Below are 144179 nucleotides of genomic sequence, written 5' to 3'. Positions count from 1 at the left end.
TGCCCATCAATTGATGTCAATGCAAGGAGTAGGGATTGCCATGCAACGGATGCACTAGAGCTATAAATGTATGGATGCTCAACAAAAGAAACTAAGTGGGTGTGCATCCAACTTGCTTGCTCACGAAGACTGGGGCATTTGAGGAAGCCCATTGTTGGAATATACAAGCCAAGTTCTATAATGAAAAATTCCCACTAGTATATGAAAGTGACAATATAAGAGACTCTCTAACATGAAGATCATGGTGCTACTTTGAAGCACAAGTGTGGAAAAAGGATAGTAGCATTGCCCCTTTTATTTTATTTTATTTTTATATTTTTTTATTTGGACTTTATTTTTTCTTTTCTTTTTTTGTCCTTTCTTTTTTTATTTGGGACAATGCTCTATCAATGATGATCATCACACTTCTATTTATTTACAACTCAATGATTACAACTCGATACTAGAACAAAATATGACTCTATATGAATGCCTCCGGCGGTGTACCGGGATGGGCAATGAATCAAGAGTGACATGTATGATAAATTATGCATGGTGGCTTAGCCACAAATATGATGTCAACTACATGATCATGCAAGACAATATGACAATGATGATGTGTGTCATGATGAACGGAACGGTGGAAAGTTGCATGTCAATATATCTCGGAATGGCTATGGAAATGCCATAATAGGTAGGTATGGTGGCTGTTTTGAGGAAGATATAAGGAGGCTTATGTGTGATAGAGCGTATCATATCACGGGGTTTGGATGCACTGGCGAAGTTTGCACCAACTCTCGAGGTGAGAAAGGGCAATGCATGGTACCGAAGAGGCTAGCAATGATGGAAGGTTGAGAGTGCGTATAATCCATGGACTCAACATTAGTCATAAAGAACTCACATACTTATTGCAAAAATCTACAAGTAATCAAAATCCAAGCACTATGCGCATGCTCCTAGGGGGATAGATTGGTAGGAAAAGACCATCGCTCATCCCTGACCGCCACTCATAAGGAGGACAATCAAAGAAACACCTCATGCTTCAAATTTGTCACACAACGATTACCATACGTGCATGCTACGGTACTTGCAAAGCTCAACACAAGTATTTCTCAAATTCACAATTAATCAACTAGCACGACTCTAATATTACCATCTTCATATCTCAAAACAATTATCAAGTATCAAACTTCTCATAGTATTCAGTGCACTTTCTATGATAGTTTTTATTATATCCCTCTTGGATGTCTATCATATTAGGACTAAATTCATAACCAAAGCAAATTACCATGCTATTCTAAAGACTCTCAAAATAATATAAGTGAAGCATGATAGTTCATCTATTTCTTCAAAATAAAACCACCGCCGTGCTCTAAAAGGATATAAGTGAGGCATTAAAGCAAATGACAAACTACTCCAAAAGTTATAAGTGAAGATCAATGAGTAGTCGAATAATTATGAAACTATGTGAGGACTCTCTAACATTTAAGAAATTCATATCTTGGTATTTTATTCAAGCATCAAGCAAAGCAAAAGAAAATAAAATGACGCTCCAAGCAAAACACATATCATGTGGTGAATAAAAATATAGCTCCAAGTAAAGTTACCGATGAACGAAGACGAAAGAGGAGATGCCATCCAGTGCATCCCCAAGCTTAGGCTCTTGGTTGTCCTTGAATATTACTTTGGGGTGCCTTGGGCATCCCCAAGCTTAGGCTCTTGCCACTCCTTATTCCATAGTCCATCGAATCTTTACCCAAAACTTGAAAACTTTCACAACACAAAACTTAACAGAAAACTCGTAAGCTCCGTTAGTATAAGAAAATAAATCACCACTTAGGTACTGTTTTAAACTCATTCTAAATTCATATTTGTGTAATATCTACTGTATTCCAACTTCTCTATGGTTCATACCCTCCGATACTACTCATAGATTCATCAAAATAAGCAATCAACACATAGAAAACAGAATCTGTCAAAAACAGAACAGTCTGTAGTAATCTGTATCAAACGTATACTTCTGGAACTCATAAAATTCTGAAATAAATGGGTGGACCTGAGTAATTTGTCTATTAATCATCTTCAAAAATAATAATCCTAATCTCACTCTTCAGTAAAAAATTGCAGCAAATCTCGTGAGCGCTAAAGTTTCTCTTTTTTACAGCAAGATCGCAAAGACTTCCCCCAAGTCTTCCCAAAGGTTCTACTTGGCACAAACACTAATTAAAAACATAAAACAACATCTAAACAGAGGATAGATTAATTATTTATTACTAAACAGGAGAAAAAAATCAAGGAACAAAAATAAAATTGGGTTTCCTCCCAACAAGCGCTATCGTTTAACGCCCCTAGCTAGGCATGATGATTTCAATGATGCTCACATAAAAGATAAGAATTGAAACATAAAGAGAGCACCATGAAGAATATGAATAGCACATTTAATTCTAACCCACTTCCTATGCATAGGGATTTTGTGAACAAACAACTTGTCGGAACAAGAATCAACTTGCATAGGAAGGTAAAACAAGGATAACTTTAAAACTTTAAGCACATAGAGAGGAAACTTGATATTATTGCAATTCCTATAAGCATATATTCCTCCCTCATAATAAATTTTAGTAGCATAATGAATGAATTCAACAATATAACCATCACATAAAGCATTGCTCTCATGATCTACAAGCATATAAAATTTACTACTCTCCACATAAGCAAAATTCTTCTCATTCGGAATAGTGGGAGTATCATAAGAAACTCGAATACTACAAATTGTTTCCACATTAAAAGAGTAATGTTCAAAAAAGGGTAATCATAATCATGACAAGTTTTATGAATATAATCATCACTACTTTTTATAGCATAAGTATCATCACAATAATTATCATAAGTAGCAACTTTGTTCTCATCATAATCAATTGAAACCTCTTCCAAGATAGTGGAATCATTACTAAATAAAGTCATGATCTATCCAAATCCACTTTCATAATTGTCACAATAAGATTCAACACCCTCCAAAATAGTGGGACCATTACTTCCTAAATTTGACACTCTTCCAAACCCACTTTCATCAATATAACTGTCATAAATAGGAGGCATGCTATCATCACAATGAATTTGCACATCAAAACTTGGGAGGCTAAACATATCATCTTCATAAAACATAGCATACCCAAGCTTGGGACAAACATTAATTGCAGCAAATAAATTCTCAAACATGTCATCTTCATCAAACATAGCATCCCCAAGCTTGGGCCTTTTAGTATCAAAAGCATAATCACTTGCATTGTTAACAGTATGGATAGCACCAATAGTATAGCAATTATCATCATCACAATGAGTGATAGGAGCAACATCATTTGGGAGGGATACCTCTTTACCTTTACTTCTCCGTCTTTTCTTTTTCTTCTTCACATTAAGTATGGGTTTATCCCTCCTTTTGGAGCTCCCTATTAATGAGATTGGTTGAATAGAAGGCTCCTCCTCGTTACCTGATTCATCATAAGAAATAATAGGAGGGTATTGGGAAATATCTTCCCTTTCATTAGTATTCTCTTCATCTTCTATTTGTTTTCTAGACTTTATGTAATTGGCAATATAAGGATTTTCAATGCAATTCACCACACAATACATAAAAATTTCTTCTAAATCAAAATCAAGAAATCTATCAAGATTAAATTTCGGAATACCCTCAGTTATACGTTTCATTTCTTCATACCCCAAAAGAAGACTAAGATCTTGATTATGCTCAAGGGTAATCAAGTTATCACAATTTTTCGACACGATTTGATCATGAAACAAATAGCATTGGAGCTTTAAATGACCATGTTCATTGCAAAGTTCACAAGGATGGCGATAAATATTGAATCTTTCAGCACAATCATCTAGCCTTTCTTGCAACCATTTAGTTTCCAAATACTTATGCCTCTTGCAAAATCTATCTTCCCTATTTGGTGTGTGCTTGCAAGCTCTATGTATTCCACAAAATTTGACATGCTTATAAGAGACATTTTCATCATGACTAGTGCAATCATCATTAGTACTATGGATATTCAAAGAGTTCATACTAATAACATTGCAATCATGCTCATCATTCAAAGATTTAGTGCCAAACATTCTAATGCATTCTTCTTCTAACACTTTGGCACAATTATCGGAATCCTTATTTTCATGAAAGACATTAAAAAGATAAAGCATATGAGGTACCCTTAATTCCATTTTTTGTAGTTTTCTTTTATAAACTAAACTAGTGATAAAACAAGAAACAAAAAGATTCGATTGCAAGATCTAAAGATATACCTTCAAGCGCTAACCTCCCCGGCAACGGCGCCAGAAAAGAGCTTGATGTCTACTACACAACCTTCTTCTTGTAGACGTTGTTGGGCCTCCAAGTGCAGAGGTTTGTAGGACAGTAGCAAATTTCCCTCAAGTGGATGACCTAAGGTTTATCAATCCGTGGGAGGCGTAGGATGAAGATGGTCTCTCTCAAACAACCCTGCAACCAAATAGCAAAGAGTCTCTTGTGTCCCCAACACACCCAATACAATGGTAAATTGTATAGGTGCACTAGTTCGGCGAAGAGATGGTGATACAAGTGCAATATGGATGGTAGATATAGGTTTTTGTAATCTAAAAACATAAAAACAGCAAGGTAGCAAGTGGTAAAAGTGAGCGTAAATGGTATTGCAATGCTAGGAAACAAGGCCTAGGGTTCATACTTTCACTAGTGCAAGTTCTCTCAACAATAATAACATAATTGGATCATATAACTATCCCTCAACATGCAATAAAGAGTCACTCCAAAGTCACTAATAGCGGAGAGCAAACGAAGAGATTATGGTAGGGTATGAAACCACCTCAAAGTTATTCTTTTTGATTGATCTATTCAAGAGTTCGTACTAGAATAACACCTTAAGACACAAATCAAACAAAACCCTAATGTCACCTAGATACTCCAATGTCACCTCAATTATCTGTGGGTATGATTATACAATATGCATCACATAATCTCAGATTCATCTATTCAACCAACACAAAGAACTTCAAAGAGTGCCCCAAAGTTTCTACCGGAGAGTCAAGATGAAAACGTGTGCCAACCCCTATGCATAAGTTCACGAGGTCACGAAACTCGCAAGTTGATCACAAAAACATACATCAAGTGGATCACATGATATCCCATTGTCACCATAGATAAGCACATGTAAGACATACATCAAGTGTTCTCAAATCCTTAAAGAATCAATCCGATAAGATAACTTCAAAGGGAAAACTCAATCCATCACAAGAGAGTAGAGGGGGAGAAACATCATAAGATCCAACTATAATAGCAAAGGTCGCGATACATCAAGATCGTGCGAACTCAAGAACACGAGAGAGACAGAGAGAGAGAGATCAAACACATAGCTACTGGTACATAACCTCAGCCCCGAAGGTGAATGACTCCCTCCTCGTCATGGAGAGCGTCGGGATGATGAAGATGGTTTTCGGTGGCTACGGAGGCTTCTGGCGGTGGAACTCCCGATCTAGGTTATTTTCTGCAGGTTTCTGTATTTATAGGAATTTTTGGCGTCGGTCTCACGTCAAGGAGGTGCCTGAGTCGTCCACGAGGCAGGCCCATGCGCCTGGGGGGGGGGGCGCCCCCACCCTCGTGGACGGCCCGGGACTCTTCTGGCCCAACTCTTTCACTCCGAGGTCTTCTTTTGGTCCATAAAAAATCGCCAAAAATTGGCACGTCAATTGGACTCTGTTTGGTATTCCTTTTCTGTAAAACTCAAAAACAAGGAAAAAATAGAAACTGGCACTAGGCTCTAGGTTAATAGGTTATTCCCAAAAATCATATAAGATAGCATATAAATGCATATAAAACATCCAAGGTTGATTATATAATAGCATGGAACAATGAAAATTATAGATACATTGGAGACGTATCAATTAACAATACCACTCCATGAAGATGCAATACTCTCCTAAATCTACATGGCAGCTTTATGTATATCTTAATGTGTTCTATGTGGCTCATTTAAGCAGAGATGTTGTCCTGTAGAACATCTTTTGAAGAACACACCTATATGAGTCTGATTGTCAAACATCGCAATCTATGAGAGTAGGTTCTCTCTAGTAAACTCATGAAAGGTCAAGGAGTATGACGCATAAGATCCACCCGCAGGGAAGACCCATGATAGCCTAGTATCGGTCAACGCTTTATGTGAAGCTAGATTCGCAGAAAACTTGTAGTTCAAGGCCCAGTCCATTGTTCAAGTTGCTTACTAGTGTAGCATAGAGTTCTAGGTGGAAGTTCAACTTAACAGTCTCCACTGCAGTATCGGTATATAAAACAGTGTGTTGGAACCAAAGGCAAATTTTGTGTGCCTCTGGGATCTGGTGGGGGATTGCTGGAATTTTGTCTATTTTGGGCCAAGCCCAATAGCAGTTTCGGAAATTCCTAATAAATCCTAGAGGCCCACGCAGCCCATTCGTGCAAGCCAAGAGGTGGAACTAAAGTTTAGTCCCACATTGCTAGTTTAGTGGGAGTTGGACCTCCTTATAAGGGAGGATGTTTCCCCACATGTATGAGCATGAGAACAAGAGGGACATCCACGTGAGCTCCTCCTCCGTCGCTCGCCTCACCTCGTCATGATGCGCCACGGGTTGCCGGAATGAGCCGAGCCGATGTCTAAATTTTTGCCACGCACTATGGGTATACGAAAGGTCACTTGGGAGCTGGAAAGTTTTGCTGTAGTGCATATTGAATACGAATGCTGCACCCTTCGGCTGCTGCTTGTTCGTTTCGTCTCCCTCATTCCCTACAGCTCCCGGCGTAGGCTCTCTGTAGGATAGAAAGTATGTCTAGAAGGGGGTGATTAGACTACTTGACCAAATAAAAATCTAGCCTTTTCCCAATTTTAAGTCTTGGCAAATTTTAGCGACTTAGCACAAGTCAAGCAATCAACCTACCCATGCAATTCTAAGAGTATAGGAGCAGAATGTAAATCATTGCATATGGAGGTAAAGGGGAGGAGTTTGGAGGGAGCAGACACAATGTAGACACGGAGATTTTTGGCATGGTTCTGATAGGTGGTGCTATCGTACATCCACGTTGATGGAGACTTCAACCCACGAAGGGTAATGGATGCGCGAGTCCACGGAGGGCTCCACCCTCGAAGGGTCCATGAAGAAGCAACCTTGTCTATCCCACCATGGCCATCGCCCACGAATGCCTTGCCTCATTTGGGTAGATCTTCACGAAGTAGGTGTTCTCCTTGCCCTTACAAACTCCTTGGTTCAACTACACAATATTTACGGAGGCTCCCAAGTGACACCTAACTAATCTAGGAGACACCACTCTCCAAAAGGTAATAGATGGTGTGTTGATGATGAACTCTTTGCTCTTGTGCTTCAAATGATAGTCTCCCCAACACTCAACTCTCTCTCATAGATTTGGATATGGTGGAAAGATGATTTGAGTGGAAAGCAACTTCGGGAAGGCTAGAGATCAATATTCTCGTGGTTGGATTGGAATGTCTTGGTCTCAACACATGAGTAGGTGGTTCTCTCTCAGAAAATGAGTAGTGGAAGTGTAGGCACATTCTGATGGCTCTCTCAATGAATGGAGGATGGGTGGAGGGGGTATATATAGCCTCCACATAAAATCTAACTGTTACACACAATTTACCGAACTCGGCGGGACCGAATAGTGAAACTCGGTCAGACCGATTCAGTTCAAAATGTGAACGTCAGGATTTTCGGTGGGACCGACATGATCAACTCGGTGGGACCGATGTGCTAGGGTTAGGGCATAACTTGATCTCGGTGAGACCGATCACATGAACTTGGTGAGACTGATTTCAGTAATAGGAAAACAGAGAGTTGGTCAGGCAAACTTGGTGGGACCGATCGCTCAAAAATGAAATACATCGTCGCTTTGAGAAGTATGTGATAAGCAAGAGCTCCCCCTAACTTTGTGCATTATTTAAAATTTTCTTTTGAATGCAAATGCACAATCGACTAGGATCATGGGTTACTCTTTCATGTCACGTACATCTTGGTGGAGCGCTCAAAATGATAGAATATGAAATGTACACTCATCACCAAGACAAAATGAATGATCATATGTGAGATATAGATAATATCATCATTCAAGCACAAACATTAAAGTATGATATGATCAAACACATGACCATACAAGTATCTCACACACACAACCATAGAGTATCATCCAAGCAAACAAATAAGTAGCAAAAGAGGCAAAAAGAAGCAAAGCTCGGTCTCTCGAAGCCTATGATCTATACACTTTCTCCCCCTTTGTCAACAAGTTACCAAAAATCTTGAAAATGCATAGTGCTATGCGGCTCTCTAAGCTTGATCTTCGGGAGGTGGCGTGGAGAGGAGTCCTGCAACAAATGCATCTGAAGAGGTTGTAGGAGCTGGTGGAGTTGCAATTGGGGGGGGGGGCAACTAAAGTTGTGGCTGCAAGAGCTGAAGTAGTAGCTCTAGTGTCTAGTGGTGCTATTGTCACTCCTATCCTCAAGCTCTTCTTGGATCTTCTCCACAGAAGTCTAAATCTCTGTCACCTTGACATCCAAGTCATGAAGTTTTGTCTCAAAAATTCTCTCAAGACTCTCTTGATTTTGAGTCAGGTTGGCCAAACCTTTCTCAATCCTCAAAGTAGCCTGAATGATATACCTAATTTGATCTTGTTTAGACTTGAGAAAAACTTGTGAAACCTCTTCAACACTTGGCATCTTGGCTGCCTTCTCTACTTTTTCCTTCTCTCTCTTCTCTTGAGCCTCTACTGATGTAGGATCTGAAGCATCCATAACAACTGTGTTGTCCTCACGATCAATCCACAAAGGGAAGGTGCTCTTTGTCCAAGAGATACATGCCTTTGATCATATTGGAGTTGATAAGCATCCGAATGTGTGGCTCATACCCACATGATCTCTTTTGGTTTGCTGCAGTACTCTTGATGGTTTGAACTATCAAGCTCATCACTTTGAATTTTTGTGCCACGTCAAACAGTTGAAGCAAGTTGATGGAGTGCCCTCCGATCATCCTGTAATCTCCTGATTTGGGAAACAAGGTGTGCCTCAATATAGTGTTCATGGTGGCCAGTCTAGATAATAGATAGTACACTGAGCCTAGCTTGTGTGTCTCTAAAGCCTTGTCAGGTATCTCCTTGTACATGTTGGCCGTGGAGTTGTGATCTTTCTTGCTCTTGGCATAGACATCAATGTCATCCTCATGCTCTTAAGGGGAATTGATAATCTTGGCCCACTCAGCAACAGTAGACTGATACCTTGTACTTTCAATCATCCATACAATTCTCCCATCTGGGTAGAAGTGAGATGTTGAATAGAACTGCATGATAAGCTCATCATTCCACTTGGTCAACTTATGACCCACAAAGGTGTCTACTCCATTGAGTCTGAAACTTTCATGCACACCAGGGAAATGATCTTCATTGTTGTCAATGTATTTCCAGTCTACCCACTTCATATCACACACAATGGGCTTCTTATCCAAGAGGATAGTCTCATAAAAGTCTTGTTGTTCCTTTGTGTGAAATCTGTAGTCCACAGCAGTTCTTCTTCTCACAGCATAAGGGCCTGATTGTCTCCACAATTTGAGACCTGCATCCTTTCTCTTCTCCATGTTTTCAACCACTGGGTGATTGTGATCATGATCAGGAATTTTTGGCTTCCACTTTCTGAGATCTTGGGCTTCATCATCATCTTCTTCTTCCATTTCAGGCACTGGGCCTCGTTTTTCTCAGCAGCAGGAATATTTCTAGTGCTTCTCTTTGGTGCAGACTTGGGGGCTGGAGCAGTAGCTTTGGGGGCAGTCTTGGGCTTTGATGGAGCAGCCCCAGACTTGATGGATACCCCATAAGCTTCTGTGCTTTGGGTGCTGGTGCAACATCCTCTTCTTCATCTTCTTCCTCATCCTCAGCTGGGTCTCTCATCATAGAGGATATGCCAATAACTCTGGACATGGTCTTCTTGACCCTTTATTTTCTCTTCTTTCCCTCACCAGCAGCCTCTTCTTCAGTTGATTTGGAGGCTTCAAGAGTTTAGGCTCTGGCCTTTGACATGGGTAATATCTTGGCAAGAGTGATAACCCACAAGTATAGGGGATTGCAACAGTTTTTGAGGGTAGAGTATTCAACCCAAATTTATAGATTCGACACAAGGGGAGCCCAAGAATATTTGAAGGTATTAGCAGCTGAGTTATCAATTCAACCACATCTGGAGATTAATTATCTATAGCAAAGTGATCAGTAGTACAGTAGTTTGATAGTTTTGATAGTAGTGACAGTAGCAACGGTAACAATAACAGTGATAGCAGTAATTTTGTAGCAAGTGTAACAGTGATGATAGCAGTAGTAACTTAGCAGAAACAATATGGAGAAGTTCGTAGGCATTGGATCGGTGACTTGTTGGATGATATTCATCATGTGACAGTTATAACCTAGAGCGATACGACACTAGCTCCAGTTCATCGATATAATGTAGGCATGTATTCCGTAAATAGTCATACGTGCTTTAAAAGAACTTGCATGACATCTTTTGTCCTACCCTCCCGTGGCAGCGGGGTCCATATTGGAAACTAAGGGATATTAAGGCCTCCTTTTAATAGAGAACCGGAACAAAGCATTAACACATAGTGAATACATGAACTCCTCAAACTACGGTCATCAGCGGGAGTGGGCCTGGTTGTTTTCACTCCAGGGTTGCCGGATCATAACACGTAGTATGTGACTATAACTTGCAATATCGGATCTAGAACGTGGATATAATGATGATAACATAAACGGTTCAGATCTGAAATCATGACACCCAGGCCCAAAGTGACAAGCATTAAGCATGGCAAAGTCATAGCAACATCAATCTAAGAACATAGTGGATACTAGGGATCAAGCCCTAACAAAACTAACTCGATTACATGATGAATCTCATCCAACTCCTCACCAACCAGCGAACCTACGAAGGAATTACTCACTCCCGGTGGGGAGCATCATGGAATTGGCGATGGAGAAGGGTTGGTGATGACAAAGAACGAAGATCCACCTCTCCGGAGCCACAAACGGACTCCGGATCTGCCCTCCCGAGGAAGAACAGGGCTTGGCGGCGGCTCCGTCTCGTGGATCGTGATAATTTTTTTGGTTTTTCTAAAGTTTTTAAAACACACAAGAAGAAAGCAAGAAAGTAAATCTAAGCATGGATGATACAATGAAAAAGTGTAAACACCGACAAATGAATTAAATAAACATGAATGTAAAGTCGGTGGAAACACGTACTCCCCCAAGCTTAGGCTTTTGGCCTAAGTTGGTAGTCGATCAGTAACCTGGAGGGTAGTAGTCGGCATGGTAGCTCACGGAGGCTCTTGGTGCGGATGTCTCGACCTGTCGTGCTGCTACCACTACTGCATTATGAGCTCGGGCCTCGCTCTCAAGAACAAAATATCTCCCCTTGCTATGATAATCAAAAAGAGCAAGCGTAGGAAAATATGTGTCCACAACAGATTTTTGGTTAAACATTAGATTGTAAGTGAAATTATCAACCTTTCCCTTAAGGATCTTATGTTCTTTTAAACTGCCAAAATCTAAATACCGCGTGGGTAGGATAGGATCAAAGGGCAAAGGTGAAACACCCAACTCTCGTGCTAAACGCGTGGCATAAATTCCACCATAGAACCAGCCATTGTTAGCATTATGCTGAAGTCTACATGCAACAATCGCTCCAAGGTTATAATTCCTTTCACCAGTGAGAGCGGTGTGAATGAGGCTCAAGTCTGGCGCACAAAGTATGCTACAGTCTTGTTTGCCTATTTATTCTTCCTTGTCTCACTCTCCTATTTTCACCGTAACAAAGGCTAGTCAAGAAAGACTCGAACTCAGTCGTGGGTGGCTCATAAAGAGAGCCCCAAAATGGAAGTTTGCAATGGTAAGGAAAATTCTCTAGTGTGATAGTAAATGGTTTATCATAAAGCATAAAAGACACCCTAGACTCACGCGAAAAATATTCAAATCCTTTGACAAATGATTCAGTGAGAAGTTGGTGTTGTTCACACTTATCTGAGAGGTAGGGCCCGAGACCGCTATTGTGAACATATTGCTCAAATTCCTCCTTAATGCCCACTCACATCATATACTCATCGCAAGGACATAAGCATGTTTTGGTAGCAGCACTTCATGTGGAACTTTCACTTGGTTCAACATAAGAACGACGAGCAGAACTATCACTAGAAGATGCCCCCGAGGATCGTCTCCTCGAAGAACTCCTTCCAAATAGGTTCATCATGTCCGTGTACAATTTTTCCAAGCAACAATCCCCCGAAACAGTTTTGGAAACAGAGCTTCGAGCAAAGAGATCGAAATCCATGGGTTTGAGCTCAAGAACACGGGAGAGAGAGCAATCTGGATTTTTTTCCGGAGGTAAGTGATGATGTGGGCTAAAGAGATAAGTGAGGGGCCCCACGTGGGGACCACAACCCACCAGGGTGCGCTTGGGGGTCCTGGCGCGCCCAGGTGGGTTGTTCCCACCTAGTGCACCTCCCTATGATATTATTTGCATCAGAAATTCAGAAATATTCAGAAAAAAATCATGTTCAATTTTGAGGGCATTTTGAGAACTTTTATTTTTGGGTCATTTTTTTATTGCACAGGAAATTCAGAAAACAGACAAAACATGGCATTTTATTTTATGGAACTAGTAAAAACAGAAAACAAAAATTAGGGACATAAAGTAGTGTTACTAAATTCATCAACATCATACCGCTTAAAAATGATTCATTAATAAGGTTGATCAGGTCTTATTAACAACCACTTTCGATTAGCATGAAACCGAAGAACTTTCGTAAATTACTAAGTTACCTCAATGGGGATATGCATTTTCCCAACAATAAGCATTTCATATTTTTTTGGCAGTAGGTAGAGGTATTTGAAAACTTCCAATAATGATTGTCGGAGATTTTTCAATAACATTAATACCATTCACTTGGAATTGTTTCTTCAGAAAGTGCACTATATGCTCATTACCATTAATATGAAAAGTGACCTTGCATTTATTGCAATCAATAATAGCCCCTGCAGTGTTCAAGAAGGGTCTACCAAGGATAATCGACATGTTGTCGTCCTCGGGCATCTCAAGTATAACAAAGTCACTCAAAATAGTAACATTAGCAACAACAACGGGCACATCCTCACAGGTACTGATAGGTATGCCAGTTGATTTATCAGCCATTTGCAAAGATATTTCAGTAGGTGTGAGTTTATTTAAATCAAGTCTTTTATATAAAGAGAAAGGCATAACACTAACACCAGCTCCTAAATCACACAAAGCAGTTTCACATAATTCTTTTTGATGGAGTAAGGTATAGTTGCTATTCCCGGATCTCCAAGTTTTTAGGTACTCCATCTTTAAAAGTATAATTAGCAAGCATGGTGGAGATTTCAGCTTCCAATATTTTTCTTTTATTGGTGATGATGTCTTTCATATACTTTGCATAAGGAGGCATTTTCAAGATATCAGTCAAGCGGGTACGCAAAAAGACTGACCTCAACATTTCAGCAAAGCATTCAAATTCTTCATCATCATTCTTTTTAGTTGACTTAGGTGGAAAAGGCATAGGTTTTTGAACCCACAGTTCTCTTTCTTTACCGTGTTTTTAGCAACAAAGTCTCTTTTGTCATACCTTTTATTTTTAGGTTGTGGGTTATCAAGATCAACAGGTGGTTCTATCTCAACATCATTGTCTGGTTCTTTATTATTAGGTTGAGAGTCTTCATGAACACCAGCATTATCTTTTTCATTATCACTAGGTGAATGTTCATTACCAGTCTGAGTTTTAGCATCAGAGATAGAAGTTTCATTATTATTATCAGGAGGTTTTTCTATTTCAGGTTCGCTAGGAGCATGCAAAGTCCTATCAATTTTTTTATTTTTAGAAGAACTAGGTGCAGCGATCTTGTTCCTTTGTGAATCATGTTCAATTCTTTTTGGCTGTCCCTCAGAATAAAGTGGTTCCTGCGTCATTTTACCTCCTATAGTTGCAACACTAACAGCAAAGTCATGTATATTATTATTCATTTCATCAAGCAACTCTCTTTGAGATCAAGCAACTCTCTTTCCAACACCTCTAACATCATGTGAGATTCTAAACTACAAGTCACTCAAGTGAGCAATCATATCAGAATTGTATTTCAGTTGTTTCATAACATTCGCATTGAAGTGATCTTGTTTTCTAATATAGTTTTCAAACTCATAAAGGCATTGGCTAGGGTGCATATTGTGAGGATTATCATTAGCATTGAACTTCATAAGAGAATTTACCTCTACCACCTTAGGAGGTGGTGGTGTATTAAGCCCATGTATTTCTTCAATAGGAGGTAAATTTTTAACATCCTTTAATACCTTTTTCCTTCATAGATTTCTTTGCCTCTTGCATATCTTCAGGACTGAGATATAATATACCCCTCTTCTTCGGAGTGGGTTTAGCCGGTGGTTCAGGAAGAGTCCAATCATCATAATTTTTCAATATATTATTCAATAATTATTCAGCTTGCCCAATAGTTCGTTCCCTGAAAACACAACCAGCACAACTATCTAGGAAATACCTAGAAGCATCGGTTAGTCCATTATAGAAAATATCAAGTATTTCATTTTTCTTAAGAGGATGATCATGCAAAGCACTTAGCAACTGGCAAAGCCTCCCCCAAGCTTGTGGAGGACTCTCTTCTTTAATTTTCATAAAGTTAAATATTTCCTGCAAGGCAGCTTGTTTCTTATGAGCAGGAAAATATTTTTCAGAGAAGTAATAAATCATATCCTGGGGACTATGCACACAACTAGGAGCAAGAGTATTGTACCAAGATTTAGCAGCACCCTTTAATGAGAAAGGAAATAATTTGAGGATAAAGTAATAGTGAGTTTTCTCATCGTGAGTAAAAAGGATGGCCATGTCATTCAACTTAGTAAGATGTGCCACAACAGTTTCAGTTTCATAACCATGGAAAGGATTAGATTCAACCAAAGTAATTAACTCTGGGTCGATAGAGAATTAATAATCCTTATCATCAATACAGATTGGTGAAGTAGCAAACTTATGATCATATTTCATTCTAGCATTCAGAGATTTTTCTTTATACTTGCATAATAATTTCTCTAGATCATCTCTATCCCTACAAGCAAGAATATCACTAGTTGTCTCCTCATTCATAACATAACCTTCCGGTACCTTAGGCAATTCATATCTAGGAAGGCTAGTTCTAGCAGGTGTTTCAGGAGTTTCAGTTTCAAGCTCATCATCAGATTCAACAGCATCATGTTATATTACTCTAGCAATTTGTTTATCAAAAAATTCACCAAGTGGCACATCATCATTATCAAGCAAGGTACTAGCATCATCATAAGCATTATCCATAGCAGAAGTAGCATCATTAATAACTTGCAACATATCAGAATTAATAGCATGTGGTGGTGTTGCAAGTTTACTTATAACAGAAGGTGAATCTAAAGCAGAACTGGATGGCAGTTCCTTACCTCCCCTCGTCTTTGAGGGAAAGATCTTAGTCTTAGCATCCCACTACTAGGAAAAGGGCTATAGATGGAATTGACACTAATGGCGCACCAGACATGTGGTGCGCCATTACTATATACTAATGGCGCACCATGTGTTGGTGCACCATTAGTGTCCAAATACTAATTGCGCACCACATCCACGGTGCGCCATTAGTAATTTTTTTTTATTTTTTTCAAAACTACTAATGGTGCACCGTGGGAGTGGTGCGCCATTACTAGTTGAACTAGTAATGGCGCACCACTCCCACGGTGCGCCATTAGTAGTTTTAAAAAATATTTTTTTTACTAATGGCGCACCGTGGGGTGCGCCATTAGTAACTTGGCCACCACTTCCACCGAATGCACCCCCCACCCCCCCCCCCATGGACCGCCTTTTCAGTTTTAAAAAAATAAAAAATGATGGAAATGTCAAACAAATAAAAGAAAAAAGTTTCCCATGTGATATGTGGTCTAGTTGTTGTGAAAATTTACAAATATGAATTTCGACTTTATTTGCGAAATCTCTCGAGAATTTGTAAAATGTGCATAACTTTTGCATACGAACTCGGATGAAAAAGTTTTTTATATGAAAAATCATCTACTCGAAAAGTTACATCGGAATTTAACTGGGGGAACCCCGTTAAACATTTTCAAAATCCTCAAAAACCTAATAGAAAAAAAGATACGGGGCTTTTAAGATCTGGAGAGGCAAAAAAATTCAAACTTACTAATGGCGCACCTACCCATGGTGCGCCATTACTATCTTCCCGCCTTCAAAATTCAAAATAAGTCAAAAAAATAAAAAAATTTACTAATGGCGCACCTGCCCATGGTGCGCCATTAGTTTCTTCCCGCCTTCAAAATTCAAAATAAATCAAAAAAAATAAAAAAAAAAGTTAGTAATGGCGCACCTGCCCGCGGTGCGCCATTACTATGCCGTATATATGGCTGGGCATGGTCCTCTCCTCCTTACCTCTTCATTCTTCTCCTCCACTCCACCTCTCCTCCACTCCACTCCATCTCCTCCTCTCCTCCACTCCATCTTCCCTTCTCTCCTCCACCATACTACCCTCCTCCTCTCCGGCGGCCTCCTCCTCCTCCTCTCCGGCGACCTCCTCCTCCCTCCTCTCCTCCCCTCCCCTCCCCTCACGGTTTCTCCTCCCTCCTCTCCGGTGAGCTCCTCCTCCCTCCTCTCCGGCGAAATCCTCCTCCTCCTCTCCGGCGAACTCCTCCTCCTCCTCTCCGGCGATGTAGGCGAGCGCCTCTCCGGTGACCTCCTCCTCCTCCTCTCCGGCGAACTCCTCTCCGGCAAAAGAACACGGCAAAAGAACGTACAAGATCCAAAAACAGGAACAAAATTTGAAAAAAATATTGTGCCAAAAAACGAGCAAAAAATGGGCAAAAAAATCACGATCCAGATCCAAATTCAAAATTCAAAAATAGCAATGGCGCACGGTGGGGGTTAGACGGTGCGCCACTACTATTTTCCCGCCTTCAAAATTCAAAAATACTAATGGCGCACCAGTGCCCTATACTAATGGCGCACCAGTGGCCTATACTAATGGCGCACCGTGGCCTATACTAATGGCGCACCAGTGGTGCGCCATTAGTATACCAGATACTAATGGCGCACCAATGGTGCGCCATTAGTAAAAAATACTAGTGGCGTGACACTAATGGCGCACCAGTGATGCGCCATTAGTAGGCAAAACTGGTGCGCCATTAGTAACCCTTTTCCTAGTAGTGTCCTTCAGATTCTTCATAGTGATAAATTGATAATAATCCCAAGTGACTCAACAAATATAGCTATGCTCCCCGGTAACGGCGCCAGAAAAAGGTCTTGATAACCCACAAGTATAGGGGATCGCAATAGTTTTCGATGGTAGAGTATTCAACCCAAATTTATAGATTCGACACAAGGGGAGCCAAAGAATATTTGAAGGTATTAGTAGCTGAGTTGTCAATTCAACCACACCTAGAGATTAATTATCTGCATCAACATGATCAGTAGCACAGTAATATGATAGTTTTGATAATAGTGATAGAAGTAACAGTAACGGTAACAGTGATAACTTAGCAAGAACAATATAAGATAAATTTGTAGGCATTGGGTCGGTGACTTGTTGGATGATATTCATCATGAGACAGTTATAACCTAGGGCGATACGGCACTAGCTCCAGTTCATCAATATAATGTAGGCATGTATTTCGTAAATAGTCATACGTGCTTATGGAAAGAACATGCATGACATCTTTTGTCCTACCCTCCCGTGGTAGTGGGGTCCTATTGGAAACTATGGGATATTAAGGCCTCCTTTTAATAGAGAACTGGAACAAAGCATTAACACACGGTGAATACATGAACTCCTCAAACTACGGTCATCACCGGGAGTGGTCCCGACTATTGTCACTCCGGGGTTGACGGATCATAACACGTAGTAGGTGACTATAACTTGCAAGATCGGATCTAGAACATGGATATAATGGTGATAACATAAATGGTTCAGATCTGAAATCATGGCACCCGGGCCCAAAGTGACAAGCATTAAGCATGGCAAAGTCATGTCAACATCAATCTTAGAACATATTGGATACTAGGGTCATGCCCTACAAAACTAACTCCATTACATGGTGAATCTCATCCAACTCCTCACTGAGCAGCGAGCCTATGAAGGAATTACTCACTCCCGGTGGGGAGCATCATGGAATTGGTGATGTAGAAGGGTTGGTGATGACGAAGAATGAAGATCCCCCTCTCCCGAGCCCCAAACGCACTCCAGATCTGGCCTGCCTATGAAGAAGAGGAGGTGATGGCGGCTCCGTCTCGTTTATCGTGATAATTCTTTCTCCCTGATTTTTTTCCTGGAAAAATAGGATTTTATAGCGTCAGTTTCAGGGTCTACGGGGCCACCAGGTGGGGAAAACCCACCTGGGCGTGCCAAGAGGGGGGCGCGCCCTGGTTGGTTGTGCCCACCCATGTGCCCCCTCTGGTGGGTCTTGGCTCCAGAAATTCTTGTTTATTGTATAAAAATTCCTCGCAAAGTTTTGTTCCATTCCGAGAACTTTTATTTCTGCACAAAAGCAACACCATGGTAGTTCTGCTAAAAACAGCGTCAGTCCTGGGTTAGTTTCATTCAAATCATGTAAATTAGAGTCCAAAACAAGAGGAAAAGCGTTAGGAAAAGTAGATACGTTGGAGACGTATCAACTGCTAAGGCTCATAAATATTCTTTGGTTCCCCTTGTGTTGAATCAACAATATTAGGTGCAATACTACCCTCGAAGACGATCACAATCCCCTATACTTGTGGGTTATCAGTGGGCGGCATGTGTGGTTTGTTGCAAGTGGATAATGGCATAGAAATGGTAACCATGGAGGAGGATGCATGTGTTTCCACCGGTAACCCATTTGTATTGCGTAGGAGATGTTGGGGAACGTAGTAATTTCAAATTATTTCCTACGCACATGCAAGATCATGGTGATGCATAGCAACGAGAGGGAGAGTGTTGTCTACGTACCCTCGTAGACCATAAGCGGAAGCGTTATGACAACGCGGTTGATGTAGTCGTACGTCTTCACGATCGACCGATCCTAGCACTGAAAGTAAGGCACCTCCGCGGTCTGCACACGTTCAGCTCGGTGACGTCCCACGAACTCATGAGACAGCAGAGTGTCGATGGAGAGCTGCGTCAGCACGACGGCGTGATGACAGTGATGATGAAGCTACCGGCGCAGGGCTTCGCGTAAGCACTATGATGATATGACCGAGGTGGATTATGGTGGAGGGGGCACCACACAGGGCTAAGAGATCAATGATCAACTTGTATGTCTATGGGGTGACCCCTGGCCACGTATATAATGGATGGAGGGAGGAGGACACCGGCCCTCGGCACCAAAGTGTGGAGTCCTACTAGGACTCCCTAGTCATCGTAGGATTTCACCTCCCACATGGAATAGGAAAAGGGGAAGGGAGAAGGAGAAGGAAGGAAGGGGGCACCCCCTTTCCCTACTCCAATTCGTACCAGTCCATGGGGAAGGGGCGCGGCCAACACTTGAGGCCTTTCTTTCCTTTCCCGTATGGCCCATTAAGGCCCAGTACGAATTCCCGTAACTCTCTGGTACTCCGAAAAATACCCGAATCACTCGGAACCTTTCCGATGTCTAAATATAGCTTTCCAATATATCGATCTTTACGTCTCTACCATTTCGAAACTCCTCGTCATGTTCCCGATCTCATCCGGGACTCTGAACGAACTTCGGTCATCAAATCACTTAACTCATAATACAAATCGTCACAGAACGTTAAGCGTGCGGACCTACGGGTTCGAGAACTATGTAGACATGACCGAGACTCATCGCCGATCAATAACCAATAGCAGAACCTGGATGCTCATATTGGTTCCTACATTTTCTATGAAGATCTTTATCGGTCAAACCGCATAACAACATACGTTGTTCCCTTTGTCATCGGCATGTTACTTGCCCTAGATTCGATCGTCGGTATCTCAATACCTAGTTCAATCTCGTTACAGGCAAGTCTCTTTACTCGTTCCGTAATGCATCTTCCTGCAACTAACTCATTAGTCACATTGCTTGCAAGGCTTATAGTGATGTGCATTACCGAGAGGGCCCAGAGATACCTCTTCGATACTCGGAGTGACAAATCCTAAGCTCGATCTATGCCAACTCAACAAACACCATCGGAGACACCTGTAGAGCATCTTTATAGTCGCCCAGTTACGTTGTGACATTTGATAGCACACTAAGTGTTCCTCCGGTATTCGGGAGTTGCATAATCTCATAGTCATAGGAACATGTATAAGTTATGGAGAAAGCAATAACAACAAACTAAACGATCATCGTGCTAAGCTAACGGATGGGTCAAGTCAGTTACATCATTCTCTAACGATATGATCCCGTTAATCAAATGGCAACTCATGTCTATGGTTAGGAAACATGACCATCATTGATACAACGAGCTAGTCAAGTAGAGGCATACTAGTGATGCTCTGTTTGTCTATGTATTCACACATGTACTAAGTTTCCGGTTAATACAATTCTAGCATGAATAATAAACATTTATCATGATATAAGGAAATATAAATAACAACTTTATTATTGCCTCTAGGGCATATTTCCTTCAGTCTCCCACTTGCACTAGAGTCAATAATCTAGTTCAAATCGCCATGTGATTTAACACCAATAGTTCACATCACCATGTGATTAACACCCAAAGAGTACTACGATGTGATCATGTTTTGCTTGTGAGAGAAGTTTAGTCAACAGGTCTGCCATATTCAGATCCGTATGTATTTTACAAATTTCTATGTCAACAATACTCTGCACGGAGCTACTCTAGCTAATTGCTCCCACTTTCTATATGTATCCAGATTGAGACATAGAGTCATCTAGATCAGTGTCAAAACTTTCATCGACGTAACCCTTTATGACGAACCTTTTGTCACCTCCATAATCGAGAAACATATCCTTATTCCACTAAGGATAATTTTGACAGTTGTCCAGTGATCTACTCCTAGATCACTATTGTACTCCCTTGCCAAACTCAGCGTAGGGTATACTATAGATCTGATACACAGCATGGCATACTTTATAGAACCTATGGCTGAGGCATAGGGAATGACTTTCATTCTCTTTCTATCTTCTACCGTGGTCTATCTCTATAGATCTTGATGCTCAATATGTAAGTAGCTTCGCCGAGGTCTTTCTTTGAAAAACTCCTTTCAAATACTCCTTTATGCTTTCCAGAAAATTCTACATTATTTCTGATCAACAATATGTCATTCACATATACTTATCAGAAATGTTGTAGTGCTCCCACTCACTTTCTTGTAAATACAAGCTTCACCACAAGTCTGTATAAAACTATACGCTTTGATCAACTCATCAAAGCGTATATTCCAACTCCGAGATGCTTGCACCAGTCCATAGATGGATCACTGGAGCTTGCACATTTTGTTAGCACCTTTAGGATCGACCAAACCTTCTGGTTGCATCATATACAACTCTTCTTTAAGAAATCCATTAAGGAATGTAGTTTTGACATCCATTTGCCAGATTTCATAAAATGTGGCAATTTGCTAACATGATTCGGACAGACTTAAGCATTGCTACAAATGAGAAAAACTTATCATAGTCAACACCTTGAACTTGTCGAAAACCTTTCGCGACAATTCGAGCTTTGTAGATAGTAACACTACCATCAGCGTTCATCTTCCTCTTGAATATCCATTTATTCTCAATGGCTTGCCGATTAACGGGTAATTCCACCAAAGTCCATACTTTGTTTTCATACATGGATCCTATCTCAGATTTCATGGCCTCAAGCCATTTCGTGGAATCTGGGCTCATCATCGCTTCCTCATAGTTCGTAGGTTCGTCATGGTCAAGTAACATGACCTCCAGAACAGGATTACTGTACCACTCTGGTGTGGATCTCACTCTGGTTGACCTATGAGGTTCGGTAGTAACTTGATCTGAAGTTATGTGATCATCATTAACTTTCTCACTAATTGGTGTAGGAGTCACAGGAACAGATTTATGTGATGAACTACTTTCCAATAAGGGAGCAGGTACAGTTACCTCATCAAGTTCTACTTTCCTCCCACTCACTTCTTTCGAGAGAAACTCCTTCTCTAGAGAGGATCCATTCTTAGCAACGAATATCTTGCCTTCAGATCTGTGATAGAAGGTGTACCCAATTGTCTCCTTTGGGTATCCTATGAAGACACATTTTTCTGATTTGGGTTTGAGCTTATCAGGATGAAACTTTTTCACATAAGCATCGAAACCCCAAACTTTAAGAAATGACAACTTTGGTTTCTTGCCAAACCACAATTCATATGGTGTCATCTCAATAGATTTAGATGGTGCCCTATTTAACGTGAATGCAGCTGTCTCTAATGCATAACCCCAAAACGATAGTAGTAAATCGGTAAGAGACATCATAGATTGCACCATATCTAATAAAGTACGATTATGATGTTCAGACACACCATTACGTTGTGGTGTTCCAGGTGGCGTGAGTTGCGAAACTATTCCGCATTGTTTCAAATGAAGACCAAACTCGTAACTCAAATATTCTCCTCCACGATCAGATCGTAGAACTTTATTTCCTTGTTACGATGATTTTCCACTTCACTCTGAAATTATTTGAACTTTTCAAATGTTTCAGATTTATGTTTCATCAAGTAGATATACCCATATCTGCTCAAATCATCTGTGAAGGTCACAAAATAATGATACCTACCGCGAGTCTCAACACTCATCGGACTACATACATCAGTATGTATTATTTCCAACAAGTCTGTTGCTCGCTCAATTGTTCCGGAGAACGGAGTCTTAGTCATCTTGCCCATGAGGCATGGTTTGCAAGCATCAACTGATTCATAATCAAGTGTCCAAAAGCCCATCAACATGGATTTTCTTCATGCGCTTTAGAACAATATGACCTAAACGGTAGTGCCACAAATAAGTTGCACTATCATTATTAACTTTGCATCTTTTGTCTTCAATATTATGAATATGTGTATCACTACGATCAAGATTCAATAAACCATTCACCTTGGGTGGATGGTCATTGATGGTTTTATTCATGTAAACAGAACAACAATTATTCTCTGACTTTAAATGAATAACCATATTGCAATAAACATGATCAAATCATATTCATGCTTGATGCAAACACCAAATAACATTTATTTGGGTCCAGCACTAATCCTGAAAGTATAGGGAGTGTGCGATGATTATCATATCAATCGTGGAACCACTTCCAACACACATCGTCACTTTACCCTTAACTAGTCTCTGTTCATTCTAGAACTCCCGTTTCGAGTTACTAATCTTAGCAACTGAACTGGTATCAAATACTGAGGGGTTGCTATAAACACTAGTAAAGTACACATCAATAACATGTATATCAAATATACCTTTGTTCACTTTGCCATCCTTCTTATCTGCCAAATACTTGGGGCAGTTCTGCTTCCAGTGAGCAGTCCCTTTGCAGTAGAAGCACTTAGTCTCAGGCTTAGGTCCAGACTTGGGCTTCTTCACTTGAGCAGCAACTTGCTTGCCGTTCTTCTTGAAGTTCCCCTTCTTCCCTTTGCCCTTTTCTTGAAACTAGTGGTCTTGTCAACCATCAACACTTGATGCTTTTCTTGATTTCTACCTTCGTCGATTTCAGCATTACGAAGAGCTTGGGAATCATTTCCGTTATCCCTTGCATATTATAGTTCATCATGAAGTTCTAGTAACTTGGTGATAGTGACTACAGAACTCTCTCAATCACTATATTATCTGGAAGATTAACTCCCACTTGATTCAAGTAATTGTAGTACTCAGACATTCTGAGCACATGCTCACTAGTTGAGCTATTCTCCTCCATCTTGTAATCAAAGTGCTTGTTAAAGGTCTCATACATTTCGTGTAGCGACCTGACCTCAAACGGTCAAGTCTCTATGCATCAGTGTCATCCCTGGATCAGTAATGCTGACACACACAGTACTTGAGGATTGATAACAGAGTAGCAATCACACACTTATTACATCAAATGTCTCAAAAGAGAACTTATTACAACAAATATGGCTTAAGGCCATCTAATACGATAACAGCGGAAGGCTTGGAAGATATAGTGAGTCCATCAACTCCAACGGCATCATTGAGTGAAAGACCACGACCTAAGGCTCCTTACTCGTCGTCTAAAAAGTCTGCAACATGATACGTTGCAGCCCAAAACGGGTCAGCACATGGAATATGCTGGCAATTGTAACACAAGAGAGTAATGAACAATGTAAAGCTATCACTACATGCATATATGGCTGGTGGAGGCTGTATGGTTAATAGGTTTTGCGAAAAGCCAATTTTTCCGTACTGCAAAGGAATATATTTTATTTAGCTACAAAGTTGGCTGAAAACATTGATAACGTAAACCCCCTCTCAATCCCAATTAAAAGTAATCATTAACCCAACAAACTTAATTTTGAGTGATGAGATCCACATGATATTCCAAGAACCAGATACTCAAGATGTCCATAACCGGGGACACGGCTAACCATGATTAGTTTGTACACTCTGCAGAGGTTTGTGCACTTTTCCCCACAAGACTCGATCTCCTCCATTGGATTTCTCACACTACAAGGTGTTTGAGAAACGGATGACTGAGACATAGTCTTTCAGAAGCGTTAACACCTTACGATGGGTAGACCGGTACACCTACATCCCCTACATCTGCTAGTCTACCACTGTAAGAGTTCACACGACTTAATCAACTATGCCAGAGCCCATAATGGCATGTGGCTGCACACGGAAGTTTCCAGCATGAATAATCTTATGATCCCTTTGACCCTGGGTGGCGGTCCATAGGAAAATCACACGGTACCCCGGGATTTCCAAAAATACAGGCATTCACTGGGTTCCCCAGGTGCCTCAATCCACCCAGGTGTGTATTAAAGTTGCCACCTTAAGTTAAACCATTAAGTAAACAATCTCACAATCTGTCATGGAATACACTCAAACCCAATCCACGTCTACGAGCATAGCATGGCAATATAAGCATAACGTAGAAGTAACTCCCAGGGTTTGATAATGAAACAGGTGAATAGGTACTACCTCATCTACTCCCCAACCCACAATTTATTCAGATACTAACCATGCAAGTGTTTGAGGATTGATCTAATGCAATAAAACTGGGTAGTAAAGAGGTATGATCAAAGTGTTACTTGCCTTGCTGATGATCCGTGAAACCTAGAGACTCGATGTAGCATGCTTCGCACTCTGGGTACTCTATCGCAATCCAACAAGCATACAATAAGCAATCAAGCAAAGGCACGGGTAAAACTCAAATAAGAGATCTAACCAGAAAGTTCAACTTAAGAACTCCGGTTTGCAAAAATAATAAAATCAAACGAAGCAACGAAACTCAAAACTGCGAAAGAAACAAGAACCGATTACTAATTTGGACTAAAGTCAAATTTTACTATATCAAAATCTTGTTCAAGTTGGTTAAACAGAAAGAAGGTTTCTAGACGAAACTATAGGCGCTTGAATCGCCTGATTCCGATAAACGAGCGTAAAGTTATACTAAAACGAAAATCGGATCAGAAATCGCGATCGAAAATAATCGTGAAAAATCTGAGAAAAAGAAAAACTGACGAACAGGCTAACGAACGAACGTTCGCTATCTGCTAAACCGAAAAAAACCGAACCGATCTATTAAAAAACAGATCTAGGGTTTACCTAAAAAAACCGAACGGAAAAAAATATGCGGCAACTCCGGCGAGGCGGCGACGGTGGCGGCAACATCGGCGGTGGCTAGGGTTTCGGTGGCGCGGGCTGGGGTGGGCTGCGTTGGGGTGGCGGCTTATAAAGGCTGGGCGGGGCGGAGTCCGGGTTGCCCACGGCGGCCCAAGTCAGTTTGACTTTTTCTAGAAAAAATTCCGACACGCAGAAAAAGAAAGAAAAGAAATACTAAACAGACTCCAAAAATTCCGAAATAAATTTTCCCCGACCTCTAAAAATAAGCCGGACAAGGTGAACATTTATTTGGGCCTAAAATGCAATTTTGAAAAATGCATTTTTTCCTAATTCAAATAAAATAACGATAAAACTCCGAATAAAAATCTTACTTGATTTTAATATTAAATCTTCGATATTTCTCTATTTTGAGGAAGTCATTTTATCCTCTCTCTTTTATTTTGATAAAATAAATATTTGAAGAGAAAATAATTAAAATCAAACGATCCTCTTTTCAAAATTCGCGAAAACGCGAATTTGAAAATAATGAAATCCCCAACTCTCTCCGTAGGTCCTTGAGTTGCGTAGAATTTCTAGGATCACTCCAAAATGCAATAAATAATGATATGCAATGATGATATAATGCATAACATTCCAAATTGAAAATTTGGGATGTTACAAACCTACCCCCTTAAGATGAATCTCGCCCTCGAGATTCGGGTTGGCTAGAAAATAGGTGTGGATGGTCCTTGCATAGGTCTTCTTCTCGTTCCCAGGTGGCTTCATCCTCGGTATGGTGGCTCCACTGAACTTTACAAAACTTGATAACTTTGTTGCATGTAACTCGGCTGCCAAACTCGAGAATCTTGACTGGCTTCTCCTCGTAAGTCAAGTCGCTACCGAACTGTATCGCTTTCAGTGGCACTGTATCTCTTAGAGGAATATCAGCCATCTCTGCATGGAACTTCTTCAACTGAGAAACGTGGAACACATCGTGAACTCCTGTCAACCCTTTGGGCAATTCCAACTTGTAAGCAACTTCTCCCATACGTTCCAAAACTTTGTATGGTCCCACAAAACGTGGTGCTAACTTTCCCTTAACTCCAAAGCGCTTCACTCCTCAAAGTGGGGATACACGAAGATACACTCTGTCTCCGATTTCGTAAACTGTCTCCTTGCGTTTAGAATCCGCATAACTCTTCTGCCTGGACTGGGCTACCTTGAGTCTATCGTGAATCAGTTTAACTTTCTCTTCTGATTCTTTAATCCAATCTGGTCCAAACAACTGTCGGTCTCCAACTTCATCCCATAACAACGGTGTTCTGCACCTCCTTCCGTACAATGCTTCGAAAGGGGTCATCTTCAAACTGGCTTGGTAAATGTTGTTGTATGAGAACTCTGCGTAGGGCAAGTTGTCAACCCAACTAGATCCATAATCTAATGCACAAGCTCTCAACATATCCTCCAGAATCTGGTCCACTCTCTCGGTCTGTCCATCTGTTTACGGTTGAAAAGCTGTACAGAACTCCAGTCTGGTTCCCAAAGTTTCATGCAACTGATTCCAAAACCTTGAGGTAAACTGGGTTCCTCTATCTGATACAATTGTTCTCGGAACTCCGTGCAAACATACGATCCTGGTCATGTATATCTTTGCCAACTTAGCACTGGTGTAAGTGGTCTTCACTGGGATGAAATGAGCTACTTTCGTCAAGCGATCGACTACAACCCAGATTGAGTCATAGCCTGAACAAGTCCTGGGTAATCCCGTGATAAAATCCATGCCTAGCTTATCCCACTTCCATTCGTGTATCGGCAATGGTTGCAGCAATCCTGCTGGCTTCTGATGCTCTGCCTTCACTCTCTGACATACATCACAAACTGCTACATACTCCGCAATATCCTTCTTCATTCCGGTCCACCAGAATCTATCTTTCAGATCCAGGTACATCTTGGTATTTCCTGGGTGAATCGAATACGGTGAGTCATGGGCCTCCTACAAAATCAGCTTCCTGGTCTCTTGATCATTTGGTACATATACGCGGTCCTCAAACCATAAGGTATCGTGTTCATCCTCCCGAAATCACTTGGCTTTTCCTTTGCTCATCCTTTCCTTTATCTCGGCGATCTCCTTGTCCGTCTTCTGCGCTTCTCTGATCTTATCCATTAAAGTAGACTGAATCTCCAAAGATGCTACATAACCTCTCGGAACTATCTCCAAACATAGCTCACGAAGGTCTTCTGCTAACTCCTTGGGTAACTCTCCGATCATGAGTGTATTGACATGACTCTTGCGGCTCAACGCATCGGCTACTATGTTAGCCTTTCCGAGATGATAGTGCAACTTCATGTCATAATCCTTAATGAGTTCCAACCATCTCCTCTGCCTGAGATTCAACTCCTTCTATGTGAAGATATACTTCAAACTCTTGTGATCTGTGTATACCTCACAATGGTTTCCAATGAGAAAATGTCTCAAGTCTTTAATGCATGCACTACGGCTGCTAACTCCAAATCATGCATAGCATAATTTAGCTCATGGGTTTTAAGCTATCGTGAGGCATATGAAACAACTCTTCCTTCCTGCATAAGCACTGCTCCAAGTCCTCGACGAGAGGCGTCGCAATACACTTCATAATCCTTGTGTTGATCTGGCAGAATCAACACCGGTGATGTAACCAAACGTTTCTTCAATTCCTGAAAACAGGCCTCACATTCCTCAATCCATTTGAATTTGGCATCCTTCTTTAACAACTCTGTCATAGGCTTTGCAATCTTCGAGAAATTCTCAAAGAACCTCCGGTAGTATCCTACGAGTCCAAGAAAATTCCGGATCTCTCCAACGGACATGGGTGCCTCCCAATTTGTCACAGTGACGAATTTGTTGGGGTCTACTGCTATTCCTTCTCCGGATATAACATGTCCAAGGAATCGAACTTCCTTCAACCAAAACTCACACTTGCTGAACTTGGCGTATTGCTGATGTTCTCTGAGCTTCCCAAGTACCAAACGCAAGTGCTCCTTATGCTCCTCTTCATTTTTCGAGTAGACCAAAATATCATCTATGAACACTACGACGAACTTATCCAAAAACTCCATAAACACTTTGTTCATCATGTTCATAAAATAAGCAGGTGCGTTAGTCAAGCCAAATGACATAACCGTATACTCATATAGCCCATACCTTGTGGTAAAAGTTGTCTTAGGTATATCCTGCTCTCGAATCTTCAACTGGTGGTAACCTGATCACAGATCGATCTTGGAAAACACCTTAGCTCCTTGCAGCTGATCAAACAAATCATTGATCATCGGCAGTGGGTACTTGTTCTTGATCGTTACTTCATTCAATCCCTGATAATCAACAACCATCCTTAACGATCCATCCTTCTTCTCCACTAGAAGTATTGGTGATCCCCAAGGTGACGAACTTGGGAGAATATATCCTTTATCCAATAACTCCTTAATATGTTTCTTAATTTCCTCTAAATCCTGTGCGGGCATCCTGTACGGTCTCTTAGATATTGGCCCTGTGCCTGGCAAAAGCTCTATCAAAAACTCTATGTCTCTATCCGGTGGCATGCCTGGCAACTCTTCTGGAAATACATCCGGGAAATCCTTTACCACTGGTACTTCCTCCTGTACAACAACTGTTAAGGAATTTACTTGAGTCCTAATTGGCAAATGCCGGGATACATACTTGATCCTTCTTCCTTCTGGGGTGGTGAGCAAAATCGACTTACTAGCGCAATCGATGTTTCCTCCATACATCAATAGCCAATCCATACCCAAAATCACATCCAATCCTTGCGATTCTAGAATTATCTGGTCTGAGTGGAAAATGTGCCTACCTATGGCCAACGGTATCTGAAAACATCCTTGGCTTGCCATATACTCTGCTCCTGGCGAGCTCACTAACATAGGTGTACTAAGAACTTTGGTGGGCAGTTTATACTTATCCACAAATCCCCTTGATATGTATGAATGCGATGCACCACTATCGAAAAGTACGACTGCAGTAGATGACTTAACCAAATACTTACCTATTACTGCATCTAGCTGGGCTTCAATCTCCTCCACGTTAACGTGGTTCACTTGTCCCCTGTTGAAAGGGTTGGGCTTCTTCTCAGAGCTTCCATTGTTGTTTCCGTTCTTAGCTTCAGGACATTCATTGGCGTAATGTCCGGTCTTCTGGCACTTGTAGCAAGTAACGTGGCTTAGATCTTTCTTGGCGGGCATTGATGGGTTGGAACGGTTCTGTCTGTTGCTTCCTCCATTACCATTCTTGGAGCCAGTATGGTTGTGTGAACTTCCTCCATTGTGAGTGTGGCCTCCATGGTTATGCACAAGTCCTCCCGAGTTTGGGGTGAAACGGGGTCTCTGCAGAGCTCCTGAATTATGCTTCCCTTGTCCATACTTCCTTTTGCGATTATCAATTTGCTGATGCTTCCCTTCAATCATGAGAGCTCTATCTATCAACTGTTGGTAGTTATTAAAGGTTGCTACCATCAACTGCATGCTCAACTCATCATTCAATCCCTCCAAAAACTTCTCCTGCTTAGCTGCATCTGTAGCAACATCATCTGGGGCATAACGGGCTAGCTAGCTTGCTAAAGTCATCCACATACTGGCTAACTGTGCGACCTCCTTGGCGTAAGTTGTGAAACTCACGCTTCTTTATGGCCATAGCTCCTGCTGATACATAGGTGGTGTGAAAAGCCTACCGGAACTGGTCCCAAGTAACAGTGGCTATAGGATACGTGACAGTGTAATTCTCCCACCATGAGGCTGCTGGTCCATCCAATTGGTGCGCAGCAAAACGCACCCTCTCAGCATCTGTGCATCCTGCAGTGGTTAACTACCTTCCAATCCTGCGAAGCCAATCATCTGCCACTATCGGCTCGGTGCTACTCGAAAACACCGGCGGCTGCAACCTGAGAAAAAGGGCTAAGTTGTCAAATGGTGGTGGTGGTGGTGGATTGTTGTTGTTGTTGCCTTGGTTCTGAACTAACAACTGCATCAGGGTATTCTGCTGCTGGATCAACTGGGTGAGCTCCGGTGAAAAGGTAAATCCAGGGTCACGTCTCGAAGGTATCTGAGGGTTTAGAGGGAAGAGAATAGAATAGAATGAGGTCTAGTGAGAAAACACTACCCATATGCTCATGAGACAAACACAATCATATCACTCAATCAAGCAAGCAAGGGCATACAATCGGTCTAGAACTTATCGTTACAAAGTGCTCGGACTATACTATATACATGGTAGACTACTACTACTGTTTTGGTGGTCAACTAGAAATATTGATCGGTCGAAGACTCCATGATATCTGCTCCAGCTTCGTCTTCATAATCATCATCACTATCGTCGGGGTCCGAGTCGGTGTCGTCGATGATGATGTAGTCCTCAGAACGAATCTCCTTGGGTTCATCATCGTCTCCTCCTGGCGCGGGGTCTCCCATGAATACTCCTAGCTTCCTTTCTAGATCGTCATTCTTCTCCACTAGTACGACGATTTCCTCCTCATAATCTTCGCGAGTTGCCTTGAGTTCTTCCTCAAGCTTCGTGATCCTTGTCATCGCCTTCTTCAGATCGATCATGCCTCCGCACATCTGGTTCTCCTAGCGACGGATATGCTAGTTTAACTCCTGGATGAAAGCTGCAATCGATCTATCCTTCCTGGTGCTGATCATCTCCCATTGCTCATCTCAGGGCCCACAAATCTGGTAGATAGTATCATTGAGATCCTTGTGGTAAACTTCTCCAATGCATCCCATGGTGATGTGGGCTGCCATACTCTTTCCTAGACTCCAGGTTGGTGCATCAAAGGAAAACTCTATGTGCTCAGTGACTGGCGTAAATGTCCTTCCTGGAACTTGAACTTGAATCATCCAGCGCTCCTCTTCTGGTAAAGTGGCATTGTATGTCCCGGTGAAGCTTGGTATTCTGATGTTCAGGTACCTAGTGACTTCCTTCAAGTGTCGTCGAAAGCGTGTTTCTTCATCCGGTTGTGCAAACTTGTTCCTTGCGTCCGCCATCCTAAAGAGTAGAAAATGGCGAGGAGTCAGAAATGAGAAGAGAGTAGTGATCTAGGGCCTTAACTTTATGGTCGTGTCCTACAGTCAGCGTGTGCTCTGATACCATCATGTAGCGACCCGACCTCAAACGGTCAAGTCTTTGTGCATCAGTGTCATCCCTGGATCGGTAACGCTAACACACACAGTACTTGAGGATTTATAACAGAGTAGCAACCACACACTTATTACATCGAATGTCTCAAAAGAGAACTTATTACAATAAATATGCTTAAGGCCATTTAATACGATAATAGCAGAAGGCTTGGAAGATATAGTGAGTCCATCAACTCCAACAGCATCACTGAGTGAAAGACCACGACCTAAGGCTCCTTACTCATCGTTTGAAAAGTCTGCAACATGATACATTGCAGCCAGAAACGGGTCAGCACATGGAATATGCTGGCAATTGTAACACAAGAGAATAATGAACAATGTAAAGCTATCACTACATGCATATATGGCTGGTGGAGGCTGTATGGTTAATAGGTTTTGCGAAAAGCCAATTTTCCCTACTGCAAAGGAATATATTTTATTTAGCTACAAAGTTGGTTGGAAACATTGAGAAGGTAAACCCCCTCTCAATCCCAACTAAAAGTAATCATTAACCCAACAAACTTAATTTAGAGTGATGAGATCCACATGATATTCCAAGAACTAGATACTCAAAATGTCCATAACCGAGGACACGGCTAACCATGATTAGTTTGTACACTCTGCAGAGGTTTGTGCACTTTTTCCCACAAGACTGGATCTCCTCCGTTGGATTTCTCACACTACAAGGTGTTTGAGAAACGGATGACCGAGACACAGTCTTTCAGAAGCGTTAGCACCATACGATGGGTAGACCGGTACACCTACATCCCCTACATCTGCTAGTCTACCACTGTAAGAGTTCACACGACTTAATCAACTATGCCAGAGCCCATAATGGCATTTGGCTACACACGGAAGTTTCCAGCATGAATAATCTTATGATCCCTTTGAGCCTGGGTGGCGGTCCATAGGAAAATCAAAAGGTACCCCGGGATTTCCAAAAATACAGGCAATCACTGTGTTCCCCAGGTGCCTCAATGCACCTAGATGTGAATTAAAGTTTCCACCTTAAGTTGAACCATTAAGTAAACAATCTCACAATCTGTCATGGAATACACTCAAGCCCAATCCACGTCTACGAGCATAGCATGGCAATATAAGCATAACGTAGAAGTAACTCCCAGGGTTTGGTAATGAAACAGGTGAATAGGTACTACCTCATCTACTCCCCAACCCACAATTTATTTAGATCCTAACCATGCAAGTGTTTGAGGATTGATCTAATGCAATAAAACTGGGTAGTAAAGAGGTATGATCAAAGTGTTACTTGCCTTGCTGATGATCCGTGAAACCTAGAGACTCGATGTAGCACGCTTCGCACTCCGGGTACTCTATGGCAATCAAAGAAGCACACAATAAGCAATCAAGCAAAGGTACGGGTAAAACTCAAATAAGAGATCTAACTAGAAAGTTCAACTTAAGAACTCCGGTTTGCAAAAAGAATAAAATCAAACGGAGCAACGAAACTCAAAACTGCGAAAGAAACAAGATCCGATTACTAATCTGGACTAAAGTCAAAATTTACTATATCAAAATCTTGTTCAAGTTGGTTAAACGGAAAGAGGGTTTCGAGACGAAACTCTAGGCGCTTGAATTGCCTGATTCCGATAAAAGAGCGAAGAGTTATACTAAAACGAAAATCGGATCAGAAATCGCGATCGAACATAATCGCGAAAAATCCGAGAAAAATAAAAACTGATGAACATGCTAACGAACGAACGTTCGCTGTCTGCGGCTAAATGGTGAAAACCGTTCGTTAAAACGAACGTAAAAACGGTTATTCGCTAAATAACTAAACCGAAAAAACCCCACCGATCTATAAAAAAACAGATCTAGGGTTTACCTAAAAAAACGAACGAAAAAAATACGCGGCAACTCCAGCGAGGCGGCGGCGGCGGAACGGCGCGACGGCGGCGGCAGCGGCGGCGGTAGGCTTGAGGCGGCTAGGGTTTCGGTGGCGCGGGCTGGGGTGGGCTGCAGTGGGGTGCCGACTTATAAACGCTGGGCGGGGCGGAGTCCGGGTTGCCCACGGCGGCCCAAGTCGGTTTGACTTTCTTTAAAAAAAATAATTCCGACGCGTAGAAAAAGAAAGAAAAGAAATACTAAACGGACTCCAAAAATTCCGAAATAAATTTTCCCCATCCTCTAAAAATTAGCCGGACAAGGTGAACATTTATTTGGGCCTAAAATGCAATTTGGAAAAACGCATTTTTTCCTAATTCAAATAAAATAATGATAAAACTCCGAATAAAAATCTTATTTGATTTTAATAATAAATTTTCGATATTTCTCTATTTTGAGGAAGTCATTTTATCCTCTCTCTTTTATTTTTATAAAAGAAATATTCGAAGAGAAAATAATTAAAATCAAACGATCCTCTTTTCAAAATTCGCGAAAACGCAAATATGAAAATAATGAAATCCCCAACTCTCTCCGTAGGTCCTTGAGTTGCGTAGAATTTCTAGGACCACTCCAAAATGCAATAAAATATGATACGCAATGATGATCTAATGCATAACTTTCCAAATTGAAAATTTGGTATGTTACATTTCGACATGGGCAGGAATCTGAAATACTAATTTCAACTCTTGGAACATCTCATATGCTCCGTGGCGTTCAAAAGCGTCTTTGAAGCACCAATTCTAAGCCGTAAAGCATGATGCACTAAACTATCAAGTAGTCATCATACCGAGCTTGCCAAACGTTCATAACGTCTGCATCTGCTCCTGCAATCGGTCTGTCACCTAGCGGTGCATCAAGGACATAATTCTTGTGTGCAGCAATGAGGATAATCCTCAGATTACAAATCCAATCCACATCATTTCTACTAACATCTTTCAACTTAGTTTTCTCTAGGAACATATCAAAAATAAAACAGGGGAGCTAAACGTGAGCTATTGATCTACAACATAGATATGCTAATACTACCAGGACTAAGTTCATGATAAATTTAAAGTTCAATTAATCATATTACTTAAGAATTCCCACTTAGATAGACATCCCTCTAATCATCTAAGTGATCATGTGATCCATATCAACTAAACCATGTCCGATCATCACGTGAGATGGAGTAGTTTTCAATGGTGAACATCAATATGTTGATCATATCTACTATATGATTCACGCTCGACCTTTCGATCTCAGTGTTCTGAGGCCATATCTCCATATGCTAGGCTCGTAAAGTTTAACCCGAGTATTCTGCGTGTGCAAAACTGGCTTGTACCCGTTGTATGTGAACATAGAGCTTATCACACCTGATCATCATGTGGTGTCTCGGCACGACGAACTGTAGCAACGGTGCATACTCAGGGAGAACACTTATACCTTGAAATTTAGTGAGAGATCATCTATAATACTACCGTGGAATTAAGAAAATAAGGTGCATAAAGGATAAACATCACATGCAATCAATATAAGTGATATGATATGGCAATCATCATCTTGTGCCTTTGATCTCCATCTCCAAAGCATCGTCATGATCACCATCGTCACCGGCGCGACACCTTGATCTCCATCGTAGCATCATTGTCGTCTCGCCAATTATAGCTTTTACGACTATCGCTACCGCTTAGTGACAAAGTAAAGCAATTACATGGCGATTGCATTTCATACAATAAAGCGACAACAATATGGCTCCTGCCAGTTGCCGATAACTCCGTTACAAAACATGATCATCTCATACAATAAAATTTAGCATCATGTCTTGACCATATCACATCACAACATGCCCTGCAAAAACAAGTTAGACGTCCTCTACTTTGTTGTTGCAAGTTTTACGTGGCTGCTAAGGGCTGAGCAAGAACCGTTCTTACCTACCACAACGCGGTATAGTGATTGCTTTTTGATCTTCAAAAAGAACCATGTTCATTGAATCCGATTCAACTAAAGTTGGAGAAACTGACACCCACCAGCCACCCGTGTGCGAAGCACGTCGGTAGAACCAGTCTCGCGTAAGCGTATGCGTAATGTCGGTCTGAGCCGCTTCATCCAACAATACCGCTGAATCAAGAATCAACTAGTGACGGCAAGCAATATGTAACGCCCTCGATGCGGCTATATCTCCTACGTGTCGAAGCAAGACTTAGAGGCATAACCGCATTGAAAGCAATGTCGCAAGTAAGGTAATCTTCACAACAACCCATGTAAATAGATAATAGGGGAAAAAGGTACATAGTTGGCTTACACTCGCCACGTCACACAAAGTACATAAATAACATTACAATCATCCAATACACTCATGGTCTGACTACGGTACCAAAATAAAAGATCATCCCCAACATGCGACACGACCCCGATCGCCCCAACTGGGCACCACTACTGATCATCAGGGAAAGACACATAGTAATGGCGTGAGTCTTCGTCGAACTCCCACTTGAGCTCAACGCATCATCTGGAACAGAATCATCGGGCCCGGCATCTGGTTTGGAAGTAATCTGTGAGCTATGGGGACTCAGTAATCTCGCACCCTCGCGATCAAGACTATTTAAGCTTATAGGTAAGGCAAGGTAATATGTGGAGCTGCAGCAAGCGACTAGCATATATGGTGGCTAACCTGTTTGCAAAAGAGAGCGAGAAGAGAAGGCGAAGGCGAACGAGAAACTAAAGAACAACCTACGGCAAACATTACTCCAACACCGTGTTCACTTCCCGGACTCCGCCAAGAAGAGCCCATCACGGTTACACACGCAGTTGATTCATTTTAATTAAGTTAAGGTTCATGTTATCTACAACCGGACATTAACAAATTCCCATCTGCCCATAACCGCGGGCACGACTTCCGAAAGTTCAAAACCGTGCAGGGGAGTCCCAACTTAGCCCATCACAAGCGCTCGCGGTCAACAAAGGATATTCCTTCTCCCGAGACATTCCGATCAGACTCGGCATCCCGGTTCTACAAGACATCCTCGACAAGGGTAAAACTAAACCAGCAACACCGCCCGGATGTGCCGACAAATCCCGATAGAAGCTGCACATATCTCGTTCTCAGGGCACACCGGATTGTTCAAGGTACAGGTAGGCCAGCCCAGAGTTTCCCCTGGTGGCCACCAGCAGCTGACAGGTTGGACCAACACTCAGAGGAGCACTGGCCCGGGGGTTTAAATAAAGATGACCCTTGAGTCCGCGGAACCCAAGGGAAAAAGAGTCTAGGTGGCGAATGGTAAAACCAAAGTTGGGCATTGCTGGAAGAGTTTTATTCAAGGCGAACTGTCAAGGGGTTCCCATTATCACCCAACCGCGTAAGGAACGCAAAATCCGAGAACATAACACTGATATGACGGAAACTAGGGTGGCAAGAGTGGAACAAAACACTAGGAAAAAGGCCGAGCCTTCCACCCTTTACCAAGTATATAGATGCATTAAGATAACAAGATAATATAGTGATATCCCAATAAATAAACAATGTTCCAACCAGGAACAAACTCCAATCTTCACCTGCAACTAGCAACGCTATAACAGGGGCTGAGCAAAGCGGTAACATAGCCAATCAATGGTTTGCTAGGACATGGAGGGTTAGAGGTTTGAGATGGCAATTTGGGAGGCATGATAAGCAAGTGGTAGGCATTGTAGCATAGGCATAGCAAAAGAGCGAGCATCTAGCAAGCAAAGATAGAAGTGATTTCGAGGGTATGATCATCTTGCCTGCAAAGTTGTCAGAGTTGACTTGATCCTCGTAAGCAAACTCAACGGGATCCTCGTTAGCGAACTCGTCTCCTGGCTCTACCCAAACAAGACAAACAAGCAAAAGGAACACAATCAACCATGTGCAATGCTCCAACAACATGATGCAAACATGGTATGCTATGCGAGATGCGATATGTGATGCATATGCAAGATTTGACAATGAATGATTGAACCTGGCCTCAACCTGGAAATCCAAGAGTGCCACTGGAAAGGTGAGGTGATTTCGGTTGAAATCGATATAAAGATCACCGGAATCGAAAGCACGGTTTGGAAATGGCAAGCAAAACAAATATGGCAACGGTCTGCGATAAACAGCAAGTAGCTATCTAAATGCATCAAGATAAATATGCTACAACACTCAAACATGGCAACAAAATACATGGCAGGGATCCACTCGTGATGCTTGACAAAAGATGAACACTGAGCTACGACCAATTCATCCATTAACAGGTTCAAACAAGCATGGCAAAAGTGCAAATGATAAACAGGTTTCAGACTTAGTGAAATTAACACAAGTCTGGAATTTCAGATCAGGTAGCACACTTTGGAGCATGAAAACTATATGCTACAGGAAATTAACATGGCAAAGCAAGGCATGACATGAAGCTACTCAAAGAGCTTAACAAAAGTTCCTTAGTGACCTTGAGCCAAAAGGGAACAGAAAATACAATTGCAAGCATGTGAACATGGCAAAAACATAATCAGATTACAGACTTACTGAAAAACTGGAACATGCAAATCTGTTAACGAGTAGGTATGTTTACGAGCTCGATGCTCTCACTACAGAGCATGGCATGACAAACTAAGCATACAGACATGAAGAATACATAACATAGAAGCTACACATGGCAAGAACAACAACATAGCATGCACGGATCAACAACAACTTCCTCAGCAAAATCGCTAACGAGTCAACAATCTGCCAGGATTCACGAAATAGCAAAAGTAGAGCTAGATTTACTCAAGCTAGGGTGTTCCATAATTGCAAACAAAGACATGGATAGATAGAGCACCACAATATTAACAAATCATCCTTACTGATCATCCTCAAAAGAGGCACGGATCACTAGGAAACAACATGAACATATGGCATATTGATAAAAACAGATCAAGGACTTTGCAAGCTTGTGCTAGTCACCACACATATCACAAAAATACATGATAAGCACCTCTGTAAAGATGGCATGGCATATAACAAAACACATGTATATCTCAGGAGCATATCATGCACACATTAATCATGGCAAAAATGACAAATAGCTATTTGATGCAGCAGATCTGACAATTATCTCAAATAGCTCTCTTCCAATAGCATTTCGGGCATCATGATGAGCTCAAATGAAAATGACGCACTGAGATGAAATGATGTACTCTTAGAGATGAACATTTTCATATGCTACACGCCCAAATCAGAGTTACTGGTGCAAAGTTACGGCATGATGAAATATGCTAAAAATAACGGAAAACTGGGACGGAGTCAACCCTAATAAACCAGATCTGGATCTGAGGCGGCACACTTCTCGAGGTTCGATGCCGGAATAGTGATTGCCGGATCGGAGGGGAGGCGGACTTGGCAGTGGCCGCACGCCGGAGACGAGGAGGAGGCGGTGGGCGGCCGGAGTTGGGCGACGTCGGCGCCGGGCGGTGATGGGGCGGCGAGCGGGCGGCGGGACCAACGCAGGGCAGCGCGGCAGCGACCCGGTACAGTAGCGGCCGGCGATGGTGGCGGCGGCGCCGGGCGGCGTCAGACGGAGAGGAGGAGGCGTGGGCGAGGAGGTACGCAGCGGCGGGCGCGCGAAGGCGGCGGGGACGCACGCGGGCCCGGGAGGGCCGCGCCTGGGCCGAGCGGGCCGGCGGCGGAGGGAGGCGGCCGGGAAAACCGGGATGTGCCACGTGGCGGTGGCGGGGCCAGTTGGACACGTCCGGCCCGAAGCAGACGCGTCCTGCGGCGAGAGGTGGGAGGAGACTAGGGTTAGGGTAGAATGGATCCGGGATTTTCGGTGAGAGGTCTATATATAGGCATAGGGGGAGCTAGGAGAGTCCAAATGAGGTGCGGTTTTCAGCCACGCAATCGTGATCGAACACTCTAGATGATGGAGAGAGTTTTGGTGGGTTTTGGCCCAAATTGGAAGGGTGTTTGGCTGCAACACACACGAGGCCTTCTCGGTCCCTCGGTTAACCGTTGGAGTATCAAACGAAGTCCAAATGGAACGAAACTTGACAAGCGGTCTACCGGTAGTAAACCAAGGCCGCTTGGCAAGTCTCGGTCCAATCCGGAAATGTTTAACCCCCACACACGAAAAGAGGTAGAAAGGACCACCGGAGGAGATAGGAGCGCCGGAATGCAAAACGGACAACGGGGAAAAAGCTCGGATGCATGAGACGAACACGTATGCAAATGCAATGCACATGATGACATGATATGAGATGCATGACAACGACAACAACACACAGCGACAAAACCCGAACCTGAGGAAAAATAAAATAACTTAGGCCGGAAACGGCAAGAGTTGGAGTACATATAAGGTAAATTACATCCGGGGTGTTACAACACTCCACCACTATGAAAGGATCTCGTCCCGAGATCTAGGACTTGAAAAACGCCGGGTACTCAGAACAGAGGTGATCCTCGTGTTCCCAGGTGGCTTCACGGTCGGAATGGTGTGACCACTTGACTTTGAGGAATTTGATTGACTTATTGCGAGTCTTGCGTTCAGTCTCTTCAAGAATAGCCATGGGGTGCTCACGATAAGAAAGGTCTTCTTGGAGATCAATGTCTTCAAAGTTGACGGCGCGGTCAGGAGTCTTGAAGCCCTTGCGGAGCTGAGAGACATGGAACACGTCGTGCACATTTGCAAAGTTTGAAGGAAGCTCGAGTTGATAGGCGAGATCGCCTCTCTTGCTGACGATTTTGAAAGGACCCACGTATCTAGGGGCAAGCTTCCCTTTGATACCAAAGCGACGAGTACCTTTCATTGTAGAGACGTGGAGGTAAACATGGTATCCGATCTCTAAAGCCAAATCACGATGCTTACTATCATAGTAGCTCTTCTGGCGTGATTGCGCTGCTTTTAGGTTATCACGAATGACCTTGCACATCTCCTCTGGCTCTGTGATCAAGTCATTTCCAAGAAGTTGACGTTCACCGGTTTCTGACCAGTTAAGAGGAGTACGGCACTTCCTGCCATAGAGAATTTCGAATGGGGCCTTGCCCGAACTTGCTTGAAAACTGTTGTTGTAGGAGAATTCGGCATATGGAAGACAATCTTCCCACTTCATACCGAAGGAGATAACGCAAGCCTTGAGCATATCTTCAAGAATCTGATTGACACGCTCGACTTGACCACTAGTTTGAGGATGGAAAGTTGTGCTAAAGCGGATGTTGGTGCCCATGGCCTTCTGAAAAGAATCCCAAAACTTGGAGGTAAAGATACCGCCACGGTCTGAAGAGATCAACTGTGGAATGTCGTGCAGAGAGACAATCTGAGAGGTATAAAGCTCCGCCAATTGAGCTGAAGTGATAGACTCTTTGATAGGCAGAAAGTGAGCCACTAAGTGAGTTTGTCGATGACAATGAATATAGCATCATTGCCATGCTTGGACTTTGGAAACCCAGTCACGAAGTCCATCTCAATGTGGTCAAACTTCCATTCTGGAATGACAAGAGGTTGGAGGAGACCAGCTGGCCTTTGGTGTTCTGCCTTCACTCTTCTACAGACATCACATTCATTCACGAATTGAGCAATCTCGCGCTTCATTCGAGTCCACCAATAAGCCTGCTTGAGGTCATGATACATCTTCATACGCCCGGGGTGGATGGAGAGGAGTGAATTGTGAGCCTCATTCATGATGACTTTACGAAGGTCACCTTTAGGCACAACAATATGATCCTCGAAGAAGAGAGTATCCTTGTCATCAAGGCGATAGCACTTGTACTTGGGTCGACTCTTGGCAATCCCAATCTTCACCTTCTTCACCATAGCATCAAGAAGTTGAGCCTCGCGAATCTGATCTTCCAAAGTAGGAGAGACTTGAAGGTTGGCGAGGAAACCTTGAGGAACAACTTGCAAATTGAGTTTGCAGAAAGCTTCACAAAGCTCGGGTTGGTAAGGCTTGAGAATCAGACTGTTGCAGTAAGCCTTCCTTCTCAAAGCGTCAGCAATCACATTGGCCTTGCCTGGAGTATACTCGATACTCGGATTATACTCTTGAATCATTTTGACCCAGCGAGTCTGCCTGAGGTTGAGATTAGGCTGAGTGAAGATGTACTTGAGACTCTTGTGGTCAGTGAAAATGTCCACTTTTCTTCCCAATAAGAGATGTCTCCAAGTCAAAAGAGCATGCACAACTGCCGCCAACTCGAGGTCATGAGTGGGGTAGTTCTTCTCATTGGGCTTCAACTGGCGAGAGGTATAAGCCACAACTTTCTTCTCTTGCATCAACACTGCACCAAGACCTTGAAGAGAGGCATCGCAGAAGACCTCGTACGGTTTGGATTCATCAAGAGGAGTCAGAACTGGAGCAGTGACCTATTTCTCTTTCAAAGTGTTGAAAGTGATGTCACATTCTCGAGACCAAACGTACTTGACGTGCTTCTGGAGAAGGTTTGAAAGGGGCTTCGCGGTCTTTGAAAAGTTCTCAACGAACCTTCGACAGTAGCTTGCGAGACCAAGGAAGTTGCGGAGTTGCTTCACGTTCTGAGGTGGTTCCCAATTCACAATTGCAGACACCTTCTCAGGATTCACCGCTATGCCCTTGGCAGAGATGATATGCCCAAGATAGAGAACCTCATCGAGCCAAAACTCGCACTTTGAGAACTTGGCGTAGAACTGATGTTCCCTGAGCTTATCGAGCACCAAACGCAAGTGCTTGGCATGATCTTCCTTGTTCTTCGATAAGACCAGAATGTCGTCAAGGTAGACCAAGACAAAGTCATTTGTGTAGGCGTTGAAGATGAAGTTCATCATGCGAGAGAAAGTCAGAGGAGCGTTGACGAGGCCAAAAGACATGACAGTGTATTCATATGAACCATAGCTTGTTCTGAAAGCCGTCTTGGGAATATCTTGCTCACGGATTTGAATCTGGTGATAACCCATACGGAGATCAAGCTTGGAGAATACTTGGGCACCTTTGAGTTGTTCGAATAGCTCATTGATGTTGGGAAGTGGGTACTTGTTCTTGATAGTCTTCTTGTTCAATGGACGGTAGTCAACACAAAGTCGGTCCGTTCCATCCTTCTTCTTCACAAAAAGAACTCCACAACCCCACGGAGAAGAGCTAGGTCGGATGAGACCCATTCGCTCTTGAATATCGAGTTGCTTCTTCAGCTCCTTCAACTCTTTAGGTCCGAGCTTGTAAGGACGTTTGCAAACCGGTTCTGTGCCAGGCTCAAGATTGATGACGAATTCAACTGGCCGGTGCGGAGGCATTCCCGGAAGCTCTTCTGGAAAGACGTCTTGATATTCGCAAACGACTGGAATTTGAGAGATGGCATCCAGTTCACCCTTCTCATTGAGAGAAAACAGGCGGATGGTATCATCCCGAGCAGCAAAGACAATTACATCCTCAGACGAATGAGTCAATTGAATCTGCCTGGCAGCACAATCAAGCTGAGCCTTGTGCTTAGAAAGCCAATCCATTCCGAGAATAAGATCAATATCCGAGTCACCAAGAACCGTAGGAGAAGACAGAAATTTGTAGTCACCCAAAGTGATAGTAACATCCGGAACAATGGAGTTAGCATGCATGCGCCTACCGGGAGAGACAACTGCTATCGGTCTAGGCAAAACTTGCAAAGCCAACTCATGCTTAGATGCAAACGGTCTTGAGATGAAACAATGCGATGCACCAGTGTCAAAAAGAACTTTAGCTGGAATATCGTTAACAGGAAGGCTACCCATGATGACATCTGACGAGTCCTCTGCCTGAGCTGCATTCATCAAATTGACCTTGGCGTGCTTGGGGTTATGCTTGACCACATCTGTACTTGTCGATCTCACAGGAGGAGGAGGAGGAGGAGGAGGGAGACGCCTCTGATTGAAGCATTTGTTGGCATAGTGGCCCTTCTGTTGGCACTTGTTGCACATGACCTCTGAAAGCGGACGGTGATACGGAGCACTCGATCTTGAAGCTTGAGACGAAGTCTTGTTCTAAAAGCCAGGGTTGGGTGGGTGGGAAGATCCACTGCCACCTTTGCTCTTCTGCTGATACGGCTGACGGAACGGAGGAGGAGGAAGCCAATACTTCTGCTATTTAGCCACTTGAGTTGAGGAAGAAGGGGTAGCATCTCTGACTCGCTTCTTGGAAGCATCACACTTCAGTTGAGCAGCCTCTTGCTTCAATGCCATGTTGTAAAACTCATCATACCTCCTAGGATCAAAGAGAACGAGAGCTAACTGGATTTCTTCTCTGAGACCACCCCTGAACTGGTATATCATGCTCTTCTCGTCAGGGACGTCCTGCTTAGCAAAGCGGGCGAGCTTCTGAAACATCTTGTTGTAATCATAGATAGATATGGAGCCTTGCTTCAGGTTGCGGAATTCCTCACGCTTGCTTTCGACCACGCTCTGAGGAATATGATGAGCTTTGAAGTCTTGATGGAATTCATCCCAGGTAATCACAAGGCCTCCTCTGGAATCTTTGTACTGCTGAAACCATTCTGCAGCTTGGTCTTTGAGTTGGAAGGAAGCGAACTTGACAAAGTCCTCAGGCCTGACGTTACTGCACTCGAAATGCTTGCACAAGTCCACGAGCCAATCATCAGCGTCAGTAGCCTCAACAGAATTGCTGAAAGTCTTTGGCTGGTTAGCAAGGAACTGGTTGAGTGTAGCAAAGTGATTCTGACTGTTGCCTTGATTCTGGTTCGCTTGGTTGCGCTCTTGAAGAAGTTGCATGATCAGCTGCGTGTTTGCATTGGTAGCGGCCATCACAGCTTGCCATGCCTCCGGAGGAGGAGGTGGTGGTGATGGATCAGGATTCAGAGTCGTGCGCATTGGAGGAGCCATCCTGAATAGGTTGACATCCATTAGCCCATTGATAGACAAATATTGAAGCTTAACCAACGGGTTGAAATTGCAACATATAGTCTTCACATCCGAACAAAATGAATGAATGCATTCCAATTGAAATGGTTACATATCCATAAATTGAGAAGCCACTTAGAATTTAGGTAGAAGAAATAAAATCAACAAGGTATGAAACAAGAACGAATACTCGGTAAGGATCACCCAATCCCAAACCGAATATCCGTGGAAGAGGAACTAGAGCTACAAGAATTCCCACCTATGAAAATCCCGAACCTTTCCGGTTATGCAATCAGGTGTTGGGGATACAGGGGAAGCATAATATCTCACCCAAATCTAGCAAATCCTACATCCAGCTGCATCCATCCTTCAACACATAACCAAGAAAAGTTTTGGAAATCATCTACCTCAACCTTGAAAAAGCATCCGTTTTACCAGTTATGGCAATACTCCCGAACTCCCGCCCCAGTACTGGGTGGCGTCGAGGTTATCTCACCAACAACTGCATAAAAGAGATTTTCGATGTCGGTGAACTAAACTCAGGTATTCCAGAACTACAACGATAAAATTGTGATGACAACACCTCGGAGCTCAACTCCCCGGGACACTGCCACAACCCCTAAATGACAGGAGGCACCAAGAACAATGTTCTCATCACAAATCGATCGGAACAATTCCAAGATACCTGCGTGATCCTAATTTTTTTTTAGTGAAATTTGAGAAGAGAACAGTCACAACTCTACGTCAGGATGCCTTACCAGAGCGATGAAGGGACTGGGAAGTAAAAAAGAATTCCTAAACTCTTTGACATATAATTCCTAAATGACTCAAAACATTTTTCTAGACTCAACTCGTCAGCTAATTCGATCAAGCAGTGGGGCTCCTAAGGTCGGGGAAGGCTCTGATTACCAACTTGTTAACAGATCAACAAGTTCCTTGCTATGTATGCTTAGTTTGTCATGCCATGCTTTGTAGTGAGAGCATCGAGCTCGTAAACATACCTACTCGTTAACAAATTTGCATGTTCCAGTTTTTCAGTAAGTCTGTAATCTGATTATGTTTTTGCCATGTTCACATGCTTGCAATTGTATTTTCTGTTCCCTTTTGGCTCAAGGTCACTAAGGGACTTTTGTTAAGCTCTTTGAGTAGCTTCATGTCATGCCTTGCTTCGCCAAGTTAAGTTCCTGTAGCATATAGTTTTCATGCTACAAAGTGTGCTACCTGATCTGAAATTCCAGACTTGTGTTAATTTCACTAAGTCTGAAACCTGTTTATCATTTGCACTTTTGCCATGCTTGTTTGAACCTATTAATGGATGAATTATCCGTAGCTCAGTGTTCATCTTTTGTCAAGCATCACGAGTGGATCCCTGCCATGTATTTTGTTGCCATGTTTGAGTGTTGTAGCATATTTATCTTGATGCATTTAGATGGCTACTTGCTGTTTATCGCAGACCGTTGCCATATTTGTTTTGCTTGCCATTTCCAAACCGTGCGTCCGATTCCGGTGATCTTTTATATCGATTTCAACCGAAATCACCTCACCTTTCCAGTGGCACTCTTGGATTTCCAAGTTGAGGCCAGGTTCAATCATTCCTTGTCAAATCTTGCATATGCATCACATATCGCATCCCGCATAGCATACCATGTTTGCATCATGTTGTTGGAGCATTGCACGTGGTTGATTGTGTTCCTTTTGCTTGTTTGTCTTGTTTGGGTAGAGCCGGGAAACGAGTTCGCTAACGAGGAGCCCGTTGAGTTTGCTTACGAGGATCAAGTCAACTCTGACAACTTTGCAGGCAAGATGATCATACCCTCGAAATCACTTCTATCTTTGCTTGCTAGATGCTCGCTCTTTTGCTATGCCTATGCTATGATGCCTACCACTTGCTTATCATGCCTCCCAAATTGCCATGTCAAACCTCTAACCCTCCATGTCCTAGCAAACCATTGATTGGCTATGTTACCGCTTTGCTCAGCCCCTCTTATAGCGTTGCTAGTTGCAGGTGAAGATTGGAGTTTGTTCCTGGTTGGAACATTGTTTATTTGTTGGCATATCACTATATTATCTTGTTATCTTAATGCATCAATATAATTGGTAAAGGGTGGAAGGCTCGGCCTTTTGCCTAGTGTTTTGTTCCACTCTTGCCGCCCTAGTTTCCGTCATATCGGTGTTATGTTCCCGGATTTTGCGTTCCTTACGCGGTTGGGTGATAATGGGAACCCCTTGACAGTTCGCCTTGAATAAAACTCTTCTAGTAATGCCCAACTTTGGTTTTACCATTCGCCACCTAGACTCTTTTTCCCTTGGGTTCCGCGGACTCAAGGGTCATCTTTATTTAAACCCTTGGGCCAGTGCTCCTCTGAGTGTTGGTCCAACCTGTCAGCTGCCGGTGGCCACCAGGGGAAACTCTGGGCTGGCCTACCCGTACCTTGGACAATTCGGTGTGCCCTGAGAACGAGATATGTGCAGCTTCTATCGGGATTTGTCGGCACATCCGGGCGGTGTTGCTGGTTTAGTTTTACCCTTGTCGAGGATGTCTTGTAGAACCGGGATGCCAAGTCTGATCGGAATGTCTCGGGAGAAGGAATATCCTTCGTTGACCGTGAGAGCTTGTGATGGGCTAAGTTGGGACTCCCCTGCAGGGTTTTGAACTTTCGAAAGCCGTGCACGCGGTTATGGGCAGATGGGAATTTGTTAATGTCCGGTTGTAGATAACATGAACCTTAACTTAATTAATATGAATCAACTGCGTGTGTAACCATGATGGTCTCTTCTCGGCGGAGTCCGGGAAGTGAACACGGTGTTGGAGTAATGTTTGCCGTAGGTTGTTCTTTAGTTTCTCGTTCGGCTTCGCCTTCTCTTCTCGCTCTCTTTTGCGAACAGGTTAGCCACCATATATGCTAGTCGCTTACTGCAGCTCCACATATTACCTTGCGTTACCTATAAGCTTAAATAGTCTTGATCGCGAGGGTGCGAGATTGCTGAGTCCCCATGACTCACAGATTACTTCCAAACCAGATGCCGGGACCGATGATTCCTTTCCAGATGATGCGCTTGAGCTCAAGTGGGAGTTTGACGAAGACTCACGCAGTTACTATGTGTCTTTCCCCGATGATCAGTAGTGGTGCCTAGTTGGGGCGATCGGGGTCGTGTCGCATGTTGGGGTTGATCTTTTATTTTGGTACCGTAGTCGGACCATGAGTGTATTGGATGATTGTAATGTTATTTATGTACTTTGTGTGACGTGGAGAGTGTAAGCCAACTATGTACCCTTTTCCCCCTATTATCTATTTACATGCATTGTTGTGAAGATTACCTTACTTGCGACATTGCTTTCAATGCGGTTATGCCTCTAAGTCGTGCTTCGACACGTAGGAGATATAGCCGCATCGAGGGCGTTACAAAATATGTATATACCCACGCCCAAAACTCATTTGTGTTCTACTCGTGCATATAGCATCTACGCATAAACCTGGCTCAGATGCCACTGTTAAGGAACGTAATAATTTCAAAATATTTCCTATGCACACGCAAGATCATGGTGATGCATAGCAACGAGAGGGAGAGTGTTGTTTACGTACCCTCGTAGACTGTAAGCGGAAGCGTTATGACAACGCGGTTGATGTAGTCGTACGTCTTCACGATCGACTGGTCCTAGCACCGAAAGTACAGCACCGCGATCTACACATGTTCGGCTCGGTGACATCCCACGAACTCATGATCCAGCAGAGTGTCGATGGAGAGCTTCGTCAGCACGACGGTGTGATGATGGTGATGATAAAGCTACCGGTGTAGGGCTTCGCCTAATGTAGCGACCCGACCTCAAACGGTCAAGTCTCTGTGCTTCAGTGTCATCCCTGGATCGGTAATGCTGACACACACAGTGCTCGAAGGATATATAACAGAGTGGCAATCACACACTTATTACATCGAATGTCTCAAAAGAGAACTTATTACAATAAATATGGCTTAAGGCCATCTAATACGATAACAGCGGAAGGCTTGGAAGATAAAGTGAGTCCATCAACTCCAACGGCCTAGCTGAGCTGCACGGCAACGACCTAACGAACCTTACTCCTCGTCTGAAAAGTCTGCAACATAATACGTTGCAGCCCGGAAACAGGTTAACACATGGAATATGCTGGCAATGTAACACAGTAGAGCAAGAACAAAATAATGCTATCACTATATGCATATTTGGCTAGTGGATAGTGAAGGAAATATTCCTTAGAGGCAATAATAAAGTTATTATTTATTTCCTTATATCATGATAAATGTTTATTATTCATGCTAGAATTGTATTAACCGGAAACATAATACATATGTGAATACATAGACAAACAGAGTGTCACTAGTATGCCTCTACTTGACTAGCTCGTTAATCGAAGATGGTTATGTTTCCTAACCATAAACAAAAGAGTTGTTATTTGATTAACGGGATAACATCATTAGGAGAATGATGTGATTGACATGACCCATTCCATTAGCTTAGCACCCGATCGTTTAGTATGTTGCTATTGCTTTCTTCATGACTTATACATGTTCCTATGACTATGAGATTATGCAACTCCCGTTTGCCGGAGGAACACTTTGTGTGCTACCAAACGTCACAACGTAACTGGGTGATTACAAAGGAGCTCTATAGGTGTCTCCAAAGGTACATGTTGGGTTGGCGTATTTCGAGATTAGGATTTGTCACTCCGATTGTCGGAGAGGTATCTCTGGGCCCTCTCGGTAATGCACATCACATAGGCCTTGCAAGTATTGCAACTAATGAGTTAGTTGCGAGATGATGTATTATGAAACGAGTAAAGAGACTTGCCGGTAACGAGATTGAACTAGGTATTGAGATACCGACGATCGAATCTCGGGCAAGTAACATACCGATGACAAAGGGAACAACGTATGTTGTTATGCGGTCTGACCGATAAAGATCTTCGTACAAATATGTGGGAGCCAATATGAGCATCCAGGTTCCGCTATTGGTTATTGACCGGAGACGTGTCTCGGTCATGTCTACATTGTTCTCGAACCCGTAGGGTCCGCACGCTTAAGGTTTCGATGACAGTTATATTATGAGTTTATGAGTTTTGATGTACCGAAGGAGTTCGGAGTCCCGGATGAGATTGGGGACATGACGAGGAGTCTCTAAATGGTCGAGACGTAAAGATCGATATATTGGACGACTATATTCGGACATCGGAAAGGTTCTGAGTGGTCGGGTATTTTTCGGAGTACCGGGGAGTTATGGGAATACGGGAGAAGAAGTATATGGGCCTTATTGGGCTTTAGGGGAGAGGGAGAGGCAGGCCGCGTGCCCCCCCCCCCAAGGCCTAGTCCGAATTGGACTAGGGGGAGGGGCTGCGCCCCCTCCTTCCTTCTCTTCCCTCTTCCCCTTCCTTGTCTCCTACTCCTACTACATGGAAGGACTCCTAGTTGGACTAGGAAAGGGGGAATCCTACTCCCGGTGGGAGTAGGACTCCCCTAGGGCGCGCCATAGAGAGGGCCGTCCCTCCCCTCCTCCACTCGTTTATATACGGGGGCAGGGGCACCCCATAGACACACAAGTTGATCCTCGTGATCATATTCTTAGCCGCGTGTGGTGCCCCCTTCCACCATAATCCTCGATAATATTGTAGCGGTGCTTAGGCGAAGCCCTGCGACGGTAGAACATCAAGATCGTCACCACGCCGTCGTGCAGATGGAACTCTTCCCCGACGCTTTGCTGGATCAGAGTCCGGGGATGTCATCGAGCTAAACGTGTGCTAAAGCTCGGAGGTGCCGTAGTTTCGGTGCTTGATTGATCGGGCCGTGAAGACGTACGACTACATCAACCCCGTTGTGCTAACGCTTCCACTGTCGGTCTACAAGGGTATGTAGATCACACTCTCCCCTCGTTGCTATGCATCACCATGATATTGCGTGTGTGTAGGAAATTTTTTGAAATTACTATGTTCCCCAACAGTGGCATCCGAGCCTAGGTTTTATGTGTTGATGTTATATGCACGAGTAGAACGCAAGTGAGTTGTGGGCGATATAAGTCATACTGCTTACCAGCATGTCATACTTTGTTTCGGCGGTATTGTTGGACGAAGCGGCCCGGACCGACATTACGCGTACGCTTACGCGAGACCGGTTCTCCCGACGTGCTTTGCACAAAGGTGGCTAGCGGGTGACAGTTTCTCCAACTTTAGTTGAACCGAGTGTGGCTACGCCCGATCCTTGCGAAGGTTAAAACAGCACCAACTTGACAAACTATCGTTGTGGTTTTGATGCGTAGGTAAGATTGGTTCTTGCTTAAGCCCGTAGGAGCCACGTAAAACTTGCAACAACAAAGTAGAGGACGTCTAACTTGTTTTTGCAGGGCATGTTGTGGTGTGATATGGTCAAGACATGATGCTAAATTTTATTGTATGAGATGATCATGTTTTGTAACCGAGTTATCGGCAACTGGCAGGAGCCATATGGTTGTCGCTTTATTGTATGCAATGCAATCGCGCTGTAATGCTTTACTTTATCACTAAGCGGTAGTGATAGTCGTGGAAGCATAAGATTGGCGAGACGACGACGATGCTATGATGGAGATCAAGGTGTCACGCCGGTGACGATGGTGATCATGACGGTGCTTCGAAGATGGAGATCACAAGCACAAGATGATGGTGGCCATATCATATCACTTATATTGATTGCATGTGATGTTTATCTTTTATGCATCTTATCTTGCTTTGATTGACGGTAGCATTATAAGATGATCTCTCACTAATTATCAAGAAGTGTTCTCCCTGAGTATGCACCATTGCGAAAGTTCTTCGTGTTGAGACACCACGTGATGATCGGGTGTGATAGGCTCTACGTTCAAATATAACGGGTGCAAAACAGTTGCACACGCAGAATACTCAGGTTATACTTGACGAGCCAAGCATATACAGATATGGCCTCGGAACACGGAGACCGAAAGGTCGAGCGTGAATCATATAGCAGATATGATCAACATACCGATGTTCACCAATGAAACTACTCCATCTCACGTGATGATCGGACATGGTTTAGTTGATTTGGATCACGTAATCACTTAGAGGATTAGAGGGATGTCTATCTAAGTGGGAGTTCTTAAGTAATATGATTAATTGAACTTAAATTTATCATGAACTTAGTCCTGGTAGTATTTTGCAAATTATGGTGTAGATCAATAGCTCGCGTTGTTGCTTCCCTGTGTTTATTTTGATATGTTCCTAGAGAAAATTGTGTTGAAAGATGTTAGTAGCAATGATGCGGACTGGATCCGTGATCTGAGGTTTATCCTCATTGCTGCACAGAAGAATTATGTCCTTGATGCACCGCTAGGTGACGGACCTATTGCAGGAGCAGATGCAGACGTTATGAACGTTTGGCTAGCTCAATATGATGACTACTTGATAGTTTAGTGCACCATGCTTAATGGCTTAGAATCGGGACTTCAAAGACGTTCTGAACACCATGGAACATATGAGATGTTCCAGGAGTTGAAGTTAATATTTCAAGCAAATACCCAAGTTGAGAGATATGAAGTCTCCAACAAGTTCTATAGCTAAAAGATGGAGGAGAATCGCTCAACTAGTGAGCATGTGCTCAGATTGTCTGAGTACTACAATCGCTTGAATCAAGTGGGAGTTAATCTTCCAGATAAGATAGTGATTGACAGAATTCTCTAGTCACCATCACCAAGTTAGTAGAACTTCGTGATGAACTATGATATGCAAGGGATAATGGAAACGATTCCCAAGCTCTTCGTAATGCGGAAATTGACGAAGGTAGAAATCGAGAAAAACATCAAGTGTTGATGGTAGACAAGACCACTAGTTTCAAGAAAAGGGCAGAGGGAAGAAGGGGAACTTCAAGAAGAACAGCAAGCAAGTTGCTGCTCAAGTGAAGAAGCCCAAGTTTGGTCCTAAGCCTGAGACTAAGTGTTTCTACTGCAAAGGGACTGGTCATTGGAAGCGGAACTACCCCAAGTGATTGGCAGATAAGAAGGATGGCAAAGTGAACATAAGTATATTTGATATACATGTTATTGATGTGTACTTTACTAGTGATTATAGAAACCCCTCAGTATTTGATACTAGTTCAGTTGCTAAGATTAGTAACTCGAAACGGGAGTTGCAGAATAAACAGAGACTAGTTAAGGGTGAAGTGATGATGTGTGTTGGAAGTGGTTCCAAGATTGATATGATCATCATCGCACACTCCCTATACTTTCGGGATTAGTGTTGAACCTGAATAAGTGTTATTTGGTGTTTGCGTTGAGCATGAATATGATTTGATCATGTTTATTGTAATACGGTTATTCATTTAAGTAAGAGAATAAATTGTTGTTCTGTTTACATGAATAAAACCTTATATGGTTACACACCCAATGAAAATAGTTCATTGGATCTCGATCATAGTGATACCCATAATCATAATATTGAAACCAAAAGATGCAAAGTTAATAATGATAGTGCAACTTATTTGTGGCAATGCCGTTTAGGTCATATTGGTGTAAAACGCATGAAGAAACTCCATGCTAATGGGTTTTTGGAATCACTTGATTATGAATCAGTTGATGCTTGCGAACCATGCCTCATGGGCAAGATGACTAAAACGCCGTTCTTCGGAACTATGGAGCGAGCAACTGACTTATTGGAAATAATACATACTGATGTATGAGATCCGATAAGTGTTAAGGCTCATGGCGGGTATCATTAGTTTCTAACCTTCACAGATGATTTGAGCAGATATGGGTATATCTACTTAATGAAACACAAGTCTGAAATATTTGAAAAAAATTCAGAGTGAAGTGGAGAATCATCATAACAAGAAAATAAAAGTTTCTACGATATGATCGCAGAGGCAAAATATTTGAGTTACGAGTCTGGCCTTCAGTTAAAACAATGTGAAATAGTTTCACTACTCACGCCACCTGGAACACCACAGCATAATGGTGTGTCCGAACATCATAACCGTACTTTATTAGATATGGTGCGATCTATGATGTCTCTTGCCGATCTACCACTATTGTTTTTGGGTTATGCATTAAAGACAGCTGCATTCACGTTTAAAAGGGCACCATCTAAGTCCGTTGAGACGACACAATCTGAACTGTGGTTTGGCAAGAAACCAAAGTTGTCATTTCTTAAAGTTTGGGATTGTGATGCTTATATGAAAAAGTTTCATCCTGATAAGCTCAAACCCAAATCGGAGAAATATGTCTTCATAGGATACCCAAAGGAGACTATTGGGTACACCTTCTCTCACAGATCCGAAGGCAAGACATTCGTTGCTAAGAATGGATCCTTTCTAGAGAAGGAGTTTCTCTTGAAAGAAGTGAGTGGGAGGAAAGTAGAACTTGATAAGGTAATTGTACCTTCTCCCTTATTGAAAAGTAGTTCATCACAAGAAATCTGTTCCTGTGACTACTACACCAATTAGTGAGGAAGACTAATGATGATGATCATGTAACTTCAGATCAAGTTAATACCGAATCTCGTAGGTAAACCAGAGTGAGACTCGCACCAAAGTGGTACGATAATCCTGTTCTGGAAGTCATGTTACTAGACCATGACGAACTTGCGAACTATGAGGAAGTGATGATGAGCCTAGATTCCGCGAAATGGCTTGAGGCCATGAAATCTGAGATGAGATCCATGTATGAGAACAAAGTATGGACTTTGATTGACTTGCCCAATGATCGGCGAGCCATTGAGATTAAATGGATCTTCAAGAGGAAGACGGACGCTGATAGTAGTGTTACTATCTACAAAGCTAGAATTGTCGCAAAAAGGTTTTCGACAAGTTCAAGGTGTTGACTATGATGAGAGTTTCTCACTCGTATCTATGCTTAAGTCTGTCCGAACCATGTTAGCAATTGCCGCATTTTATGAAATCCAACAAATGGATGTCAAAACTGCATTCCTGAATGGATTTCTGGAAGAAGAGTTGTATATGATGCAGCCGGAAGGTTTTGTCGATCCAAAAGGAGCTAACAAAGTGTGCAAGCTCCAGCGATCCATTTATGGACTGGTGCAAGCCTCTCGGAGTTGGAATAAACGCTTTGATAGTATGATCAAAGCATATAGTTTTATACAGACTTGCGGTGAAGCCTGTATTTACAAGAAAGTGAGTGGGAGCACTACAACATTTCTGATAAGTATATGTGAATGACATATTGTTGATCGGAAATAATGTAGAATTATTCTGCAAAGCATAAAGGAGTGTTTTTAAAGAAGTTTTTTCAAAGAAAGACCTCGGTGAAGCTGCTTACGTATTAAGCATCAAAATCTATAGAGATAGATCAAGACGCTTGATAAGTTTTTTCAATGAGTACATACCTTGACAATATTTTGAAGTAGTTCAAAAATGGAACAGTCAAAGAAAGAGTTCTTGGCTGTTTTACAAGGTATGAAATTGAGTAAGACTCAAAGCCCGACCACGGTAGAAGATAGAAAGAGAATGAAAGTCATTCCCTATGCCTCAGCCATAGGTTCTATAAAGTATGCCATGATGTGTACCAGATCTATTGTATACCCTACACTGTGTTAAGCAAGGGAGTACAATAGTGATCTAAGAGTAGATCACTGGACATTGGTCAAAATTATCCTTAGTGGAATAAGGAAATATTTCTCGATTATGGAGGTGACAAAAGGTTCGTCGTAAAAATTTACGTCGATGCAAGTTTTGACACAGATCTGGATGACTCTAAGTCTCGATCTAGATACATATTGAAAGTGGGAGCAATTAGCTAGAGTAGCTCCATGCAGAGCATTGTAGACATAGAATTCTCAAAATACTTACGGATCTGTATGTGACAGATCCGTTGACTAAAATTATCTCACAAGCAAAACATGATCACACCTTAGTACTCTTTGGGTGTTAATCACATAAATGATGTGAACTAGATTATTAACTCTAGTAAACCCTTTGGGTATAGGTCACATGACGATGTGACTATGGGTGTTAATCACATGGTGATGTGAACTCTTAGTGTTGAATCACATGGCGATGTGAACTAGATTATTGACTCTAGTGCAAGTGGGAGACTGAAGGAAATATTCCCTAGAGGCAATAATAAAGTTATTATTTATTCCCTTATATCATGATAAATGTTTATTATTCATGCTAGAATTGTATTAACGAGAAACATAATACATGTGTGAATACATAGACAAACAGAGTGTCACTACTATGCCACTACTTGACTAGCTCGTTAATCGAAGATGGTTATGTTTCCTAACCATAAACAAGAGAGTTGTTATTTGATTAACGGATCACATCATTAGGAGAATGATGTGATTGACATGACCCATTCCATTAGCTTAGCACCCAATCGTTTAGTATGTTGCTATTGCTTTCTTCATGACTTATACATGTCCCTATGACTATGAGATTATGCAACTCCCGTTTGCCGGAGGAACACTTTGTGTGCTACCAAACATCACAGCGTAACTGGGTGATTATAAAGGAGCTCTACAGGTGTCTCCAAAGGTACATGTTGGGTTGGCGTATTTCGAGATTAGGATTTGTCACTCCGATTGTCGGAGAGGTATCTCTGGGCCCTCTTGGTAATGCACATCACATAAGCCTTGCAAGCATTACAACTAATGAGTTAGTTGCGAAATGATGTATTATGAAACGAGTAAAGAGACTTGCCGGTAACAAGATTGAACTAGGTATTGAGATACCGACGATCGAATCTCCGGCAAGTAACATACCGATGACAAAGGGAACAACGTATGTTGTTATGCGGCCTGACTGATAAAGATCTTCGTAGAATATGTGGGAGCCAATATGAGCATCCAGGTTCCGCTATTGGTTATTGACCGGAGACGTGTCTCGGTCATGTCTACATTGTTCTCGAACCCGTAGGGTCTGCACGCTTAAGGTTTCGATGACAGTTATATTATGAGTTTATGAGTTTTGATGTACCGAAGGAGTTCGGAGTCCCGGATGAGATTGTGGACATGACGAGGAGTTCCGAAATGGTCGAGACGTAAAGATCGATATATTGAACGACTATATTCGGACATCGGAAAAGTTCCAAGTGGTTCGGGTATTTTTCAGAGTACCGGGGAGTTACGGGAATACGGGAGAAGAAGTATATGGGCCTTATTGGGCTTTAGGGGAGAGGGAGAGGCAGGCCGCGCGCCCCCCCCAAGGCCTAGTCCGAATTGGACTAGGGGGAGGGGCTGCGCCCCCTCCTTCCTTCTCTTCCCTCTTCCCCTTCCTTGTCTCCTACTCCTACTACATGGAAGGACTCCTAGTTGGACTAGGAAAGGGGGAATCCTACTCCCGATGGGAGTAGGACTCCCCTAGGGAGCGCCATAGAGAGGGCCGGCCCTCCCCTCCTCCACTCCTTTATATACGGGGGCAGGGGGCACCCCATAGACACACAAGTTGATCCTCGTGATCATATTCTTAGCCGTGTGCGGTGCCCCCTTCCACCATAATCCTCGATAATATTGTAGCGGTGCTTAGGCGAAGCCCTGCGACGGTAGAACATCAAGATCGTCACCACGCCATCGTGCTGACGGAACTCTTCCCCGACGCTTTGCTGGATCGGAGTCCGGGGATCGTCATCGAGCTGAACGTGTGCTAAAACTCGGAGGTGCCGTAGTTTCGGTGCTTGATCGGTCGGGCCGTGAAGACGTACGACTACATCAACCGTGTTGTGCTAACGCTTCTGCTGTTGTCTACAAGGGTACGTAGATCACACTCTCCCCTCGTTGATATGCATCACCATGATCTTGCGTGTGCGTAGGAAATTTTTTAAAATTACTACGTTCCCCAACAGATAGCTCGATGGTTAAAGTTCTGCGAAAAACCAATTTTTTCCTACAACAAAGGAATAGATTTTATTTAACTATCATGGAAGTTGAAACATCATTGAGAAGGTTCCTCCAACTCAATCCCAATTAAAAGTAATTATCAACCCAACAATATTAATTTAGAGTGATGGGGTACATATGATAATCCAAGTGCTAGATACTCAAGATGTCCATAACCGGGACACGGCTAACCATGATTAGTTTATACACTCTACAGAGGTTTGTGCACTTTTCCCCACAAGACTCGATCTCCTCCGTTGGATTTCTCGCACTACAGGGTGTTAGAGAAACGGATGACCGAGGCACAGTCTTTTAGAAGCATTAACTGTCTACTCCGGATAGACTATACCACCTACAACCCACTACCTGCTATTCTACCTCTTCAAGAGCTTCACGCAACTTACTCAACTATGCTAGAGCCCATAATAGCTTGTGGATGCACACGGAAGTTTCTAGCATGAAATAGCTCAGTTCCCTTTGAGCCTGGGTGGCGGACTGTAGGATTATCACATGGGTACTCCGGGATATCCTAGGACAACACTGGATTCTCCAGGTGCCCGACAAGCAATCCACCCAAATGTGTATTAAAGTTGCCACCTTAATTTGAACCATTAATTAACAATCTCACATCTGTCATGGTTTCACTCAAACCCAATCCACGTCTACGAGCATTGCATAGCAATATAAGCAATACGTAGAAGTAACTCCCAAGGGTTTGATAATAACAGGGCAATAGGTTCTACGTCATCAACTACTTCCCAATCCCACATGTTATCAAGTCCTAACCATGCAATGTGTGAGAGTTGAAATTAATGCATAAAAATTGGGTGATAAAGGGGTATGATCAAAGTGTTACTTGCATTGCAAATGATCCGCAAAACCTAGAGACTCGTAGTAGCACGCTTCACACTCTGGGTGTTCTATCGCAAACAAACAATAGCATACATAAGAAATCAAGCAAGTAAGCATAGGTAAAACTCAAATAAGAGATCTAACCAGAAAGTTCAACTTAAGAACTCCGCTTTGCAAAAAGAATCAAATCAAACGGAGCAACGAAACTCAAACTGCGAAAGAAACAAGATCTGATTACTAATCTGGACAAAGGTCAAATTTTACTGTATCAAAATCTGGTTCAAGTTGATTAAACAGAAAGAGGGTTTCGAGACGAAGATCTAGGCGCTTGAATCGCCTAATTCCGATAAACGAGCGAAGAGATAAACTAAAACGAGAATCGGATCAAAAATCGCGATCGAGAATAATCGCGGAAAATCCGAGAAAAAGAAAACTGACGAACGTTCGCTGTCTGCGGCGAACGAGTGAACATCGTTCGTTAAAATGAGCGTACGGACAAGCGTCCGCTAAGAAATTAATTCGAGAAAATCGACGAACCGATCTATTCTAAAAAAAATCCTAGGGTTTTATAAGAAAAACTGGCGGTTTTTACCTAAACCAAAAAAATGAACGGCGAGATCGGATCGGACGGCGGCGGCTCCGACGGCTAGGCGGTGACGGCGGGCGGTGTGGCGGCGGCGCTGCGGGCGACGAGGCGAGGCGCGGCAGGTGGCGGCGGGCGGCGGCGGCAGCTGCTGTGCTACTGCTTGCGGCGGGCGAAGGTGGCGATTTGTGGTGGCAGCGGCGGGGTATTTAAGAGGAGGGGTTGCGGGGCAACTTGGGGAAGGGGCAAGGCGGCGGCGGGGACGGAGTCCCGGTCGGACTTGGCAACGGCGGCGTGGCGGTCGCGGTTTCCTGAAGGGGGACGGCGGCGCGGGGCGGTTGGGCTGGCCTGGGTCGGTTGGGCTTCGGCCCAGCCGGGCGCTGAAGATTTTCTTTTTTTTTTAAACGTGCCGCCGAAAAAATCCTAGAAAATAAATAAAAATCTAAAAATGCCAAAACAAAATTTCACCATCTAAATAAAATATTGGGAACAAGATGAACATTTTCTTGGCCCTAAAATGCAATTTTGAAAACATGCAATTTTTCTAATGCAAATAAAATAGCAATAAAATCTGAATAAAGTCATATATTTGATTTTAATATTTTTCCTCCAATATTTCATTTATTTTGGAGAAGTCATATTATCTCCTCTCATATATTTTAATATGAAAATATTTTCGGAGAGAAAAATAATCAAAACCAATAATCCTCGTTTCAATATTTGATAAAAATCAAATATGAAAACAGTGAAATTCCCAACTCTCTCTGAGGGTCCTTGAGTTTAAATAGAATTTCGAGGATCGCGAAATGAAATGCTACAAAATATGATATGCATGAATGATCTATGTATAACATTCCAAATTGAAAATTTGGGATGTTACAAACCTACCCCCCTTAAGATGAATCTCGCCCTCGAGATTCGGGTTGGCTAGAAAATAGGTGTGGGTGGTCCTTGCGAAGATCATCCTCTCGTTCCCAGGTGGCTTTGTCCTCGGTATGGTGGCTCCACTGAACTTTGCAAAACTTCATAACCTTGCTGCGGGTAACTCGGCTGCCAAACTCGAGAATCCTGAGTGGCTTCTCCTCATAGGTCAAATCACTATCCAACTGAATTGCTTCTAACGGTACTGTATCTCTCAGAGGAATGTCAGCCATCTCTGCGTGGCACTTCTTCAACTGAGAAACATGGAACACATCGTGTACTCATGACAATCCTTCGGGCAATTCCAACTTGTAAGCAACTTCTCCCATACGTTCCAAAACTTTGTATGGTCCCACAAAGCGTGGTGCTAACTTTCCCTTAACTCCAAAGCGTTTAACTCCTCAGAGTGGTGCTAACTTTCCCTTAACTCCAAAGCGTTTAACTCCTCAGAGTGGTGATACTCGTAGATACACTCTGTCCCCGATTTCATAGACTACCTCCTTGCATTTTGAATCTGCATAACTCTTCTGTCGGGACTGAGCTACCTTCAGTCTATCTCTAATCAATTTAACCTTCTCTTCTGATTCCTTAATCAAATCTGGTCCAAATAACTGACGGTCTCCAACTTCATCCCACAACAACGGTGTCATGCACCTCCTTCCGTACAAAGCTTCGAAAGGTGCCATCTTCAAACTAGCCAGGTGACTGTTTTTGTACGAGAACTCTGCGTAGGGCAAGTTGTCATCCCAACTAGATCCATAATCTAGTACACAAGCTCTCAACACATCCTCCAGAATCTGGTTGACTCTCTCGGTCTGTCCATCTATTTGCGGGTGAAAAGCTGTACTGAACTCCAGTCTGGTTCCCAAAGTTTCATGCAACTGATTCCAAAAATTTGAGGTAAACTGGGTTCTTCTATCTGATACGATTGTCCTTGGAACTCCATGCAAACATACGATCCTGTTCATGTATATCTTGGCCAGCTTGGCACTTATATAGGTGGTTTTCACTGGGATAAAGTGAGACACTTTGGTCAAACGATCAACTACTACCCATATAGAATCATATCCTGATTTGGTCCTGGGAAATCCAGTGATGAAATCCATGCCAAGCTTATACCACTTCCATTCGGGTATCGGCATGGGTTGTAACAATCCGGCTGGCTTTTGATGTTCTTCCTTCACTCTCTGACATACATCACACATGGCTACATACTCGGCAATATCCTTCTTCATACCAGTCCACGAGAAATGCACCTTTAAATCCACATACATCTTGGTGTTTCCGGGGTGAATCGAGTATGGTGAGTCATGAGCCTCCTGAAGTATTAACTTCCTGATCTTTGTGTTATTGGGCACATAAACACGGTCCTAAAACCACAAGGTGTCGTGTTCATCCTCACGAAAACCTTTGGCCTTTCCTTTGCTCATTCTCTTTTTTATCTCGGCAATCTCTTTGTTATCCTTCTGAGCTTCTCAAATCTTTCCTAACAATGTAGACTGCACTTCCATTGTTGCAACAAAAACTCTAGGGACAATCTTCAATCGAAGTTCCCTGAGATCCTCTGCCAACTCCTTTGGTAATCCTGCGCTTATGAGTGTGTTGGCATAATTCTTCCGGCTCAAAGCGTCTGCTACGATGTTGGCCTTTCCTAGATGATAGTGAAGCTTCATGTCATAATCCTTTATAAGCTCCAACCATCTCCTCTGCCTAAGGTTCAGCTCCTTCTGTGTGCAGATGTACTTCAAACTCTTATGGTTAGTGTATACATCGCAATGGTTGCCAATAAGATAATGTCTCCAAGTCTTCAACGCATGCACTACGACAGCCAACTCCAAGTCATGCATGGCATAATTTAACTCATGCGGTTTCAGTTGTCGCGAGGCATACGAAAAAACTCTTCCGTCCTGCATCAGTACTCCTCCAAGTCCTAAGCGAGAGGCGTCGCACTACACTTGGAAATCCTTGCGTATATCCGGCAGAGTAAGTACTGGGGCTGTAGTCAGACGTTTCTTTAACTCCTGAAAACTCACTTTGCATTCTTCCATCCATTTAAATTTGGTATCCTTCTTCAATAGTTCCGTCACTAGCTTCGCAATCTTGGAAAAATTCTCAATGAATCTACGGTAGTATCCTGCGAGTCTAAGAAAACTGTGGATCTCGCTAACTGAAGTGGGTGCCAACCATTCAGTGACTGACTGAACCTTGGTGGGGTCTACTGCTATACCTTCTCCTGATATAACATGTCCAAGGAATCCAACTTCTTTCAACCAAAACTCACATTTGCTGAACTTGGCATACAACTGATGTTCCCTGAGTTTCTCGAGAACTAAACGCAAATGCTCCTTGTGCTCCTCTTCATTCTTCGAGTATACCATTATATCATCAATGAACACCACAACAAACTTATCCAAATATTCCATGAACACCTTGTTCATCATGCTCATGAAATAGGCAGGGGCATTAGTCAATCCAAATGACATGACCGTATACTCATATAACCCGTATCTTGTGGTAAATGCGGTTTTAGGTATATCCTTCTCCCGGATCTTCAGCTGGTAATATCCTGATCACAGATCGATCTTCGAAAAAACCTTAGCTCCTTGCAGCTGGTCAAACAAATCATTGATCATCGGCAATGGGTATTTGTTCTTGATCGTCACCTCATTTAGTGCATGATAATCAACAACCATCCTTAGAGATTTATCCTTCTTCTCAACCAAAAGCACTGGGGCTCCCCATGGTGATGAACTCCGTCGAATGTAACCTTTCTCCAATAACTCCTTGATCTGCTTCTTAATCTCCTCCAGATCATTTGCAGGCATCCGGTAGGGTCTCTTTGATATTGGCCCTGTACCTGGCAATAGCTCTATCAAAAACTCGATGTGTCGATCTGGTGGCATGCCTGGTAACTCCTTTGGAAAAACATCTGGGCAATCCTTCACTACAGGCACTTCCTCCTGAACAACTCCCATGAGGGTATTTACTTGGCTACTTCTAGGCGCATGTCTAGATACATACTTGATCCTTTTTCCCTCCGGGGTGGTGAGACAAATTGATTTACCAACACAGTCAATGCTTCCTCCATACTTTGACATCCAGTCCATGCCTAATATCACATCCAATACTGGTGACTCCGAGATTATTAGGTCGGACGGGAAAACATGGCTACCAATGGTTACGGGTATCTGGTCGCACCATCGGCTGGCCATATACTCTACTCCAGGTGAACTTACTAACAGAGGGGTCCTAAGGGTTTGGGTTGGTAGTTTAAACTTATCCACGAATCCACTTGATATGTATGAATGTGATGCACCAGTATCAAAAGGAACAAGGGCGGTAAAAGACTTAACCAAAAACTTACCGATAACTACGTCTGGGTGCCCTTCAACCTCCTCCATGTTAACGTGGTTCACTTGTCCCTTGTTGAATGGATTAGGCTTCTTCCCAGCGCTCCAATTACCATTTCCATTCTTCGCTTCAGGGCACTCCGTGGCATAGTGTCCAGTCTTCCCGCACTTGAGACAAGTAACGTGGCTTAGGTCTCTCTGGGCGGGTGTGGCTGGATTGGAGCGGTTCTGACTGCTACTTGCTCCATTCCTGTTCCCATTCCTTGGGCCAGTATGATTATGGGTACTTCCTCCATTGTGGGTGTGGCCTCCATGGTTATGAACAAGTCCTCCCGAGTTCGGGGTTAGACGGGGCTTCTGCTGAGCTCCTAGCTTGTACCTTCCTTGTCCATACTTCCTTTTGCGGCTCTCAATTTGCTGCTGCTTCCCTTCTATCATAAGAGCCTTTTCTACCAACTCCTGGTAGTTGTTGAATGTTGCCACCATCAACTGCATGCTCATCTCATCGTTCAGCCCTTCCATAAACTTCTCTTGCTTCGCGGCATCTGTGGCCACATCGTTAGGGGCATAACGAGACAGCTTACTAAACTCATCCACGTATTGCCCCACAGTACGGTTCCCTTGGCGCAAGTTGCGAAACTCATGCTTCTTCATACTCATAGCTCCTGTTGAGACATGGGCGGTGCGGACTGCTTGCTGAAACTGATCCCATGTAACAGTGGCTATAGGATAGGTGACTATGTAATTCTCCCACCATGAGGCTGCTGGTCCATCCAACTGATGTGCGGCAAAACGCACCATCTCAGCATCTGTACATCCTGCAGTGGTTAACTCCCTTCCTATCCTACGGAGCCAATCATCTGCCACTATCGGCTCGGTGCTACTGCAAGCTCACAAAGCGGTCTAAGTTGTCAACTGGTGGGGGGGTTGTTTTTGTTGCCTTGATTCTGAACTAACAACTGCATCGGTGTATTCTGCAGCTGGATCAACTGAGTGAGCTCCGGAGGAAAAGTAAATCCGGGGTCACGTCTCAGAGGCATCTTAGGGTTTAGAGGGAAGAGAATAGAATAGAATGAGGTCTAGTGAGAAAAACACTACCCATATGCACATGAGACAAACACAATCATTTCACTCAATCAATCAAGCAGGGCATACAATCGATCTAACTATCGTTACAAAAAGTGCTTGGACTATACTATATACATGGTGGAATACTACTACTGATGTGGTGGTCTTCTAGAAATATTGGTCGGTCGACGACTCCATAATGCCTGCTCCAGCTTCATCTTCATAATCATCATCGCTATCGTCGGGGTCCGAGTCAGTGTCGTCGATGATGATGTATTCCTCAGAACGAATCTCCTTGGGTTCTTCGTCTTCTCCTCCTGGCGCGTGGTCTCCCATGAATACTCCCAGCTTCCTTTCCAGATCATAATTCTTCTCCACAAGTACGATGATTTCCTCCTCATAATCTTCGTGAGTAGCCTTGAGTTCTTCCTCCAGTTCCATGATCCTTGTCATTGCCTTTTCCAGATCTATCATGCCTGCGTACATCTGGTTCCCCTGACGACGAATGTGCTGGTTTAGCTCCTAGATGAAAGCGGCGATTGATCTATCCTTCCTGGTGCTGATCATCTCGCATTGCTCATCTCGGCGCCCACAAATTTGATAGATAGTGTCCTTAAGATCCTTATGGTAAACTTCTCCAATGCGTCCCATGGTGATGTGAGCTGCCATACTCTTTCCTAGGCTCCAGGTTGGTGCATCAAAGGAAAACTCTATGGGTTTGGTGACAAGCGCGAATGTCCTTCCTGGAACTTGAACTTGAATCATTCATCGCTCCTCTTCTGGTAAAGTGGTGTTGTAAGTCCCGGTGAAGCTTGGTATTCCAATGTTCAGGTACTTAGTGACTTCCTTCAAGTGTCGTCCAAAATGTGCTTCTTCATTCGGTTGTGCAAACTTGTTCCTTGCGTCCGCCATCCTAAAGAGTAGAAAATGGAGAGGAGTCAGAAATGAGAAGAGAGTGGTGATCTAGGGCATTAGCTTAGTGGTCGTGTCCTACACTCAGCGTGTGCTCTGATGCCATCTTGTAGCGACCCGACCTCAAACGGTCAAGTCTTTGTGTTACAGTGTCATCCCTGGATCGGTAATGCCGCCACACACAGTACTCGAAGGATTTATAACAGAGTGGTAATCACACACTCATTAAATCGAATGTCTCAAAAGAGAACTTATTACAATAAATATGGCTTAAGGCCATCTAATACGATAACAGCGGAAGGCTTGGAAGATAAAGTGAGTCCATCAACTCCAACAGCATAGCTGAGCTACACGGCAACGACCTAACGAACCTTGCTCCTCGTCTGAAAAGTCTGCAACATAATACATTGCAGCCTAGAAACGGGTCAGCACATGGAATATGCTGGCAATGTAACATAGTAGAGCAAGAACAGAATAATGCTATCACTATATGCATATTTGGCTGGTGGATAGCTTTATGGTTAAAGTTTTGCGAAAAGCCAATTTTTCCCTACAACAAAGGAATAGATTTTATTTAACTATCATGGAAGTTGAAACATCATTGAGAAGGTTCCTCCAACTCAATCCTAATTAAAAGTAATTATCAACCCAACAATATTAATTTAGAGTGATGAGGTACATATGACAATCCAAGTACTACTTACTCAAGATGTCAATAACCGGGGACACGGCTAACCATGACTAGTTTATACACTCTGCAGAGGTTTGCGCACTTTTCCACTCAAGACTCGATTTCCTCCGTTTGATTTCTCGCACTACAGGGTGTTAGAGAAACGGATGACCGAGACACAGTCTTTTAGAAGCATTAACTCTCTACTCCAGATAGACTATACCACCTACAAACCACTACCTGCTAGTCTACCTCTTCAAGAGCTTCACGCAACTTACTCAACTATGCTAGAGCTCATAATAGCTTGTGGCTGCACACGGAAGTTTCTTGCATGAAATAGCTCAGTTCCCTTTGAGCCTGGGTGGCAGACCATAGGATTATCACACGGGTACTCCGGGATATCCTATGACAACACTGGATTCTCCAGGTGCCCGACAAGCAATCCACCCAGATGTGTATTAGAGTTGCCACCTTAAGTTGAACCATTAATTAACAATCTCACATCTGTCAAGGTTTCACTCAAACCCAATCCACATCTACGAGCATAGCATAGCAATATAAGAAATACGTAGAAGTAACTCCCAAGGGTTTGATAATAATAGGGCAATAGGTTCTACCTCATCAACTAATTCCCAATCCCACATGTTATCAAGTCCTAACCATGCAATGTGTGAGGGTTGAAACTGATGCATAAAAACTGGGTGATAAAGGGGTATGATCAAAGTGTTACTTGCCTTGCTGATGATCCGCAAAACCTAGAGGCTCGTAGTATCACGCTTCGCACTCCGGGTGTTCTATCGCAAACAAAAAATAGCATACATAAGCAATCAAGCAAGGAAGCACGGGTAAAACTCAAATAAGAGATCTAACCAGAAAGTTCAACTTAAGAACTCCGGTTTGCAAAAAGAATCAAATCAAACGGAGCAACGAAACTCAAACTGCGAAAGAAACAAGATCCGATTACTAATCTGGACTAAGGTCAAATTTTACTATATCAAAATCTTGTTCAAGTTGATTAAACAGAAAGAGGGTTTCGAGACGAAGATCTAGGCGTTTGAATCGCCTGATTCCAATAAACAAGCGAAAAGATAAACTAAAACGAAAATCAGATCAGATATCACGATCGAGAATAATCACGGAAAATCTGAGAAAAAGAAAACTGACGAACAGGCTAACGAACGAACGTTCGCTGTCTGCGGCTAACGAGTGAACACCATTCGTTAAAACGAACGTACGGACGAGCGTCCGCTAAGAAATTAAACCGAGAAAACTGACGAACCGATCTATTCTAAATAAGCCTAGGGTTTTATAAGAAAAACCGACGGTTTTTACCTAAACCGCAAAAAAACTAAATGGCGAGATCGGATCGGATGGCAGCGGCTCCGCCAGCGCGGCGTGGGCGTGCGGGGCGGTGGTGACGGCGGGCGGAGCGGCGGCGGCGGCGCGGCGGCGGCGCTGCGGGCGGCGAGGCGAGGGGCGGCAGGCAGCGCCGGCTGCTGCTGCGTGCGGCGGGCGGTGGTGGCGATTCGGGGCGGCGGCGGCGGGGTATTTAAGAGGGGGGGTTGCAGGGCAGCTTGGGGAAGGGGCAAGGCGGCGGCGGCGTGGCGTTCGCGGTCTCCTGGAGGGAGACGGCGGCGCGGGGCGGTTGGGCCGGCCTGGCTCGGTTGGGCTTTGGCCTAGCCGGGCGCTGAAGATTTTTTTTAATGTACCACCGAAAAAAATCCTAGAAAAATAAATAAAAATCTAAAAATGCCAAAACAAATTTTCACCGTCTAAATAAAATATTTGGAACAAGATGAACATTTTCTTGGCCCTAAAATGCAATTTTGAAAACGTGCAATTTTTCTAAATGCAAATAAAATAGCAATAAAATCTGAATAAATTCAAATATTTGATTTTAATATTTTTCCTCCAATATTTCATTTATTTTGGAGAAGTCATATTATCTCTTCTCATATATTTTAATATGAAAATACTTTTGGAGAGAAAAATAATCAAAACCAATAATCCTCGTTTCAATATTTGATAAAAATCAAATATGAAAACAGTGAAATTCCCAACTCTCTCCGAGGGTCCTTGAGTTTGCTTAGAATTTCGAGGATCGCGAAACAAAATGCAACAAAATATGATATGCATGAATGATCTATGTATAACATTCCAAATTGAAAATTTGGGATGTTACACCTAAGCACTACGACGATATGTCCGAGGTGGATTATGGTGGAGGGGGGCACCACACATGGCTAAGAGATCAATGATCAACTTGTATGTCTATTTGGTGCCCCTGGCCAAGTATATAAAGGATGGAGGGAGGAGGAGGCCGGCCCTCATAGGGCGCGCCCAAAGTGTGGAGTCCTACTAGGACTCCCAAGTCCTAGTAGGATTTCACCTCCCACATGGAACATGAAAAAGGGAAGGGAGAAGGAGAAGGAAGGAAGGGGGTGAGGGAGTCCTGGATTAGGGGGTCCTCGAACAGCCGGACTATATACTTTGGCAGGACTGTTGGACTATGAAGATACAAGATTGAAGACTTCGTCCCGTGTCCGGGTGGGACTCTCCTTTGTGTAAAAGGCAAGCTTAGCAATTCCGATATGTAGATCTCCTCCCTTGTAACCGACTCTGTGTAACCCTAGCCCCCTCCGGTGTCTATATAAACCGGAGGGTTTAGTCCGTAGGACAACAACAATCATAACCATAGGCTAGCTTCTAGGGTTTAGCATCTACAATCTCGTGGTAGATCAACTCTTGTAATACTCATATCATCAAGATCAATCAAGCAGGAAGTAGGGTATTACCTCCATCGAGAGGGCCCAAACCTGGGTAAACATTGTGTCCCCCGCCTCCTGTTACCATCAGCCTTAGACGCACAGTTCGGGTCCCCCTACCTGAGATCCGTCGGTTTTGACACCGACATTGGTGCTTTAATTGAGAGTTCCACTATGCCTCCACGATAAGTCATGATGGCTCGTCTGGTTGTCAAGGACAACATTACCTCTGGAGGAGCCCTGGCTGTACGCCAAACTCACCGACTAGGCGGCTTTGTCATGACCGCTCGTTCGACCATCGCGCCGATGATGACTTCTCGGGTCATCAAAAACAGCCTCCACGTCGACTCGGGATTGACCGAGCAGATGGATCCAATGGAGCTCTCTTCCTTGAATGAGCTCTTGGATCGCATCGCCGCCTTGGGAGTCGCTACAGACTATGATGGGATCGGGCTTAAACCCGACCAAAGGGAGATTAACTCTACTCTAGTCACCCATCAGATAGCGGTGGTGGAGGAGCGATGCAGGGATTCTTCCTCTATTTTGAGGAAAAACTATGTCCAGATTCCTGAGCTCTCCGAGCCGGATACCCGTCTACGGGAGGACATGGCCCAACCTTCCAACCTAGAATCGGACAGCGGGCCAGTGATACGTCTCCAACATATCTATAATTTTTGATTGTTTCATGCTATTATATTATCTGTTTTGGATGTTTATGGGCTTTATTATGCACTTTTATATTATTTTGGGACTAACCTATTAACCCAGAGCCCAGTGCCAGTTTCTGTTTTTCCCTTGTTTTAGAGTATCGCAGAAAAGGAAAATCAAACGGAGTCCAATTGACCTGAAACTTCACGGAACTTATTTTTTGACCAGAAGAAGCCCACGAAGTATCGGAGATGGACCAGGAGAGTCCCGGGCTTCCCATGAGGGTGGGGGCGCGTCCACCCCCCTAGGCGCGCCCCCCTGCCTCGTGGACAGCCCGGAGGTCCACCGACGTACTTCTTCCTCCCATATATACCCATATACCCTAAAAACTTCGGGGAGCACAATAGATCGGGAGTTCCACCACCAGAAGCCTCCGTAGCCACCGAAAACCAATCTAGACCTGTTCTGGCACCCTTCCGGAGGGGAAATCCCTCTCCGGTGGCCATCTTCATCATCCCGGTGCTCTCCATGACGAGGAGGGAGTAGTTCTCCCTCGGGGCTGAGGGTATGTACCAGTAGCTATGTGTTTGATCACTCTCTCGTGTTCTTGGGGTGATACAATCTTGATGTATCGCGATCTTTGCTATTATAGTTGGATCTTATGATGTTTCTCCCCCTCTACTCTCTTGTAATGGATTGAGTTTTCCCTTTGATGTTATCTTATCGGATTGAGTCTTTAAGGATTTGAGAACACTTGATGTATGTCTTGCGTGGGATACCTGTGGTGACAATGGGGTATTCTATGATCCACTTGATGTATGTTTTGGTGATCAACTTGTGGGTTCCGTGACCTTGGGAATCTATGCATAGGGGTTGGCACATGTTTTCGTCTTGAATCTCCGGTAGAAACTTTAGGGAACTCTTTGAGGTTCTATGTGTTGGTTGAATAGATGAATCTGAGATTGTGTGATGTATATCGTATAATCATACCCACGGATACTTGAGGTGACATTGGAGTATCTAGGTGACATTAGGGTTTTGGTTGATTTGTGTCTTAAGGTGTTATTCTAGTACAAACTCTAGGGCTGTTTGTGACACTTATAGGAATAGCCCAACGGATTGATTGGAAAGAATAACTTTGAGGTGGTTTCGTACCCTACCATAATATCTTTGTTTGTTCTCCGCTATTAGTGACTTTGGAGTGACTCTTTGTTGCATGTTGAGGGATAGTTATGTGATCCAATTATGTTATTATTGTTGAGAGAACTTGCACCAGTGAAAGTATGAACCCTAGGCCTTGTTTCCTAGCATTGCAATACCGTTTGTGCTCACTTTTATCATTAGTTACCTTGCTGTTTTTATATTTTCAGATTACAAAAACATTTATCTACCATCCATATACCACTTGTATCACCATCTCTTCGCCGAACTAGTGCACCTATACAATTTACCATTGTATTGGGTGTGTTGGGGACACAAGAGACTCTTTGTTATTTGGTTGCAAGGTTGCTTGAGAGAGACCATCTTCATCCTATGCCTCCTACGGATTGATAAACCTTAGGTCATCCACTTGAGGGAAATTTGCTACTGTCCTACAAACCTCTCCACTTGGAGGCCCAACAACGTCTACAAGAAGAAGGTTGTGTAGTAGACATCAAGCTCTTTTCTGGCACCGTTGCCGGGGAGGTTAGCGCTTGAAGGTATATCTTTAGATCTTGCAATCAAATCTTTTTGTTTCTTGTTTTAGCACTAGTTTAGTTTATAAAAGAAAACTACAAAAAAAGATGGAATTGAGTTTGCCTCATACGCTTCATCTTTTTAATATCTTTCGTGAGTATGATGGAAAGGATAATTGTGCTCAAGTTCTAGAGGAAGAATGCATTAGAATGTTTGGCACTAAATATTTGAATGATGACCATGATTGCAATGTTGTTAATATGAATTCCTTGAATATTGATACGTCTCCGTCGTATCTACTTTTCCAAACACGTTTGCCCATGTTTTGGACTCTAACTTGCATGATTTGAATGGAACTAACCCGGACTGACGCTGTTTTCAGTAGAAGTGCCATGGTGTTATTTATGTGCAGAAACAAAAGTTCTCGGAATGACCTGAAACTTCACGGAACATCTATTTGGAAATAATAATAAATCCTTGCAAAAGATGAAGACCAGGGGTCTCAAACCCTAGCCACGAGGGTGGGGGCGCGCCTGCTCCCCTAGGGCGCGCCCCCTACCTCATGGGCCCTCTGGAGCTCCTCCAACCTCAACTCCAATTCTATATATTTGCTTTTGCGGAGAAAAAAATAAGTTAGAAGGATTCATCGCGTTTTACGATACGGAGCTTCTGCCAAGCCCTAAAACCTCTCGGGAGGGCTGATCTGGAGTCCGTTCGGGGCTCCGGAGAGGGGAATCCGTCGCCTTCGTCGTCATCAACCATCCCCCATCACCAATTTCATGATGCTCGCCGTGCGTGAGTAATTCCATCGTAGGCTTGCTGGACGGTGATGGGTTGGATGAGATTTATCATGTAATTGAGTTAGTTTTGTTAGGGTTTGATCCCTAGTATCCACTATGTTCTGAGATTGATGTTGCTATGACTTTGCTATGCTTAGTGCTTATCACTAGGGCCCGAGTGCCATGATTTTAGATCTGAAACTATTTTGTTTTCATCAATATATGAGAGTTCTTGATCCTATCTTGCAAGTCTATAGTCACCTATTATGTGTTATGATCCGTTAACCCCGAAGTGACAATAATCGGGATACTTACCGGTGATGACAGTAGTTTGGAGAGTTCATGTATTCACTATGTGTTAATGCTTTGGTCCGGTACTCTATTAAAAGGAGGCCTTAATATCCCTTAGTTTCCATTAGGACCCCGCTGCCACGAGAGGGTAGGACAAAAGATGTCATGCAAGTTCTTTTCCATAAGCACGTATGACTATATTCGGAATACATGCCTACATTACATTGATGAATTGGAGCTAGTTCTTTGTCACCCTAGGTTATGACTGTTACATGATGAACCACATCCGGCATAATTCTGTATCACCGATCCATTGCCTACGAGCTTTCCATATATTGTTCTCCGCTTATTTACTTTTCCGTTCCCATTGCTATCGTCACTACACAATACCAAAAACATTACTTTTGCTATCATTAATTTTTGCTACCATTACCACTACTATCTTATTACTTTGCTACTAAACACTTTGCTGCGGATATTAAGTTTCCAAGTGTGGTTGAATTGATAACTCAGCTGCTAATACTTGAGAATATTCTTTGGCTCCCCTCGTGTCGAATCAATAAATTTGGGTTGAATACTCTACCCTCAAAAATTCTTGTGATCCCCTATACTTGTGGGTTATCAAGACTATTTTCTAGCGCCGTTGCCGGGGAGAATAGCTCTATTCTTTGAGTCACTTGGGATTTATATCTGCTTATCATTATGAAGAACTTGAGAAATCCAAAAACCAAGATTTATCCCTCAACTACGAGGGGAGGTAAGGAACTGCCATCTAGCTCTGCACTTGATTCACCTTCTGTTTTGAGTAAGCTTGCGACACCTAAACCTGCTTCTACTATTCGTTCTGCTATGTCGCAAGTTATTGATGATGCCACTTCTGCTATTCATGATACTTATGATGAAACTACTTCTATGCTTGATACTACTGTGCCACTTGGTGAATTTCTTGATGAACAACTTGCTAGGGTTAGAGAGAATGAAAATATTGAATCTGATGATATTGATGAAAGTGATGATGAAGACTCTTCCCCTAATAAATATGAATAACCTGTTATTCCGGAGGGATATGTTTTTGAAAAAGAAGCCGCTCTAGCTATTTTAGCTTGCAAAGATGGATACGAACTCAAGAGGTTATTAGCTAAATGGAAGCAGCAATCTCTTAATGCTAGAATGAAACCTGACCCTGATTTTGCTACTTCACATATCTGTGTTACTGATAAGGATTATGAATTCTCTGTTGATCCTGATATAGTTACTTTGGTTGAATCTGATCCTTTTCATGGCTATGAATCTGAAACTGTTGTGGCACATCTTACTAAATTAAATGATATAGCCACCATGTTCACTAATGATGAGAGAACTCGTTACTTTTATATCCTTCAAATATTTCCGTTCTCATTAAAGGGTGATGCTAAGATATGGTTTAATTCTCTTGATCCTGGTTGTGTGCGTAGTCCCCAGGATATGATTTATTACTTCTCTGCTAAATATTTCCCTGCTCATAAGAAACAAGTTGCTTTGAGGGATATATATATATAATTTTGTGCAAATTGAAGAAGAGAGTCTCACACAATCTTGGGGGAGGCTTCTCAAGTTACTTAATGCTTTGCCTGGTCATCCTCTTAAGAAAAATGAAATACTTGATATCTTTTGTAATGGACTAACCAATGCTTCCAGAGATTACCTGGATAGTTGTGCCGGTTCTGTTTTCAGGGAAAGAACACCGGATGAAGCTGAAATTCTATTGAATAATATGTTGACAAATGAAAATAATTGGACACTTCCTGAGCCTATTCCTAAACCAACTCCGAATAAAAGAGGTGGTCTATTTCTCAGTCCTGAAGATATGCAAGAGGCAAAGAAATCTATGAAAGAAAAAGGTATTAAAGCTGAAGATGTTAAGAATTTACCTCCTATTGAAGAAATACACAGTCTTAATTTACCACCTGTTGAAGAAACATATGATCGTAATCCATTACCTATTGAAGAAATACATGGTCTTGATAACCCGACATAGGTAGTAAAGGTAAATTCTCTCTATAGATATGATAAAGCTGAAATCCCATTTACTAAGTTTGCTAGCCCATGCTTAGATGAGTTTGATAAATTTATGGTTAAGCAAGAAGACTTCAATGCTTATTTTGGTAGACAATTGAAATACAATTCAAATATGCTTGAACACTTGGGTGATTATATGGCTAATGTCAAAGGTGAACTTAAACTTATTAGTAAACATGCTTCTATGGTTACCACTCAAGTAGAACAAGAACTTAAGGCTCAATATGATTTTCTCAATGAATTGAATAGTAAGAATAATGATAATGCTGTTAGAGTTATGACTAGAGGTGGTAAAATGACTCAGGAATCTTTGTATCCTGAAGGCCATCCTAAGAGAATTGAGCAAGATTCTTAGAGAAATAATATAGATGCACCTAGTCGTTTTAAAAGGAAGAAAAAGAAAAATGATAGGACTTTGCATGCTTCTAGTGAACCTATTGTTGATACACCTGAGAATCCAAATGACATTTCTATTTCTGATGCTGAAACACAATCTGGTAATGAACCTGAAACTAGTGATAATGATAAGGTTCAGGATGATGCTGAACCTAGTAATGATAATGATATAGAAATTGAACCTGCTGTTGATCTTGATAACCCACAATCAAAGAATCAACATTATGATAAGAAAGACTTTGTTGCTAGGAAACATGGTAATGAAAGAGAACCATGGGTTCAGAAACCCATGCCTTTTCCTCCCAAACCATCCAAGAAAAAGGATGATGAGGAGTTTGAGCGCTTTGCTGAAATAATTAGACCTATCTTTTTGCGTATGCGATTAACTGATATGCTTAAAATGAATCCTTATGCTAAGTACATGAAAGAAATTGTTGCTAATAAAAGAAAGATACTGGAAGATGAAATTTCCACCATGCTTGCTAATTATACTTTTAAGGGTGGAATACCAAAGAAACTTGGAGATCCAGGAGTACCCACTATACCATGCTCAATTAAATTAAACTATGTTAAAACTGCTTTATGTGATCTTGGAGCCGGTGTTAGTGTTATGCCTCTATCTTTATATCGTAGACTTGATTTGAATAAGTTGACACCTACTAAAATATCTTTGCAAATGGCTGATAAATCAACTGCTATACCTGTCGGTATTTGTGAGGATGCGCCTGTTGTAGTTGCAAACGTTACTATTTTAACGGACATTGTTATTCTTGATATTCCCGAGGACGATAGTATGTCTATTATTCTTGGAAGACCCTTTTTGAATACTGCAGGGGCTGTTATTGATTGCACTAAAGGCAATGTCACTTTTCATGTTAATGGTAATGAGCATACGGTACACTTTCCGAGGAAACAACCTCAAGTTCATAGTATCAACTCTATTGGCACAATTCCATCGATTATATTTGGAGGTTTTGAATTTCCTATTCCTACTGTCAAGAAGAAATATGATATTCTTATTATTGGGGATGTGCATATCCCCGTTGAGGTAACATAGTGTTATTCGAAATTTCTCCGGTTCCATGTTATTCGGAATGAGTTCGTTAACAAGACTTGATCAACCTTGTTAGTGGATTCCTTTTGATGAGCATGAGATGGATGAAACTAGAAGGCACAACCTTCTGTACCCTCCTTTTACTTTTTGTTATTTATATTAAATAAAATAAAAATAGTATTTTTCTGTCTGTTATCTGAATTATCCGTGCAATATAAAAATACCCTGAAAATAAAAGTTCTCCATATGCCCTGGAATTTAAATATGATTTTTTTCTGAAATATTTGAGAATATTTGGCACTGAGAACACATCAGGGGGGCATCCACCTGGCCACAAGGGTGGAGGGCGCGCCCTACCCCCCTGGGCGCGCCCCCCTGCCTCGTGGGCCCACGGTGGCCCTCCTCCACTTATTCCTGCACCCACACACTTCTTCTTCCTCCCACAAACATGAATATCCAGCTCAAGCACGAGTTCTAGCTCATTTTGCTGCCATTTTCGATCTCCTTGCTCAAAGCACCTCTCACAAAACTGCTTGGGGGGGTTGTTCCTTGGTATGTGACTCCTCCATTGGTCCAATTAGTTTTTGTTCTAGTTCTTTATTCATTGCAAATTTGTGTTGCTTAGGTGACCCTGTTCTTGAGCTTGCATGTCAAATTTATATGGTCAAAAGTAGTTTGGATGCATGATATAGGCTCTAGGTACTTGTAGGAGTTGTTGCTATCAATTTTGTTGAGCTTGGTTCACTTTTGTTTGAAGTTACTAAAAAATTTAGAATTTTTTAGAAAATAATGAAGAGATTTTTGAGGGGCTCATCGAGCCGAAGCTTGAAGGAAAAGAAAATTGAAAAAGCAGAGAAGCCCAAGTATAATATGCCTCGCACCACGGAGGTTCGGCCATGTGAATGGCCTTCCGATGATTTCTTGAGAGCAGCCGGGATTTATGATGATTTTTATGAATTGGCTGAGAATGCAGGCCTCACCACCTTCCTCCACGACTAACGCGCACAGTATCTCTTACTCACCAATATCTTTGTGCAAAACTTTCATTTCCATGCTAGGAGCTCACCACCTATGGTGGAATTTTATTTATATGATGAGCATAAGGAGATGTCACTTTATGATTTTTGTCGGTTTTGTTTGATCCCTTTCGAGGTCACAATAGAGGAACCACATCGTGGTGATGTGGATGGGTTTATTGATACCATCACTGTAGGGGAAACGAGGAAGGTTTCCGATGCATGAATCACTAGCATACATTTTCCTGTCTTACGCTAATTTGCAATTTTCGCTAGTCGTTGCCTAATTGGTCGCGGAAACTGTGGAAATCTTAGTATTCCTGATATTATTATTTTGTTCCACGGTTTATTCTATGATAACTCTGTTAGTATGGGCGGTATTATTGCTAAATGGTTAAGTCTGAACCGTACAAAGGGCCCCATCTTTGGAGGCATCTATGCTTCACGTCTAGCTGCACATTTTAACATACCTATTAGGCATTATGAGAAGGAAGAAAAATTGCTTCCCACTGTTTATTTAGATTATAATAGTATAGTGGCACATGATTTTATTGTTAAGAATAGGGAAGGGGGGCTTAAATACAAATTGTTCTTTCATAAACATCATCCTGAGACTATTACCCTGCCTGCTCCTTCCTTGTTTGATTTATCTGCAGGCCAGTACCTTGTTCCGTTAGAGGCTATTCACGCCTACCGGAACCCTACATCAACCACAGAGCCAAAGCCGGAACCACAAGTTGATCCTCCATGACAGTCTAATTACCATTGGGATCCGGAAATGATTGCCAACCAGTGGCAGTCAGAGTCTTCTTCTTCTCAGTACGACCCCAACTATTATTATGGATATCCGCTAGGCTAGTCGTGGCCATAGACCAACTTAGGCCAAAAGCCTAAGCTTGGGGGAGTACGTATCTCCCACCGACATTATATTCATGTTCACACACTCATTGCTAGATGTCGGTGCTCATATTTTTTCATTGTATCATCCATGCTAGTTTATTTTCCTTTTTATGCTTTCTTCTTGTGTGTTTAATAAACCTTAAGAAAAACCAAAAAATTAGTTGTAGCTTTTAATTAGTTTACTTTCCATGCTTGTAGTAGTAATTAAAAAGAAAACCCTAAAAGATTCCCTATTCTTCTTTTGCTTGTTGGGAGCTTTCCCGTGTAAATAGTTTTATTTCTTTTCTTTTATTTGGGGGTCGATAGGAGAAGACCATAATTAAATTGTTGAAGCGGCTCTTATATGCATTATTGTTGATCTGACAAAAGAGCCCATATTGCCTTGTCTTCTCCTGTTTATTGAATGCTTGCAGATTCCAGCTTAGTCCAATGCACATGCACTATTATTATTATCCACATCCTTCGGTCGTGCAAGTGAAAGGCAATTATGACGATATATGATGGACTGACTGAGATGAGAAAAGCTGGTATGAACTCGACCTCTCTTGTTTTTGTAAATATGATTAGTTCATCGTTCCTGATTCAGCCTATTATGAATAAACATGTTTACAATGACAACTAGAGATCATAGTTTCTTGTGCCATGCTTGATTAGCTAGGAGCTTATAATGGTTTACCTTGCGTGCCAACATGCTATTAAAATGGTTGTGATGTGGTATGATAGGGTGGTATCCTCCTCTGAATGATTTAAGTGACTTGACTTGGTGCATGTTCACGCATGTAGTTGAAACAAAATCAACATAGCCTTCACGATATTTATGTTCATGGTGGATTATATCCTACTCATGCTTGCATTCGATGTTGATTAATTTTAATGCATGTTCAAGACTGTTGTCTCTCTCTAGCTGGTCGCTTCCCAGTCTTTTGCTAGCCTTCACCTGTACTAAGCGGGAATACTGCTTGTGCATCCAACTCCATAAACCCCAAAGTTATTCCATATGAGTCCACCATACCTACCTATATATGGTATCTACCTGCCGTTCCAAGTAAATTTGTATGTGCCAAACTCTAAACCTTCAAATAATATCATGTTTTGTATGCTCGAACATCTCATGTATCAACTAGGGTTGTCCGTATCTTCCATGTTAGGCGGGTTATTCTCAAGAGGAGTGGACTCCGCTCCTCACTCACGAGAAAATGGCTAGTCACCGGGATGCCCAGTCCCATGCTTTATGCAAACTAAATCAAAATAATTGCAAACAAAACTCCCCCTGGGACTCTTGTTAGTTGGAGGCACTCGTTGTTTCGAGCAAGCCATTGATTGATGCTTGTTGGTGGAGGGGGAGTATAAACTTTACCATTCTATTTGGGAACCACCTATAATGTGTGTAGCATGGAAGATATCGCCATCTCTTGGTTGTTATGTTGACAATGAAAGTATACCGCTCAAAATATTATTCACCTCTATTTCAAAACCGAGCTCTGGCACCTCTACAAATCCCTGCTTCCCTCTGCGAAGGGCCTATCTATTTACTTTCATGTTGAGTCATCATCCTCTTATTAAAAAGCACCAGTTGGAGAGCACCACCGTCATTTGCATTCATTACTGTTAGTTTACATTGAGTATGACTTGACTGGATCTCTTTCACCATGAATTACAATGTCTAGTCAGTCCTTGATCTTTAAAGGTGCTCTGCATTTATGTTTTGTGGTCTCAAAAAGGGCTAGCGAGATACCATCTTGTTATATCATATTATGATTGTTTTGAGAAAGTGTTGTCATCCGAGATTTATTATTATTGCTCGTTAGTTGATTATGCCATTGATATGAGTAAAGATGAGACCTATGCGTTATTGTGAATATGGTTAGTTCATAATCTTTGCTGAAAACTTGAATGCTGGCTTTACATATTTACAACAACAAGAGCAAACAGAGTTTGCAAAAGTTTTTCTTTATCACTTTCAGTTTGTCAACTGAATTGTTTGAGGACAAGCAAAGGTTTAAGCTTGGGGGAATTGATACGTCTCCGTCGTATCTACTTTTCCAAACACTTTTGCCCTTGTTTTGGACTCTAACTTGCATGATTTGAATGGAACTAACCCGGACTGACGCTGTTTTTAGCAGAATTGCCATGGTGTTATTTATGTGCAGAAACAAAAGTTCTCGGAATGACCTGAAACTTCACGGAACGTCTATTCGGAAATAATAAAAAATCCTTGCAAAAGATGAAGACCGGGGGGCCCACACCCTAGCCACGAGGGTGGGGGGCGCGCCTGCCCCGCTAGGGCGCCCCCCTACCTCGTGGGCCCCCTGGAGCTCCTCCGACCTCAACTCCAACTCTATATATTTGCTTTCATGGAGAAAAAATAAGGGAGAAGGATTCATCGCGTTCTACGATACGAAGCCGCCGCCAAGCCCTAAAACCTCTCGGGAGGGCTGATCTGGAGTCCGTTCGGGGCTCCGGAGAGGGGAATCCGTCGCCATCATCATCATCAACCATCCTCCATCACCAATTTCATGATGATCACCATCGTGCGTGAGTAATTCCATCGTAGGCTTGCTGGACGGTGATGGGTTAGATGAGATTTATCATGTAATCGAGATAGTTTTGTTAGGGTTTGATCCCTAGTATCCACTATGTTCTGAGATTAATGTTGCTATGACTTTGCTATGCTTAATGCTTGTCACTAGGGCCCGAGTGCCATGATTTAAGATCTGAACCTATTATGTTTTCATCAATGTATGATAGTTCTTGATCCTATCTTGCAAGTCTATAGTCACCTATTATGTGTTATGATCCGTTAACCCCGAAGTGACAATAATCGGGATACTTACCGGTGATGATCGTAGTTTGAGGAGTTCATGTATTCACTATGTGTTAATTCTTTGGTCCTGTACTCTATGAAAAGGAGGCCTTAATATCCCTCAGTTTCCATTAGGACCCCGCTGCCACGGGAGGATAGGACGAAAGATGTCATGCAAGTTCTTTTCCATAAGCACGTATTACTATATTCGGAATACATGCCTACATTACATTGATGAATTGGAGCTAGTTCTTTGTCACCCTAGGTTATGACTGTTACATGATGAACCACATCCGGCATAATTCTCTATCACCGATCCATTGCCTACGAGCTTTCCATATATTGTTCTCCGCTTATTTACTTTTCCATTGCCATTGCTATCGTCACTACACAATACCAAAAACAGTACTTTTTCTATCATTACCTTTTGCTACCGTTACCACTACTATCATATTACTTTGCTACTAAACACTTTGCTGCAGATATTAAGTTTCCAGGTGTGGTTGAATTGACAACTCAGCTGCTAATACTTGAGAATATTCTTTGGCTCCCCTTGTGTCGAATCAATAAATTTCGGTTGAATACTCTACCCTCGAAAACTGTTGCAATCCCCTATACTTGTGGGTTATCAAATATCCATGATGCTAATGATATGCAAAGCCACAAACTTGGGGAAGCTATGTTTGATGAAGATGATATTTTTTGTCCCCCAAGTTTTGATGAGAAAATTTATTATGATGAAAGCATGCCTCCTATTTATGATGATTATATTGATGAAAGTGGATTTGGAGAGGTCATGACATTATTTTGTGATGAATCCACTATTCTGGAAGAGGTTCCAATTGATTATGAGAACAAAGTTGCTATCTATGATGATTATTGTGATGACTTGTATGCTATAAAGAACAATGTTATCCATGAAACTTGTCATCATGATTTTAGTTTTCAATTGGATTATGCCTCACATGATAATTATTTTGTTGAGTTTGCTCCCACTATTATTCATGAGAAGAATTTTGCTTGTGTGGAGAGTAATAAAATTTCTATGCGTGTAGATCATGAAAAGAATACTTTAGGTGCTGGTTATATTGTTGAATTCATTCATGATGCCACTAAAAATTATTATGAGGGAGGAACATATGCTTGTAGGAGTTACAATAATATGAAGTTTCCTCTCTATGTGCTTAAAATTTTGAAGTTATGCTTGTTTTACCTTCCTATGCAAGTTGATTCTTGTTCCCACAAGTTGTTTGCTCACAAAATCCCTATGCATAGGAAGTGGGTTAGACTTAAATGTGCTAGTCATATTCTTCATGATGCTCTCTTTATGTTTCAATTCTTATCCTTTATGTGAGCATCGTTGAAATCATCATGCCTAGCTAGGGGAGTTAAACGATAGCGCTTGTTGGGAGGCAACCCAATTTTATTTTTGTTCCTTGCTTTTTGCTCCTGTTTAGAAATAAATAATTTATCTAGCCTCTGTTATGATTGAGTTTTTATGTGTTTAATTAGTGTTTGTGCCAAGTAGAACCTTTGGGAAGACTTGGGGAAAGTCTTTGCGATCATGCTGTAAAAAACAGAAATTTTAGCGCTCACGAGAATTGTTGCCAGTTTTTATTGGAGAGTGCTATTTAGTTAATTATTTTTGCAGATGATTAATAGACAAATCACTCAGGTCTACCAATTTATTTGAGAATTTTATGAATTCCAGAAGTATACGTTTGATACAGATTACAACAGACTGTTCTGTTTTTGACAGATTCTGTTTTCTATGTGTTGTTTGCTTATTTTGATGAATCTATGAGTAGTATCGGAGGGTATGAACCATAGAGAAGTTGGAATACAGTAGGTTTAACACCAATATAAATAAATAATGAGTCCATTACAGTACCTTGCAGTGGTGTTTTGTTTTCTTTCGCTAACGGAGCTCACAAGATTTTCTATTTTGAGTTTTGTGTTGTGAAGTTTTCAAGTTTTGGGTAAAGATTCGATGGACTATGGAATAAGGAGTGGAAAGAGCCTAAGATTGGGGATGCCCAAGGCACCCCAAGGTAATATTCAAGGACAACCAAGAGCCTAAGTTTGGGGATGCCCTGGAAGGCATCCCCTCTTTCGTCTTCATTCATCGGTAACTTTACTTGGACCTATATTTTTATTCGCCACATGATATGTGTTTTGCTTGGAGCGTCATTTTGTTTTGCTTGCTGTTTGAATAAAATACCAAGATCTGAAATTATTAAATGTTAGAGAGTCTTCATATAGTTGCATAATTATTCGACTACTCATTGAGCTTCACTTATATCTTTTGGAGTAGTTTGTCATTTGCTCTAGTGCTTCACTTATATCTTTTTAGAGCACGGTGGTGGTTTTATTTTATAGAAATAGATGAACTCTCAAGCATCATTTATATTATTTTGAGAGTCCTAAACAGCATGGTAATTTTCTTTGGTTATGCATTTAGTCCTAATATGATAGGCATCCAGGTGGGATATAATAAAAACTTTCATATAAAGTGCATTGAATACTATGAGAAGTTTGATACTTGATGATTGTTTTGAGATATGAGGATGGTAATATTAGAGTCATGCTAGTGAGTAGTTGTGAATTTGAGAAATACTTGTGTTAAAGTTTGTGATTCCCGTAGCATGCACGTATGGTGAACCGTTATGTGATGAAGTCGGAGCATGATTTATTTATTGATTGTCTTCCTTATGAGTGGCGGTCGGGGACGAGCGATGGTTTTTTCGTACCAATCTATCCCCGTAGGAGAAATTGCATAGTACTTTGTTTCGATAACTAATAGATTTTTGCAATAATTATGTGAGTTCTTTATAACTAATGTTGAGTTCATGGATTATACGCACTCTCACCCTTCCACCATTGCTAGCCTCTCTAGTACCGTGCAACTTTCGCCGATACCTTAAACCCACCATATACCTTCCTCAAAACAGCCACCATACCTACCTATTATGGCGTTTCCATAGCCATTCCGAGATATATTTCCATGCAACTTTCCACCATTCCGTTATTATGACACACTTCATCATTGTCATATTGCTATGCATGATCATGGAGTTGACATCATATTCGTGGCAAAGCCATCGTTCATAATTCTTCCATACATGTCACTCTTGAGTCATTGCACATCCCGCTACACCGCCGGAGGCATTCACATAGAGTCATATTTTGTTCTAAGTATCGAGTTGTAACTATTGAGTTGTAAGTAAATAAAAGTGTGATTATCATCATTATTAGAGCATTGTCCCAGTGAGGAAAGGATGATGGAGACTATGATTCCCCCACAAGTCGGGATGAGACTCCGGACGAAAAAAAAGAGGCCATAAAAAAAGAAGGACCAAATAAAAAAATAAAAAATGAGAGAAAAAGAGAGAGGGGGCAATGCTACTATCCTTTTACCACACTTGTGCTTCAAAGTAGCACCATGATCTTCATGATAGAGAGTCTCCTATGTTGTCACTTTCATATACTAGTGGGAATCTTTCATTATAGAACTTGGCTTGTATATTCCAATGATGGGCTTCCTCAAAATGTGCCAGGTCATCGTGAGCAAGCAAGTTGGATGCACACCCACTTAGTTTATTTTTGAGCTTTCATACACTTATAGCTCTAGTGCATCCGTTGCATGGCAATCCCTACTCACTCACATTGATATCTATTGATGGGCATCTCCATAGCCCGTTGATATGCCTAGTTGATGTGAGACTATCTTCTCCTTTTTGTCTTCTCCACAACCACCATTCTATTCCACCTATAGTGCTATGTCCATGGCTCACGCTCATATATTGCGTGAAGATTGAAAAGGTTTGAGAACATCAAAAGTATGAAACAATTGCTTGGCTTGTCATCGGGGTTGTGCATGATTTAAATACGTTGTGTGGTGAAGATGGAGCATAGCCAGACTATATGATTTTGTAGGGATAACTTTCTTTGGCCATGTTATTTTGAGAAGACATAATTGCTTAGTTAGTATGCTTGAAGTATTATTATTTTATGTCAATATTAAAATTTTGTCTTGAATCTTATGGATCTGGATATTCTTGCCACAATAAAGAGAATTATATGGATAAATATGTTAGGTAGCATTCCACATCAAAAATTCTGTTTTTATCATTTACCTACTCGAGGACGAGCAGGAATTAAGCTTGGGAATGTTGATACGTCTCCAACATATCTATAATTTTTGATTGTTTCATGCTATTATATTATCTGTTTTGGATGTTTATGGGCTTTATTATGCACTTTTATATTATTTTTGGGACTAACCTATTAACCCAGAGCCCAGTGCCAGTTTCTGTTTTTTCCTTGTTTTAGAGTATCGCAGAAAAGGAAAATCAAACGGAGTCCAATTGACCTGAAACTTCACGGAACTTATTTTTAGACTAGAACAAGCCCACGGAGTATCGGAGATGGACCAGGAGAGTCCCGGGCTGCCCACGAGGGTGGGGATGCGCCCCCTGCCTCGTGGACAGCCCGGAGGTCCACTGATGTACTTCTTCCTCCCATATATACCCATATACCCTAAAAACTTCGGGGAGCACAATAGATCGGGAGTTCCGCCGCCAGAAGCCTCCGTAGCCATCGAAAACCAATCTAGACCTGTTCCGGCACCCTGCCAGAGGGGAATCCCTCTCCGGTGGCCATCTTCATCATCCTGGTGCTCTCCATGACAAGGAGGGAGTAGTTCTCCCTTGGGGCTGAGGGTATGTACTAGTAGCTATTTTATTGATCTCTCTCTCTCTCGTGTTCTTGAGGTGATACGATCTTGATGTATCGCGAGCTTTGCTATTATAGTTGGATCTTATGATGTTTCTCCCCCTCTACTTTCCTGTAATGGATTGAGTTTTCCCTTTGAAGTTATCTTATCGGATTGAGTCTTTAAGGATTTGAGAACACTTGATGTATGTCTTGCGTGGGATACCTGTGGTGACAATGGGATATTCTATGATCCACTTGATGTATGTTTTGGTGATCAACTTGCGGGTTCCTTGACCTTGGGAATCTATGCATAGGGGTTGGCACACATTTTCGTCTTGACTCTCCGGTAGAAACTTTAGGGCACTCTTTGAGGTTCTATGTGTTGGTTGAATAGATGAATCTAAGATTGTGTGATGCATATCGAATAATCATACCCACGGATATTTGAGGTGACATTGGAGTATCTAGGTGACATTAGGGTTTTGTTTGATTTGTGTCTTAAGGTGTTATTCTAGTACGAACTCTAGGGCTGTTTGTGACACTTATAGGAATAGCCCAACGGATTGATTGGAATGAATAACTTTGAGTTGGTTTCATACCCTACCATAATCTCTTCGTTTGTTCTCTGCTATTAGTGACTTTGGAGTGACTCTTTGTTGCATGTTGAGGGATAGTTATGTGATCCAATTATGTTATTATTGTTGAGAGAACTTGCACCAGTGAAAGTATGAACCATAGGCCTTGTTTCCTAGCATTGCAATACCGTTTGTGCTCACTTTTATCATTAGTTACCTTGCTGTTTTTTTTTCAGATTACAAAAACCTTTATCTGCCATCCATATACCACTTGTATCACCATCTATTCGCCGAACTAGTGCACCTATACAATTTACCATTGTATTGGGTGTGTTGGGGACACAAGAGACTCTTTGTTATTTGGTTGCAGGGTTGCTTGAGAGAGACCATCTTCATCCTACGCGTCCTACAGATTGATAAACCTTAGGTCATTGACTTGAGGGAAATTTGCTACTGTCCTACAAACCTCTGCACTTGGAGGCCCAACAACGTCTACAAGAAGAAAGTTGTGTAGTAGACATCAGCTAGTACTATTGGGCAACGTCCCGGAGCCCGAACTGCCAAGCTCGGAAACTCCTCTGCCCCTGGGTCTCAGATCGGGTCAGGGTTTGGACTTAAATCTACCCACCCACCCTCACATAAGTGATCTTTCCCACATTAGACAAGAGCCCCAAGAGACAATACATCACTATTGGGCCAGATTCCTCCTTGTAATAAGCAAGGTCAAGGACTGTCACGAGAAGACGCAATTTCATTCTTTTGCAAAAATTGCACGGACAAGGGAATCCTCAACGCCATAAGTCGCCGTGACATAGCATAGTTCGCTGACTTGGCGGCCATAGTACAGAAGTATTGTGCGATGGAAAGCACCTGGAAAACCCAAACAAAATTCTGGGATCCTCCGGCTCTCACTAAACCCTCCGTCCGAACTAAAAGTGTGTACTCTCGTAAGTCACCCGATCCAATTACAAAGAAACCAAAGCCCACTACAGGGCGTGGAACCGTATTGGAGGGATGGCTCAATGGACCATGCAAAATTCACAGTACACCGAATACCATGCCAACACATAGCCTTAGAGAATGTTGGATACTTCGGCAGGTGGCCAAGAGCGGCGAGGATCTCCTCATCAACGATACCATAGAGCACCATCTCATGGAAAATAACGATACAGTACTGACAGTCTTCGAGACTTTCGCCTCAAATAATAGGCACAAGTGAGCACTCCGCAGCCTCGCCGAAGTCTGCCACATTGCAATAATAAATCCATGGAACGATACGGCTATAACATTCAATGCTAGTGACGAACCTCAATTCCGAACAGCCCGAGCACCAGCCGCTTTGGTCCTTAGTCCAATTGTGGACGGCTTCCGGCTTACTGAAGTGCTCATGGACGGTGGCAGCGGATTAAACCTCATCTACGAGGAGGCTCTTAGCAAAATGGAAATAGACAAGAGCCGCATTGAGCAAAGCAGCACAACCATCAGAGGAATAATCCCTAGTCGGGAGACATGATGTGCAGGAAAAATTACACTAGATGTGTGTCGGTGTCAAAACCGGCGGATCTCGGGTAGGGGGTCCCGAACTGTGCGTCTAAGGCGGATGGTAACAGGAGGCAGGGGACACGATGTTTTACCCAGGTTCGGTCCCTCTTGATGGAGGTAAAACCCTACGTCCTGCTTGATTATGCTTGATAATATGAGTAGTACAAGAGTTGATCTACCACGAGATCAGAGAGGATAAACCCTAGAAGCTAGCCTATGGTATGATTGTATGTTGTCCTACAGGCTAAAACCCTCTGGTTTATATAGACACCGGAGGAGGCTAGGGTTACACAAGGTCGGTTACAAAGGAGGAGATATACATATCGGTATTGCCTAGCTTGCCTTCCACGCCAAGTAGAGTCCCATCCGGACACGGGACGAAGTCTTCAATCTTGTATCTTCATAGTCCTACAGTCCGGCCAAAGGATATAGTCCGGCTGTCCGGAGACCCTAATCCAGGACTCCCTCAGTAGCCCCCGAACCAGGCTTCAATGACGTCAAGTCCGACACGCAGTATTGTCTTCGGCATTGCAAGGCGGGTTCTTCTCCAAATTTCGAATGTTTGTTTAAGTAGTGTCTGGCCCCATAAATGTTGGACTTCTTGGCTTCTGTGCCCAATAAGGGTTATCTTCCATGTGTCGAATGAATACGAGGAGCCAGGGCGTTTTTACATTCGCCCCCCTAGCCAGATAAATAAATTGTCTATTAAAGGGATGGGGATTCTTAGATCCAATCCATATCATCCTCCCCCGCGAGAATCCATCGGAGTGCGCTTCAGAAAAATCCACTCCAGCATGGCCGACCTCCGCAGCTCCTCCTCCCGCCCCCGTAGCCCTAAGCCCGGTGATTGGGAGAGGTGTTCTGTCCCACACAGTCGATTAGTCGAACTGCAGACTAAGGGGTTTCTCCCTCCAGCGTATATGGTTCCCGTCCGAGCCGGGCTCGCCACCTACAATGGCGGGGAGCAAGCGGAGAGCTTCCCCAGCCCCTCTACGGGGGAGCGGGTATGCCTTGTTCCTTACTTATTAAGGGGACTCGGATTTCCAATTCATCCGTTCCTCCGCGGGCTCCTGGAGTTTTACGGCCTCCAACTGCATAATTTCACCCCTGCTTCCATATTACACATCGCCGGCTATGTTGCCCTCTGCGAGTTATTCCTGGGCTGCGAGGCTCATTTCGAGCTGTGGAAAAGGTTATTTTGCCTCGTCCCCCGCACACAGGAGGGGTCACTTTATCAAGTGGGCGGAGCCGAAATATGGCGCATCGCCGAAACCGGATACCTGTCCGGTACTCCGAAGAAGACGTCCGAGGACTGGCCTTCGGAATGGTTTTATATGGAGGACGTCCCCCTTCCGGACCCTGTTCGGCGGGGTCTTCCTGAGTTCAACAATGCTCCTCTGAAGAAACACCGAAGCTGGCGCCCACGGAGCCCCCAGGAGGAAGACAACGGAGAAGTCCTTTACCTGATGAACCGGATTAAAGCGCTGGCTCAATCAGGATTGACAATAATCGAGGTTATGTCAATATGCATAATGCGGGGAGTGCATCCACTTCAATATCAAGGGCACCCCCTGTGGTGTTTTAACAGGGAAGACAATGCCACCCGTTGCGGACGTAAGGGTCCGAACAACGCTGCTGCTTTAGGAAAAATCATGTCTAAGTTGTTCAAGGGAGAGGAAGAGGAGTTCATCCGCATCAAGCCACGGGATGGATTCTCCATGTACAACCCTCCAAGCTGGGTGAGTTATATCTCCTTACTCCCATTCTTCGCACATTCTTTGTCGTAGGTACTCACCTTGCTATTTTACAGCAGGAACTGCGAAAAGCCATAAGGGAGGTCAACAGCCTGTCCCCACAACCAGAGGACCCCAACCGGGCCCTCAGTCCCGGACTCGAAGAAGGTCCGGACATATTCGTGGAGCTGATAGACCGGTAGTTCTATCAATTAAGCTGTGATGACGCCATAGTGGCCATTACGGCCGAGTATCCTGGACTGCTCCCTGCGTCGCTCGTAAGAAAAACCAAAATCCCAACTCGAGAAACTAGGATCCCCTTTTGGATACTTCACCTACCATATACATATGGTGTTTTACAGGGAAGGCATTCGGGACGCCGTGCCGAACCCGCAGCAACTTGCCAACAAGAGGCACCGAGGCCGGGTAGGCCGAAAAGGAAGGCGGTCAGGACGGAGACGCCGGCGCAGAGGTATGACAAAAACCCCGCTCTGTGGTTGTCGTCTTTCTCAAAATGTAATGACATCCATGTTTCTTTAACAGAAAAAACGCTCGCCGGAGTATGTCTGGTGAGGCTGTCGATCATGCTTCCACCAGTCGGGCTCTAGGACCGGACATAGAGGCGGAAGCCGACATGGGGCGGACGCCGGATACTCCCCCTACAAAGGATGCAGATAGACTATCCACTACAAATTCAAAAGTGGAGAGCGCCATGAATCATAGGCGTCACCAGGCCGTACTCCGTGACGCTTGCTTCTCGCCAGAGGCATTTGATGCCTTCAATTCTGGAGACGCGTACCTCCGTGCTGCTCAAAATGGTCTAGCCAGAGCCACGAACCAATATGTAAGGGATGTACGGGTAAGAAAATCTGACGATTATATGTATCAGTAGCCCCTGAGACTTGAAACAGTTAGCAGAACTGATTTAAGGATCATCTATTGTGTAGGTTCTTACAAAGAAGAATACTCGACTGTCACAGGAGCTGGAGGAATGCAAGACCCAACTTCGGGTCGCCATTGCCGCATTGAAGGAACCTAAAAAGTCCCCAGCTGGTAACGTTTGTTTCAAAGAATGATGGGTACCATATAGCGTGCGGCGTGGCTGCAGATCTAACAATAGAAATTGCAGATGAATCCAGAGAGAATCCGGAGGACCAGCATGCCGTACGATAGATGAAGGCTGGCGAACATGTGCTGACTGAGGTCAGGCGGGAGAAAAACAATCTCCAAGACGCCAATACCAAGCTGAGCGTGGAACTGAAAGATGTTCGAGCCCAGCTTGCGGACTCCGAGAAGGAGAATAAGCGGCTTCGACGCGGCATTTTCAGTAAGTGCTTGAATGAACCCTTAAAAGGGGGCGGCGGAGAAGCCGGTTAACAGAGTTATGTCTGCAGGTATGCTGACGGGTCGTCCCGCGGAGGAGATTCCCGGGTCTGCGGGTGATCTTCTACCCGAGCTCTCACAACTGCACGAACAAGTTTGGCAGGTGATGCAAGGTATTGCCCAGGCCTTGTGGCTATCTGTCTCCCTGCCAGAAGGCATTGGAGAGTTTGCGGAGAAGCTCAAGGAAGCACGGTGGCGCTTCCGATTATGGAAGATATCGGCCTGTCGTCAAGGTGCCGGGGAAGCCTGGGCCATGGTGAAGACGCGGTATACTAAGGCTGACCCAAACCACATGGCCGAGGTCGGACCTGTGGGGCCCGATGGGAAAGAGATCCCCGTTAGCTTAGTGTATGGGCAAGTAGAATTAGCCGCAAAGTATTCCCAACAGGATTGTAGGCTAGACAGCCTATTGGATGGTATAGAAGAGGAATTCAGTCAGTCTACATGACTATGTAATTAAAGTGACATGTATAATGCCTTCTAGCCGGATTGTAAATCATTTGTCATGGCGGACCTTTTCGCTTCAACCTCGGGACCCGATAGTCCGGAGTGTGTCCGAATACCCGCTCAGTTATATAAGAACCGGGGTATGCGTGGAAACCAGGCGTAGGGGTCATTAGTGCTTGAACAGACAAGTACCCAACTAGTTATGTTATATTACATGGGTAGTAAGAAACATCTTCCAGGGAGAATAGTTCCGTTAGGGGTTCCTTTCCCTGGGTACGCATGCCCTAAAGTGCATGTCCGGACTGCGAGAGGAGACGCAGGCAAAAACATCTGGGGGCATATATGGAAAATAAAAATCATCTTTTGTTCACCGACCGAATATTCCCTTAAGAACGCTAGCTTTCGGCTTCACCCAGTCTGAGGTACACATCCGGCTGACCCGGCAGTAACAATCGCAGAGGTGCTCCCCTTATGCCCTAGCCGAATTAACGGGAACGTAGGGCATAAATACAAGAGCCAGGCAACCCAGCTTGGCCAAAACTTAAGTCATATCGATGCATATAATGGCGAAGAAAAGGTACATGCGGAAGAATAACACATGTGCGGGGCATGAAGCCCAGATAAATAATTAAGATTCTGTGTAAGAAGCCCCCAGGTATGATGAGCGCGGTTAGCGCATCTATAGTGTGCAAGCGAGGCGCAAGTTGGCCCTTGAAGGCCTTGAGAAAGAATAAAAGAAAGAAAGAGAAAAAAGACAGATAATGTATATGCAAAAATGGACAGAGGAAGGAGACGAACATAGAGTCCGGCACTAGGCGTAGAATCTTCGGAGTCTGGCTGCGTTCCATGGGTTCGGCTCAAGTCGATTATTCGATGCATCCCGCAGACGGTACGCTCCACCGGTCAGAACTTGGTCAATAATGAAGGGACCTTCCCATTTGGGCTCGAGCTTGGTCTTTTTCTTCTCCGGCAGGCGTAGAACTAACTCGCCAATGTTATAAGTTTTGGCCCGTACTTCTCTGCTTTGGTATCTGCGAGCCTGTTGCTGATAGAATGCGGAACGGGCTTTTGCCACGTCGCGCTCCTCCTCCAGGGTGTCCAGACTGTCCTGCCGATCGAGCTCGGCTTCTCTTTCTTCATACATGCGCACTCGAGGTGAGTCATGAATTATGTCGCAGGGCAGAACTGCCTCTGCGTCGTACACCATAAAGAAGGGTGTATATCCGGTAGTACGATTCAGCGTGGTCCGCAGCCCCCAGAGTACGGAGTCGAGCTCCTCTACCCAGTGCGTGTTAGACTCCCTTAAGGACCGCACTAATCTGGGTTTGATGCCGCTCATGATAAGACCATTTGCTCGCTCAACTTGGCCGTTGGTTTGTGGGTGATAGACGGAAGCATAATCGAGCTTGATGCCCATGTTGCTGCACCAGAATTTTACCTTGTCGGCCGTGAAGTTCGTGCCGTTGTCAGTGATGATGCTATGGGGGACGCCATAACGGTGTACAACCCCAGATATGAAGTCTATCACCGGTCCAAATTCGGCCATTTTAACAGGTTTGGCTTCTATCCATTTGGTGAATTTATCCATCATAACCAGTAAATATTTTTTCTTATGGGTTCCCCCTTTAAGGGGTCCAACCATGTCAAGCCCCCAGACCACAAAGGGCTAGGTAATAGGGATTGTTTGGAGGGCGGTGGGTGGCATGTGGCTTTGGTTTCCAAAAAGCTGGCAACCGACGCAGCGTTGGACCAAGTCATGTGCGTCTGCCCGGGCCATCGGCCAATAAAAACATGTACGGAAGGCCTTGCTTACAAGGGCCCGGGCTGCAGCGTGGTGGCCGCCGAGTCCGGCATGAATTTATGCCAGAAGCTTCCGCCCTTCCTCTTTGGAGATGCACCTTTGAAGGACTCTGGTAGTGCTTTTCTTATACAGCTCTCCCTCATGGACCCTGTAGGCTTTAGATCACCGCACTATGCAGCGTGCCTCATTTTGGTCCTCGGGAAGTTCCTGCCTAGTTAGGTAGGCCAGGAATGGTTCTGTCCATGGGGCGATGATGGCCATTATTACGTGGGCTGAAGGTGTTATTTCAGTGGCAGAGCCTCCGATTATGTCAGAGTGTTCGGTATCGGGCATTTTGGCCGGGTCCGGACTATTGTTACCGGTGTCCCCTTCACATACCACGGATGGCTTAAACAACCTCTCCAAAAAGATATTGCGGGACCGCATCACGTTTTGCGCCAATGCGGGCGAGGATATCCGCCGCCTGATTGTTTTCTCGAGCCACATGGTGAAATTCGAGCCCCTCGAACCGAGCTGACATCTTTAGGATGGCGTTTCGATAGGCCGCCATCTTCGGATCCTTGGCGTCGAAGTCTCCATTTACTTGGGATATTGCGAGGTTCAAATCCCCACGCACCTCCAGGCGTTGAATGCCCATGGAAACTGCCATCCGAAGACCGTGTAATAGAGCTTCGTATTCGGCTGCGTTGTTGGAGTCTGTATACAGTATCTACAGTACATATTGAACTGTATCTCCGGTTGGGGACGTCAGGACGACGCCAGCCCCCAGACCAGCCAGCATTTTGGAGCCATCAAAGTGCATGATCCAATTGGAGTATGCGCCGTACTCTTTAGGGAGTTCGGCTTCCGTCCATTCTGTGACAAAGTCGTCCAATACTTGCGATTTAATGGCTCGCCGAGGTTTGTATGTTATGTCGAATGGGAGGAGCTCAATGGCCCATTTGGCAATCCGGCCCGTGGCGTCGCGGTTGTTTATAATATCATTAAGTGGCACTTCCGAGGCTACTGTTATCGAACACTCTTGAAAGTAGTGTCGCAGCTTCCAGGATGCCATGAATACCGCATAGGCTATCTTTTGATAATGTGGGACCATGATTTGCATGGAGTGAGGACAGTGGATACATAATATACCGGCTTTTGAAGAGGGAATTTATGTCCGTCCGCTTCTCATTCGACGACGAGCATTGCGCTTACAACCTGATGAGTTGCCGCAATGTACAACAGCATTGGTTCGCCAATGTTTGGCGCGGCCAGGATTGGGTTGATTGCCAGTATGGCTTTTATTTCTTCCAATTCGGCTGTGAGGGCGTCTGTCCACTAGAAGTGTTCGGTGCGCCGAAGGAGGCGATAAAGGGGTAATGCCTTTTCTCCTAAGCGGGAGATAAAGCGGCTTAGAGCCGCCACACATCCAGTTAATTTCTGGATTTGTTTGAGGTCTGTTGGGATAGCCAACTGTGACAGAGCTCGGATTTTGGCCGGATTAGCTTCAATTCCTCTATTGGAGACAATGAAGCCCAGGAGCTTTCCGGCTGGTACGCCGAAAACGCATTTTTCCGGATTGAGCTTGATGTCGTATGTTGGGAGGTTATCGAATGTGAGCCTCAAGTCGTCTATTAGAGAGTCGACATGTTTGATTTTGACGACCACATCATCTACGTATGCCTCTACTGTTTTGCCGATCTGTTTCTCCAGACATGTCTGAATCATGCGCTAATATGTTGCGCCGGCGTTTTTTAGACCGAAAGGCATTGTGTTGAAACAGAAGGGGCCGTATGGTGTGATAAATGCCGTTGCGGCTTGGTCGGACTTTGCCATCTTGATTTGGTGGTAGCCGGAGTATGCGTCGAGGAAACATAATGACTCGTGTCCTGCGATAGCATCGATAATTTGATCGATGCGGGGGAGGGGGAAGGGATCCTTTGGGCAAGCCTTGTTGAGGTCCTTGAAATCGACACATAGGCGCCAGGATTTGTCCTTCTTTGGTACCATCACCAGGTTTGCTAGCCAGTCCGGGTATTTTATTTCTCTAATGAATCGGCCTCCAATAACTTGGCTAGTTCCTCTCCCATAGCTTGTCTCTTAGGTTCAAAGAAACGCTGAAGAGTCCGCTTGACCGGCTTGAATCCCTTTAGAATATTGAAGTTGTGCTCGGCCAGCCTGCATGGGATTCCTGGCATGTCTGAGGGGTGCCAAGCGAATATGTCCCAATTCTCGCGCAGGAACTCTCATAGTGCGGCGTCCACGAGGGGGTTTAACGGTGCCCCGATGGAGGCTATTTTTGTAGGGTCCGTTGGGTGGACTTGGAATTTGACTATTTCATCCGCTGGTTTAAAAGAGGTGGACTTGGATCTCTTGTCAAGTATCACGTCGTCCCTGTCCACTATGGAGCGAAGCGTAGTTAATTCCTCGGTCGAAAGGGCTTCGGATAATGCCTCGAGGGCCAATGCGGCTGTTTTGTTTTCGGCGCGGAGTGTTGTGTCCGGATCACTAGCGAGAGTGATGATTCTGTTGGGCCCGGGCATTTTGAGTTTCATGTACCCATAATGGGGTATGGCTTGGAAGATCGTGAACGCCTCCCGTCCTAAAAGGGCGTGGTATCCACTACTGAACGGAGCCACTTGGAATGTAATTTCTTTGCACCTATAGTTCTCTGGCGTGCCGAATACCACATCAAGTGTGATTTTCCCAGCACAGCGTGCTTCCCGGTTGGGGATGATTCCTCTGAAGGTTGTGCTGCTGTGCTCAATGCGGTTCCAGTCTATTTCCATTTTTTGAAGAGTTTCCTCATAGATGAGGTTCAATCCACTGCCGCCGTCCATGACTACTTTGGTGAGTCAAAAGCTGTCCACAATTGGACTGAGGACCAGTGCGGCTGGTGCTTGGGTTGTTCGGAATTTAGGTTTGTCACTGGCATTGAAGGTAATAGCTGTGTCACTCCATGGATTCATTGCTGCCACATGGCAGATTTCGGCGAGGCTGCGGAGTGTTCGCTTGCGCCTATTATTTGATGCGAAGGTTTCAAAGAATGCCAATACCGTATTGCTATCCACGGGATGGTGCTCTGTGGCATTTGGGATGAGAAGATCCTCACCACTTTTGGCCACCTACCGGAGTATCCAACATGCTCTAAGGCTGTGTGTTGTTATGGTATCTGTTGTACTATGAATTTTGCAGGGTCCGTTAAGCCATCCCTCCAATACGGTTCCATGCCCTGTAGAGGGTTTTTGTTTCTTTGTAACTAATTCGGGTGTTTTATGATAGTGCACCCTTTTACTTTGGACTGGGTGTATATTCCGAGCCGGATTATCCCAAAATTTCGTTTTGGTTTTCCAGGCGCTTTCCATCGCACAGTACTTTCGTACTATGGACGCCAATTCAGCGAAGCGTGATATGTCACGGCGACTTAAGGTGTTAAAGATTCCCTTGTCCTTGCAATTATAGCGGAAAAATGAGACTGCGTCTTCCTCGCGATAGTCCTTAACCTTGTTCATCACAAGGAGGAATCTGGCCCAATAATGATGTATTGTTTCATGGGGCTCTTGCCTGATGTGGGAAAGATCGTTTATGTCTGGGTGGGTGGGTGGATTTGAGTCCGAACCCCTACCCGGTCTGAGACCCAAGGGCCGAGGAGTTTCCGATCTTGGAAGTTCGGATTCCGGGATGTTGCCCGATAAGTCTGGCCCGCTACCTGACTCTAGGTTCAGGGCTTGGGTGATGTCCTCTCATAAACGGGTGTCCGGCTTGGAGAGTTCAGGAATCCGGACATAGTTAGTCCTCAAGATAGAGGAAGAATCGCCGCATTGTTCCTCCACCACCGCAATATGATGGGTGACCGGTGGAGAGTTAATCTCCCTTTGATCGGGTTTAAGCCCAATCCGATCATAGTCTATAGCGACTCCCAAGGCGGCGATACGATCCAAGAGCTCGTTTAGGGAAGAGAGCTCCATTGGATCCATCTGCTCGGCAAATTCCAAGCTGACGTGGAGGCTGTTTTTGATGACCCGAGAAGTCACCGTTGGTGCAGTGGCCGAACGGGCAGTCATGATGAAATTGCCAAGCCGGAGAGTTTGGCCGACAGCCAGGGCTCCCCCGGCGGTAATGTTGTTTTTAACAACGAGACGAGGCATCCTTCCTTACGGCGACGGCAAAGTGGAACTCTCAATCAAAGCACCAATGTCGGTGTCAAAACTGGCGGATCTCGGGTAGGGGGTCCCGAACTGTGTGTCTAAGGTGGATGGTAATAGGAGGCAGGGGACACGATGTTTTACCCAGGTTCGGGCCCTCTTGATGGAGGTAAAACCCTACGTCCCGCTTGATTATTCTTGATAATATGAGTAGTACAAGAGTTGATCTACCACGAGATCAGAGAGGCTAAACCCTAGAAGCTAGCCTATGGTATGATTGTATGTGGTCCTACGGACTAAAACCCTCCGATTTATATAGACACCGGAGGGGGCTAGGGTTTCACAAGGTCGGTTGAAAGGGAGGAGATATACATATCCGTATTGCCTAACTTGCCTTCCACGCCAAGTAGAGTCCCATCCGGACACGGGACGAAGTCTTCAATCTTGTATCTTCATAGTCCTACAGTCTGGCCGAAGGATATAGTCCGGCTGTCCGGAGACCCCCTAATCCAGGACTCCCTCAATGTGGTATTCAGCACGCCGGAGAATTATAGGTCCGAAGAAATTACATTCCAAGTGGCCCCATTTAGTAGCGGATACCACACCCTTTTAGGGCGGGAGGCATTCACGATCTTCCAACCTATACCCCATTACGGGTACATGAGCTCAAGATGCCCGGGCCCAATGGAATCATCACTCTAGCTAGTGATCCGGACATAGCACTCAACGCTGAAAATAAAACCGCCGCACTGGCCCTCGAGGCGTTATCCGAAGCCCTCGCAGCCAAAGAATTAACTGCGCTGCGCTCCATAGTGGACAGGGACAATGTGATACTCGATAAAAGACCCAAATCCACCTCTTTTAAACCAGCGGACGAAACAGTCAAATTCCAGGTCCACCCAACGAACCCTACAAAAATAGCATCCATCGGGGCACAGCTGAACCCCACAACAGACGCCGCACTACGGGAGTTCTTGCGCGAGAATTAGGACATCTTCACCTGGCATCCTTCAGATATGCCAGGAATCCCACGCAGGCTGGCCGAGCATAGCCTAAACATTCTAAAGGGATTCAAGCCGGTCAAGCAGACTCTTCGGTGTTTCTCAAAGCCTAAGTGACAAGCCATGGGAGAAGCGCTAGCCAAGTTACTCGAGGTCGGATTCATTAGAGAAATAAAACACCCGGACTGGTTAGCAAACCTGGTGATGGTACCAAAGAAGGACATATCATGGCGCCTATGTGTCGATTTCAAGGACCTTAACAAGGCTTACCCCAAGGATCCCTTCCCCCTCCCCCGCATCGATCAAATTATCGACACTACCGCAGGACACGACTCATTGTGTTTCCTCGACGCATACTCCGAATACCATCAAATCAAGATGGCGGAGTCCGATCAAGCAGCAACAGCATTCATCACTCCATACGGCCCCTTCTATTTTAACACCATGCCTTTCAGGCTCAAAAATGCCGGTGCAACCTATCAACGCATGATTCAGACATGCCCGGAAACACAAATCGGCAAAACAGTGGAGGCATATGTAGACGATGTGGTCATTAAAACCAGACACGTCGAATCCTTAATAGACGACTTGAGGCTTACGTTCGACAATCTCCGAACATATGAGATAAAGCTCAATCCAGAAAAATGCGTTTTCGGCGTGCCCGCCAGAAAGCTCTTGGGCTTCATCGTTTCCAATAGAGGAATTGAAGCAAATCCGGCTAAAATCCGAGCTCTGTCACAGTTGGCCATCCCAACAGACCTCAAGCAAATCGAGAAATTAACCGGATGCATGGCTGCCTTAAGCCGCTTTATCTCCCGATTGGGAGAACAAGCATTGCCTCTTTATCGCCTTCTTCAGCGCACCGAACACTTCGAGTGGACAGATGTGGCCACGGTCGGATTGGAAGAAATAAAAGCCCTCTTGGCTAGCAACCCAATCTTGGCCGTGCCAAATATCGGCGAACCAATGCTGTTATATATAGTGGCAACACACCAGGTTGTAAGCGCAGTGCTCGTCGTCGAACGAGAGACGGACGGACATAAGTTCCCGCTTAAAAATCCGGTATACTACGTATCCACTGTCCTCACTCCATGCAAATCATGGTACCCACATTATCAAAAGATAGCATACGCGGTCTTCATGGCATCCGAAAACTATGACACTACTTTCAAGAGTGTTCAATTACGGTGGCCTCTGAAGTACCACTCAACAACATAATAAATAACCGCGATGCCACGGGCCGGATTGCTAAATGGGCTATTGAGCTCCTCCCGTTCGACATAACATACAAACCACGGCGAGCCATTAAGTCACAAGTACTGGCTGATTTCATCGCCGAATGGACAGAAGCCGAACTCCCTAAAGAGTATGGCGCGTACTCCAATTGGATCATGCACTTCGACGGCTCTAAGATGCTGGCTGGTCTGGGGGCAGGCGTCGTCCTGACATCCCCCACCAGAGATACGGTCCAATACGTACTCCAAATATTATACACAGACTCCAACAATGCAGCAGAATATGAGGCCCTGTTGAATGCTCTCCGGATGGCAGTCTCCATGGGAATTCAACGCCTAGAGGTGCATGGGGATTCAAACCTCGCAATATCTCAAATAAATGGAGACTTTGACGCCAAGGACCCAAAAATGGCGGCTTAATGCAATACCGTCTTCAAAATGTCAGCTCGGTTCGAGGGGCTCAAATTCCACCATGTGGTCCGAGAAAACAATCAAGCGGTGGATATCCTCGCCCGCATCGGTGCTAAGCGCGACCCTGTCCCACCTAATATCTTCTTGGAAAGGTTGTTTAAGCCATCCGTGGTGTGGGAAGGGGAGACCGGCAACAACAATCCGGATCCGGCCACAACACCAGATCCCGAGCACTCTGACGTAATCGGAGGCTCCGCCACCGAAATAACACCTTTGGCCCACGTGATTATGGCTGCCATCGCCCCATGGACAGAACCCTTCTTGGCTTACCTAAATAGGCAAGAACTCCCTGAGGACCCAAATGAGGCACGCTGCATTGTGCGGCGGTCTAAAGCCTACAAGGTCCACAAGGGAGAGCTTTATAAGAAAAGCACTACCGGAGTACTTCAAAGGTGCATCTCCGAAGAGGAAGGATGGAAACTTTTGGCAGAAATTCATGCTGGACTCAGCGGCCATCACGCCGCAGCTCGGGCCCTTGTAAGCAAGGCCTTCCGTACAGGTTTCTACTGGCCGACAGCCCGAGCAGACGCACAGGACCTCGTCCAACATTGCGTCGGTTTCCAGCTTTTTGCAAAGCAAAGCCATATGCCACCTACCGCTCTCCAAACAATCCCCATTACATGTCCCTTTGCAATCTGGGGGCTTGATATGGTCGGACCCCTTAAAGGAGGAAGCCATAAGAAAAAGTACCTATTGGTCATGGTGGATAAATTCACCAAATGGATAGAAGCCAAACCAGTTAAAACGGCCGAGTCTGGACCAGTGATAGACTTCATATCCGGGGTTGTACACCATTATGGTGTCCCCCACAGCATCATCACTGATAACCGCTCAAACTTTACAGCTGACGAGGTAAAAACTTGGTGCGGCAACATGGGCATTGAGCTCGATTATGCCTCCGTCTATCACCCCCAAACAAATGGACAAGTTGAACGAGCAAATGGTCTTATTATGAGCGGCATTAAACCCAGATTAGTGCGATCCTTGAAGGAATCAGATACGCACTGGGTTCAGGAGCTCGACTCCGTACTATGGGGGCTGTAGACCACGTCGAATCGCTTTAGCAGATACACACCATTTTTTATGGTGTACGGCGCAGATGAAGGAAATATGCCCTAGAGGCAATAATAAAGTTATTATTTATTTCCTTATATCATGATAAATGTTTATTATTCATGCTAGAATTGTATTAACCGGAAACATAATACATATGTGAATACATAGACAAACAGAGTGTCATTAGTATGCCTCTACTTGACTAGCTCGTTGATCAAAGATGGTTAAGTTTCCTAACCATTAACATGGGTTGTCATTTGATTAACGGGATCACACCATTAGGAGAATGATGTGATTGACTTGACCCATTCCATTAGCTTAGCACCCGATTGTTTAGTATGTTGCTATTGCTTTCTTCATGACTTATACATGTTCCTATGACTATGAGATTATGCAACTCCCGTTTACGGAGGAACACTTTGTGTGCTACCAAACATCACAACATAACTGGGTGATTATAAAGGTGCTCTACAGGTGTCTCCAAAGGTACTTGTTGGGTTGGCGTATTTCGAGATTAGGATTTGTCACTCCGATTGTCGGAGAGGTATCTCTGGGCCTTCTCGGTAATGCACATCACTTAAGCCTTGCAAGCATTGCAACTAATGAGTTAGTTGCGGGATTATGTATTACGAAACAAGTAAAGAGACTTGTCGGTAATGAGATTGGACTAGGTATTGAGATACCGATGATCGAATCTTGGGCAAGTAACATACCGATGACAAAGGGAACAACGTATGTTGTTATGCGGTCTGACCGATAAAGATCTTCGTAGAATATGTGGGAGCCAATATGAACATCCAGGTTCCGCTATTGGTTATTAACTAGAGACGTGTCTCGGTCATGTCTACATAGTTCTCGAACCCATAGGGTCCGCACGCTTAACGTTTCGATGATAGTTATATTATGAGTTTATATGTTTTGATGTACCGAAGGTTGTTCGGAGTCCCAGATGTGATCACGAACATGACGAGGAGTCTCGAAATGGTCGAGACATAAAGATTGATATATTGGAAGCCTATACTTGGATATCGGAAGTGTTCCGGGTGAAATCGGGATTTTACCGGAGTACATGGGGTTACCGGAACCCCCCCTGGGGGGGCTTAATGTGCCTACATGGGCCTTAGTGGAAATAGAGGGCAGCAAGGGGAGTGTGGGGCGCCCACAAAGGCCCAAACCTAATTGGTTTTGGGCAAGGGGGTCGGCCCCCTCTTTCCTTCTCCTACTCTCCCTTTCCTTCCCCCTCTCCTACTCCTACTAGGAATAGGAGGAGTCCTACTCCTAGTGGGAGTAGGACTCCCCCTTGGCACGCCTCTCCCTGGCCGGCCGCCTCCTCCCCTTGCTCCTTTATATACAGGGGCAGGGGGGCACCCCAATAGACACAACAATTGATCGTTTGGTATTTTTAGCCGTGTGCGGTGCCCTCCTCCACCATAGACCCCCTTGATAATACTATAGTAGTGCTTAGGCGAAGCCCTACGTCGGTAGAACATCATCATCATCACCACGCCGTTGTGCTGATGAAACCCTCCCTCAATACTCGGCTGGAACGGAGTTCGAGGGACATCATCGGGTTGAACATGTGCTGAACTCGGAGGTGTCGTACGTTCGGTACTTGATCGGTCGTATTGTGAAGACGTACGACTACATCAACCGTGTTGTGCTAATGCTTCCGCTTTCGGTCTACGAGGGTATGTGGACAACACTCTCCCCTCTCGTTGCTATGCATCACCATGATCTTGCGTGTGCGTAGGAATTTTTTTGAAATTACTATGTTACCCAACAGTGGCATCCGAGCCAGGTTTTATGCGTAGATGTCATATGCACGAGTAGAACACAAGTGAGTTGTGGGCGATATAAGTCATGCTGCTTACCAGCATGTCATACTTTGGTTTGGCAGTATTGTTGGATGAAGCGGCCCGGACCGACATTACACGTATGCTTACGCGAGACTGGTTCTACCGACGTGCTTTGCACACAGGTGGCCGGCGGGTGTCAGTGTCTCCAACTTTAGTTGAACCGAGTGTGGCTACACCCGGTCCTTGCGAAGGTTAAAACAGCACCAACTCGACAAACTATCATTGTGGTTTTGATGCGTAGGTAAGAATGGTTCTTGCTAAACCCGTAGCAGCCACGTAAAATTTGCAACAACAAAGTAGAGGACGTATAACTTGCTTTTGCAGGGCATGTTGTGATGTGATATGGTCAAGTCATGATGCTAAATTTTATTGTATGAGATGATCATGTTTTGTAACCGAGTTATCGGCAACTAGCAGGAGCCATATGGTTGTCGCTTTATTGTATGCAATGCAATCGCCCTGTGATGCTTTACTTTATCACTAAGCGGTAGCGATAGTCATGGAAGCATAAGATTGGCGAGACGACAATGATGCTAAGATGGAGATCAAGGTGTCGCGCCGGTGACGATGGTGATCATGACGGTGCTTCGGAGATGGAGATCACAAGCACAAGATGATGATGGCCATATCATATCACTTATATTGATTGCATGCGATGTTTATCTTTTATGCATCTTATCTTGCTTTGATTGACGGTAGCATTATAAGATGATCCCTCACTAAATTATCAAAGTATAAGTGTTCTCCCTGAGTATCCGTCGTTGCGAAAGTTCTTCGTGCTGAAACACCACGTGATGATCGGGTGTGATAGGCTCTACGTTCAAATACAATGGGTGCAAAACAATTGCACACGCGGAATACTCAGGTTAAACTTGATGAGCCTAGCATATAACAGATATGGCCTCGGAACACGAAGACCGAAAGGTCGAGCGTGAATCATATAGTAGATATGATCAACATAGTGATGTTCACCGTTGATACTACTCCATCTCACGTGATGATCGGACATGGTTTAGTTGATATGGATCACGTGATCACTTAGAGGATTAGAGGGATGTGTATCTAAGTGGGATTTCTTAAATAATATGATTAATTGAACTTAAATTTATCATGAACTTAGTACGTGATAGTATCTTGCTTGTCTATGTTGATTGTAGATAGATGGCCCATGCTGTTGTTTCGTTGAATTTTAATGCGTTCCTTGAGAAAGCAAAGTTGAAAGATGATGGTAGCAATTACACGGACTGGGTCCGTAACTTGAGGATTATCCTCATTGCTGCTCAGAAGAATTACGTCCTGGAAGCACCGCTAGGTATACCACCTACACCAGCAACTGCAGACATTGTGAATGCCTGGCAGACACGTGTTGATGACTACTCGATAGTTCAGCGTGCCATGCTTTATGGCTTAGAACCGGGACTTCAACGACATTTTGAACGTTATGGAGCATATGAGATGTTCCAGGAGTTGAAGTTAATATTTCAAAAGAGTGTCCAGATTGAGAGATATGAAGTCTCCAATAAAGTTCTACAGCTGCAAGATGGAGGAGAATAGTTCTGTCAGTGAGCATATACTCAAGATGTCTGGGTACTGCAATCACTTGATTCAACTGGGAGTTAATCTTCCGGATGATAGCATCATTGACAGAATTCTTCAATCACTGCCACCAAGCTACAAGAGCTTCATGATGAACTATAATATGCAAGGGATGGATAAGACAATTCCTGAGCTCTTCGCAATGCTAAAGGCAGCGGAGGTAGAAATCAAGAAGGCGCATCAAGTGTTGATGGTCAATAAGACCACCAGTTTCAAGAAAAAGGGCAAAGGGAAGAAGAAGGGGAACTTCAAGAAGAACAGCAAGCAAGTTGCTGCTCAGGAGAAGAAACCCAAGTCTGGACCTAAGCCTGAGACAGAGTGCTTCTACTGCAATTAGACTGGTCACTGGAAGCGGAACTGCCCCAAGTATTTGACGGATAAGAAGGATGGCAAGGTGAACAAAGGTATATGTGATATACATGTTATTGATGTGTACCTTACAAATGCTCGCAGTAGCACCTAGGTATTTGATACTGGTTCTGTTGCTAATATTTGCAACTCAAAACAGGGGCTATGGATTAAGTGAAGATTGGCTAAGGACGAGGTGACGATGCGCATGGGAAATGGTTCCAAAGTCGATGTGATCGCGGTCGGCACGCTACCTCTACATCTACCTTCGGGATTAGTATTAGACCTAAATAATTGTTATTTGGTGCCAGCGTTGAGCATGAACATTATATCTGGATCTTGTTTGATGCGAGACGGTTATTCATTTAAATCAGAGAATAATGGTTGTTCTATTTATATGAGTAATATCTTTTATGGTCATGCACCCTTGAAGAGTGGTCTATTTTTTCTAAATCTCGATAGTGGTGATACACATATTCATAATATTGAAGCCAAAAGATGCAGAGTAGATAATGATAGTGCAACTTATTTGTGGCACTGCCGTTTAGGTCATATTGAAGTAAAGCGCATGGAGAAACTCCATACTGATGGACTTTTGGAACCACTTGATTATGAGTCACATGGTACTTGCAAACCGTGCCTCATGTGCAAGATGACTAAAACGCCGTTCTCCGGAACTACAGAGAGAGCAACAGATTTGTTGGAGATCATACATACAGATGTATGTGGTCCGGTGAATGTTGAGGCTCGTGGCGGATATTGTTATTTTCTCACCTTCACAGATGATTTAAGAAGATATGGGTATATCTACTTAATGAAACATAAGTCTGAAACATTTGAAAAGTTCAAAGAATTTCAGAGTGAAGTTGAAAATCATCTTAACAAGAAAATAAAGTTTCTACGATCTGACCGTGGAGGAGAATATTTGAGTTATGAGTTTGGTCTTCATTTGAAACAATGCGGAATAGTTTTGCAACTCGCGCCACCCGAAACACCACACCGTAATGGTGTGTCTGAACGTCGTAATCGTACTTTACTAGATATGGTGCGATCTATGATGTCTCTTACTGATTTACCGCTATCGTTTTTGGGTTATGCTTTAGAGACGGCTGCATTCACCTTAAATAGGGCACCATCGAAATCCGTTGAGACGACGCCTTATGAACTGTGGTTTGATAAGAAACCAAAGTTGTCGTTTCTGAAAGTTTGGGGCTGCGATGCTTATGTGAAAAAGCTTCAACCTGATAAGCTCGAACCCAAATCGGAGAAATGTGTCTTCATAGGATACCCAAAGGAGACTATTGGGTACACCTTCTATCACAGATCCGAAGGCAAGACTTTTGTTGCTAAATTCAGAGTTTTTCTAGAGAAGGAGTTTCTCTCGAAAGAAGTGAGTGGGAGGAAAGTAGAAATTGATGAGGTAACTGTACCTGCTCCCTTCTTCGAAAGTAGTTCATCACAGAAACCGGTTTCTGCGACACCTACACCAATTAGTGAGGAAGTTAATGATGATGATCATGAAACTTTAGATCAAGTTGTTACTGAACCTCATAGGTCAACCAGAGTAAGATCCGCGCCAGAGTGGTACGGTAATCCTTTTCTGGAAGTTATGTTACTAGACCATGGCGAACCTACGAACTATGAAGAAGCAATGGTGAGCCCAGATTCCGCAAAATGGCTTGAAGCCATGAAATCTGAGATGGGATCCATGTATGAGAACAAAGTGTGGACTTTGGTTGACTTGCCCGTTGATCCGCAAGAAATTGAGAATAAATGGATCTTCAAGAAGAAGACTGACGCTGACGGTAATGTTACTGTCTATAAAGCTCGACTTGTTGCAAAAGGTATTTTACAAGTTCAAGGGATTGACTACGATGAGACCTTCTCACCCGTAGCGATGCTAAAGTCTGTCCGAATCATGTTAGCAATTGCCGCATTTTATGATTATGAAATTTGGCAAATGGATGTCAAAACTGCATTCCTGAATGGATTTCTGGAAGAAGAGTTGTATATGATGCAACCAGAAGGTTTTGTCGATCCAAAGGGAGCAAACAAAGTGTGCAAGATCCAGCGATCCATTTATGGACTGGTGCAAGCCTCTCGGAGTTGGAATAAACGCTTTGATAGCGTGATCAAAGCATTTGGTTTTATACAGACTTTTGGAGAAGTCTGTATTTACAAGAAAGTGAGTGGGAGCTCTGTAGCATTTCTCATATTATATGTGGATGACATATTGTTGATTAGAAATGATATAGAATTTCTGGATAGCATAAAAGGATACTTGAATAAGAGTTTTTCAATGAAAGACCTCGGTGAAGATGCTTACATATTGGGCATCAAGATCTATAGAGATAGATCAAGACGCTTAATTGGACTTTCACAAAGCACATACCTTGACAAAGTTTTGAAGAAGTTCAAATCGATCAAGCAAAGAAAGGGTTCTTGCCTGTGTTACAAGGTGTGAAGTTGAGTAAGACTCAATGCCCGACCCCTGCAGAAGATAGAGAGAAAATGAAAGATGTTCCCTATGCTTCGGCCATAGGCTCTATCATGTATGCAATGCTGTGTATCAGACCTGATGTGTGCCTTGCTATAAGTCTAGCAGGGAGGTACCAAAGTAATCCAGGAGTGGATCACTGGACAGCGGTCAAGAACATCCTGAAATACCTGAAAAGGACTAAGGATATGTTTCTCGTTTATGGAGGTGACAAAGAGCTCATCGTAAACAGTTACGTTGATTCAAGCTTTGACACTGATCCGGACGATTCTAAATCGCAAACCGGATACATGTTTACATTGAACGGTGGAGCTCTCAGTTGGTGCAGTTCTAAACAAAGCGTTGTGGCGGGATCTACGTGTGAAGCGGAGTACATAGCTGCTTCGGAAGCAGCAAATGAAGGAGTCTGGATGAAGGAGTTCATATCCGATCTAGGTGTAATACCTAGTGCATCGGGTCCAACGAAAATCTTTTGTGACAATACTGGTGCAATTGCCTTGGCGAAGGAATCCAGCTTTCACAAGAGAACCAAGCACATCAAGAGACGCTTCAATTCCATCTGGGATTTAGTCTAGGTGGGAGACATGGAAATTTGCAAGATACATACGGATCTGAATGTTGCAGACCTGTTGACTAAGCCTCTTCCACGAGCAAAACATGATCAGCACCAAGACTCCGTGGGTGTTAGAATCATTACTGTCTAATCTAGATTATTGACTCTAGTGCAAGTGGGAGACTGGAGTAAATATTCCCTAGAGGCAATAATAAAGTTATTATTTATTTCCTTATATCATGATAAATGTTTATTATTCATGCTAGAATTGTATTAACTGGAAACATAATACATATGTGAATGCATAGACAAACAGAGTGTCCCTAGTATGCCTCTATTTGACTAGCTCGTTGATCAAAGATGGTTAAGTTTCCTAACCATTGACATGGGTTGTCATTTGATTAACGTGGTCACACCATTAGGAGAATGATGTGATTGACTTGACCCATTCCGTTAGCTTAGCACCCGATCGTTTAGTATGTTGCTATTGCTTTCTTCATGACTTATACATGTTCCTATGACTATGAGATTATGCAACTCCTGTTTACCGGAGGAACACTTTGTGTGCTACCAAACGTCACAACGTAACTGAGTGATTATAAAGGTGCTCTACACGTGTCTCCAAAGGTACTTGTTGGGTTGGCGTATTTTGAGATTAGGATTTGTCACTCCGATTGTCGGAGAGGTATCTCTGGGCCCTCTCGGTAATGCACATCACTTAAGCCTTGCAAGCATTGCAACTAATGAGTTAGTTGCGGGATTATGTATTACGGAACGAGTAAAGAAACTTGTCGGTAACGAGAATGAACTAGGTATTGAGATACCGACGATCGAATCTCGGGCAAGTAACATACCGATGACAAAGGGAACAACGTATGTTATTATGCGGTCTGACCGATAAAGATCTTGTAGAATATGTGGGAGCCAATATGAACATTCAGGTTCCGCTATTGGTTATTGACCGAAGATGTGTCTTGGTCATGTCTACATAGTTCTCGAACCCGTAGGGTCTCGCTTAACGTTTCGATGATAGTTATATTATGAGTTTATATGTTTTGATGTACCGAAGGTTGTTCGGAGTCCCGGATGTGATCACAGACAAGACGAGGAGTCTCGAAATGGTTGAGACATAAAGATTGATATATTGGAAGCCTATATTTGGATATCAGAAATGTTCCGGGTGAAATCAGGATTTTACCGGAGTACCGGGGGTTACCCGAACCCCCTCCCCCCGGGGGCTTAATGGGCCTACATGGGCCTTAGTGGAAATAGAGGGCATCAAGGGGAGTATGGGGTGCCCCCCCCCAAGGCCCAAACCGAATTGGTTTAGGGCAAGGGGGGCCGGCCCCCTCTTTCCTTCTCCTACTCTCCCTTTCCTTCCCCCTCTCCTACTCCTACTAGGAATAGGAGGAGTCATACTCCTAGTGGGAGTAGGACTCCCCCTTGGCGCACCTCTCCCTGGCCGGCCGCCTCCTCCCCTTGCTCCTTTATATACAGGGGCAGGGGGCACCCCATAGACACAACAATTGATCGTTTGATCTTTTTAGCCGTGTGTGGTGCCCCCCTCCACCATAGTCCACCTCGATAATATTGTAGCGGTGCTTAGGCGAAGCCCTATGTCGGTAGAACATCATCATCATCACCACGCCATTTTGCTGACGAAACTCTCCCTCAACACTCAGCTGGATCAGAGTTCGAGGGACGTCATCGGGCTGAACGTGTGCTGAACCGGAGGTGCCGTACGTTCGGTACTTGATCGGTCAGATCGTGAAGATGTACGACTACATCAACCGCATTATGCTAACGCTTCCGCTTTCGGTCTACGAGGGTACATGGACAACACTCTCCCCTCTCGTTGCTATGCATCACCATAATCTTGCGTGTGCATAGGAAATTTTGTGAAATTACTATGTTACCCAACAGCAGAGACGGTACTGCCCTGCGATATCATTCATGACTCACCTCGAGTGCGCATGTACGAAGAGAAAGAAGCCGAGCTTGATCGGCAGGACAGTTTAGACGCCCTGGAGGAGCGTGACGTTGCAAAAGCCCGGTCCGCATTCTACCAGCAACAGGCTCGACGGTATCAAAGAAGAGAATTACGTGCCAAAACTTATAACGTTGGCGAACTCGTTCTACGCCTACCAGAGAAGAAAAAGGACAAGCTCAAGCCCAAATGGGAAGGTCCCTTCATCATTGACAAAGTTCTAACCGGTGGAGCGTACTGTCTGCGGGATGCATCGGACAATTGACTCGAGCCAAACCCATGGAACGCGGCCAGACTATATATATATATATATATATATATATATATATATATATATATATATATATATATATATATATATATATATATATATATAAACACTATTCTGATCATGGGATCAGAATAATATTCTGATCACAACATGAACTTCCCGAGTAACGCGCTTGACCTTCCCTAAGTACTAGGTTGAACTTCAGCTAAAAGGTGTCCAAATGGGGCTTCCAATATACCGTTGGAAAGCTATGAACATCAGTATCATGACCCAAGTTAAATTTTTGGCAAAATATAAGCGGTTTAAGAGCAGTTTTGAAAACCGTTTTTTCTTCACACAAAAAACGTGAATCGTATTGTCGATTGCATTTTTAAACCATTTATCGGACCGAGGCAAATAATATGGCGTTGGAAAGCTGCTGCAAAACTGCTCCTTCCACATGTTGAAAGTTTTCTCTAATTCCCCACGGTTAAAGACTAATTCGAAAAATTGTAGAATTTCGCAAACGGAACACCCGAATTCATATTTTCGATGCAATTTCTAAACGGCAAATCCAATTGAGGCAAATAATATGGCGTTGGAAAGCTTATGAAAATGCGCTACTTTTTCATGTTAAAAGTTTTTTTTTCTAATTTTGAATGATTTAAAAGTAATTTAGGAAACGGTACAAGTTCCACCGAGTTCGTATTTTCGAGCTAATTTCTTAACCGTACGTACAAATGCAGCAAATGATATGGCGTTGGAAAGCATGAAGAAATGCGAAACTTTTTTGTATATATTGTTTCTCCTAATTCATTGCGGTTTTATGTCAGTTTTGAAAATGGCTAAAAACGTATTTTTGTCATAATTTCTACAAACTTTATCGGAATGGGGCAAATAATATACCATTGAAAAGTTAAGAAAAATGCGAAACTTTTTCATGTTGAGGGTTTTCTGTGATTCGTAGCCGTTTTCAAGTAAATTCGAAAATGGCGAGATCATTCGTTCTGCCTTTATCGTGAAACGAATTCTTCAAATATGCACCACGTGAAGAACTTGAACTTCTCAGCGTGTGTGCTTGAACTTCACTCTATTTTTCACGTGTTTTTTTCTCATATATCTCCATCCACTGCTCGTAGCTCTCTATCCACTCACTGAAATTTAGCAAGTGATATACCGATGGAAAGCTGTTGTAAACACGCAACTTTTCCGTATTGATCATTTTTTCATACTCGCGACAATTTTAAAAGTTTTTCATCTCATATTCATTCTGTGTAGTACGTGAACTTCGTGTTGTATTCACGTTGAACTTTTGTGACATGTTTTTTCACTTGTAAATTTGTCATCCATTCGTCAAGTGTTATCCAAATGGTATCTTTTTTGTATAAACCTCTCTCACAATATTATTTTAACTTTCTCCGGTGGAGGACTTGAACTTATATCAACAAACTTTTAGTCTTTGCTTTTTTTATTTTTAATACAAATGCACATCGTGTAGTACGTGAACTTCTGGCAGTTATCAATCTGAACTTCTCTCGGTTACGTGAAAATATCTGAGTTTTTTTATGAATTTTTAATCTGATTTTCTTGATCCTTTTTTATGAAATGTTGAAGCGCTCTATTTATTTAAAAGTTGAACTTCTTGTTATTTAATTTTGGAACTTCTTATTTCCATACTTTAACAACGAGGAAAATCTGAGTTTTCTATAATCATCGAACTTCTCCATCTTTTTAATATGGACTTCCTTGTTTTATTTCTTAATATTTTTTTATGAAATTTTGAATTGCTCTATTTTAATATTTTGAACTTCTTGTTATTTTATTTTTGAACTTCTTATTTCCATTCTTTAATAACGAGGAAAACCATTGAACTTCTCAATCTATTTAATATGTACTTCCCTGTTTATTTTTTAATCCTTTTTATGAAATTTTGAAGTGCTCTATTTTTAAAATTTAAACTTCTTGTTATTTTATTTTTGAACTTTTATTATTTTAATTTTGAACTGCTTGTTTTCATTCTTTAATAACGAGGAAAACCATCGAACTTCTCCATCTATTTAATATGGACTTCCTCGTTTTATTTTCTTAATCTTTTTTATGAAATTTTGAAGCGCTCTATTTTAAAAATTTGAACTTCTTGTTATTTTATTTTTGAACTTCTCTGTTTATTTTAATTTGAACTTCTTAGTCTTATTCTTAGAAAAAAATATGTTTTCAGATAAGCATCAAAGATTTTTTTAAATTGAACTTTCATACTTCTATTTTTCCTAGAAACGAAAATTTGATTTTTCCGTATACATCGAACTACTTTTTTTTTATTTTGCACTTCTCAATTTTATTTGTTTAGCACCAATGAAAAAATTCGTACTTCTTAGGTTCCTTAAACTGAACTTCTCGGGTTTTCTTGAAACGATGAAAATCAAATGATTGTTTTTTCTAAATTGAACTTCTAGGATTTTATTTTTTTAAAAGTGATTTTTTTACTTTGAACTAACACTGTTATTTTAATTTGAACTTCTATATTTTTTGAATGGGGGCAATCATTCTTTGCTCAAAATCCTTTTTTATAGACATCGAACTTCATGAAGTTTTGAATCAACAAACAAACAAACTGGAACCCCATGCAAAATCTTTTGTAATCCTTATATGAAGTTTTGAATCTGCCTTGACATGATTTATTTTGTGATAGAAAAACATAGATAGCTTGGTTGCCCAAGTGTGTGTTTTATATTATGTTCTCGGTTAAAAAATGAGTCCCCAATGAGTACAAACTTCAGGAATTAGAGAACCTGTACTTTTTTGAGTAAATCCTTTCTTACTCTATGCGAACTTCATTTTTTTATTATATATGAACTTCTGTGGGAATTTACATTTTTTCTGCATGTGAATTTCGTACATGAAACTCTCACTCATATTACATATTTTTCAACCTTTTCATTTCTTATATTTGAACTTCTTTCTTTTTATACACAAAAAGTAAATAAAATAACCCGTTTTTGCATGCACACCGGACAAAAGGCGAACACCGACATCCGTTTTTCTGCCCAAACGGACAAAATTTGGATGAAATGGAAGTCCATTTAGGGTCTAGCGTTGGAGTTGCTTTATAGAATCCAATTAGCACTAGCACTACAAAGTTATGACGTGACTTGAATCATGGTCTCAAATTCTCAACGTTGCTTTATAGAATCCAATTAGCACTAGCACTACAAAGTTATGACGTGACTTGAATCATGGTCTCAAATTCTCAACGGTCAGCACGCAAGAACAAAGGACATACAATAACCGACAAACCATAGAGTACAATGTATGCACTTTCCAAACAAATAATAATTTTTTTATACAGAAGTTGTGCATGTTTTTACACCACACATTTTGGCCTTTATCTCTCTGTCTTATCTTCTAGAAGTAACCACCACCACACAATTTATTCCTTGTCTTTTCTTCTCTGTGTAGCTGGTCTCTACTTATGCATATGAAGCCAGCAAGTGGATGCAGCAGCGTGAGCTAGAGAAGTTTAGGTTCAGGTTCAGTATTGGGTTCAAGCTGTATTAGCTGTCAAGTAGGAGCAGTCAGAAGAAGCAGGCAGAAGTTTTAGCATAAAATGTAAAAGCGAGCTACCAAAAATAATACACATGTTTGTAGCAGTAGTAACATTCGGCCAAGTACATTACGAGCCACCCAAATGTATTAGCAGCTTGGCGCCCATGCCTGCAGGCTGCAGGCTCCAGCTAACCTGTCCCATCCATGCCTACATCACATTGTTCTGCTCGCCGCATTGCATCACCACCAGTCAGTCATTACTCTTCCTTTTCTTGCTGCCAGCCACAACCAAATCCCATAGTTGCAGTTAGAAAAAGTTGAGATGGGGGAAAGGCCGCAACCTACTTTTAAATGCTGCTGCTTGCACTAGATTAAGTGACCGTCAGTTGGCCAACAACTGGAACTGCTGATTTTGCCATTAGTAGGGGAATTTGCTCGACCAGGTACGCAGCGGCAGTTGGCTTGGGAAGGAACTCGCTAGTGGCACACGAACTTGGGGGGGGGGGGGGGGGGGGGGGGGGGGAGGTGATGTGGCATGAGCCCCGCAGTCGCGAGGTGTGGCTTAGGGGCAGGGCTGCTCGGGGAAGAGGTGAAGCGTGGGCGATGGGGTGGCGCGGTCTGCTGCAGCATGTGGGAGTCCAGACGACGCACGAGGGGGCCGAGGTCCCAGCGGTGATGGAGCAGGCGAGCCAGGACCCCGGCGGCGGCGGTGCTCGGGATCCAGGGCCCGGCAGCGGCGCACGGGGATCCAGGGCCCAGCGAACAATACACGGGGTTCCGGGGCCCTACGGTGGCTGGATCCTAGGGTGGCGGCAGGAGGAGGCTCGCCGGCCATGGCGGAGGAGGTGCCCCTATCGCGCGGAAGAAGGCGCACCGGCCGTTGGGGAGAAGGGGAGGTGGCACGCCGGCAGCAGGGAAGGAGGGGCGCCGTCCGCGCGGGAGGATGCACTCCGGCCATGGAGGCGGGGCACCGGCGGCGCGGGAGGTGTGGCGGCGATTCGGGAGAGGATGTTGAGAAGGCCGGGGGTACGGGAGGTTAGGGAGAGGATCTAGCTAAAAAAAATTCTTGGTTCAACCTGTTCGAGATTTCAGGAACATGTCGATCGCCTCTATATAGGGCGTCATGATCCAAATAACTATTCTGATCCCATGATCTGATCAGAATAGTGCTACTATATATATATATAAGACAACATTATTTTAATCTCAGAATTAAAATAGTTATTTGAATCACGATTGCCCTATAAAAGCGCAGGCAGGACCTCCCGAACTCCCAAACCGGTACGAGAGAAAAAAAAAAGCCCATCCAACCCCTCCCACGATCCCCTCACCTCACCTCCCTCGATCCCATCCTGGCACACGCCGCCGCTGAGCCCCGGCCACCCAATGCGCCGCCGCCGGGCCCACGACCACCAACCGACGAAGCCCCCGTCCCCGGTGTTCCTGCACCTCCCTTGGCCCCGCCGCCTCCTACCACATCCAGCGACCAGGAATGCTCCTGGTCAGGCGCAGGGGTTGCGCGCGACCTCCAGCCGCCGCCCGTTCACCCACCCCGATGCGCCGGGAACCACCTACCCCGCCCAGATTCGCCGGAGCGCTCGCCGGATCCTGCCTCATCGCCGGTTCCCATGACATAGGCAGCCACCGGATCGGCTAAGCCACTGCAACCCCTATAAGAAAGCTCGACGGCGGCTTCCCCTGCTTCTTCCTGTGCGTCGCTGGAAGGCCCGCGTCCCCGCGTGAAGCCACCGTCGGAGAACAACTCGTGCAACAGCAGGTCGCCGGAGAAAGCTCGGGTTGCAATTGCTGGATCCCACCGCCATGGCCACTCACCTCGCGCCATCGACGAACTGCCAAGGCTGAAGCAGCGTCCTATCCGAGGCCAAAGCTTGACCTTCATGCTTGTGTCTTCTCCAAGTTGCTGCTACCTACAACGGAGAGGGGGAGGCTGTAGTCCCGCACTATCACGGGAGGAAGTGCTCTTACTTTCTTTTGAAATCTGGTAAGCTGGACGTCGGTCGGTCTGCTTGATTGATCTTGGCTGTGTGCGTTGTATCTATCCATTGCATCCACCTTGTTTGAATTCTACTCATGCTTGTGCATCTCTGACTCTCTCTTTCTGTTTCTTTTTCAATTTTCAGGTGTGGGTGGGGCTTGATGCTTGGCCATGTCTCCGTTTCCACCTACAACTGTAGGGTACGTGTGGGCGATCGATCGATCTCATTTGCTTCGATCACCGGAGCTTCAGACTCGATGGAACGGTCAAGCCGCTTGATCGACCGCCAAGGCAGGAGCAGCAGCATTATTCTTTTTCCGATTAGTAAAGCTCGGCCACTGAGGCCAGGTGCTGGTGGGACTGGGCTTGGACATGTCTTGTTTAGCATATTGGATGTTTGTATTCTTCTCATTTTGCGTTTTTCTGAATTTTTGCTCTGTCCATTCATGTGTTCCCACTAAATCTGTATATTTCTCTGAACTTAGTGATATATCAAGTGTGAAATTTATTCTTACTAGTTCCTGGCCTTCATGTTTGCCATTAATATGCATGGTGTCTGCAGGAAAGGATTTGATGTTTGTGTTGGGCCTTCAAAAGAGATTGGAGCTATAGAATTGGCCCTTAGGAATTGTCCAGGCAGATCAACAAATACATATTTTTTTCAGACGACCATATCTACCCGATTTGACTCGCTTGAGGAGGCATACGAGTTCTATAACCTGTACTCATGGGAATTGCTTTCGGGCATTTTTGGTACATGACCAGTTAAATGAACGATGATCAGTACTGGTCATCTCAGGATCTAGGGTGCCAGATGGAGGTATGGATCGACATGAATTTTACTTTTGTTGTTCTGAATTCTCGATTGGTTTGCTGCACACGCATGATACCATATCATTTTTTTTCTTCAGGGTGTTGACTCGAGGTGCTAGAATGACTCTGTGAGATTTGGTTTCAAAGGCAGTGATCCAGCTTCACAAGTCCGACGACCATGGTTGCTTTGTGGCGCCGTCGCGTTCCCCGACATCTCCATGCCGCTGCCCCCGTCTCCCTGCTCGCAACGGCGGGGCTCATCAGATACTACCAGTATCTCAGCAAGTTCAAATAATTTGAACATGCAAAAATGTTGTGTTCGAGAAGGTCAAGTGTGTTATGTGCATTTTTTGTGTATTCTTCAAAAGTTCAGGTCATCATGAGTTGCTTCGATTGAGCTACTACTATGGAAAAGTTCACCTCAGAGGCAGGTCTATGCGTGCAAACCGGGAAGGACGACGAACCACGCCTGGTGTCGCTACCATCATGAACAGATGGAGGAAGAAGGTCACCATAGAAGCAATGAGAAGGTCACCATAGAGGTAGGGAGAAGGTCACATAAGGTGCAGGAATATTGTCAGAGTGCAGGAACGGGTGTGTGATCTTTGTGCTGTTTTGGGGGTGCAAATTAACATGGGTATGTGATCTCACATCATGTGTATTCTTGAGATGGCCTACCTTAGCCTCAAAACCATATGGCCTATAAGTATGATAGTCCCAATGCTATGGTCACGTGTAAAGAAAATTAGATATATACATGTATAGAACCTACAACAACTTTATGGGGAGTTGATGGATTATTCAATGGTTGTTGCTGCCACTATTGATTTTTTTCTTGAGATGGTCTTCATCACCATTCAAAAAAATACAAATGCTTCTTGGTTGCATCTAGTTCCATCGCTCCACCTCAACAGTGATTCCTTTAGCTAGATCTTGCTTGTAATTTTGTATTCTTTCTTTTCTTTTCTAGAAAGCATTAGCTCTTGAAATCCAGATCCGATGATGTAGCTTTGGCTATTCTTGAAAACGCGTAGAAAAATGTACATGCTCTGTAGGTTAAAATTTTGGCTCTAATTTATGTTTTTGCGAAGGTCAAAATGTTGTGTTCGAGAAGGTCGAGTGTGTTATCTCAGCAAGCTCAAATAAAAATTAGACATGCAAGGTAAAACATCTGAGAGTTGTGATTTTTTAGAACTTCAAGTGACAAACAAATTTGACAAGAGCACAAAACAAAATTTAAGTCTAGAAAAACCACTTCAAAAAGAACGCAAAAGAATGTTCTCTTTGTTATCGATTGCAAAATGAAAAATTAATGAAAGGGGAATGCAGTTTACGCATTTTCTAAAAGAACTAAGAAGTTCAAATTTTAAAAATAGAGAAGTTCAAAAATCATAAAAATGACTTTCGTTGTTTCTAAAATTAAAAAAACTCTAGAAGTTGAAATTAAAGTAATGGACAATTCAATATTTATTACAAAACTATGATATTATCTTTACTGAAAGAAATAAAACAAGAAGTCCAAATTACAAAAATAGAGAAGTTTCGTATTTATGACAAAACTCAGATTTTCCTTGTTACTAAAAAATAAAATGAAGAAGTTCAAATTAAAAAAAGGAGAAGTTCGATGGATATAGAAAAACTCAAATTCTTTCTGTTTCTTGGAAAAATAAAAGTATGAAGTATAATTAAAAAAATGTTTGATGCTTATTTAAAAACATATTTTTTAAGAATAAGACTAAGAAGTTCAAATTAAAATAAAAGAGAAGTCCAAAGATTATGAAAAACTTAGATTTTTCGTGTTACTAAAGTATAAAACAAAGAAGTTCAAATTAAAAAAAGGACCAACTAAAAAAGTTTAAAAATAGATTTTCTCCATTTCTAAAAAAACTAGAAGTTTAAACAAAAATAACGAAGTGGTTCGATGTTTAATTAGAAACTAAGATTTTTACCATTATCAAAATACTCAAATATCCCTTAGTATTGAAGAATCAACCATGAAGTTAAAATTTCATAAAAAAGATTAAGAAATAAAACCAAGAAGTCCATATTAAAATGATAGAGAAGTCCGATGTTTATAGAAAACTCATATTTTCCTCCTTATTAAATAATAAAAACAAGAAGTTCAAAAATAAAATAACAAGTTCAACTTTTAAAAATAGAGCGCTTCAAAATTTCATAAAAAGATTAAGAAATAAAACCAAGAAGTCCATATTAAAAATGATGGAGAAGTTCGATGATTATAGAAAACTCAGATTTTCCTCGTTGTTAAACAATGGAAACAAGAAGTTCAAAAATAAAATAACAAGAAGTTCAACTATTAAAAATAGAGCGCTTCAAAATTTCATAAAAAAGGATTAAGAAAATAAGATTAAAAATTCATAAAAAAACTCATATATTTTCATGTAACCGAGAGAAGTTCAGATTGATAACTGCCAGAAGTTCACGTACTACAAGGTGTGCATTTTGTATTAAAAAGGATAAAAAAGCAAAGACTAAAAGTTTGTTGATATAAGTTCAAGTCCTCCGTCGGAGAAATTTTAAAAAATATTGTGAGAGAGGTTTATACAAAAGAAATACCATTTATGTAACACTTGACGAATGGATGAGAAAATTACAAATGAAAAATACGTCACAGAAGTTCAACGTAAAAACAGCAGGAAGTTCACCTACTCCACTGAATGAATATCAGATGAAAAACTTTTAAAATTGTCGCGAGTATGAAAAAACGATCAACACGAGAAAGTTGCGTGTTTACAGCAGCTTTCCACTGGTATATCACTTGCTCAATTCCGTTGAGTGGATGGAGAGCTACGGGCAAAAAAACTCATGAAAAACAGAGTGAAGTTCAAGTAGACATGCCGAGAAGTTCAGGTTCTTCACGCGGTGCATTTTCGAAGAATCTGTTTCGCGATAAAGGCAGAACGAATGATCTCGCCATTTTCGAAATTACTTGAAAACGGCTGGGATTCAGAGAAAACCATCAACATGAAAAAGTTTCGCATTTTCCGTAGCTTTTTAGTGGTATATTATTTGCCCCATTCCGATAAAGTTTGTAGAAATTACGGCAAAAATACGTTTTTAACCATTTTCAAAATTGACATAAAACCGTAATAAATTAGGAGAAACAATATATACAAAAAAAATTCGCATTTCTTCAAGCTTTCCAATGCCATATCATTTGCTGCATTTGGACGACCGGTTAAAAAATTAGCTCGAAAATACGAACTCGGTGGAACTTGTACCATTTTCTAAATTACTTTTAAACCATTCAAAATTAGAAAAAACTTTTAACATAAAAACGTAGCGCATTTTCATAAGCTTTCCAACGCCATATTATTTGCCTCAATTGGATTAGCCATTTAGAAGTGGCATCGAAAATATGAACTCGGGTGTTCGGTTTGCGAAATTTTACGATTTTCCGAATTACTCTTTAATCGTAGGGAATTAGAGAAAACTTTCAACATGTGGAAGGAGCGGTTTTGCAGCAGCTTTCCAACGCCATATTATTTGCCTCATTTCGATAAACGATTTAAAAATGCGATCGAAAATACGATTCACGTTTTTTGTTTGACGAAAAAACGGTTTTCAAAACTGCTCTTAAACCGCTTACATTTTGCCAAAAATTTAACTTGGGTCATGATACTGATGTCCATAGCTATCCAACGGTATATCGCAAGCCTCATTTGGACACCTTTTAGCTGAAGTTCAACCTAGTACTCGGGGAAGGTCAGGCGCGTTACTCGGGAAGTTCATGTTGTGATCAGAATATTATTCTGATCCCGTGATCAGAATAGTGTTTATATATATATATATATATATATATATATATATATATATATATATATATATATGTATATGTATATCCGCTATCTGTCTTTCTTTCTTCCTTCCCTTTTTCTTCACGACCTTAAAAGGTTAAAATGTGTCTTGACTACACAATCTTGACGCGCCATGCGTGCTTATTATACCTTGGGGCTTCTTATACAGAAGCTTAATATAATTATGTTCCGGGCTCTATGCCCCCTGCACATGTGTTACTTTTCCACATGTACCTTTTATTCGACATTATATGCATCGATATGACTTAAGTTTTGGCCAAGCTGGGTTGCCTGGATCTTGTGTTTATGCCCTACGTTCCCGTTAATTCGGCTAGGGCATAAGGGGAGGACCACTGCGATTGTTACTACCGGGTCAGCCGGATGTGTACCTCAGACTGGATGAAGCCGAAATCTAGCGTTCTTAAGGGAATATTCGGTCGGTGAACAAAAGATGACTTTTACTTATTGCAATACATGCCCCCAGATGTTTATATCATGCGTCTCTTTTCGCAGTTCAGACATGCACATTAATGCATGTGTACCCGGGGAAAGAAACCCTTAACGGAACTATTCTCCCTGGAAGATGTTTCTTACTATCCATGTAATATAACATAGCTAGTTGGGTACTTGTCTGTTCAAGCACTTATGACCCCTACACCTGGTTTCCACGCGTACCCCGGTTTTTACATAACTGAGCGGGTATTTGGATACACTCCGGACTGTCGAGTCCGGAGGTCGAAGCGAAAAGGTCCGCCATGACAAATGATTTACAATCCGACTAGGGACAATATAAGTCACTTGAAGTACACAGTCACTTAGACTGACTAAATTCTTCTTCTATACCATCCAACAGGCTGTCTAGCCTACAATCCTGTTGGGAATACTTTGCGGCTAATTTTACCTAGTCATACACCAGACTAACGCGGATCTCTTTCCCACCAGACCCCACAGGTCCTCCCTCGGCCATGTGGTTCGGGTCAGCCTTGGTATATCGTGTCTTCACCATGGCCCAGGCTTCCCTTGCACCTTGTCGGCAGGCAGATATCTTCCATAATCGGAAGCATCGCCGCACTCCCTTGAGCATCGCTATGAGCTCCCCCATGCCTCCTGGCAGGGAGGCGAATGGCCACAAGGCTTGGGCAATGCCCTGCATCACCTGCCGAACTTGTTCGTGCAGTTGTGAGAGCTCTGGCAGAAGATCGTCCGCAAACCCAGGCATCTCCTCTTCGGGACGACCCGTCAGCATACCTACAGATATAACTATGTTAGCCGGTTTCTTCGCCGAACTCTATAAAAGTTCGTTCAAGCACTTACTAAAAATGTCGTGTCGAAGCTCCTTATTCTCCTTTACGGAGTCAGCTAGCTGGGCCCGAACATCTTTCAGTTCAACGCCCAGTCGGGCATTGGCATCTTGGAGATCGTTTTTCTCCTGCCTAACCTGCGTAAGCACGCGCTCGCCAGCCTCTAGATGTCATTGAGCATGTTTCTCATCCCCTCGCACGACCTTCGGATTCACTCCGGGATCATCTGCAGAATCTATTGTTAGATTTGCATGCATGACGAATACTAAACTGGTACATGTCATTTGATTCTTTTCGATCAGAACAAGTGTTACCAGATGGGGCCTTCTTGGACTCCTTCATCTCCAAAACTGCGGCCCTTAGCTGGGCTTTGGACTCCTCCAGCTCTTGAGACAACTAGGTATCCTTCTTCGTAAGAACCTACGCATATAATGATCCTTAAATCAGTTGTGCCAATTGTTTCAAGTCTCAGGGGCTACTGATATACATAATTATCAGATTTTCTTACCCGTATATCCTTTACATACTGGTCTGTGGCTTTGGCATGACCATTTTGAGCAGCTCGGATGTATGCGTCTCCCGAGTTGAATGCATCGAACGCCTCTTCGGAGAAACCAGGGTCGCAGAGTACGGCCCGGCGACGCCTGTGATTCATGGCACTCTCCACTTTGGGACAACCTATCCGCATCCTCTGTAGGAGGAACATCCGATGTTTTCCCCACGTTAGAATCTGCCCCTAAGACCGACTCTGGAGTTCGGCTGGTGGAGGCGTGGCCGGCAGGCTCTCCGGACACGGTCCGGCGAGCATTTTTTCTGCCAGGAACCATGGACATTATTATATTTTAAAGACGATAACCACGGAGCAGGGTTCTTTTTCATACCTCTGCGACGGCGTCTCAGTCCTGACCGCCTTCCTTTTTAAGCCTACCCGGCTTCGGTGCCCCTCCTTGGTGAGTCACGGCAGGTTCGGCATGGCGTCCCGAGGGCCTTCCCTGTAAGACACCATATGTGTGTGGTGGGTGAAGTGCAAAAAAGGGATCCTTCTCAGAAGTTGGGACTCCGGTTTTACTTACATGCGATGTAGGGAGCAGGCCAGGATAATCGGCTATGATGGCCACCAAGGCACCGTTGCAGCTTAACTGATAGAACGTCATGTCGGTAAGCTCCACAAATATGTCCGGATCTTCTTCGAGTCCGGGGTCGATGGCCTGGTCAGGGTCCTCTGGCTATGGAGACGAGCTGTGGACCTCCCTCACAGCTTTTCGCAGTTCCTGCTATGAAATAGCAAGGTAAATATTTATGATGAGGAATGTGGGAAGGTCTGAAGTAAAAAGTAGCAGCTCACCCAGTTTGGGGGGTTGTACATGGAGAATCCATCCCGTGGCTTAATGCGGATGAACTCCTCTTCCTCTCCTTTGTATAAATCAGACAATATTTTCACTAGAGCAACGGTGGAGTCCGCACCTTTACGGCCGCAGCGGGTGGCATCGTCTTCTCCATTGAAGTGCCACATGGGTTTCCCCCGATACTGAAGTGGCTGCACCCCCTGCATTATACATATTGACATAACCTCGATTATTGTCAGTCCTGATTTGGCCATCATTTTTATCCTGCCCATCAGGTAAAGGACCTCTCTGTTATCTTCCTCCTGGGGGCTCTGAGGGCGCCAGCTACGGCGTTTCTTCAAAGGGGCATTATTAAACTCAGGAAGGCCCATCCGAATAGGGTCCGGAAGGGGGACGTCCTCCATATAAAACCACTCCGAAGGCCAGTCTTCGGATGTCTTCTTCGGAGTACCGGACGGGTATCCGGTCCCGGCGATGCGCCATATTTCGGCTCCGCCCACTTGATATATTAACCCCTCCTGTGTATGGGGTACGAGACAGAATAGCCTCTTCCATATCTCGAAATGAGCTTCGCAGCCCAGAAACAGCTCGCAAAAGGTGACGTAGCCGGCGATCTGTAATATGGAGGCGTGAGTAAAGTTATGCAACTGGAGGCTATAGAACTCCAGGAGCCTGCGGAGGAACGGATGGATTAGAAATCTGAGTCCCCTCAATAAGTAAGGGACAAGGCATACCCACTCCGCCATGGATGAGTTGGGAAAGCTCTCCACTTGCTCCCCGCCATTATAAGTGGCTAGTCCGGCTCGGACGGGGACCATATACGCAGGAGGAAGAAACCCATGGGTCTGTAAATCTACTAATTAGCTGTGGGGGACGGAACACTTCTCTGAATTGCCTGGTTAGTGCTACCGGAGCGAGAGGAGGAGTTGCGATGGTCGGCCATGATGGGATGGAATTTTCCGGGCGGGCTCCGATGGATACTCGCTGTGGGAGGATGGTGTGATCTGGATCTGAGGATCCCCGACTCTTTAAATAGACGATTTACTCACATGGTTAGGGTGGCAAATGTAAAAAATGCCTCGACTTCTCGCATTCGCTCTACACGTGGAAGATAGCCATTATTAAGGCACAGAAGCCGAGGAGTGGAACATTCATGGGAAGCCGGACACTACTCATTACGACAGGTACTCAGGATTTGGAGAAGAACCCGCCTTGCCATGCCGAAGACAATCTGCATGCCAGACTCATCGTCATTGAAGTCTGGTTCAGGGGCTACTGAGGGAGTCCTAGATTAGTGGGTCCTCGAACAACCGGACTATATACTTTGGCCGGACTGTTGGACTATGAAGATACAAGATTGAAGACTTCGTCCGATGTCCGGGTGGGACTCTCCTTTGCGTGGAAGGCAATCTTGGCAATTCGGATATGTAGATCTCCTCCCTTAATCGACTCTGTGTAACCCTAGCCCCCTCTAGTGTCTATATAAACCGGAGGGTTTAGTCCGTAGGACAACAACAATCATAACCATAGGCTAGCTTCTAGGGTTTAGCCTCTACGATCTCATGGTAGATCAACTCTTGTAATACTCATATCATCAAGATCAATCAAGCAGGAAGTAGGGTATTACCTCCATCGAGAGGGCCCGAACCTGGGTAAACATTGTGTCCCTCACCTCCTGTTACCATCAGCCTTAGGCGCACAGTTCGGGACCCCCTACCCGAGATCCGCCGGTTTTGACACCGACAGGGGGCACCCCATTTACCTAGTCCAATTCGGACCAGTCCATGGGGAAGGGGTGCGGCCACCCTTGAGGCCTTTCTCTCCTTTCCTGTATGGCCCATTAAGGCCCAATACGAATTCCCGTAACTCTCCGGTACTCCGAAAAATACACGAATCACTCAGAACCTTTCCGATGTCCGAATATAGCCTTCCAATATATCGATCTTTATGTCTCGACCATTTAGAGACTCCTCGTCATGTCCCCGATCTCATCCGGGACTCCGAACAAACTTCGGTCATCAAATCACATAACTCATAATACAAATCGTCACAGAACGTTAAGCGTGCGGACCCTATGGGTTCGAGAACTATGTAGACATGACCGAGATTCATCTCCGGTCAATAACCAATAGCAGAACCTGGATGCTCATATTGGTTCCCACATATTCTACGAAGATCTTTATCGGTCAAACCGCATAACAACATACGTTGTTCCCTTTGTCATCGGCATGTTACTTGCCCGAGATTTTCAATCTCATTACCAGCAAGTCTCTTTACTCGTTTCGTAATGCGTCATCCCGCAACTAACTCATTAGTCACATTGCTTGCAAGGCTTATAGTGATGTGCATTACCGAGAGGGCCCAGAGATACCTCTTCGATACTCGGAGTGACAAATCCTAATCTCGATCTATGCCAACTCAACAAACACCATCGGAGACACCTGTAGAGCATCTTTATAGTCACCTAGTTACGCTGTGACGTTTGATAGCACACTAAGTGTTCCTCCGGTATTCGGGAGTTGCATAATCTCATAGTCATAGGAACATGTATAAGTTATGGAGAAAGCAATAGAAACAAACTAAACGATCATCGTGTTAAGCTAACGGATGGGTCAAGTCAATCACATCATTCTCTAATGATGTGATCCTGTTAATCAAATGACAACTCATGTCTATGGTTAGGAAACATAACCATCATTGATACAACGAGCTAGTCAAGTAGAGGCATACTAGTGACGCTTTGTTTGTCTATGTATTCACACATGTACTAAGTTTCCGGTTAATACAATTCTAGCATGAATAATAAACATTTATCATGATATAAGGAAATATAAATAACAACTTCATTATTGCCTCTAGGGCATATTTCCTTCAGGAGATTACATGCATACACCTGACGGTCATCCTCGGACTAAAAATGTACTTGTGCAAACACAGTTATGTCCCCTGAACACAATGATGTCTCATCGGCTGGCCCATCTTCCAACAAAGGCATCATGTCATCCTCTACACCGGCTTCTGTGGAGGTAACCGTGCCCTTTGATGGGATTAAGTTATTTAATCAATGGTCCAAACTATGGTATGATTCTCTGACTCGGTTCACATTCGAACACTAAGCGGCAGTACAATGACAGGGACGTGATGTGCTGGTGGTCTCAACGCTCATGTCTGTTTCATAAGGACAAAGTTCATCTAGAGGATTGAAAGTATGTCTAGAGGGGGTGATTAGGCTACTTACCAAATGAAAAATGGTTATTTTCTTAATTTTAGTTCTTGGCAGATTTTAGTGATTCTAAGCAAGTCTGGTAACAACCTACACATGCAAGTCTAGAGCATAGGCAGCAAAAAGTGAAGACATTGCAAGTGAGTAAAGTAGGGGATGGGTTTGGAGATATGCAAACACTATGGTGACACAGAAGATTTTGACGTGTGATTCCGATAGGTGGTGCTATCATACATCCAAGTTGTTGGAGGATTCAATCCCAAGGATCAATTATCACAAGAATAATAGTTGTGAGATTCCACAGGGGAATCGAGTCCATGGAGGGCTCAACCCACAAAGAGTCCACGAAGAAGCAACCTTGTCTATCCCACCATGCCTTCCACCTACGAAGGACTAGCCTCACTCAGGGTAGATCTTCATGAAGTAGGCAATCTCCTTGCCCTCACAAACTTTTTGGTTTGTCCACATGATTTGCAGACTCCCAAGCATACCTAATCAATCTAGGAGGCACCACCCTCCATAAGGTAATAGGTGGGGTTGTTGATGATGAACTCCTTGCTCTTGTGCTTCAAAAGATAATCTCCTCAACACTTGAACACTCATAGATATTGGCTTTGTGGTACAAGAGGGTTTCAGTGGAAAGCAATGAGGTGTCTAGAAATCAAACGTTCTATGGTTGGAGTAGAATCCCTTTGAAATCATCACAAGGATGGGGAGCTCTCTCTCTCTCTCTCTCAGAAATATGGGTATGAAATGTGTATGGTCGTTTCCACAATTAAGGTCATAAGACCAAAACAATGCATTAGGTTTTGTGGATCATTGTTATCTCATATTGTCTTTGCACCTTGTAGATACCAACACATGTCGTCTAGAGGTTACATATTTGCTAAAAAATATGTGTTACCTGTGTAGGTCTTCAGATCATGTTGCCTGCGCCTTTAAATTGGACATCACGCATTATGTTCCCCATAGATACACAATTTAATTACCGAACAATCATAGAACTATTGCCACAAATAAGAACACATAGAACAGGCACAAATGAATCTCACCAATCCCCTACATCTCCCATGCCTAAGGGGAATTACTCAAACATGAGATATATGAAGGAAATATGCCCTAGAGGCAATAATAAAGTTGTTATTTATATTTCCTTATATCATGATAAATGTTTATTATTCATGCTAGAATTGTATTAACCGGAAACTTAGTACGTGCGTGAATACATAGACAAACAGAGTGTTGCTAGTATGCCTCTACTTGACTAGCTCGTTGAATCAAAGATGGTTAAGTTTCCTAGCCATAGACATGAGTTGTCATTTGATTAACGGGATCACATCATTAGATAATGATGTGATTGACTTGACCCATTCCATTAGCTTAGCACGATGATCGTTTAGTTTGTTGCTATTGCTTTCTCCATAACTTATACATGTTCATATGACTATGAGATCACGCAACTCCCGAATACCAGAGGAACACTTTGTATGCTACCAAACGTCACAACGTAACTGGGTGATTATAAAGGTGCTGGTGTCTCCGATGATGTTTGTTGAGTTGGCATAGATCGAGATTAGGATTTGTCACTCCGATTGTCAGAGAGGTGTCTCTGGGCCCTCTCGGTAATGCACATCAATATAAGCCTTGCAAGCAATGTGACTAATGATTTAGTTTCGGAATGATGCATTACGATACGAGTAAGGAGACCTGCCGGTAACGATATTGAACTAGGTATTGAGATACCGACGATCGAATCTCGGGCAAGTAACATGCCGATGACAAAGTGAACAACGTATATCATTATGCGGTTCGACCGATAAGATCTTCGTAGAATATGTGGGAGCCAATATTAACATCCAGGTTCCGCTATTGGTTATTGACCAGAGACATGTCTCGGTCATGTCTACATAGTTCTCGAACCCGTAGGGTCCGCACGCTTAACGTTCAGTGACGATCGGTATTATGAGTTTATGTGTTTTGATGAACCGAAGGTTGTTCGGAGTCCCGGATGTGATCACGGGCATGAAGAGGAGTCTCGAAATGGTCGAGACATAAAGAATGATATATTGGAAACCTATGTTTGGACATCGGAAAGGTTCCGAGTGATTTCGGGCATATATCGGAGTACCGGGGGGTTACCGGAACCCCCCGGGAGTATATGGGCCCTAATGGGCTTTAGTGGAGAGAGAGAGGCACCCAGGGCAGGCCGCGTGCCCCCTTCCCCTCTGGTCTGAATTGCACTAGGAAGGGGGGCGGTGCCCCCCTTTCCTTCCTCCCTCTCTCCCCCTTCCTTCTCTCCTAGTCCAACTAGGGAAGGGGGGAATCCTACTCCCGGAGGGAGTAGAACTCCTCCAAGGTGCGCCATAGAGGGCCGGTCCTCCCCCCTCCTCTACTCCTTTATATATGGGGGAGGGGATGCTACCTCTTGAGCACTACATTAGTTTCCCTTAAAGAGGAAAGGGTGATGCAACAAAGTAGCGTAAGTATTTCCCTCAGTTTTTTAGAACCAAGGTATCAATCCAGTAGGAGGCCACGCACGAGTCCCTCGCACCTACACAAACAAATAAAATCCTCGCAACCAACGCAATAAAGGGGTTGGCAATCCCTTCACGGCCACTTACGAAAGTGAGATCTGATAGATATGATAAGATAATATTTTTGGTATTTTTATGATAAAGATGCAAAGTAAATAAAGCAAAATAAAAACGGCAAAAGAAATAGCTTGTTGACAGAAGATTAATATGATGGAAAATAGACCCAGGGGCCATAGGTTTCACTAGTGGCTTCTCTCGAGAGCATAATTATTACGGTGGGTAAAAAAATTACTGTTGAGCAATTGACAGAATTGAGCATAGTTATGAGAATATCTAGGTATGATCATGTATATAGGCATCATGTCCGAGACAAGTAGACCGACTCCTGCCTGCATCTACTACTATTACTCCACACATCGACCGCTATCCAACATGCATCTAGAGTATTAAGTTCAAAAGAATAGAGTAACGCCTTAAGTAAGATGACATGATGTAGAGGGATAAACTTATGCAATATGATATAAACCCCATCTTGTTATCCTCGATGGCAACAATACAATACGTGCCTTGCTGCCCCTACTGTCACTGGGAAAGGACACCGCAAGATTGAACCCAAAGCTAAGCACTTCTCCCGTTGCAAGAAAGATCAATCTAGTAGGTCAAACCAAACTGATAATTCGAAGAGACTTGCAAATATAACCAATCATACATAAAAGAATTCAGAGAATATTCAAATATTGTTCATAGATAAACTTGATCATAAACCCACAATTCATCAATCTCAACAAACACAATGCAAAAGAATATTACATCAAATAGATCTCCACAAGAGAGGGGGAGAACATTGTATTGAGATCCAAAAAGAGAGAAGAAGCCATCTAGCTAATAACTATGGACCCGAAGGTTTGAAGTAAACTACTCACACATCATCGGAGAGGCTATGGTGTTGATGTAGAAGCCCTCCGTGATCGTTTCCCCCTCCGGCGGAGCTCCGGAAAAGGCCCCAAGATGGGATCTCATGGGTACAGAAGGTTGCGGCGGTGGAATTAGGTTTTTGGCTCCGTATCTGGTAGTTTGGGGTACGTAGGTATATATAGGAGGAAGGAGTACGTCGGTGGAGCAACATGGGCCCCACGAGGGTGGAGGGCGCGCCTGGGGGGTAGGCGCGCCCCCTACCTCGTGCCTTCCTGGTTGCTTTCTTGACGTGAGGTCCAAGTCCTCTGGATCACGTTCGTTCCGAAAATCACGTTCCCGAAGGTTTCATTCCGTTTGGACTCCGTTTGATATTCTTTTTCTGCGAAACTCTAAAATAGGAAAAAAACAGCAATTCTGAGCTAGGCCTCCGGTTAGTAGGTTAGTCCCAAAAATAATATAAAAGTGTATAATAAAGCCCAATAATGTCCAAAACAGGATATAATATAGCCTGGAACAATAAAAAATTATAGATACGTTGGAGACGTATCAGGGGACACCCCATAGACACACAAGTTGATCATTGATCTCTTAGCCATGTGCGGTGTCCCCCTCCACCATAATCCACCTCGGTAATATCGTAGCAGTGCTTAGGCGAAGCCCTGTTCCGGTAGCATCATCGCCGTCATCACGCCGTCATGCTGACGAAGCTCTCCCTTGACACTCTACTGGATCGTGAGTTCGTGGGACGTCACCGAGCCAAACGTGTGCAGATCGCGGAGGTGCCGTACTTTCGGTACTAGGATCGGTCGATCGTGAAGACGTACAACTACATCAACCGTGTTGTCATAACGCTTCCGCTTACGGTCTACAAGGGTACGTAAACAACACTATCCCCTCTCGTTGCTATGCATCACCATGATCTTGCATGTGCATAGGAAAAAAATTGAAATTACTGCGTTCCCCAACAGTGGCATCCGAGCCAGGTTTATGGGTAGACGTTATATGCACGAGTAGAACACAAAGGAGTTGTGGGCGTGGGTATATACATATTTCTTGTCGTCACTAGTTGTTTCTTGATTCGGTGGTATTGTTCGATGAAGCGGCTGAAGGAAATATGCCCTAGAGGCAATAATAAAGTTATTATTTATTTCCTTATATCATGATAAATGTTTATTATTCATGCTAGAATTGTATTAACCGGAAACATGATACATGTATGAATACATAGACAAACAAAGTGTCACTAGTATGCCTCTACTTGACTAGCTCGTTGATCAAAGATGGTTATGTTTCCTAGCCATAGACAAAGAGTTGTCATTTGATTAACGGGATCACATCATTAGGAGAATGATGTGATTGACTTGACCCATTCCGTTAGCTTAGCACTTGATCGTTTAGTTTGTTGCTATTGCTTTCTTCATGACTTATACATGTTCCTATGACTATGAGATTATGCAACTCCCGTTTACCGGAGGAACACTTTGTGTGCTACCAAACATCACAACATAACTGGGTGATTATAAAGGTGCTCTACAGGTGTCTTCGAAGGTACTTGTTGGGTTGGCATATTTCGAGATTAGGATTTGTCACTTCGATTGTCGAAGAGGTATCTCTGGGCCCACTCGTTAATGCACATCACTATAAGCCTTGCAATCATTGCAACTAATGAGTTAGTTGTGGGATGATGTGTTACGGAATGAGTAAAGAGACTTGCCGGTAACGAGACCGAACTAGGTATTGAGATACCAACGATCGAATCTCGGGCAAGTAACATACCGATGACAAAGGGAACAACGTATGTTGTTATGCGGTTTGACCGATAAAGATCTTCGTAGAATATGTGGGAGCCAATATGAGAATCCAGGTTCCGCTATTGGTTATTGACTGGAGACGTGTCTCGGTCATGTCTACATAGTTCTCGAACCCGTAGGGTCCGCACGCTTAAAGTTCAGTGACGATCGTAATAAGAGTTTTTGTGTTTTGATGCACCGAAGGTTGTTTGGAGTCCCGGATGAGATCGGGGACATGACGAGGAGTCTCGAAATGGTCGAGACGTAAAGATTGATATATTGGATGACTATGTTTGGACATCGGAAGGGTTCCGAGTGGTTCAGGCATTTTTCCGGAGTACCGGGAGGTTACCGGAACCCCCCGGGAGAAGTTATGGGCCTTATGGGCCATAAGAAGGAAGCACACCAGCCCACAAGGGGCTGGTGCGCCCCCTTTGGGCAGGAGGCCGAATTGGAGAAGGTTTGGGGGGTGCGCCCCCCCCCCTTTCCTTCTCTCCTACTCCTCCTTCCCTTCCTCTCCTACTCCAACTAGGGAAGGGAGGAATCCTACTCCCGGTGGGAGTAGGACTCCTCCAGGGCGTGCCATAGGGGCCGGCCCTCTCCCCCTCCTCCACTCCTTTATATACGGGGGTGGGGGCACCCCATAGACACACAAGTTGATCTTCGTGATCGTTCCCTACCCGTGTGCGGTGCCCCCTTCCACCATATTCCACCTCGGTCATATCGTAGCGGTGCTTAGGCGAAGCCCTGTGTCGGTAGAACATCATCACCGTCATCACGCCGTCGTGCTGACAAAACTCTCCCTCAATGTTTTGCTGGGTCGGAGCTCGAGGGACGTCACCGAGTTGAACGCGTGCAGAACTCGGAGGTGTCGTACGTTCGGTACTTGGATCGGTCGGATCGGGAAGACGTACGACTACTTCCTCTACGTTGTGTCAACGCTTCCGTTGCCGATCTACGAGGGTACGTAGACTACACTCTCCCCTCTCGTTGCTATGCATCACCATGATCTTGTGTGTGCGTAGGAATTTTTTTGAAATTACTACGTTACCCAACAGTGGCATCCGAGCCTAGGTTTTATGCGTTGATGTAATATGCACAAGTAGAACACAAGTGAGTTGTGGGCGATATAAGTCATACTGCTTACCAGCATGTCACACTTTGGTTCAGCGGTATTGTTGGATGAAGCGGCCCGGACCGACATTACGCGTACTCTTACGCGAGACTGGTTCTACCGACGTGCTTTGCACACAGGTGGCTGGCGGGTGTCAGTTTCTCCAACTTTAGTTGAATCGAGTGTGGCTACGCCCAGTCCTTGAGAAGGTTAAAACAGCACTAACTTGACAAACTATCGTTGTGGTTTTGATGCGTAGGTAAGAACGGTTCTTGCTCAGCCCGTGGCAGCCACGTAAAACTTGCAACAACAAAGTAGAGGACATCTAACTTGTTTTTGCAGGGCATGTTGTGATGTGATATGGTCCAGACGTGATGAGATATAAGTTGTTGTATAAGATGATCATGTTTTGTTGAAGTTATCGGCAACTAGCAGAAGCCTTATGGTTGTCTCTTTATTGCATAAGATGCAAGTGCCAAATAATTGCTTTACTTTATCGCTATGCGATAGCAATAGTTGCAAGAGCAGTAGTTGGCGAGACAACCATGTGATGACACATTGATATAGATCAAGATGATGGAGATCATGGTGTCATGCCGGTGACGAAGGAGATCATGATGATGCTTTGGAGATGGAGATCAAAGGCACAAGATGATGATGTCCATATCATGTCACATATTTTGATTGCATGTGATGTTTATCTTTTATACATCTTATTTTGCTTAGTTCGACGGTAGCTTTATAAGATGATCTCTCACTAATTATCAAGGTACAAGTGTTCTCCCTGAGTATGCACTGTTGCGAAAGTTCTTCGTGCTGAGACACCACGTGATGATCGGGTGTGATAGGCTCTACGTTCAAATACAACGGGTGCAAAACAGTTGCACACATGGAATACTCAGGTTAAACTTGACGAGCCTAGCATATAACAGATATGGCCTCGGAACACGGAGACCGAAAGGTCGAGTGTGAATCATATAGTAGATATGATCAACATAGTGATGTTCACCAATGAAACTACTCCATCTCACGTGATGATCGGACATGGTTTAGTTGATATGGATCACGTGATCACTTAGAAGATTAGAGGGATGTCTGTCTAAGTGGGAGTTCTTAAGTAATATGATTAATTGAACTTTAATTTATCATGAACTTAGTCCTCGTAGTATTAGCATATCTATGTTGTAGATCAATAGCTTGCGTTTAGCTCCCCTATTTTATTTTTGATATGTTCCTAGAGAAAATTAAGTTGAAAGATGTTAGTAGCAATGATGCGGATTGGATCCGTGATCTGAGGATTATCCTCATTACTGCACAGAAGAATTATGTCCTTAATGCACCGCTAGGTGACAGACCTATTGCAGGAGCAGATGCAGACGTTATGAATGTTTGGCTAGCTCAATATGATGACTACTTGATAGTTAGTGCACCATGCTTAAACGGCTTAGAATCGGGACTTCAAAGACGTTTTGAACGTCATGGACCATATGAGATGTTCCAGGAGTTGAAGTTAATATTTCAAGCAAATACCTGAGTTGAGAGATATGAAGTCTCCAACAAGTTCTATAGCTAAAAGATGGAGGAGAATAGCTCAAGCAGTGAGCATGTGCTCAGATTGTCTGGGTACTACAATCGCTTGAATCAAGTGGGAGTTAATCTTCCAGATAAGATAGTGATTGACAGAATTCTCTAGTCACCATCACCAAGTTAGTAGAACTTCATGATGAACTATGATATGCAAGGGATAACGGAAACGATTCCCAAGCTCTTCGTAATGCTGAAATCAACGAAGGTAGAAATCAAGAAAAATATCAAGTGTTGATGGTAGACAAGACCACTAGTTTCAAGAAAAGGGCAAAGGGAAGAAGGGGAACTTCAAGAAGAACGGCAACCAAGTTGCTGCTCAAGTGAAGAAGCCCAAGTCTGGTCCTAAGCCTGAGACTAAGTGCTTCTACTGCAAAGGGACTGGTCACTGGAAGCGGAACTGCCCCAAGTATTTGGCAGATAAGAAGGATGGCAAAGTGAACAAAGGTATATTTGATATACAGATTATTGATGTGTATTTTACTAGTGTTCGTAGCAACCCCTCGGTATTTGATACTGGTTCATTTGCTAATAGCAGTAACTCGAAACGGGAGTTGCAGAATGAACAGAGACTATTTAAGGGTAAAGTGACGATGTGTGTTGGAAGTGGTTCCAAGATTGATATGATCATCATCGCACACTCCCTATACTTTCGGGATTAGTGTTGAACCTAAATAAGTGTTATTTGGTGTTTGCGTTGAGCATGAATATGATTTGATCATGTTTATTGCAATATGGTTATTCATTTAAATAAGAGAATAAATTGTTGTTCTGTTTACATGAATAAAACCTTCTCTGGTCATACACCCAATGAAAATGGTTCGTTGGATCTCGATCATAGTGATACACATATTCATAATATTGAAGCCAAAAGATGCAAAGTTAATAATGATAGTGCAACTTATTTGTGGCACTGCCGTTTAGGTCATATTGGTGTAAAGCGCATGAACAAACTCCATGTTGATGGGCTTTTGGAATCACTTGATTATGAATCAGTTGATGCTTGCGAACCATGCCTCATGGGCAAGATGACTAAGACTCCGTTCTCCGGAACAATGGAGCGAGCAACAGATTTGTTGGAAATCATACATACTGATGTATGTGGTCCGATGAATATTGAGGCTCGTGGCAGGTATCATTATTTTCTGATCTTCACAGATGATTTGAGCAGATATGAGTATATCTACTTAATGAAACACAAGTCTGAAACATTTGAAAAGTTCAAAGAATTTCAGAGTGAAGTGGAGAATCATCGTAACAAGAAAATAAAAGTTTCTACGATATGATCGCAGATGTAAAATATTTGAGTTAAGAGTTTGGCCCTCAGTTAAAACAATGTGAAATAGTTTCACTACTCACGCCACCTGGAACACCACAGTGTAATGGTGTGTCTGAACGTCATAACCGTACTTTATTAGATATGGTGCGATCTATGATGTCTCCTACCGATCTACCACTATCGTTTTGGGGTTATGCATTAGAGACAGCTACATTCACGTTAAATAGAGCACCATCTAAATCCGTTGAGACGACACCGTATGAACTATGGTTTGGCAAGAAACCCAAGTTGTCGTTTCTTAAAGTTTGAGGTTGCAATGCTTATGTGAAAAGGTTTCAACTTGATAAGCTCAAACCCAAATCGGAGTAGTGCGTCTTCATAGGATACCCAAAAAGAAAATGTTGGGTACACCTTCTATCACAGATCCGAAGGAAAGATATTCGTTGCTGAGAATGGATCCTTTCTAGAGAAGGAGTTTCTCTCGAAAGAAGTGAGTGGGAGGAAAGTAGAACTTGATGAGGTAACTGTACATGCTCCCTTATTGGAAAGTAGTTCATCACAGAAATCTGTTCCTGTGACTACTACACCAATTAGTGAGGAAGCTAATGATGATGATCATGTAACTTCGGATCAAGTTACTACCGAACCTCGTAGGTAAACCAGAGTGAGATCCGCACCAGAGTGGTATGGTAATCCTGTTCTGGAGGTCATGTTACTTGACCATGACGAGCCTATGAACTATGAGGAAGCGATGATGAGCCCAGATTCCGCGAAATGGCTTGAGGCCATGAAATCTGAGATGAGATCCATGTATGAGAACAAAGTATGGACTTTGATTGACTTGCCCAATGATCGGCGAGCCATTGAGATTAAATGGATCTTTAAGAGGAAGACGGACGTTGATAGTAGTGTTACTATGTACAAAGCTAGAATTGTCGCAAAAGGTTTTCGACAAGTTCAAGGTGTTGACTACGATGAGAGTTTCTCACTCGTATCTATGCTTAAGTCTGTCTGAATCATGTTAGCAATTGCCGCATTTTATGAAATCTGGCAAATGGATAAACAAAACTGTATTCTTTAATGGATTTATTAAAGAAGAGTTGTATATGATGCAACTAGAAGGTTTTGTCAATCCTAAAGGCACTAACAAAATATGCAAGCTCTAGCAATCCATCTATGGACTGGTGCAAGCATCTCGGAGTTGGAATATACGCTTTGATAAGTTGATCAAAGCATATAGTTTTATACAGACTTGCGGTGAAGTCTGTATTTACAAGAAAGTGAGTGGGAGCACTACAGCATTTCTGATAAGTATATGTGAATGACATATTGTCGATCAGAGATAGTGTAGAATTATTCTGCAATGCATAAAGGAATGTTTGAAAGGAGTTTTTCAAAGAAAGACCTCGGTGAAGCTACTTACATATTGAGCATCAAGATCTATAGAGATAGATCAAGACGCTTGATAAGTTTTTCAATGAGTACATACCTTGACAAGATTTTGAAGTAGTTCAAAATGGAACAGTCAAAGAAGGAGTTCTTGCCTGTGTTACAAGGTGTGAAGTTGAGTAAGACTCAAACCCGACCACGGCAGAAGATAGAGAGAGAATGAAAGTCATTCCCTATGCCTTAGACATAGGTTCTATAAAGTATGCCATGCTGTGTACCAGACCTATTGTATACCCTGCCCTGAGTTTGGCAAGGGAGTACAATAGTATCTAGGAGTAGATCACTGGACATTGGTCAAAATTATCCTTAGTGGAATAAGGATATGTTTCTCGATTATGGAGGTGACAAAAGGTTCGTCGTAAAGGGTTACGTCGATGCAATTTTTGACACTGATCCAGATGACTCAAAGTCTCAGTCTGGATACATATTGAAAGTGGGAGCAATTAGCTAGAGTAGCTCCGTGCAGAGCATTGTTGACATAGAAATTTGCAAAATACATACGGATCTGAATGTGGTAGACCCGTTGACTAAACTTCCCTTACAAGCAAAACATGATCACACCTTAGTACTCTTTGGGTATTAATCACATAGCGATGTGAACTAGATTATTGACTCTAGTAAACCCTTTGGGTGTTGGTCACATGACGATGTGAACTATGGGTGTTAATCACATGGTGATGTGAACTATTGATGTTAAATCACATCGCGATGTGAACTAGATTATTGACTCTAGTGCAAGTGGGAGACTGAAGGAACTATGCCCTAGAGGCAATAATAAAGTTATTATTTATTTCCTTATATCATGATAAATGTTTATTATTCATGCTAGAATTGTATTAACCGGAAACATGATACATGTGTGAATACATAGACAAACAGAGTGTCACTAGTATGCCTCTACTTGACTAGCTCGTTGATCAAAGATGGTTATGTTTCCTAGCCATAGACAAAGAGTTGTCATTTGATTAACGGGATCACATCATTAGGAGAATGATGTGATTGACTTGACCCATTCCATTAGCTTAGCACTTGATCGTTTAGTTTGTTGCTATTGCTTTCTTCATGACTTATACATGTTCCTATGACTATGAGATTATGCAACTCCCGTTTACCGGAGGAACACTTTGTGTGCTACCAAACGTCACAACGTAACTGGGTGATTATAAAGGTGCTCTACAGGTGTCTCCGAAGGTACTTGTTGGGTTGGCGTATTTCGAGATTAGGATTTGTCACTCCGATTGTCGGAGAGGTATCCCTGGGCCCACTCGGTAATGCACATCACTATAAGCCTTGCAAGCATTGCAACTAATGAGTTAGTTGCGGGATGATGTGTTACGGAATGAGTAAAGAGACTTGCCGGTAACGAGATTGAACTAGGTATTGAGATACCGACGATCGAATCTCGGGCAAGTAACATACCGATGACAAAGGGAAAAACCTATGTTGTTATGCGGTTTGACCGATAAAGATCTTCGTAGAATATGTGGGAGCCAATATGAGCATCCAGGTTCCGCTATTGGTTATTGACCGGAGACGTGTCTTGGTCATGTCTGCATACTTCTAGAACCCGTAGGGTCCGCACGCTTAAAGTTCAGTGACGATCGTAATAAGAGTTTTTGTGTTTTGATGTACCAAAGGTTGTTCGGAGTCCCGGATGAGATCGGGGACATAACGAGGAGTCTCGAAATGGTTGAGACGTAAAGATTGATATATTGGATGACTATGTTTGGACATCGAAAGGGTTCTGAGTGGTTCAGTCATTTTTCCGGAGTACCGGGAGGTTACCGGAACCCCCCGGGAGAAGTTATGGGCCTTATGGGCCATAAGAAGGAAGCACACCAGCCCACAAGGGGCTGGTGCGCCCCCTTTGGGCAGGAGGCCGAATTGGAGAGGGTTTGGGGGTGCGGCCCCCCCTTTCCTTCTCTCCTACTCCTCCTCCCCTTCCTCTCCTACTCCAACTAGGGAAGGGAGGAATCCTACTCCCAGTGGGAGTAGGACTCCTCCAGGGTGCGCCATAGGGGCCGGCCCTCTCCCCCTCCTCCACTCCTTTATATACGGGGGTGGGGGCACCCCATAGACACACAAGTTGATCTTCCTGATTGTTCCCTAGCCGTGTGCGGTGCCCCCTTCCACCGTATTCCACCTCGGTCATATCGTAGCGGTGCTTAGGCGAAGCCTTGTGTCGGTAGAACATCATCACCGTCATCACGCCGTCGTGCTGATGAAACTCTCCCTCAATGTTTTGCTGGATCGGAGCTCGAGGGACGTCACCGAGTTGAACGTGTGCATAACTCGGAGGTGACGTACGTTCGGTACTTGTATCGGTCGGATCGGGAAGACGTACGACTACTTCCTCAAAGTTGTGTCAACGCTTCCGTTGCCGGTCTACGAGGGTACGTAGACTACACTCTCCCCTCTCGTTGCTATGCATCACCATGATCTTGTGTGTGCGTAGGAATTTTTTTGAAATTACTATGTTACCCAACAGCGGCCCAGACCGACATTACGCGTACGCTTACGCGAGACTGGTTCTAACGACGTGCTTCGCACATAGGTGGCCGGCGGGTGTCAATTTCTCCAACTTTAGTTGAATCAGATTCAATGAACAGGGTCCTTTATGAAGATCAAAAAGCAATCACTATACCGCATTGTGGTTTTTGATGCGTAGGTTAGAACAGTTCTTGCTCAGCCGTAGCAGCCACGTAAAACTTGCAACAACAAAGTAGAGGACGTCTAACTTGTTTTTGCAGGGCAAGTTGTGATGTGATATGGTCAAGGCATGATGCTAAATTTTATTGTATGAGATGATCATGTTTTGTAACACAGTTATCGGCAACTGGCAGGAGCCATATGGTTGTGGCTTTATTGTATCAAATGCAATCGCCATGTAATTGCTTTACTTTATCACTAAGCGGTAGCGATGGTCGTAGAAGCAATAGTTGGCGAGACGACAATGATGCTTCGATGGAGATCAAGGTGTCAAGCCGGTGACAATGGTGATCATGACGGTGCTTTGGAGATGGAGATCAAAGGCATAAGATGGTGATGGCCATATCATATCACTTATATTGATTGCATGTGATGTTTATCCTTTATGCATCTTATTTTGCTTAGTTCGGCGGTAGCATTATAAGATGATCTCTCACTAAATTTCAAGGTATAAGTGATCTCCCTCAGTATGCACCGTTGCTACAATTCATCGTGCCGAGACACCACATGATGATCGGGTGTGATAAGCTCTACATTCACATACAATGGGTGCAAGCCAGTTTTGCACGCGCAGAATACTCGGGTTAAACTTGACGACCCTAGCATATGCAGATATGGCCTCGGAACACTGAGACCAAAAGGTCGAGCGTGAATCATATAGAAGATATGATCAACATAGTGATGCTCACCATTGAAAACTACTCCATCTCACGTGATGATCGGACATGGTTTAGTTGATATGGATCACGTGATCACTGAGATGATTAGAGAGATGTCTAAGTGGGAGTTCTTAAGTAATTTGATTAAATGAACTTTAATTTATCATGAACTTAGTACCTGATAGTATTTTGCATGTCTATGTTGTTGTAGATAGATGGCCCGTGTTGTTGTTCCGTTGAATTTTAATGCGTTCCTAGATAAAGCTAAGTTGAAACATGATGGTAGCAACTACATGGACTGGGTCCGTAACTTGAAGGTTATCCTCATTGCTGCATAGAAGAATTATGTCCTGGAAGCACCGGTAGGTGACAAACCCGATGCAGGAGCAACGCTAGATATTGTGAACACCTGGCAGAGCAAAGCTGATGACTACTCGATAGTTCATTGTGCCATACTTTACGGCTTAGAACCGGGACTTCAACGACGTTTTGAACGTCATGGAGCATATGAGATGTTCTAGGAGTTGAAGTTAATATTTCAAACAAATGCTCGGATTGAGAGATATGAAGTCTCAAATAAGTTCTACACCTGCAAAATGGAGGAGAATAGTTCTGTGAGTGAACATATACTCAGAATGTCTGGGTACCACAACCACTTGACTCAGCTAGGAGATAATCTTCCTGGTGATAGTGTCATTGACAGAGTTCTTCAATCACTGCCACCAAGCTACAAGAGCTTCGTGATGAACTATGATATGCAAGTGATGGATAAGACGATTCCTGAGCTCTTCGCAATGCTAAAGGCCGCGAGGGTAGAAATCAAGAAGGAGCATCAAGTGTTGATGGTCAACAATACCACCAGTTTCAAGAAAAATGGTAAAGGGAAGAAGGGGAACTTCAAGAAGAACAGCAATCCAGTTGCTGCTCAAGTGAAGAAACCCAAGTCTGGACCTAAACCTGAGACTGAGTGTTTCTACTGCAAAGGGACTGGTCACTGGAAGCGGAACTGCCCGAAGTATTTGGTGGAGAAGAAGGATGGCAAAGTGAAAGGTATATTTGATATACATGTTATTGATGTGTACCTTACTAATGCTCGCAGTAGTGCCTGGGTATTTGATACTGGTTCATTTGCTAACATTTGCAACCCGAAACAGGGGCTATGGATTAAGCGAAGATTAGCTAAGGACGAGGTGACGATGCGCGTGGGAAATGGTTCCAAAGTCGATGTGATCGCCGTCGGCACGCTACCTCTACATCTACCTTCGGGATTAGTTTTAGACCTAAATAATTGTTATTTGGTGCCAGTGTTGAGCATGAACATTATATCTGGATCTTGTTTGATGCGAGACGGTTATTCACTTAAATCAGAGAATAATGGTTGTTCTATTTATATGAGTAATATCTTTTATGGTCATGCACCCTTGATGAGTGGTCTATTTTTACTATATCCTGATAGTAGTGATACACATGTTCATAGTATTGAAGCCAAAAGATGCAGAGTTGATAATGATAGTGCAACTTATTTGTGGCACTGCCGTTTAGGTCATATTGGTGTAAAGCGCATGAAGAAACTCCATTCTGAGGGACTTCTGGAATCACTTGATTATGAATCACTTGGTACTTGCGAACCATGCCTCATGGGCAAGATGACTAAAACTCCGTTCTCCGGAACAATGGAGCGAGCAACAAAGTTATTGGAAATCATACATGCTGATGTATGTGGTCCAATGAACATTGAGGCTCGCAACGGATATCGTTATTTTCTCACTTTCATAGATGATTTGAGCAGATATGGGTATATCTACTTAATGAAACATAAGTCTGAAACATTTGAAAAGTTCAAGGAATTTCAGAGTGAAGTGGAAAATCATCGTAACAAGAAAATAAAGTTTCTACGATCTGATCATGGAGGAGAATATTTGAGTTATGAGTTTGGTCTTCATTTGAAACAATGCGGAATAGTTTTGTAACTCATGCCACCCGGAACACCACAGCGTAATGGTGTGTCCGAACGTCATAATCGTACTTTACTAGATATGGTGCGATTTATGATGTCTCTTACTGATTTACCGCTGTCGTTTTGGGGTTATGCTTTAGAGACGGCTACATTCATGTTAAATAGGGCACCATCTAAATCCGTTGAGACGACACCTTATGAACTGTGGTTTGGCAAGAAACCCAAGTTGTCATTTCTTAAAGGTTGGGGCTGTGATGCTTATGTGAAGAAGCTTCAACCTGATAAGCTCGAACCCAAATTGGAGAAATGTGTCTTCATAGGATACCCACAGGAGACTGTTGGGTACACCTTCTATCATAGATCCGAAGGCAAGATATTCGTTGCTAAGAATGGATCATTTCTAGAGAAGGAGTTTCTCTCGAAACAAGTGAGCGGGAGGAAAGTAGAACTTGACGAGGTAACTGTACCTTCTCCCTTATTGGAAAGTAGTTCATCACTAAAATCAGTTCCAGTGATTCCTACACCAGTAAGTGAGGAAGCTAATGATGATGATCATGAAACTTCTGATCAAGTTACTACCGAACCTTGTAGGTCAACCAGAGTAAGATCCACACCAGAGTGGTACGGTAATCCTGTTCTGGGAGTCATGTTACTTGACCATGATGAACCTACGAACTATGACAAAGCGATGATGAGCCAGATTCCGCAGAATGGCTTGAGGCCATGAAATCTAAGATGGGATCCATGTATGAGAACAAATTATGGACTTTAGTTGACTTGCCCGATGATCGGCAGGCCATAGAGAATAAACGGATCTTTAAGAAGAAGACTTACGCTGCCAGTAATGTTACTGTCTACAAAGCTCGACTTGTTGCAAAAGGTTTTCGACAAGTTCAAGGAGTTGACTACGATGAGACCTTCTCTCCCGTAGCAATGCTTAAGTCCATCCGAATCATGTTAGCAATTGCCGCATTTTATGATTATGAAATATGGAAAATGGATGTCAAAACTGTATTCCTTAATGGATATCTTAAAGAAGAGTTGTATATGATGCAACCAAAAGGTTTTGTCAATCCAAAAGGTGCTAACAAAGTGTGCAAGCTCCAGCGATCCATTTATGGATTGGTGCAAGCCTCTCGGAATTGGAATATACGCTTTGATAGTGTGATCAAAGCATATGGTTTTATACAGACTTTTGGAGAAGCCTGTATTTACAAGAAAGTGAGTGGGAGCTCTATAGCATTTCTGATATTATATGTAGATGACATATTGTTGATCGGAAATGATACTGAATTTTTGGATAGCATAAAAGGATACTTGAATAAGAATTTTTCAATGAAAGACCTCGGTGAAGCTGCTTATATATTAGGCATCAAGATCTATAGAGATAGATCAAGACGCTTAATTGGAATTTCACAAAGCACATACCTTGATAAAGTTTTGAAGAAGTTCAAAATGGATCAAGCAAATAAAGGGTTCTTGCCTGTGTTACAAGGTGTGAAGTTGAGTCAGACTCAATGCCCGACCACTGCAGAAGATAGAGAGAAAATGAAAGGTGTTCCCTATGCTTCAGCCATAGGCTCTATCATGTATGCAGGTGACAAAGAGCTTGTCGTAAACGGTTACATCGATGCAAGCTTTGACGCTGATCCGGATGAATCTAAGTCACAAACCGGATACATGTTTTTATTAAATGGTGGAGCTGTCAGTTGGTGCAGTTCCAAGAAGAGCATCGTGGCGGGATCTACGTGTGAAGCGGAATACATAGCTACTTCGGAAGCAGCAAATGAAGGAGTCTGGATGAAGTAGTTCATATCCGATCTAGGTGTCATACCTAGTGCATTGGGTCCAATGAAAATCTTTTGTGACAATACTGGTGCAATTTCCTTGGTAAAGGAATCCAGATTTCACAAGAGAACTAAGCACATCAAGAGACGCTTCAATTCCATCCACGATCAAGTCAAGGAGGGAGACATAGAGATTTGCAAGATACATACGGATCTGAATGTTCCAGACCCGTTGACTAAGCCTCTCTCATGAGCAAAACATGATCAGCACCAAGACTCCATGGGTGTTAGAATCATTACTGTGTAATCTAGATTATTGACTCTAGTGCAAGTGGGAGACTGAAGGAAATATGCCCTAGAGGCAATAATAAAGTTGTTATTTATATTTCCTTATATCATGATAAATGTTTATTATTCATGCTAGAATTGTATTAACCGGAAACTTAGTATATGTGTGAATACATAGACAAACAGAGTGCCACTAGTATGCCTCTACTTGACTAGCTCGTTGAATCAAAGATGGTTAAGTTTACTAGCCATAGACATGAGTTGTCATTTGATTAACGGGATCACATCATTAGAGAATGATGTGATTGACTTGACCCATTCCGTTAGCTTAGCACGATGATCATCTAGTTTGTTTCTATTGCTTTCTCCATAACTTATACATGTTCCTATGACTATGAGATCATGCAACTCCCGAATACCGGAGGAACACTTTGTGTGCTACCAAATGTCACAACGTAACTGGGTGATTATAAAGGTGCTCTAAAGGTGTCTCCGATGGTCTTTGTTGAGTTGGCATAGATAGAGATTAGGATTTGTCACTCCGATTGTCGAAGAGGTATCTCTAGGCCCTCTCGGTAATGCACATCAATATAAGTCTTGCAAGCAATGTGACTAATGAGTTAGTTGCGGGATGATGCATTACGGAACGAGTAAAGAGACTTGCCGGTAAC

Source organism: Triticum aestivum, chromosome 1A (assembly GCF_018294505.1).
Source record: "Triticum aestivum cultivar Chinese Spring chromosome 1A, IWGSC CS RefSeq v2.1, whole genome shotgun sequence".
NCBI lineage: Eukaryota > Viridiplantae > Streptophyta > Magnoliopsida > Poales > Poaceae > Triticum > Triticum aestivum.
The sequence above is the reverse complement of the archived record's forward strand: the minus strand, read 5'-3'. Positions refer to the sequence as shown.